Here is a 144,179-nt window from a genome sequence, read left to right as displayed (position 1 = left end):
AGGCACACAAGACAAAAATGGGGTTGAATCTGCAAGCTGGCCATCACTGAAAGCCAAGTGCTGCACGAGTTCAGTTTCCTGGATTAGGGGAAATTTTGAGTTACACTGACTCAGGCTTCAACTTCTCAGACTGACCTGGAAGAGATGGATCTCCCCAGGGGCAAAAATCCCAGCAAACTGAGCAAGCCTAGCACAGAGGTCTGGGGGGGTTGCAGTTCTTCAACCTGCAAACAGCCTGTGTGAAAGGTACCCCAACGCTGTATCCTGCTCTGTAATAAAGGAAAATAAAGTGCAAAGATGACTTAAATAAAAATTGCTGCCTTCTTCATCTGGTGCAGAGTAGTACATCTGAAAATTAAACAAAATTGCAATGCCATTTAGTGCCCTCAAATTCAAAAGATTCCACATCATGGGCCAACACATTGCACTGCCCCTGAATACACACTGCATAATAGAGTAATGGGCTGTAATGTAAGGTTGTCTATAAAGATTAAATGGGCTAAAAATGGGAATATGGACAGTATTGGAGCATGTAACTTACAGGTTGGTGTGTGGCTGTGAATTAGAGATGTCTCATTAACCTTTTTGCTGTTCAAACTGTGCTGCATTATCCAACTGCACCTTAAAAGATTCAGTTGAGAAGCTAAATTATGTCAATTTAGGCTCTCACTTGGTTCTCACTGAGGCAGGTGTTGAATGGAGCACTGCAGTACTGGGGCAAACAGAGTTTTACTGGCCTCTAAAATTGTTTCTGGAACCAAAAGCAGGAGAAAGATAGCAAAACATAGGAAAGACTGGATAGAAATAATAAAAATACTGTCCGAAAACCCCCCCACCCTTATAAAAGAGTAAGATTTACCTCTGTCTACTCATATCTCTGGATTACATTTAGCACACAGGAAAGAAATTTGTAGTGTCAACACCAGAAAACTTGGCAGATTTGTTACTGCTGTCTTTTTTCCACTGAAAGGAGCTTCAGTTTTCTTAACTACACCACTAATCTTTACCAACTCTGTTTCAATTCTGTTGCAGTAGCTCCTATGTCATGCTGGTTCTCACGTTTCAAGACAGAAGTTTTGCTTTTGTTACTGAAGGTGCTTTCTCACAAACTGTGAAGATGCAGAAGTTTCCTCTCTGTACTTCTTTGTCTTATTTATCTATGGTTACCTACAGCAAAGGTGCCTCATCTGAACCACATATTTTTAATCTGTACAGTACATTAGAATACAGATGGGTTACATGAAGAGTGGAGGTCTGTGTCAGTACTGGAAACCATCTGAGCATCACTGATAAATGAGATGTTGAACAGCCTCAAGGCTTATGTGCAGTGGGGTGTGTTGCTGCTCACTCTTCTCCTTGTTCAAATACTAAAAACTCTACCAGTAAAATATGCTAATGAACTAATCTTTCTTTCTAAAGAGCTTTTCTCACAATGGGTAGATTTTAAGTGCTGTTCAAACTTGCAGTGAAACAGGTGGTTTGCAGGCAAAATATAACTGAAGCACGAAGCTCGTAATTTTGATTTGAAAGACTAAAGCAGATTTTTCTCACTTTAATATAAAATCTTCTGCTTATTGGCTATTTTGTTGTGCACCAGACGAGTTTGGCAATGAGATGCTGCTTTAAGTAAAGGCAAGAACAAGAATTATGCTCTGTGCTGCTTGACTGCATCAGTACTGCTGGTGGTGTGGGAAGCTGGTCTGGAGTTCCATGTGCACAGTGTTCATGTTACATGAAGTGACTTGGAGGCATCAGCCTTGGAAGGCTGTGCTGGGAGTTGCTTCCAGTCCTCCTTTCCTCTGTGCTTTCTCCCTCCTGGTGTAACCAGTGTCCTGCAGCTGAGAGGAGGCAGCACAGATGGTCTAAACCTGGAGCCCTTGTATGGTGCCCCCACAGTTTTGTGACTCACAAATGACATTCTATACATGAATCAAGACTTGGTGTAGCAATGGGGGTCTTGAAGAGTAAAGACACAGGAGGCACGTGGAGGTGCACAGGCACAAGGTGCCATGGGGGCTGTGGCTGGGTTGTGGTCACCTGAAGAGATGCAGCCAACCTGAGCTGGGCAAAACTGGCTTTAAGAACAAAGGAGTACTGCCCAACATCCATGTGGTAAATCTGGGTGTAATGTGGAGCTGCAAACTGGGGTAGAAAGAAAAAGATACAATAATGTTATCATACTTATCTTTAAAAAAAAACCCTTCCCTGACCTCATCCCAGAGTGAGGAAATAAAAACCATTATCATGAACATTTTATTCCCCCAAGCAAAGGACTAGTGATGGTGGCAGCTCTTGAACCACACCAAGGCCAGAATCAAATACCTGGCTGAAGGACTCAGAGGAGTAAGCCAAGAGTAACTCCAGAAAGGCAAACATTTTTATATGCACACACACTCTCATTCTTTTTTCTGGGGTGGTTAATTCAACTAAGACTGTTAAATATCAGCTAGACTAAGAATACATTCTTGGTTTATATGTCTCTTATATATCAATGAAAGATATGCTTTCTATTTGCCTATAAAGTAAGGTTTGAAACAGTAGGGGTTAGAGCTTTCTCGGGGGAGAAATTCCTCTGGATTTGAAAGTCTATTCAAATCCCTCTGCTTTCATGCTTGGAAAGGATGCCAGGATGAGATCCTCTAATTCCACCTTAAAAATCAGATGAATAAGCAATCAGCAATCATGAATATTGTGCCAAAGCTGCATATTGAGTATAAGAGTAGAGATTCATTACTCAGTGCTTTTGCACAGAGGTATTTTGCAGGAAATCTGCATAACAATACGTGGCTTCCTATTGGATTGGATTTAATAACACAAACCAGAGGTTCAGCATTTTTTATAGATTCCATTTTCAGTGATGGCTAGATTTATTTCTGTCTAAAAATAACGTTATTCTGCAGCTGAGGAATAGAGAACATTCTTCCAGTTACTGCAGCATCAGCAGTGCCTTGCCATCTATTTTTCTAGCATGTGTGTTGAAATGATCCCTTTTGTGAGCCTGGCAATGTGTCAGCAGCCTGGCTCAGAATAGCAGGGATGGTCATGAGCCATAAACTGAGAGCTAGACCCTCCTTGATTTAAGAACACTACCTTAGACTTGGCCAGGTCAAGATCCTGCCATCAGGTTTCTGGTTTTGAAACTTTGGCTTCATTTTGAGTAAGTAATTTCTTACTGTGAAAGAAAAGAAAATGCCAAGAGATAAGTATTGTATCTGTCCCCTCCTCATGCCAGTGTGGACTGAACAGAACCTGAGGGCAGGTTGCCATTTAAATCGTGGTCATCAGCTTGTTTTGTTCAGCACGGGAATATATTTGTCAGGCAGTAATGTAACAGTTGTAGATCTGAATGATTTACTGACTGATGCCCAGGTATCAAGAAGAGCAGACAGGCACACAGGACTGTACCTAAACTCAGGGACTGTTGAAGTGGTTGCTTTATAGCTGGACTCTGAATATCCAAAATCTTAAGTCTGTTTTGAATTCTGCAGCTGTAATCCAGTCCCAAGCAAAATGCTGTAGGGACATTGATAATAAAACTTATTTGGACCTCTGCTAGCTCATGGCTCTGATATTGCATGTGGAGAGAAACATTAAAAGAATTGTAACTGTACTCTCAGATACTTGGTTTTTGCCTTATTCCTGGAGAGGGATATCAAGTCTGGCTGGGAATCAGTTGTTGAATAGGGATTCTTTAGCCAGTTTACCCAAATATGCTTGTCTGAGACCATTGTGGTCTTAGAGCTGATTGAAGTCAGGTGTCCCTGCTGTTGGGATGGAGTCTGGGGGGGTGAGCAGAAGGCAGGAGGTGATAACTCTCTTGTTGTGTGTGTGTGTCAGAGCACTGAGTCCACTGAGGGTTTGTGGCACTCTCTGTGAACTGAAAAAAACTTTTATTTCTTTCATACCACAGTGAAACCACTGATTTGACCAAAGTTGCTACTGGTTATGCCAAAGCAGAACACAGCCCAGTCGTTTTAGGTTGGCTTTCCCCCTCCTGCACTAGCTTTATGATTATATCTCTTAATAATTTTTCAACAACACGACAAAAAAGGAACCTCCCCTTTGTAACCTGGTTTGATGACCCAGCTATTATTGGTACATAATTTTTTTTTCCCACTTGACTGCATTTGAGTGAAATCTGAAACACCGAGAAACATTAAAATAAAAATTTTAACTGAACTTGGCAAAGGCAAACTTGAAAAGGTGTTGAGAAGATCATCTGATTTTTGATAGCTTGAGACTTTCTTGGGTGGGAGCTTGTATCCCATCTTGGGGGGGGGGGAGGAGAAAAAAATAAAGAAGTGCCTCTATATATTGTATTTTGTAACAGTTTTTAATCCTGAGAATAGATTAGCATTCTGTGTCAGGGAGAATATGTTCACTATATATAGCAATATATCTCACAGCTTATTGTGTTGATGTGTGTAATGAGCTGAAGCAAAAAAGGGCATAAAAAGAAACTCTTAACATGTTAGATTTAAATCTGCTAATATTTAACGTGCACGTCATCTGACAGGTTGAAGAAAAGCCCTGGTGATATGAAGTTGTAAGAAATAAATAAGTTATTCTGGTACATGAATTCATCTTGCTTTTAATCAGAGAAACAATAACCTGGTCCACAGCTTAGCCTGTCGACAACTGGTATAATATATACTTGTGCCTGTCCCTTGTATTATCTTAAATACCAACATAAATATCCAGAATCATAGCTGCAAGTGAAAAGTCAGGCATGAAGTTACAGAATAGCTTACAGTAGTCTTTTAAATGAAAATAGCATTGCTTATGACCTGTTAAATATAACTTATTAAATGCATGAGCTATGTCCTGTAGCCTGTGTATGAAAATTGTGGTGGATTGTGTGCTGGTTGAAACATCACTTTGGAATTCATAGCAAACTTCAAAAAGAGAAATAGATTGTTATCATTCAAGAAGCATATGTGCATTATATCTTTATCACAGAGCAGTCTGGATGATATTATTTCTGAGTGACATACAGCAGCAGTCTCTCCTCTGCTTTTGCAGCTGCTGTATTACAGAATGAAACATGGAAAGCTTCATCATGTTTTCTGCTCCTTAGGACTCCCCTGAGGCTGCTGGGCTTGTACACCAGTGCCCTGGGTTGCTTTAGGAATCTAGATCAGGAGGAATATAACTTCCCACAATGGAGAGTTTCTGCATGAAAGGGAATAGTTTAAGGGGAGAAAAGAGGGCCTGCTAACGCTGCTTCAAGCAGAAATGACATCAAGGTCACACCAGTGGTTTTCCTGATCTTGCAGCTCCAGGCAAGTGGTCACGCTCAGTTCCAGGTGAATTGCTTTGCAAGCTGTTAGAATTGACCTCAAAAAAATATGGCTTACTTAATTGCCCAGAAAAAAAACCAAGCCAAAAACAAACAAACACCAAACCAAAAAACCAACAACAGCAAAAGAAAACCACAAAACAACAAAACACCCCTCCAAAAAGCCCCCCCCCAAACCAACTAAACAAAAAACCCCACTAAACCAAAACAAAAAGGAAAAAAAAAAACCCCAAACCAAGAAAACCCAAGAAAAACCCACCTCCAAACACAATCAAAAAACCTGCCCAAAACACCCAGAAAAAATCCCCCCCAAGCCCCCCTGTTTCTGTCCAAGACTCCACTGCCCGTGGGAGTGAGACAGTAGAACCCAGTAGAGTTCTTGTCTCCTCCAGACACACCAGCTCTTTGCCAGGTAGAACTGTGAAGTCACTTGAAATTTGTGTAATGTTTTAGTAGAAATGTTTGATTGTTTCTGTCAAAAATCACCCAGGAATGTAAATAACGGGTCCTGCCCCGCACAGATCCTCTGTTGTGTCTCCAGCAAGGTGCTCCCCTCATCCTGCTGGCAGCAGTGACATGGGCTCAGCAGTGGTACCTGCTCTGGAGAGACAGCTGTGCTGCTGAATTTCTGCAGGGAGAAGGTGGATGGGAGATCTGTTAGCTGGGAAATACGTGGTTAGGATTGAGCTGGAAGGTGTTTTTCCTGCTCTGGCAGTAGGAGAGCACAGGTATCATGGTTCAGGGCAGAGCTTTCTGTTTGAGGTTTCCTCTTGCTCTGCACGATGACCTTTTGTCTCCCTGCCTGACCAGTGGCCTCTGGAGCTCAGCAAGGAACAACAGGAAACCTCAGGAACCTGCACATTAGTCAGTGTGATCCCACTAGGAAATAAGGGGAATGTGGTGCTAAAGAGACACGAAACTATTTTTATGTTTTCTTTTATTAAATGAACCTTCTACATTACAGAATCATAAAATTATTTAGGCTGCAGAAGATCTCTAAAATGGAGTTCCTACCATTATGCCACAACAGATTTTTAGTAGCAGAGTAGATTGTATTTATTAGCTTTGTTAGCTTCCTCCTTCTGAAGGTGAGTGTTCAACTTTGTTTTGTCACATCAGGCAATTTGCTAGTTTTGGTTTGGCTTGCATTGATTTGTTAGAAACTGCTCAGCTCCTTTGCCCACAGCAAAATATAAATGAAAGCATCTACAGAAACTTCCTGTTGAGGTTTTTCAGGTGTCCTTTAAGACTCTGACCTCGAGGGTACATATGACCTTTTGGTGTATCTACTTGCCTGAGAACTTAAAATAATGTAAGGTAATTTTTCCTATTGATTTTTAGAGATAATGATGAAAGATGTTTGTATTCTACTGAATTTTGAGACTGAAGTTTTAAAGCATTTATGTTGCAAGCCTGGGATATATTAAGGAACATCTGATCAGATCTTATTCTGTTCTTTTTTAACTATTTACTATTGAGAAACTTGGCATATTTTTGATGCCAAGAAAATGTGGAAAAGATTTGATCCTCCAGTGAAAAATGCATGAAAATACCTGCCTTGGACCAAGCTGTGGCCTCAGTGCAGAACACTGCAGGTTCCCTGCAGGGATGTGGTGGTGTTCACACTGTTGGCAGCTTGTAAAGCACAGAATTAGGGGGATATTTTAATGCTGCTTAAAATCTGCTTCATCTGATCAGTAGTTGAATTGATTTAAATGATTCATCTGGAAAAGCAACCAACAAAACAGCTTGATGAAAGAGCAAAAGTAATTAACAGTCAGTTAATTTGCCACACATATAAAAAAAATCCTTCTAGTCTATGGTATGCCATAATATACTCAAAATATCATGAGGAAAAAGGTATGAATCCATCATGATGGCACTCAGAAAGCACAAGCCCTATTCAAAGTGGATCACACTTCTTTTTTGGGTGAATATAATTTAACCATAGAAATAGTGAACCATCTGACTGTAAATTACTTTGAAATAGCAGAGGCACCAGTGTTGAGATAAAAATGTGCTTTATCCAGAAAGCTGTGCTAACAAAAGCAGATGCTCAGGTATAAAATCCTGCCTTGTGGGAACTCCGTAGAAGGAATTCTTCACTCCCCTGGCTGCAGGGATCTGAGGCTGCTGTGGAGGTTCAAAGCTGGTTTTTTACAGTGGTTGTGTCTATCCTGACCAGTTTAAGTCAGGATATATGGAAACAAAGTGCCATAGAAACTCGCAGTATTTTCTTGGGAGACTTATAATCTAGAGGAAAAAATAAGGATTAACAACTGGAGGGGCATGGGGAAAAAGGAGACAGTGTGCAGAGGTACATGTCTAAATGTGCATTCTCAAACTAAATGCTTATTTTTTTTTTTTTTTGGTACTCCAGCAGTAAGCAGTAGTGTAGACTATCTTGGGAAATATTGGCAGGAGGATTGGCCTCTGGGAGAATTTTGTGCATAGGATGCTGATTATATTTCACATAGATTCAGTTTATGCTGTTCCTGTCTTGGAAGTTCCATAGAAGATTCCTATTGGCTTTGGTACTTTTTGTGGTGTACCCGGGGACCCAGCTAATGATTCTCCTAGAGATACTAATTCATAGGTTCCTCCCAGTATGAAAGAAAAAAAGAGTCTTGAGAGAAAGCTGATAGTTATCTCTGGCCAGACTTCAGGAGTGAAAACATCTGGGGATAAAAGTGAATAATTACCTGGTAATGTGATTTTTAGGTACTTCTAATCATTAGAAGGTTAGCAACTACTAGAAGATTGATTTATATATTTACATAACTATTTTATAAACTATGTAGACCAGAGACATGGTGATCAATTCTAATTATTGATAAATTACCAGAAATATGTATTTATCAAGAATTTTGAAGTAAACACAGAGGGGTCTTACAGAAGCATACATAAGAACATTAATTAGGTTACTGAGTCAAGCACTAGAATCTAGGAAATTACAAAATTATGACAGCTTAAGAAATAGCTGCATCTATTATTTTTAATCTAAACCACTAAATGAAGTGGGAATTTTGTGGATAAAATAAATATGGTCAGGCAGTTAAGGACTGTTTTATAATGCATGTTCATAGGGAAGAAGGAAAAGAATTTTATTTTTTTTAGAAAAAACACTTTAACGTGAGAGGAAATTCACAGCATGAAGAAAAGTTGTCCTATAGGACAACTAGATATATATGATGCAAAATAAAATATCAAAGTGCTGCTCTGAACTATAAAGATGTAAAGTGGTTATTTGACAGGAGAATCTACTAAAATGGGAATTATCATCCTATAATGAAAGGCAAGTGCTGTGGTACCTGTAATTAAGGTGAAGTGTATATCTCTGCTCTGAAAATCCTCATTTGCCCTGAAAGGGCAAACTAAACTTTAATAAATAAGACTAAAACTTTGCATGAGGTGTTATGGTAGATTGGTAGGAGGATTCTGGGGTGATGAGAAGCTTTGCTTGGTGTTTGCCAAGGAGTTGTTAAAAAGGAAGTGACCACAGATGAAAAACCAGAGGTTTGGAGCTCTTTGGTGGCTTTAGCTTGGGACCTGCAGAGTCCTCAGGCTTCTCTCAGGTTGCTTTTTGTCCTGGGGTAGAAAGGATTGGATCACAGGGGGGGCCTAGCATGCACAAAGAAAATCTGCTGTAATCAGCCCTTTTGGGGTTCATCACTGAATGATATGGAGGCATTGAGTGCTTCCCACTGCCAGCATTAGTTTTTCCAAGAGCCTCGAAAGGAGCAAATGCCCGTGTGCTCGTTTGTGTTCTCCGGCTGGTGTGTGAATCTGATGTTGTTCATTTGCCTCATGCTTTGTGAGCTCTGCTCACTTGTTCAGCTCTGGTGCCTTTGTCCCACGTTGCAGGGGAACTTCTAAAGCTTTCCACTGAGTAATTAAATTGGGTTTTTTATCAATATTGGAACTTCGGGACAAAACTGTTGGATTCCAAAAATCGGATATGAGAAAAAGAAAACTGCTAGGTTTAAACAAAAGCCTTGGGCTGACAGAGACTGGGAAAAAACCTCCATCTAGAGTCCAGACAAGGATCCATTGATGCCATGGGTTTGGAATGTCCTGCCCAAGCCTGGAGAAACCATGCCCTGATCTCATCAAACCTGGGCACAAAGCCTTTTGTTTTTTATCTCTCCCTTTGTGTTGCCTGTTCCCCCATGAAATCCCCCAAGATAAAGTAGGGTCTTTCCCATGAGATAGTTCCTAAGACCCCAAGATGTGTTAACCTGGGTTTTTCCCTTATGTAATCCTTGTGAAACCCCCCAGTTTTAATAGTGTGAATATGTAAACCCTCTCTTAAATATGTAAACCCTAAACCCTTTAAATATGAACTTGTGAGTCTAATAAAGCATTCCAGTTTTCTCACCTCCCAGGATCATCTCAGCATTATTGACCTCTGCACAAAACTGGAGTGACTTTTAAGTGCAACTTGGTTATTAAAACACACTGTTGAAGAAGAGGCTGATCTATTTTAAGATGTGTAGGTGAGTCAAGAGACAACACCTTTCATTTGCTTGTCAATTTTGAATGTCAAGATTCAGCTCCAGCAGCTTATGTTCAGTTTTAGAGAAGGAAGAGGCTCTTCCTGTGCATGTGAGCGAAGGGAATTTCAGTTCCTGGTATTTTAGAATAATTTGTGGCTGTGCTGTTCAATGCTGCACCATCCTGAAGCCAGCATTGTGCTTGTTGACTTTCCCTTTCCAAACTGCAGGGAGTCTCTTACTCAGATATTTGCAGTCTTAGCTCTATTGTCAGATTTTTCTCTGAAATTACTGGAGAAGTAATATGAGTTGTGAAAACCCAGAGTGTGTTTATCACAGCAATTTCATCTGGATCAAATAGTCTTGTGATCTACATTTAGCTGGGGAAAAAAAAAAAGAGTAGGAAACTATATAGCACTACTGAAACTTGGTGAAATGCAGTGCCCCAGATTTTAGAAATTACTTCTGGGAATAATTCCAGTTGATAATTACCATTTTAAAATGTCTTTTAAGTCACTATGCTTAATTACCCTTGTAAATATGTATTAGAAGTTAAAAGTACCATAGATGCAGTAGAAATAAGATAGGGAGTGTGTTTGCTTGTAGATATAATAAAAATGATTTTGTTCTCAGATGTGTACACAGTGCTAAATAAAAATGCAGATGATAGCAACAGCATCTGAATGACACTTTACAGTGCTGCTTTTGCCCTCCTGGTTCCTGTAGGTCCAGTTTCACAATCAGGATGACCTGCTGAAAAGTCTCTGCTCTCTCTTTCATGGGCATATTTGTTTTGAGGCTGCTGAAGTGGTGTTTAGTAGCATTTCACCTTCTGCTGTGAGCAGAATAGCATAGGCAGGTGTATTTAAAAAATGTGTAAGTACTGGAATAATTTTTTTTTTTTAATTGAGTGTGTTTTTGGTTTACTGTAGACTGGGCTCATTAACATGGGGCTGCAGCTCAGGTCGAAGCCTGCCTTGGTCAGATCTTCACTGCAGTGAAAGGCAGAGGCCACTCCTGTGGGTGTTGTGGTGTTGGGAGACAAGGGAAAATGTTAATATGGCCTGTCATCTGCTGTGACCAGGTCCTGATTGACAAGTACATCATGAATTAGCTGGGCCCCCTGACCTAACTTTGCCACATTCTCCCTTGGTTCTCTGTATTGCTTTTCCTGGTTTTACTGTGTTTTTCATTCGTACCTTCAGGGCAGTTTGTCCCATGGCTTCTGAGCACACCTCATTTGAGTTTATGCTGAGATAAAGACCATCAGTCCCAATATTCGTGGGGATCTGAAGTGGATTTACCTGGATCCTAAGGCTGCCATGTGAAAAAGTGCACTTTTTTTTTTTTCCCCAAGCAAAAGGTTCAATAGCACTTCCCTTTCCCTCCAACTATTTAATGTTGTGCTCTTCATTTGAGGCAAGATGCCAGGCATAACACGGAAGAGAACTGCCATGTTAAAATAATTTACTTTGCAATAATTACAACCTGTGTGTGAACAGGTAGAAATTTGATTGCAGCCTTGCCTTTACACCAGCATCTTTCTCTGGTCCTTGATTTCAATAACTGGTGTCTTCAGCATTCCTCCTGCAGCTTTTTTATGTGTGTGGGTCATCCAGGTAAACTGGAACACTGTTGTAAGGGGGAGCAGTACCCATGTTGTACTCCATAAAGGATAAACCTCTGTGGAATAGAGCATTTGGGATATGCAGGGGTCACACTATAGCGATGCAAGTCTAAAGATTGCCCTCCAGTGCCAAGTTAAAGTTGTCCAACTTTGATAGTGTGACACCACATGTCATCACTGCCACTGTCACCTGCCCGAGGCAAGGAGGAACACTGGTCAGGTTTCCAAGAGGATTATCATCATGGGAGGGTGAACCTTAGCATCTCTCAGTTCACATTCATCACTGAAAGGTCAGAAAAACTCTTAGTTTGAAGCAATTTTTAAAGCATTTTAACAGCTCCTTTGTTACATAAACCCTCATCAGAGAGGCTGAGCACAGGGACTCCTCTGCTTGGGAGAAGGGTGGTGGAGCTGCTCCTACAGCCTCTGTAGCCTTTTCAGCTGCTGGATGAGGGGTGATTTTGGTTAAATTGAAACACTTGGGGTTAAGTAACACTTATTCTACTCCATACTTAATCTCTCCAGTGCCAGTTATTGTCCTTGTGGCTTTTGTCTGTAGGGCTTTTCAGAACTCGTTCTGCAGTCCACAAGAGCTCGTGTCCCATGTGAACCTGTCACACCTCTCCCTTCCCTTTGAACTTAAGCATATTCATGGAAGAAAGATCAGGGCATAGTTGAATGTTTGTGTTTGTATTCCAATTAATGAGCAAATTCCCCTTCCCTACATTCTTACTATAAAAATCTGAAGATTATGACAGTCTGTATTAATAATAAACGTGCCAAGGGAGTGTTATGGGAGCAGGTTGTGACCTGGCTATAATACCTTCACAGTGTTATTACTCTCTGCTTTCCTGAAACTGAGTCTTTTAATGAAAACCTTAATGAAAATACCTGTTTTTCCCAGGATTATTTTTAAATCCTCGGGGAGAAGGAAAAACCCCCCACAAAGTGTTTGACTGAAACTCATAACCAGAGAGGAGAAAGAGGCAGAATATGAGTAAAGTATCCAATAACCTTCCAATCCTTTTGCAAAGTGAAAAAGTAGGTAGCAATAAAGATTTCGAAGCCTGATAAAATATCTCCACAAGACCTAATTTCTTTGCAATATTGTGGTTTTACTAAATCAAGGTCAGATGAGAACTAGATTAGCTCCATGATTAATGTGTATATTGGGCCTCACATAGCAAAGTCAGCCAGCACACTGAGGACACTTTCATTATAGAGATCGTGCAAATAATCAGTGATGTTTAACCACACAGTAGATTTGACTGAAACAATGAAGTTGTTGCTGAAAAAAGTTGCCAGTCAGTCAGTCACTAACCAGAATTTACTTCACAAGAAGCAGCAGACTGAATTAAATAGAAGGAAAAATAATCTTAATGGTGCAGTGCATGGTCTAGAAACACTTCAGAAAGTGTGCATTGGTGCATTAGCATTTCATGAAACAAAGGCACTCTTTCTTTTTTTTTTTATTTGTTTTACTGTAAAATTTATAAGAAGGAAGTGTAGCAGGCATGCAAAGCCCTCGCTGTGTGTGTGATGCACACACCAGAGGTGTCAGATTTGCTGTGCACACACAACAGGTCAGTTGTGTGTGTCCACAAGATCTTCAACATCTGGAGCAGTCACATTTTGCTCATCGTGCTGCAAGGTCTTGTAGATAAAGTAGAACAAGTGTCACTTACAAAAAATGGATCTGAAAAAAAATAACAGCAAGACGTTCTAAGTGTTTCTGTGGAAGCAGGTAACAAAATGAAATTTGAGGGGGGTTGTGGTGAAATCTATATGAGAAAGGAGCTCTGCCTAAAAAGGTCTCATAACGTGGGGAATTCAAATTCAGTGCTTCAGTGGGGCCGAGTGGGGAGTCAATAACTGAGTGATCCCAGGCACGGGGTGGAAAACTGGAATACTTTATTGAATATCCAAACACAGTTTAAGGACCTTGGAGGTTGGACATGTTAATGAGGAGGATGAGCTATGTTAATTAGGGAATTACACAAGTTTTTACTACAGTTACCCAACAGGTTAATATTTCCCTCAACCAAGATTACATGGGGGAGGAAGAAGATTAAAGGGTTTAGACATGGTCTGATACAATCATCTCAAAATCCTTTCTTATTTTTGCTGCAGGAGGCAGGTTAATCCATAAGTTTGAACTTTAACAGGTCTTGTGAGGAAGGTCCAGTCCTTCAGGTCACAGGACTCCTCTCAGCCTCTGTTGCCCAAGGTTTACTGCATTGACTCATTAAGTCTCTTCCTGGAGGTATTATATTTTGGGATCCAACGAGGCTGGGACATGTTTGAGAAAAAAAACAGTGCCAGCTTCCTTTCTGAAAGGGAATGGAATCCCATTACTCCCTCCATCAACTCTGATGATGCATAAAAATGCAAAGGGTCATTGAGATCTGTCCTGTTGCTAACGATGTCACTGCCTTACTGGCTACTGTACAAGTGGATCACAGTAGCCAAGAGCTGAATGGTGGGAGCATCTCGAATACATAGTTTGCATTTTATGGTGGAAAACCAAAATAGCCCTTCTAAGGCAATAAGAATGAATCATTAAGATATAAACCCACAACACAACGGGACCCTGAACTTGCCAACTCGGGCCACCTGCATCATTTTCTTTGCAAAAAGTTTCTAAGAGGGAAATGGCAGAATTGACAGAGGTGCAGTTGGGTGGTGTCACTTGGAAGAAGAGCTGTGTTTGCACTGATCTTTGCAGTGAGTTGGTCTGTGCACAGCACAGTGCATGGTCACTTGTGTGTAGCATGGACTTACCTTTCGAGGAAATCAAGATAAACCTCACTGCCATGCGGTTTTAAATCAATTGACTTGTGTAACATCAGTGTCAATATTTCCATTTGGAATAATCAGCACAATTCTGACCTTTAAAAACACACTGAAAAGTGAATGCAATTGCAGTTGTAACCACTGCCACCACCACTGCCTCCCATGTCTGTGGACTTTTCAAATGAGAGCACAGAAATAGAGGAAAAGGGGGCAATTTTTCCTCCAATGAGGATGTGAAATAAAAATTGAGTAGGGTAGGGGAGAAATTCTCTGAGGTAGAGGGCTGGTGATCTGATGTCTGGTTAAGCAAGAGATCCAGGTGTTTAAGAAACTGGTGAACTTTTATTTTCCTACTACACATTCTAACCAGTTTCTGAAAGATAAATATCTCTGGTTACTCATCTGTAGAACACAGTGGGGATTGGTTTTGGTATTGTTTGGTGTAGTGTTTTTTGGTTTTGTTTTGTTTTTTTTTTTTAAAAAAAAGCCCTCAGGGAATACTTCAGCATATTTTTTCCAGTAGAAAAAATGAGCAGCTTGACCAGATGAGGTCTTTATCCATTCAGTCCTGTGCTTTAAATGGGTACTAGATTATGCCTGGGAAAAAAATAGATTATCTAGGCAAGCTTTTAGTGAGATTTCCTCAGAGAGGTCTGCCAGCCATTACCAATTTGCTGTTTATGGACTCTTTGACCTAAATATATTTTAGTTTTGTATTTAATAGGGTTTTTTTAATAAAGTTTTATAGTTGCTTTTGAATCATGTAAAGTAGCAGGAGCTATAATACCCTGTGCTGGGAAGGTCACAGGTTACTTAGATTGGTGCAAACCAAGCAAAAATGGGATGTTACACACTGCATTTCTCTGCTGCTTTGTAAGAAAGAGTGAACAAGTGTATAAAAATAGTTCAACATCCCAAGGATATATTCTTCTGTCTCAGTTCCTTACTGTCTCCTGTACAGGACAAGATCCCGCTTGCCTCAGAACTGAGCTGTTCCAGTGACCTTAATTCAAGTACCTGTTCAGATTGTGACTTGAAAACATGATTAAACAGCATTTGGAAATTATTGTAATGATATTAATGTAACTAAGTAGGTTCAGTTAGTGGAGAAGCTCTTGAGGGAATAGAATGTTCTATTGTTCTTGCAAGAAAAAGTGTTTAGGGACTGAAATATGATATAACTTGTTTTATTACAGCTTTAAACAACTTTCTTTAAATCAACTGGCCATCCTCTTATTTTTAAAAGATATTATTGCCTTGTTGGCAAAGTCAGATAGAGGGAGCTTACCAAGAGAAGAAATGGATGGCAACAACATCTGCATTGTGTGGAAAAAACAAACACCTGAAAAACAAAATTTGCAACTTCCAGCACTGCTGAGAAATTCTGAGCATTTAAAAGATGGAAACAAACAGATAAAGAGCCCAGGAGTGGCTGATCAGAACATCTGCTCTCTCTCTGCTTCTTCACAAGTGGTGTCTTGTTGTGCTGTTTTCTTCTGTCTCTTTTTGAATGTTGCTGCTCCAGAACAGGATGAAAATTTTAACACTAACACAAGAGATTAAAACCACTTTCACTAATGTATTTTCATATTTGGCAAAGTAGCTGTTAATACCTTCTTTAATATCTATAAGCCTGTCAAGGAAGAGATTTTTATTATAAATTTTGTAGTGAAAGGAACCTTCCCTTCAATGTCACTCAAGTACAGCTCATGGCTTATATTTTTAAATATTCATCTCTCTCTGCCTCTTCTGAATATCTTTAGTAAAGTTTATGTATATTTTTTAAGGCAGTGTCTGCCTTAGCATTAAGCAGGGTTTGTATTTAATCTGCTGGGACATTTCTAATTGCTTAAAATGAGTGAGGTCTGTGTAAACACCACTGACTTACGGGTTAAATGTACAAAATGGCTTTTATGCTCCTTGCTGGTAGTGACACCAGTGGTGTAGGCCACACCAGGGCACTCCTGGGAGGACATAAGGCTCCTGCTGCTGATTGAAGTGAGGATCCCAGGTGAAAAAAGATGATGTCTAGAAAAGAAAATAGATCTGTTTCTCACCCAATGAGATCACAGAGTACCTTTGTTTTCAGAACTAAATATCCTCAATATATTGTACACAGAATGTATCCACTCACACAAGTGCTCAGTCTAAGCAAGCAAGACAACAAATCTCCACATGGTTAAGGTATTTCTGGTGCTTTTTTTGTTGTTGTTCCATAAGATGGAGGTTTGTCTATTTTCAAATTTACTAGGAATATAATATGTAAGATCTCTTTCAAAGGAGATAGAATTTGTCTGAAAGACTCACCACGAGCAGGAGAAAATTTTTTTATATTTTAACATTCTGGGAATATGAAAATTGCATTTTTGTTGGTGTTTGGACTGTCAATACCAGCACAATATCCATGATAACACTGAGCTAAGCAGAAAGTTGTGCTGCTGCTGAGAGATAATGCTGGCACAATAATTAACTCCATCAATCAAAATCGGAGCAGGATCCTCCAGAAACAGGCAGGTGAGTCTGCAAAAACTGATAAATATTACTCAACAGAAATTCTGAAAGACCCTGCTGGAAGGGATTTCTAAGGAAGTAGACTTGTTAAAACCCATCTGTCTGGGGATGGTTTTCCCCTGAAACAAGTGCAGTGCAGCTCTGCTCTCGTGGGATGGACACATGAAAGTTACCTCTTTGTTAGCAAACTATAGCAATCATATTTGAGTACATGAATATCATTTCTATTTATATATATAATTATGTTAATATCTTAATACAATATAAATGCTCATAAATCTAATGCATAAATATGTTATAGGCATATGTGCCCCCACACTTACAAAGTTTTAGTGTACCCACCACACACATGTGCTTTGAAGTGTTTTGTTCACGTGGCACCAACAGTGGAAGTTGAGTCTTGCTTTAAAAGTTTTCTCTCCTACTCTGCCCTTTCTGTTTTGCCCTCCATGTACAAGTTTTCAGTGAGGAACAGTGTTGGCATGAAGGCTTTCTTTTTTGTCTCATCAATAAAGCCAATACACTTCTGAATGTTGCTTTAGTGTTCATTTAATTTAAATGAAGACTTAAAAAAGACTTGTGCTCAAGTGCTTTCCTAATTGGTGCCTCGAAACAGAGTTGATGCCCAGAATTACAGGGATCTGAAGAAGGGCTCAATCCACCATGGTGACATTTGGCAGTCAGGATCTGCTGATGCCTTGAAGCTGTCCCTTAACTCTGGCATCCAAAAGTTGTTGTTCTGGTGGGGTAGAGGATAGAGGAGCTTGGCTGCTGCCTCTTGTCAGTACTGGAGTGTCCTTCTGCTGGCACATCGACATCTCCTGCAGGCTCAGCATCCTCTGTGGCATTCTCATGAAACACAGGTCTGTGCCTCCCTCTTCTCTTGTGAATGTGTGTGTGAGATCAGAGAAATGTCTGACACTCGGCAGGTAATGGCTTATAGATTGCAGCAATTACTTATGCAGGGAGCAAGAAAACTGATGTAAATGTTTTTCTTCTCAGAAGAACTGAAAGCTTGATTTTTTTTTTTTACCCAGGTAAAAGGTGCTGACTTCAAAACACCCCTCTGTGCCACTGTTGCTTTTGAATTTTTTTCTACCTGTTTATTGCACTTCATGCACATAGGAGTGTATGTGCATAGGATTTTATGGCTTCAGGGATTGCTGAACAGTTGCTGCAGGCTGAACACCCAGAACTTGGCATGGCAGACCAGAAATACTGGTCTGGATAAAGCCCTGAGTGGCTTCAATGAGACTCTTGGAGTAGCAGGTTTTGTACTCCCCTAAGGTCCCTTCTAACCTGAACAAATTCATGGCATAAGAAAAAAATGCACACACTAAATCTCAAATAGGAACAGGACTGTAGTTAAATATCTGTCTGGTTTTTAGCTCTGCATGTAGATTAGATGTCCTCAACAGCATCTGATCTGGGCTGATTAAAGCTGTGGGTTGGTACATTGCACTAGTCAGAACTGGAAAAATGAACATTTTTCTTGTCTGTTCTTTCTGCTCCTCGGGGTGAGGTGACAGTAACCAGGGCAAAGTTGCAATAACCCAGTGTGACTGAGTTAGGGGAGGAGCTAAAACCTTTATCCTGGGTAAGAAAGTGCCTGTGTTGGCAGCAGTGCTCAGAGTACACCGAGAGTCTCCTAAGGCTGGTGGGATTTGTCTGTCCCACGGACCCCTGTGCGTCCCAGCTTGGTCACCTCCCTCCTCTGGAAGTCCTTATTGTCTGAAGCAGTTTAAAACCAGCTTAGGCATCTTTTAATAATAAATTTTCATTTAGGTATATTCTGATCTATAACTTCTCCTTCATACAATTTGAAAACAGATGAGGAAGAAACTCTGAAGATTTTTTTTTATGAATTTTCAGCAGAGTTTTCCCTTCCCGTGGGAAGTGAATTACATTGTGCCCCTGGTAATCATTGAATAAATATGTTAAAAAGTGCTTGATCATTTTAGCAAGTACCCCCTTGTGGCTTCTGCAGTGCTTTGTTTGAATTGTACAAGATGTTCAACATTTTCTATGCCTTATTGGTTTGACCTTTAAATATTATTTAAAAAGTGAATGTGATATCATCTGCAACCAGCAGATAAAGGCTTACGAGTAAAAGGACAATATTTTGTTGGAAGATTGTTATATTTGATAATAGCATAGCCTTTGAAGGTCTTGTAAAATAGCAATAAAATTAGTGTATTTTTCTAATAGGAAAAAGTAAAAGGCTACAGTTCATAACCTGAACTTGGAAGTTTTTTGTCCTGACCAGCTTTTTTTTTTTTCTATATCATTAGTTAAACTCTGGGCAGTATAAAGGTATGTTTATAGCAAGATGGCTTAGATGCAGGACTGTAAAGAAAACTGTCTTGTTTCACCTTTAATGTGAACTCTCATAGTAAATAACTATACAGTTGTAGGGTGCATGTGAAGGAATTGCTGTTTCTTGGAGTCTGGATAAGGAGGACCACGAAGTGAAAGATTTCATTATTCAAAAACCCAACAGGGCAACATAATTATACAGACAAATAAAATGTTTGTAATTTCTTAATTGTTTGAGGTTTGAGTGTTGTTTTGTTGTTTTTTTTCCCGATTGTTTAACATAATGACTGTAGAACAGGAGCTTGGCAGGCTGTGAACTGTTTTGGGTCCCTCCTCTGAGAGGAGGCCAGGAGCTCAGAGTTGTGCATGTTCTAGGGCTGGGTGGCATCTCAGTTTCTTCCTTATCTTTGCACATTGTTTTATTGAAGGGTTTCATTATCCTCCATCAGCTTCCAGTATTTAAAAAAAAGGCTAAGCAATAACAGAAGGCAATATAAAGGGTACTGCTGAAAATCACCATTTAAAAAAAAAAAAAAGTGGTTACTACTTTGCTGCTGCTTCTATTTTACTACTTTACCACTTCTTCTTTATTATTCTAAAGATTAATTTAAAACATAAAATATTCAAACCCAAAGAAATGTAATATATTCCGCGGTCAGTTTTCCATTTTTCAATCCATTTTGTTCAGTTTGCTTAAAGGACAGCTGGCAGGAATTCACTTTGTTTTAACCTTAGGCTTAATCTTTTCCCTTGGGTGGGATTTGAAACCCTTCTGTGCTGAAGTCAGGAAGTGCCTGCCAGGTGCTAAATATAATAAAATTAATTTCTGTTTGTATGAACATTTTAATTTGAAGAATAAAGGATGTGGTAATGAATGACATGAAGAACAATGGTAGAAAATGTTAAAGTTAAGTCTCACTTTGAGTAATAAAATGTCACTACATTCCCTTATCTTTTCCTTTCTTTTTTTTTGTGTTTTTTTTCCCCCACCAAAAAAATTACCAGCATGCCTAGATATTGCACAAACCTTCTGTCTGAATATGTTATTAAATAAGACTCAGAGTATGTAGTTTTATGATCCTCAAAATTAGAAACATTTTAGGAATGTTTCACTTGCATACTGCCTTTATTTTTCTCATCTTTTCCCGGGAATGGGATTGCAGAGAAATTTTTCACGTTGCTGGAAAAAATTAAAAATGAAAACCCAAACGATTCCAGGCAGATAACAAACTATTTCAAGTGACACAGCTTCTGTAGCTGGTTTGGGCATGCACAGAGTTCTGTGTGTTGCTGATCACAAGATTTGCTTATGGCTGCACCCCAAGTGATCTGAGAGGGATTAATGAGCCCTGACGAGGGTTCAGTGGGACTGGTGACAACCCATAATGGCAGGGGCTCTGTGGATGAGGCTCTAACGATGAGAAAGTTCTTTCTTCTGTCAAGAACGTGCCACATTCTTGCACCCAATGAGAAATACCATGATAAATGCTGTACTTGTGTAAATAACAGGTATTTTTTTAGTATTTCATCCACTCAAGAGGTAGCTCAGCATCCCTGATGCTGTTCATTTGCTGTTTCATGGAGAAGATCTCTGTGAATCAAAGTATTTTGGTTGTCTCTGGCAACAAAAGTGGCTTCAACATCATTAGTACTTCATCCTTTTGCATTTGTTCTTGCCCCAGTGGTTACATGCTCCTATGCCCATTTTAAAAACCAAAATCTCATTAGCTCTTAAACCCAGGAAAATCTGGAATCAGGGCACTCATTATTTGCTCCTGTTTCCAAGAGGGAAACCCAGCTGCATTTTTCAAAACACTATTAGCAATTTCTTATGCTGAAAATACATCAGGTGGATGTGTTAACCTTTACTCTTAACAGGATCTCTATATAATTTATGTGATCTTAGCAACAAATTGTTATCAGTGCTAAATGTGTGAAATTTGAATATTTAGTTGACTTTCTTCTGCTGTTTGCTCTTAAAGGAACATATAAAACTTCACATGGAGGTGCTTACTTCTTGGACTGTGTAGAGATTTAAAAAAAGTTTAAATGTTTCTTAGTTTCAGCAGTAACTACTGGTTTGTTATTTTTTTTTCTGGAGCTGAACAACTTCGTTGCAATGTCTCCTTTTATACTTTTCACTGCTTTCATCAACATGTCTGTAATGCTGGTGTGAAGAGGCTTGAATTCCAGTCTATTTGAGATATTTAATAATTAATTTTTACACAAAAATATGGATTCGTATTTCTGATTTGGGATTAAACATGCCCTCAGATGGTGGTGGGACACAACATCCCTGCAATTTCCATTTTGACCCTTCTGTCACAAGGGAATTAGTAACAAAGCTGGAATTTCAGCCAATGGGAGGTTCTGGGGGAAAAAAGTAGATTGCCCTTTTTTTTCTTTTTACATGTGATTCACATGGAGATATTCCTTATGAAAACTAGTAACTGTCTTAAAACCACTGACTACAACAATACCAAAAAAGCATGTTTAATGTGAAAACTGACTTATTTTGGCTCTCTAAAACTTCTTCCTCGATCACTGAGTGTGTATCATCTCCCTTTGGTTTCCTTTCCAGATAGAGCTTGCTATTTACCCATCCCTAAATCTTGGCATTAGTAAAAGCTGCAAGTTAAAGTACTTCTCTATACCCTCTGTTTGGTTATAATTTCTGAGTGTCATATCTTATGACATTTTGGGAAGCTTATGACAGTTTATTTTTCTGGAGGAGTCTGTGGTGCTCTTTCTCTTATTAAACCTTTCCTGTCCTCATCTGCTTACAGTTAGCACAAAGTAACCTTGAAATTAAACTTTAGACCTCCTTTCCAGGATTTCAGCTGCAGAGATGATCAGAAAAATGACCCAAGACTTGCAAGAAATGGTCAAAGCAGGATTTGATCAATGACTTAATTACAAAGCCCTTTCACCCTGAAAGGAGACATTATCATTGCTGTCATTCTTGGCCTGGTATGAAATGCTTGGGGGAACTTCTTAACCATCTTGTAGATGTTATGATGCCTATGAATGTAAAAATACCACTGCTTTGTCTAAATCTGAGGTGGCCAAGAGACCACTTTGGTGTTGTGAGTGGTGTGGTGAAGATGCAGTTGAAATGTGTGCCTGAACAGACCCTTAATTCTGGTTCACTGCTGCTAGTTACAGCTTGTTTATGTTTTTATTTATGAATGGCACAATAAAGACTTCAGTGGGCTTGAGGTTACCCAGGGTGTAAGTGTGTAGTAGCCCCCCTTCTCCTCTCTTAGCCCCATCACCTGGGTGTCTAACAGAGCAGACTGGATGTTCCAGTATTGGATCTGTCCCTGGAGAACATTGTCTCCAGATGAAGACATGACAGCCATCAGTGAGATCAGATCGGCCTGTAAAGGTTTATTTAAAAAGGGGATTGGAGCTGTGGTTATTAATTTCTAATTTAATTCCTGATTTACCTAACACACAAGATTTAAATGAGATCCTAGGAAACGTTAGGCAGGAGCCTAAAAACCCCCGAAGTTTTGTCTTCTGAAAGATCACAATGGATGCAGCTATGAACAGTTCAGGTGACTTAATTTTGTCTCAGTTTTGGGCAGAACATTGCATTTGGAGCTCTGCCATCATCTTGGCCCCAGAGCTGTGCCAGGTGCTTGGGAGCAGTGGAGCCTGAGTTAACACCCTGCACAGGCTGAGTGTCTTGGGACAAAACCTCCCACCCTCAGGCTGCTTGGAGCACCTTTAATTTCGAATGTGAATCCCTGCCTGGGCATTCAGTAATGGCTTAGGAGAGATTGTCATCTTTCATTACTGCATTAACCTTTGGAACTGCCAACAGCGTGCCAGCTCACAATAATTGAGCAGAGGACCAGGAAAATGAGTTTCTTACCTCCTGATTGCACATATGCTCAGGTCACTCGCTCGCCGGAGTTGTTTTGCCCATGACATTCCTTCCTCGCTAAATTTAAGCTTAATTTTTTAATTACTGGTTTAGATCGCTGTCTTCTTAAAATACCGATCCTGGAGCTAGAAGGGGAAGAATGAGAGAAACGTTTTTGCCTCCTTTGAAACCCGTAGTTTGCAGCTTTTCCAGCACTGCTTTTAAGGAATTTAACAGGGCACGGGTTTGAGGCAATTCCCATTGCTGTGTTTTGAGGGAAGGAACAGGCATTTGGGACATGGAACATTATGAAATAAAACCTCTCATTTTTTTTTTTTTCACACAATCTGTCCTTCTTTGCCAGTTCTCCAACCCAAACACACCTCATCTGACAAGCCAGATTCTTTTTTCTTGTGGTATGAAATTCAGAAGCCCTAAATCTTGGCATTCAATAAAAATTAGGCACGTGTAATGTCCATAACAATGGCTTATTTGTTTTACTTCAAGAAACTTGATTTTAATTAGAAGTTATGCTGCAGGTCTGACTGGAAAGCCGAGCCCTTGCAGGGATCAATTCTCAGTCAAATTCGGAGGATGTAAATGTAACTGCAAGGTTGGATATTTGCAAATCAGTTTGAACAAGTTGGTCTGTGTGGAAGAAGCCTTAGAGCAGTAATTGTGCACGCTGAGCACGTTTCCTGTCTGAAGCACAGTTATTAGAGGCTGTTTTTAAATTGGACAGCGAGCTTTAGAATTCTGCTCTTGAGGGCAGATCTACCATTTCCAGTTATATATTGTAGCACTTCTTTAATTTCTGATCAAATATATGAGGGGTAGGTTGTTTTGCTATAATTTCTCTTGCTTTATAACTTGCTAATTGTAAATCACACCATACTCCACTTGCAAAGGAGCTGTGCCATGTGTTCCCTACTTGAAGTGCTGAAAACGATGCTGAGAGTAATTTATTTAAAGGACTAATATCTCCCCGTGTCACTTCCAGTCTCTTAAACAGCTGAATAAAACCCAAATGTTATTTTCTTCAGCTGTGAATTATTTCCATTATGTCACTTAAAATCGAGGGATTGGAAAATTGTAAGCTATGATGGGGGTTTTTTTGTTTTGTTTTGTTTTTTTTTATGAAAATCTACTATTTGTTTGTTTATTGTGGTGCTAATGGATGTCCAAGGCACTTAAGGGATAATCAGGCAATTTCCACAGTACTTATCTAGTGAATTAGGGGCAAGTTGAAACTGCAGGAGGATGAATTCATTCCTATCAAACTAAATTGTCTTAAATTAATGAGGAAAAGAGAATATGACTTCTGTCCAGCCTGTGTTGAAGATTTTTTTTTTTTTTGTCTACATATGCAAATGTCCCAAAATAACTGGTTTGGAATATTTTTCTGAATAATTGCATTGATATAGGTTTCCCACACAGACAGTCATACTGCTGAACAAAAAAATGATGCCATTAGTTTCATGGAAAAGTGTCATTAATCTAATATGATTGTGCCTTCATGGAATTGTAGTCCAAAATAACTCACCATATTAACTATCAAGTACTGGCAAGCTTGAGGGGTCTAAAGACTCTCTTAGTTCATGTACTGTTTTTATAGAATTTGAGGCAGGAAGGATCCACAAATCACCAAACCTGATGGAGCACCTGTGGAAGTCCTTTACATAACACAGTTTTAACCCTGTAACTTATTGATCTCACGTATATGTAACACTAGTTTGTTTTTAAAGATGAATCTTCCACAAAGGTAATGAGTTTTTGTAAATTGGAAGTATGGAAAAATTACAATGCAGTTACAGTTCATTGCTCTAATAATCTAAATATGTTTGCCTTCATTCCTGCCCTAAATCTCCCAGAGCTTAATTTTCCTGATGGAGAAGCTGTGATGAAGTAGAGAAACACAATTGCTCACTTGCTGCTTTTTTTGATGAGGTACTTGATTGCAAATTTGCATAACAAGCAATTTAATTTGTCACTGTAATCCCTGACAGTTTTGATGACCATCTTTGTCAATGTAGAATTGTATTTGCAGTTCCAGCGAAACTGGAATGGTGCAACTCTGTGTGCTATGGAAATATGTCCTTTGAGAGATTCCTCTGGAAGGTCCCTTAGGACCATGTGATGTTGAGCAGTTAGAACTTGCCTGGTTACTTTCCAAAGTCTTACCTGGATCCTGTCTGGAAAAAGGACTTTGTGGAGAAACTTTGGTGCATATACAGCAGCTGTTTATCTTCTCAATTTTTCTGTTTCTAATTTGACTGTCTTCGGTTAAATATATTTCTTTCCTAATTCCCTATGCCTCTCTTTTACGACCTTTCAGTCTCTTATGCTTGTTTCCACAAGATATTTTTTGACAGCTGGAAAAAGTTTGAGGGCCAAATGCAGTTTTCTGAGGCCTGTAAACAGGTTTCAGGCAATGCTTCACTTCTGTCAGTGTGTATTACAGGGCCTATTAATGCAGTGCTGTTAATGAAAGTTCAACAATGACTGCTTATGCTAAAGCAGTCACACTGCTTCTGATTAATCACCTAATTAGGTAGCTGATGCTTCCAATACTTTTGATGAATATTCTGGCTTTTAGATCAATATTGTGTTTTTCAGTTTCTTCTGGGACCTGGGCTGCTACATGTGACAGAGCCCGTGTGCTGCTGCTGAGGGTTTTATCAATCTTTCTTTACAAATCAGCACAGTTTTCTCTCAGTTGTGCTTGGATGTGTGAGGGTTCAGTGAGTATTTGGTATTGCCAGTACCTCTGTCTATCCTCGGTGCTGTGTTATGCTACGGATGGCAAAAGCAACTCAAACTACTGAAATGTCACTGAACTTTGGCAGTGTCAAATAAGAAGTGCCATTGTTGCAGGAAGGGGGGCTCACATCAGGAGTTTGATGTGCAGTGCTGACATCACACTGTGGTAAATATTCACTGATGGACTGGCCGTGTGAAAAATGAAATACGTGATCAATTAAAGCTGATTATGAAGAGTCTGAACCTCCTTGGTGTTGATTTTACTGTGGGTTATGTCTTGGCTTACTCAAAGGCTTATTGGCTGAAACCTTTTTTGATAGTTTTTCTGGAAACATAACCAAGAGTGATGCCAAAAATATGAAGGTCTAATATAGAGCTCGTGAAAGGGAAGTTACAAGTTTTCACTGGTGTTTAAATTTTTGGTGTGACTTACACTTAACGCAGAGAATAGGAAGTATTAAGCTCCAATTTGAAATAAATCTTAAAATAGAAACCATTGTTTTAGTGAAGAAGAGTTAAGAGCTTGACAACATTTCCCATGTAAATGTGAATTAAATGGCTCTTTAATCGTGATTGTAAAGCAAAAGATGCCCTTTTCCTGGCTTTTATCCTGGCACTAGGGTAGGTAATGAATTTTTTAATTAAAAAAAACTAAACCAGAAGCTGCCCAAGGTCTCCATTGTTACAGGATCATGGACACAGAGGGACCCTTGAAGCAGTGTGTGTATGTTAACTGTGTTGAGTAGAAATCTGGGCTCTTGTTGAAAAGCATTTTATTACCCACAGAGATTCCAGGTGGTGTCGGTTTACTCTAATTTTTCTTTCCTAACCTTTCTGCGCAACATGGGACGTGTGTAAAAGAATACATATTTCTTAGAGGAGTTTTCTGATTGTGTTTGAAGTCTTCTAAAGAGATGCAAGGACAGGGTGATTCCAGTAAGTAAGTGTGGTCCTTCTTTAGCAGGATCTCTCAATTCAGGGCACAACTGTTGTTTGTATCTCCATAGAGACACATTTTAAATGGGATGATCATTTACAAAGAAACTTTTTCATTTGACAGACCTATAGTCAGAACAGGTTTAATGGCTCTTGATGGGAATCAATTAAAATTCCAGCACCTGTAACTACCAGGAGTTCTGTGTCTTGGTGTTAGGTGCATGCAGTACATCTTCTGTGTTTTCCTCTAATTAGATCTATTGAAGTGTAAGAAGGATACTTGGTTTTTAGAGCTGTTACTGCATTTCTGCCTTGAATAACCATTGACTAATTGGCAAAGTGGGAATATTGTGAAACAGCACTTTTTTTCTGCTTTGTGATGGTGTGATGGCATGAGGCTTTCTGTAATTGTCATCCTCCACTATTCAGGTAAAAGTTTTCCTGTGGAAATGTCTTTGTGCTGAATTCAGTAGTTATCACATTTTAACTATTACTGGATGCTGGTGCAGTAAATACTTTCTGCTGCACATGAATGCAACAAATGAGTAGGATTTGTTGTGGGCAAATGCTTTTCATTTTCATTTTTTTTCCTGCAGCAGTAAGCAGAGCTCAGGTCTTATCTTTAATATTAAAATAAGAGTGACTTTATTAGTTACTAATGACTAAATAATCCAACTACTTTTCAGATGACACTAGTTATCCAGAAATTGCCCAGGCTTAGGGGCTGTGGAAGCTGTTTTGAACAGTGGTGTGCTCTGATATTCTCTTACTTGTCCTGGATTTCTGCAGGAAAGGGTGCTCCACTGTCATTATGAAAATCTATCAATTAGTCCCAGTGACTTGTGAATTTTAGGAAAAGTGGGATTGCTCATTCTTTAAAAGTCACACTGTTAGGATGACATTCATCTCAGTTGCTTTCAGCTGTCTGAGAGTTGCATCATTAGTTTAAGGTAGTTGGTTGCCCGGGCTCCCTGTGTATCCCAGGCAGAAAATCAGGCATTTTAAGAAGAGGATTTGGTCAACTTAATTAATTGATCTTCCAAATAAAATGTCATCTTGTGTCCATCAGCCTCCACTGAATGTAGAGAGAGCCTCAATAATTAGCTTTGACTATACCCCTAACCTGGTACGACCAGTGTTGTTAGGTGTATCCTACTTTTTATAGAGTCTGAAATCTCTGTGTTAGTGAATTTTATAATTGTCTACCTTTAGTGAAGGAATTTCCAGATTCTAGTTTAACTGAAATGAGGAAATGCCCTCCTGTAATTTCAAACTGGAATTCCACTTTGCCAATCAACCTTACCAAAAATTCTTAGTTGCAATGTATTGAATAGTGACAATAAGAAAAAAGTTGCTCAGATGAAAGTAGAAATTTCTGTAAATATTGTTGCTCCAGAAATTTTTTCAAGTATCTGCAAAAATTCAGAACTTTTGAGCCAATTTTCAGCTTGTTGACTTTGTGTGTATTTGATCTGTTTAATATGGTTAATACACACTTTGCTGCAGTATGGCATTACAGGCATGTGCATACATTATTTGTGATAAAAAATATGGTCTTGGGGGAATAGGTGGGAGAGCTTTAGGAGATAAAGTAACACTAAGGGGGGAAAAAAAAGCAAAACGTGAATGGAAAGTAGTAGGGATGAAATGAAGGTTTAGAAATAGATTATGTGTGTTAACTTACCTAAGCATCTTGGTGAGAAAGGATTTTAATCATAATCTAGACAAGTAAACAAAACTTGGAAGGAATGCTGTAAGGTTTTTTTGGGAGGGGACATGGATGGTGTGCACATATTTTGTTTAAACAAGAACTCAGTAAGGAAAAATGATAACATAATAGTGATGTGGAAGTGTTGGAGAGTCGTTTCAGCAGGAGGTTACAATGCATGTTCTGAAGCAGGATATTGGAAATACCTGGATTTCATGGATAGCTGTGTGCAAGGATGCCTGATGTGCGAGTCAGCAAATGTTTTTAATCAGTAATTGAAGGCAGAGGAAAAGAAATATGTGTATGACCTTGTAATTCCTGCTCTATGCCTTTCTGCAAACGTTGTTTAAAACAGTCATGCTTGTCTGTCACATCCAGAAGCAGGAGTGTCACTCCAGTTGTGTGTTTCTGGGAAACTCTGGTTATGCTGCAACTCCTTTATTATAGTGTTGGATGATTTCTCTTGGAAGAGAACTCTGTGGATGATCCCAAATTCCAGGAGTTGCTAAACTACCAGTGCCCTGTGTGGTGGAACACTGGCCTGATGATGCTTTTCCCACTGGTGCTGCCTTTGTTTATATCATATTTATTTGCTTTGCATTTGCATTTTGTTGTGTGTGTCAGCTGATAGTCTGGTGAAGAGCATCACAAAAAGCCAAAAAGGCAGTGACTGGACTTCCAGATGCCCTTTTCATACAAACCCTTTGGCTTTTTAAAGCTTGTTACAGATTGTGGATAATCAGGTGCAATGATTCTGTAACAAACAGAGCACCTGAATGATACTTATTTAATAAAACTTTGCAACTAAATGGAAGTATCAATTGAATAATTCATCTGTACCAGTTGAACTTGCCCTGTTAGCTCCTTTTTGGCTTTGTAGAGAAGCCAGAACAAATCACTGAGTCCCCCATCACAAATTAAAAAAAAGAAATACTCCTTTATTTAAAAGGTTTAACTTTTACCATTCTTCACACGTACTCAAATTTGCAGTTCCAAAATTATTTCAATAAACATGCTGCTCTGTGTTCATGGGAAGCTGCATGTGCAGCATTTTCAGCCATGCCTATCTGAGCTTTCCTCTTTAAACACATCCCCAATTGACAGTTTCATGCAAACATATATTTATATCCTGATTGAATTTTAACTGAAGCAGAAGCCAAGGTGAATACTTTTTTGTCCACTCATGCTCAGAATGAACAATAATGGTCTCAAAGATACTGGATAAGCAAAAACATTATTTACACTGATAAGTAAAATATCCAAAACAAGGTACCCAGCAAAGTATACAAAGAAAACACATAAAGGAGGAGCAAAATTTAAAAAAATTTAAAGATGTAATTTGATATAATTTTTGTATTTTTACTAATAATCTTCTCATAGTAATGCTCTCATATAGGTATGTAATTATAGTTTTGGAGAGAGCATAATGCTTTAGTGCAAGTGTGGGACTTCAAGAGCTCTTTAATTATAAAATGGATCTATAACTGGGCCAAAGACCAGCAACCAGAATGTTGGGAATTTACCCACAGATTCAGCCAGTTTCTGAAAAAAAAATAATAAAAATTATTTAACTTCCAAATCATCAGAGTGAATAATAATACTAGTCTTCTTTGCTGTTGAATATATTCACAGGAAATAAGCCTTATCCACAAGAGACATGCCCAATAATAAAATCTGGGAAATATAAATTCATTAGGAAATGGACTGCTTCTAAATTTAGATGAACTTGAAATATCAGTCCTGCTGAAGACACAGCTTCAGATATAAGCAAGGCATGCTGAAAGGAATTCTGGAACATATGCAATAGCCATTTTAGATCAATTTTGAGGAAACAGATAATTTGGGGTGTTTTTCTTGACATATGTTCAAATGTCTATAAATTGAATCTGTACAATAACTTCCTTGCTGCCAGTTATTTCTTTACTATAATCTGATAAAGAAGTGGCCAACAAGTTGTGGCCTCTGTTGCTAATTAACAAGTAATTGTTTGCCAATTGAATCCTATGGTTTTATGAAATATCTCGGTGGCTTATTGTTTTTCATGTTAACTTCAGTTATGAGGAAAAGCCCTCATGTTTGTGTAGTATCTAAATACAAAGCAATACATTTGTGGGCCTGAAAACACTCTATTTTTTTTTTTTTTTTTAAGGTTACATTGGATTAGTTCATTACCAGTGCCCTGCGTGTTTCTAAAAATAATCATGCTTTGTAGTGTGTGCAGAAATGCACAGGATATAAGTGTACTCTACTGCTTGTTATCTAGAGTATCTTGGGTTTCCTTCCCAGTCCACGCTCAGAGTTCTTTATTTTTCGTTTACTTTTGTGGTTTTTAAATGGAGAGATTATGGTGTGGCTCAAAAGACTACTCAATTAAAAATCTAGATTTTTTTTTTTTGCAGTAGTGTGCCTGTGCTATGGAACCATCAATCAGAACATGGAAAACTTTCTTTGCATCACTATCTGTTCCCATCTCCCTTGCAACAACCATTCCCCCTGCGAGTGCTGCTCGTGGTACCCAAGGATTTGCTGCTGGGTGGAACTGCCTAAATAATCTCTGTAAATCCGAGCGTGCCTCAATCAGAAGGGGAGGGTGTCCTTTGGTAATTTATACAAATGATACACTATCATTTGATTACTCATTTATTTAATGTGCTTTTGTGATCTGCCAAGGATGATCAGATATTCACTCGGTGGCAGCGGTCTCTTCGTAATGAATTCGTTCTCATGCCCGTGAAGCAGTAATCATGGGGACCTGTCTTTTAATAATTGCTAATTAATATAAGCACATATTCAGCCTTTGCTTTCATCACAGTCATTGTGTGACACTTGGCATAGAAGAAAATATCATGTGGAATAAATTGTACCTTTTCGGTTTGAAGCGGCTCAGGACTAGGAAATACCCAAGCAGATGTTGACATAAATGGAAACCCAAAGGTTACTGGTAAAATCTCTGTTTAATATCTAGTTTGCTGTCATCATTTCTTGATTTCTGTACAATGTTATACTTAGAGTACATCTAGCTTTGAAACCTTAGCCACACAAGCAAAACAGGTGAGGGAGAGGAGGAAGATGAAAAGAGGAAGAGTTCGCTCCTTTTTGGGAAAATTATTCCATTTCTAGGGGCTGACTGTGAGACCTGACAAGTACATGTGTGAAAGAGCTTTCACGTAGCAATAAATGGAGTTATTCTGGCCTTGAATCAGGATGCAAACACCACTGCATCTGTTTCTAGCAATGTCTGGAATAGATGTTTTAGAAATATATAGAATTCCGTGCCATTTCTGAGGCATTTGTACCGAAGTGGAGAATTTTTTGGCTGTATGATATTCTGTGGGTATTTTCACCATTATGTCTCTATAATACACATTAAAAAATCATTGCTATTGCAAAATGTGGTTCAGATAGCAAACTGCTGTAGAGGTGCAATGATGAGCCAGAAACAAAGACTCGAGGTCATAATTTACTGTATTTCCTGTTATTAAATTCTTTTACCATCTTTAATCTTCAACTGCAAATGGTATTCACCATGGCTATCTTGAAGGGCTTCTGGTGGCCACAGCTGAGGTTCTGACATCTTTCTACTTTATAGGAAGAAGCTTATAGGTTAAATAACCCCATAACTCATACAGAACTAGTCCTTGCTTCTGTACTGCCCATCCCCAGGAAAAAACCTGGAGGCTGCCAGCTCAGTGAGATGGCAGGATGACTTGGAGCATTTATTGTCTTAGGTAGTACCCTTTGATGCCAAGTCATCCAGGCTGACAGGTGACTCTGCAGCTGGTGGCAGTCATTTGCAGGAGCTCTCATTCTAGAGAAGATGTGGTTTAATCAGCAATCAGCTGTTTGGGGTTGTCATCTCCATTAAGCTTTAGCTCTCAGTAATGTGTGACATGTCCTAGGGAGGTGCTTGGAGTTGAGTGGGTGGTGGTGCTTGGGTGTTGTACTGGTACACAGACACTTCAGTGCAGGAGATGCCCCTTCCCTTCTTCCTTTAACCATCAAATAAAAGCAGTCTAGCTTTTGGGTTTTCTTTGTGAGGCAAATCAGCATTGCTGCATAAACCTTGTTCCCATTAAGAATATTTACTGCAGATAGATCCCAGTGGAAAATATTCCAAAAGATCTCCAGAGAGCAGCTTCTAGACGAGCCTCTGATGCCTCATTAAAAAGAAATAGAGTCATAGAATGGTTTGGGTTGGAAGGGATCTTAAAGGTAATTTAGTTCCAACACCCTGCCATATGTAGGGACACTGTCCACTAGACCAGGTTGCTCAGAGCTCCATCCAACCTGGACTTGGACACTTGAGGGATGGGGTATCCACAGCTTCTCTGGGCATCCTGTTCCAGTTCTTCACCACCCTCACAGTAAAGAATTCCTTCTGCAGATCTGATCTAAACCCACTCTTGGCCAGTCTGAAGCCATTCCCCTTATTCTGTCACTCGATGTTCTTGTAAAACATCCCTCTCCACCTTTCTTGAGGCTGCCTTCAGGGCCTGGAAGGCTGCATTTAGGTCATCCCTAAGCTGTCCCATTTCCAGGCTGAACAATCCCAATTCTCTCAGCTTTTCCTTGCAGGAGAGGTGCTCCATCCCCCCAGTCAACTTGGTGGCCCTCCATAATAACCTTCAGAGATCTTACATGGAACTTCCTTTTCCATAGAGATGCTACAGATATTCCTGTTATTTTACAATAATCCATCTTGGTTCTCTTATTTCACACTGAACAAATAACAGTGTTTTTTATAGGTCCCCTTGGTACACTGTTGTTAAATTCCTGCATTTTTTGTAGTATGCATTATCAGGCATAAACAAACATTACAACAATTTGCCAGACAATCATAAACTGATTCTACACTGTGCAATGTTTTAAACTTTAAGAAGGAAATTAATTTGCATACATCCCTGGTGCATTATAAAGGATTAGCTAAAGCTATTTCTGTGTAATGTAATTCTTTCAGCTCATTTTCACGTAGGGGCAAATCCAGGCTTGAATAAATTTTTCTCCCTGCAAATAACTTGCTCGAGTCTAGTTGTGGAAACAACTCTTAAAGACCTTTCAACAGAAAACTAATTTTCTTAAAGCACCCAACATAAGGAAACCCACTATTTACTTTGCTCTGCATATTTTTAATCCTTCATAAAGTTTGTTTATGCTAAAACTGGGTTTTTATACTTGGTCTTCTCAGAAATAAACTTGAGAAGAAAGTCTGAACCAGGTATTTGGAGCTATGTTATGAGTTGGTTGTGACCATTAGACAGTTGTTTGTCTTAGAAATATCTCTAATTGACAGGCATAGAGTTGGTGTGTCAGTTAAAAGCTTCTTTTAAAAAAATCTCTGGTTGAGAGGAGTGTGTGTTACCAGTACTATGTATTTCTGAGAGCTAATTACAGTCTCCTTCTCTGGTTAATTAAATGGCACGTGGTAGATCAGTAACCTTAATGGTTTTCTCATACATTATGAGGTTTTGAGTACAGCAAGGCTTGTATTCTTTACCATTGAGGACTAACTAATAACTGGAGCATAACTTATTTTTTACTTCCTGAATGTACAGAGGAAAATTAAAGAAAGAAACGTTTCTTTTAATAACCCTCTTGTCAAACACCCCTGCCTAAATAAATGCTACAAGAATGTGTGGTGAGGAATTGAAAAGGTGAATTTCCAATGCAGCATCTCCCAACCTTTTCAGAGCCAGCATCTTCTCTTTTCCATGAATCTCTCCTGCTCAGCTTCTCCTCAGCATCTGGGACACGAACCTTGCTGGTTGGTGACTGCTGGGAGCCAACCCCCAAACCCCCAAACACCTCAACAAAGCAGACAAGCAAGGTTAGAGCCTGTCGCTGCACAGGCTGAAAAAAGGACTGCAAAAAGCAACTGGGGCTGACAGAGGCTGTAGAGGACAGCCAAAAACATCCTGCAGCTGTATCTAGGGAATATTCCAGCTTTATGAAGGGCTGCCAAGTGAGGGGGAAAGCACTTCAGGGGACTTCAGTTTTCACTGTAGATTGGGGAAACGCCAGTTAATAGCTAGAGCTGATTTAGGCTCTGCTTCATACATGTACTTTCAACAATTTGGTATTATGATACTTGTAGATTTCTTATTTTTAAGCATAAGAAATATATGCAAAAATTGTTTCTTACTCAGTGCATTCCTATATCAAAATTTATGTTTCTTCATAAAATTAGATGCTTATTATGACAGACATAATGAAGGAGATAGTTGTGTATGTTAATGGTGGCTCTGTTTATTTTTCTTAGTAGTGATTAATAGTCTTTCATTTTGGATTTTAATGTGTCAGTGTATTAAAGTAATTTAATCTATTTAATATGGAGATATAAAGTGCCATTTTAGAGCTGGCAGAATTCTCGCTTTTAATTCACGTTTTCCCGCTGGGGAATGAAGTTTATCAAACCTTACTTTTCCAAATAAAGGGGATGGATCTAATTAAAAGTACTTTTAATAATTGCAACGAAATTGCTTCTTTGATTCTTTAGTGAAAGAGAAACTTTTTCTGCTTGAGCTGAGATGAATGTTGTGGTTTCCATCTCCAAATAGCGACATGATGCATCTGTGAAGCCGAATCTCAGAGTGCCATTAGCATTTCCCAGCAATGCCACTGACTCAGCACCTTGGTCTGTGCCTTCCCTAAGGGGGAATATCCACAACAGGGAATCTCTCTGCTTGTTGCAGCACTGCTGTGCTGTGTCCTGGCCCTCCCAATGGCACTGATACTCTGACTTTACTGCTTCCAGCTCGTGGTGTGATAGTCAATATGTCTGGGAATATATTAGAAACATTCAAGTGACTTATTAGCCAACAGCCCGAGAGCTTTAAAGGGGATTGTGGCCTTAGAGCAGTGGCTTTGGCTGGCAGATCTGAAATGGAGCCTTCCCAAAAATGCATTGCCTGGGAGAGGAGGCAAAAGACAGAGCAAGAGCACAGAGCAGCACAGCCTTTGGAGGCAAAGAGTTTATTTGCACAGATTCTCCTTTCCCGGGGCAGCTCAGCTGTGCTCTAGAGAGGATTTTTTTTTTTTTAATTGCTGGCTGACGTTTTGCTTGAATCAATTGAGAATCAGACTCCGTGAACTCGCAGTCTGGGTGGCTTGGGAGGCTGCAAACACATTGTAACGGATTGTGTCTCTTGAGAACCAATCCTAGGGAAAAATACTAAGTTTGATAATCTGTATGCTAAAAGTCAGCCACGTGTAGTTTATAGGAAACCCGAGTTGCCTCTAGTTTTGCTGCTATGCAGGATTTGCCGAGCTCCTAAGTGTGCCCCGTCAAATTCTTTTGACATTCAAATCACCCTCGTAATCATCAGTAAGCTGACCAAAATAAATGTCATTTGTTCTGCTGTGTGCCTCCACTTCTCCTCAAACGTGACCCTTCCATTTCTTCACAAAACATGTTTCCCTTTATCATTCTTCAGCAGTGATTGATATCGGGTTCTTTCTAATTTGCCTCTTATCTTTGCCCAAAAATATTTCAGCACTTGACTTTCACGAGATTCCTTTAGTTCAGTTTCTGATTATATCCTTTATGTTCTGCTGCGACCCTCTCCCTGCTTCTCCTTCTGACAAACGTGGAATGTCATCTCTGAGCCAGGTGACAGTCATGTAATGACTCCCAGTGATAACTAATTTTTCAGGAGAAGGTTCCCCGTTAGCAGCAATGCCTTTCAACTCACTGCCCGAGTTACCACCCTTTGTAATTCCCTCGACTGAACTTCTAAAGGGTGAGAAGCTGCCCAAAATATCTGAATATCTGCTCAATAAGTCTAGTTCTTTCTTTAACTTGCTCTTGCACATATGCTGGGTTTTTTTTCCACTGCTTTATTTTTACAATTCACATTAAATGCAATAAAAATTTATTTACTTCATGTTAAGTTGCACGTGTTAAGTGTTCTTCAGGAAACAGCACATAACACATCCAGTCTATAATTCTAAAATAGGTGATCTTTCATCTGATCAATTATGATATAATGAGCCAGGAATGATAAAAAGAATTGGATTTAAGGAGTACTTGTCTAAGAGTCAGGAAAGGAAACCTATGATGTGTAGTTTTAAATATTTATCCTTTCTCCTTAAAATGAAACTGAGGGTAAACATTGAGTATAGTTGGTTTTGAGTTGTAGTGTGTGTGTATATATACATTTTCAAGGATATTTTGTACAAAAATAACTGAACTAAAAGTCCTATCTGCCAAAAAGTTAAGCATCAAAAGTAAAACAACTTCTAATTTCACTTGCTGCTTAAGAACTTTCTAGCAGAAATTTTTCATTGATATATATATTTCCCATCTGTTTATTGTTCCTTTGAAGGGAGCACAAGGTTCCTTTTTTTGTTGTTGTTTTTAATGGAATATGCATCCTTTAGCCATACATCCTTCAGAACAAGGAACTATAACCTGTGCCACAGCTTGATTGATGAACTCCAGGATTCATTTCTGCACATGTTACCTGCACAGAAAAATCTGTGTGCTGTGATGCTGATGTGTCCAGACTAGAAGTCACTTGGAATTACAGATGAAATAGGAAAGAGAAAATGGACTGTTGGGCTCTGTTTTATGGTGGAAATGTGGAGCTTCTACGAAAATCAGCCACGGAACTCCTGGTTCTTTTGTACTCCCAATTTCTGGATATTTTTAGTAATAACTTTGAATTCTTTATTCTTTTCGATTTGACGGCATTTTAAGATTACTTAAACATTTTCTGCTTTATCTCTGAAACTCATTATTTTTAGCTGCATATTGACATTTTTTTGTGTTTGGAGAAATGTGTTTTTGAATGGCTGCCAATAAAACTTTTCTCTTAGATGCCATTCTTGTCATCACTTATTGTTCCCTCATCACCTCAGACAGAAAAATAACTGTAGTTATCCCGTCACCATTTGTGCTGGGGTTTTGACCTACTAATAGAATGTATTCCTTAAGAAAAAATATTCTGAATGTAACTGATTTATTACTTTCTGGAATTTTACAGAGTGCCTTCTCCCTCAAATTTTTTTCCCCCAGATGATGTCTATATCTGGGGAACTTGTTATCTACCTTATTTTAGTGGAGCTTCATTTTTTTTCCCCCTCTATTCTGTTGATTTAGTAATTTCAACGCTTTCTTTACTTTCTGTCTTTTTGAAGGGTTGGCAAAAGAGAGAAGAAAATTCACTGTATTCAGTGTTCAGTCAAGCTGTTCTTTAGCATAAAGATGTCTCTGATAGTGTCCTTTACAACTATTTACCTAGTCTTAGGATTTTTTAGGTGACATGTGCTGCTTCTGTTGTGTTTCTGGTGTGTGATTTCTGGTTTCCTTAGTTTCTGGTGTATAGCTGAATATCACCAACAAGATCAGTTATAAGTCAGGAAAACGCTGTCAGTCGCTCCCTCTCAGCTTTTGCTTTTCACCAGTTTCACAGACTACCCTGAATATCAGTTAAATTATTTTTCAGGGTTCTTTTTTATTCTTCATCCTTTGCTGTGGTTCACAGCCTGCCTGTCTTTTCGTGTAACCATATCCATATAGTAAGGCAATGGCAGAAGACCATGTGGATGCTTCAGTTTATTTTGCACAGAACTCTTGATATTCCCTAATAAACTTCTGGGATTGTTTTTTCTTTGTTTCTCTGTTGGTCTTCTGTTAATAACTTCTAATTATTTTGGGTAGAAACAAACAAAAAAAAAAAGCAACAGGGGGCGATTGAAAGCAGCACTGATTACTGATAAGGGAAGAAAACTTTTTACAGCAGATGCTGCATCTGCATGTGCAAAAATTAAAGGTCTTGACAGCAACGATTTCGAAAGTGAATGAGCAGGAGTGTCATTACAGAGATGTTAAGTTGGTAACACCAGAGCAAATGGCAGTGTTACACTTGCATGTTTCTCAAGAATGCTGTGTTTTAAAACACCCTCCATACACGTGGGTGAAGCGAAGGTCAAGTTTACGTCATGTGCTCTTTTCTTTGTGAAGGAAACAGTTGAGGGGATTTCCTCTCTCATCCAGGGTACTGAATGTCACAAGGCTGAACCAAAGATGATGTTTGATACAGACTTCAGTCTTCAGACTTGGGCAGGCTCTTTTTTGTTTACATGCATTTTGTCACTGAAGTTGGCAAGTGGGTATTTACCCATAAGCTCTTCCTTTTTGTAGAGCTAAATATTACTCCTACGTGACTGATACACAAAATAAATCATTCTAATAATGCATAATCCCTCCAGTTGTTTGCTAACCATGCAGTAATACAGGCAGCCAAAGAGTGACTGCTCTAGTTTGGTCACTGCTCTCGTTTATGGAAAGTACCTTGGCACAGCTGATTCACCTTGTCCCCCTTTCCCCATTTTACAGGCTTTAGCCCTGGAATGCCTCCTCACTCCAGAGCTGTGTGGCTGCCATTCATTGCTGTTGTCTTTTGCTCCTAAAGAGAGGAAATCAACTCAATTCACTGAACTTAACCTAATATTTGGTCCTGAAAGCGAAACCTTGTGTGCTAGTGCTCGAGCAGCGAAGCAATCAAGTTTACATTGCCTAGAGGGGAGATTCTAAATGAAATGGGGTTTGCTGTTCAGAGTCCAAGCTGCAGCACAAGAAGGGTGTAAGTCTTCATCTATTTTATGCCAGCTCTTCATATTTGGGTTAGTTACTGCAGCAGATGTGAATCACTGAAGCTTGGGTGTATCCCATCTAATTCTGGTTTTTTCTGTGTGTGGACTTTTCTCCTCCTGGAAGGTTTGGATCTACAAGTGCTTTGTAACTCAGAAGCAGCTGAAGTAGGGCCCTAGATCTGGCTCAGCATTAGTAGCCATGTCCAAAATTCACCCTGCCCCAGCCAGAACCAGCCCACTCTCCCAAAGCCATCGTGCTGTGTCGGTGCTCTGAGGGTACCTGACTCTGTGGAAAAGCCTTTTCCAGTAACACAACACATTCCTGCACCATGTTGGTGCAGTGAGGGAAACCACAGTTGGCTGTACCGTGGTGTTCAATTCCTGTCACTATAAGGACATTAACTCAGCAGCCTGAGTTCATGGAGCTGGAGCAGAGGGGGTGGCAGCTCACCTCAGACACTGCTGGAGCCAAACTGGTTTAGCACCATCTCATCCTGTTACTTCTCATCTCTTCTTAGAGTGGAATCTCTGAATTAGGAGGTTGTTTTCCTTTAGAGTTTCCTAAATGCTCTAGGTGTGATTACAATATACATGAAAAATAACCATATATTGAGATATATTTCAGTGTATTCTCAGCTGTGCTATTGTCCACATGGCATTAAATGAATCAGATCTTAATCTTTCACTCAATTCTTTAGTGCTTTAAAGAGTTATGTTTTCTTTAGTGTTTCCCAATGAAACATTCTCTGTAGCACCATATATTTGGGTCAGAAGAAGCCAAAATCCAAAGCCTTTAAGCTTCTAACTTGAAAAGAACATTCAAAGAAGCAAAATGCTGGAAATAAAGTAGAAAAAATAGTGTTGCACATGTGGAAGTGCCAAATTGCCTGGTTCAGTTCTCAAGATAGAGCAATGTAAGTGCCTAACACATGAACGTGCTCCTCCTGCTGATAACACTAATTTTTTTCCTAATGTGGATTTTGTGATTTTTTTTTTTCCCCTTTAAAAAAGAAAATATTTCTCCTGGATTTTCTTATCCACAAGTTTCAGTTCTGTGCCTGTCAGTCCCATCAGCACGCTAGTAAGACTAGAGAAAGGAGCATTTGCAGTTAAATTCTTCTAGTGGAAGTTATCAGGAGAAACCTCCCTGAAATCAGTGTTGATTTTAACCATCTCACATTGAACTTCATTGATCTTCACCCAACTCTAGTATCAAAACAATTTTTTTTTTTTTAATGAGAAAAAATAGTTTGGTACCTTGATATCAGGAATCAAAGTAAATTTGCTATGCAAGGATCTGTGCTGAAGGACTCTGGATTCCTGAGACTTTCTATTTAAACACTGAAGATGTAGTCTCAAATCAGCAGAGATGCGTCACAAAGAACTTGTGATTGAAGTATTTTTGGAAAGCATAAGCACTTAGTTGTTCCTGAAAATGTAGTCCTCTCAGTCCTTGATTTTGCAGTTAAGTTTTTTCTTGTCTCTCTTCTTGTTTCTTGGTATTTTTAAAGTTTGTTTTTGTTTTTTAACTATTTTATCTGGTTTGGGTAGCTTGTTTTACTCCTTTGTGTATTTTAAAGAATTGTTTTTCAGCCTGGTAACTTCCTGCCCACACATCTTCTCTCATTCCCAAAGTGGATTTTTGTTTTTTTTTTTCTTTGAAAATCCAAAGCCTTCAAAAAAAATTTAGGTGAGCCTAAGGCATACAGTAAAACAGAAAGCAAACTTCTGAAATAAGCCCTGAGGATGTAGAGGATCAATATCAACTGTTATTTGATGATGAAAGGTTGATAAGATTGCTGGAGGGCTCTCAGTCACACAGCACAATGTACTTCTGTCAGTATTTATGTAATTCTGGACAAGTTAGTTAACACTGGGTAAATGACCTAAGTTGTCATTAATTTTATCAAGCATTAACACAAGAACCCTTTCCATGTTCTTTGGCTTTTGGGAAACAAACCTCCAAGGCCTGTTTCATCAGCTGAGATTTTCCTTTCCAATGAAACAGGTACTAATAAAAGAGGGCTTGAACATTTTCAGTTTTTATTCTGAATTCTGCACTCAAATGCTGATGGCTGCCTTTTGTCCCACTAATGTTGGGTGGAAGAGGTTTTACAGGATATGTGTTGTTTTTATTGAGCTGAAGAGTGGGCATTAACAAACAGAGATGAAATAAATACAGCTGTATCTGGTTTTGAGGTCATGAGAGAGAGAGTCAGTTACAAAATATTTCAATTAAGAAAAAAACCCCAATTAAGTGATACAGCAACTGATGGAAGAAACTGCCTGCAATATAAAAAGTCTTTGAGAAGCTCTCTGGCAGTAACTCCCTCTACATTCAGGTGTTCCAAGAATTGTCCAAGTTTTATTCATAAATTTCAGCAGTACCTTTCTCATTCATCAAACACTTGCTGATCTTCTCACTACTGAAGGGACAATCTTTAGTTTTAGCTGATGTTTGAGCTCAGGGTGTTCATCCGAATGTCTGATTCTCAGAGAATCCTGAACTTCCAGTAGAGCAGGAAATAGGTGGGAATAAACAAAACTCAAGTGCAGTTGAACTGAAGGGTGAAGGTATCCTTTTGTGAGCACGGAGGACAGTGTACATATAAAAACTTCAGAAAATCCATCAGGTTTTCATCAGACATATTGTAAAATGCTGGATGCTGTGGGGATACTGAAAGGGGAATGGGAATTCCTAGCAGGCATGGGACACTGTTCTTTGGTTATCCCAAAGAGACCCAGGAGGTCCCTTAATTTTGACTCTTCTGGTACTCTTGGAGTCACACAAATTTTAAAGAGGTCTCGTCTGGTCCTGCCAGACAATGAAGTATTTTAATTATTAACTACAGGAGGCTGCCTGTAGCTCTGCAGCCTCACAGCTCCTCAGTGGAGGATTGCACAGATTCATTCCCTCTGGATATGACTATTCTACAGTAACTTCCAGATGCAGCAGTCCCAGTACCAGTGATACAGCTGGAGTTATTTATGTAGGTATAGTATATAGCTCAGGTGATTGTTTTAGTTACTAAATAATATTAGACACTTCCCTATTCTGCTACTTTTTTGCTGCTTTTGATAAAAATGTCTTATAATTACTTGCTCCACCACAATATAGTCAGTAGTATCTATGCACTTTCTGCTTCAATCTGTTTTAATTTAAACTGGGCAGTGTTGCTGAAAGCTGAACGAGGGGATTTCCACCCTCTGTGAGTGGGTTAATGCCTGCCTGAAAATGCTGTTCAGAGGTGTAGTCTGACAGAGTTGTGGCTTTGTTTCTTTTCTTCCCATCCCGAAGTTATTTGCAGTCATTTGTTTATTTTATTGAATTTCAGGCTGCTGTATTAAAGCTGTGCCACGCACGGTTTCCAGCTCACGAGTTTTAATCCGTGTCCGTCTGAGAAATTTTAATTGATCTGTCATCTGAAACGTAGGAAAATATTATTTTCTTGCTGTAATTTACTTCGAAGTCAGACGTGGCTGGTCTTGGGGGAGGTGGAAGACTCGAAGGAATAACAATAAATTAATAATGGGGAAGCTCAGCTCTCTCCACCGGTGCTTTGTGTCCCTCAGTGTCTAAGCAGCAGTTTGGAGCTGTGTAGTATCGGTTGCTTATCCAAATGTGGGTACTGTGTACAACAAATTACACCTCTAGAGACTATTGGAACAGACCTTGTAAGTAATTACTCTAACACTTTATGCTGCCTTCCCTCTCTTACTTGTCTGCTTCTTGCTTACAAACAAAAAGTGCTCTAAAAACAAGGCTCGCAGGGTTTGCATTCTGAACATGCAGCCCAATTGCTCGTTGAGTAACAGATTTCTCGTGCAAATAAGCAAAAATTGCCAAATAATCTGTATTACAATTGCAGTCTTTTTTTTTTTTTTTTTTTTAAAGAGCAGCTGTGGCAGAATTTTCTAGACTTGCCAAAGTTTTCAGGCTGAATCTTTACCTCCCAAGAGGCTGAAAATGTTCCTCTGTCCACCCCAAGTTTAGTAGTGGCTCCGGGAGGCTGTGCCAGTGAGCTCAGACCCCATCCTGTTGTGCTTCAGAGCTGCTGCTACCTGGTGGGCACCACTGCTAAATAAAGAATGGACATTCACAGGTCCAAAAAATTCACAGAAATCTGCCAACCTGTCAACACCTGGGAATACTCTGCTTAGAGAGATGCCTGAGAGGAGGAGAGGGAGCTCAGGTGGAGAAGGAGCCTCTTTGACAAAGAGAAAATGCTAATTCAGGTTTTTTAATTTTTTTTTCCTACCTCACGTCAGATTTGATTTCTTCTTCATCTTTGTCTACTTGCCTAAATTATCTGCTGTAATTGTGCAAGTGGCTTGAATGAATGAAGGCTTTGCCTAATCAAATTTTGAAAGACTGAAATGCAGGTATAATCTGATTATCCAAGCAAAATGCCAAAATAAAAATAACATGCAAGTGATTGGTGTGACCTATGGAACCCAAATTTAGTTTGTTGGTTGTCTTGCTGAAGGTGCTTTGACTAAAACTGACAGCACCTTTCATGTCTGTACAACAGCACAAATAACTTCACCTTAGGAATGAAAAATGACTCTTTGTAATGGACACCTTAATTTTAGTGCCTGGTGGTTCAAGGGTGGGTATTTCAACAAGACTGATGCAAACAGTCCTTCCTTTTTCTTGTTAAATTACATGTAAATATGCAACTTAAAGTAGTTTTAGGCTGATTTGTATCACACTGGGTAAATGTATGAAATGAATACATAGATCATTGATTTTGCTTTCTTTATTCTTGGAGCTGGATTTAGAGCTCTTGATAACAGTTGCTTCTGATCAGGGTTATTTGTGTTTGTATTAAGCTCTGGACAAATGTATGTACTGTAAGAGAGAGATGTTAAACTCATCCCTCTCAAGTACTGTTGCATGTTACAAAAATGCACATACATGTATTGCTTCATCTTACCTAAATCTCTCTTTGTTCACTGACTGCAAAGTAACTCAGGTTATTTTAAGGCTATCCATGGAGTAAAATGGCTGTGTTTTGTTGTACCAGTGTATCTGCCTGGTAGGGAAACCAATAAATCGATTTTCTATCTGAAGATTTTTCAATGCAGTTTTCTCAACGTGATCCAAGCAGCTGGTGAGCTTCCCCCTGAAATCTCTGATAGCATTTTTTGAACCTTCCTCTCTTTCCGTTTGCCACCTTGTTTCCACAAACTGCTAGTATGCCCATTTTCCTGTAAATCTGGTTTTCTCTCCAGGTGCCATCTATTCTTTGGCTGGAAAAGCACTTTGAATCAGGTGAACCACAGGTTGTTTGGGTGCCCTCACCTGTGCCAGGATCCTCTGCTGCTACTAACAAGTGGTAGGAAACACTTAGAACTGACTTACTCAATGATGACTAAGTGTTTCTAATTTAGGAATCTGCTTAAAAGGGGCTGCTTTTGCCAAGCCAACGTAATTCACGTTAAAAAGGTGCTGTAGCTCTTTTCCTGATCCAGTTCAACCACCCCATAACTTTTAGCTGCCTTTCTTTAAAGTGCCTTGGCAAGCTGTGACTGTGGGCAGGCGAAGGTGCTGAGGCAGCAAGACTCAAGACTCAGCATCTCTCAGCTTCAGACACTGAATTTGAATGTAAAAGTCAAACTTCAACCTCTGTCCCTTTTATCAGGGCTGGGTATTTCCCAGGAAGATCAAATATTCTGAACAGAGACAAAATGTGGAGATAAAAGTCTCTTTGATTTAAAGATTTATAGACTTCTGTCTGACAAGGTTATTTACATTTTATTCACAATGAGCTAAATTTACTTCTGATGACAGAAAAATATGTAGGGGATATATCTAAAATACATGCAATTAAATAAATTGATTACATTCAAGATGAGTTAAAACTATATTATTGATTTCTTTTCAGGAGGCCTATGTACTGAATACAGCTGCCTAAATTGCAGGTTTAGATTTTTGAACTGGTCATTAGCACAGAAATTAAGATACTTCTGATACTAAAAATAAACACATTAAGAGCAAAAAGCCCTTCATGGCACTTTCTGGAGATACTTTTAATTTTCTCGGCTGAGGAATACAAAGGGAAGTTGTATCCAACCTGTAAATCCAACTGCAGTAGCACAGAACAACTTCTGTTGAATCCAGAGGTGGAGGTTTGGGCAAAGCAGTGCTGGCCAGGTCAGGGTCGCAGTCAAAATGTTCAAATCCATAATATTTCAAAGCTATCCTAATACTCCACTTCCAGCCTAGTCCTGTCTTTTCTTCAACGCCCCCCCCCCCCCCACTGGAATTCTTTCTTTAAAATTCTTTCTTGGTAGGAGTCAGGCTGGTAACACAGGTCCAGGCACAGGCTTTGTGTCCAAGCCAAACATTATCTTTGCCTATGCCAAGGCAATTAGAGTAAATGAAGTGAAGCTGCAGAGACCAGATCATCAAGAGTAAATCATTGCAGAGCCTTTAACCTGAGAACACCTACAAGTCTGAGGCGAGTGACGCTTTTGGACTCTGATCATTCGTTGGGATTTTAATTTTACTTTAGTTCTGGTTTTTTCAATAGTCTGTAGTCAGGAGCACTTTTGACTTTAACGGTCTCTTACTTATCCCAATAATTTTTTTCCTCATTTAAATCAGAGCTAGGGTCAGAATGAGATATTTTCAAAATTATTCCTTTGTAAGTGGCGATAGATACTTCCCATACATGGTATTGACTGAATGTCTGTTTGAATAGCTAATGAAAGAAAAGTATTGATTTTGTTTGTCTTTCTAACTCTTGTAATATTTTTTTTTTTTGCTTAGTATAGCCCTTGTTCTTTAAAAGCTTTTGCTCAAATGTGTGGGGAAGGCAAAGGTGTTTATCTTATTGTTTCTTGCATTGAATCATATGGATCCCTAGAGATTGATTAAACCTAGAAAAAGTAGAAGTATTTCTTAATGGAATATATTGGTTGTAAATAAAACCTTTATCCTAGAAGGTAATTAAAGTAGATTCCAATGTTTTTTCCTGCTGAGCAGTAGTTGCCTCTGATGTAAATTGCATCAAAATGACAGACTTGCTCTGCAGCTGAAAAATCACAGCTTCTTAGTGTGATTCAGAGTCACTGAACATACACAAGGTATCATTGAAATGCCAACATGTGCAATCCTTGGGAATGCTGGGTTTGTCTTCTCTGTGGTTGATTATTCCTAATTTAAAACAATCATTTAAGATGCATTTAATTTTCTTGGCTCTTTCTGCTCGTGTGCAGAAGGGTAACCCCCACCCTGTTGATCGTGTTTGGGTCAGTGAGAAAAATTCCTTGATGGAAATAAAGTAGTTTAGAAAGTGCATTTTTTTTTTTTTTCAGTTTAGTTATTGAATTTTTTCTAAAAAAAGTTTGCTCAAATCAGAAAAGTGACTATTTTGTCACTCAGACTTGAGATGTAACAGACAACTATCAGGAATTTTTGGCTTTGTTTCCTTTGATATTCCATGGTATGTGTAGCAAGATTCAATCTCGGTGACTAATTTTAAAATACCCAGTTGGAATGTTTGAGCTTTTCAAGCTTTGAGTTTCCTCTTCTGTGAAATCAAAACTTCAGTTTTCAGGGAATAAACTACCAGCAAATGCTGTGAAACCAAGAGCAGCAGCTTCTTTAGGGTGTACTTTTGTGGAGAAACTGGGAGAAATCACATATCTGCTGCTCCACATGGAGCATACAGTACAAGTTTCCCAAATGTGTTTGGCTTGGCTGGTGATAAGGAAGTGCTCAACAGCTGCTTTTTAGCCAAGAAAAAGACTGAATATCACTGATATTTGAAAAAGAAGTTGCAGTTACACTCTTCCTTCATGGTGCTGCTCCTCAGGAGCAAAGGTTGCTGATTAGCAAACGGTAATATTAATTTACAGCATGAATACTTAATTCTAGGTTTTGCTACTTTTATCTGTTAGGTGTGTTTGCAATAGTAATGCCAAATTCTTGGTTAGGTGACATTCATATACTGTGTAACATATCACATGTAATAATACACAGGAATGAAAATATTATTTAAAAGGAGTCCCAGAACAGTGTTCTCTAGTCTCTTGCAGCAGAATAATTGAGATCTGTACCACAGCCCAAATTCAGCTGGATTTATCCCTTTTAAAGTTAATTTACTACAAGAAGGTTTTGGATTTTTTTTTTTCTGTTTTCTTTCAGATTCTTTTACCTCCCTCAATTACTGTATAACAGGCAAGAATTTAGTGCTACATTTTAGGGCAGAGGACTCTAATTGAAAGCCTGCAGTGAAGTGGTTAGGGAATCAGGGTTTCCAAGTTCTAGATTTTACCCTGACCTCTAATCCCATTAGGAAGCTCTCTTCAAGATGTTAAAACCGAGTCCTGCACGTGGTTGGAATGTGGAAACAAACCTCACATCAAAGCTTTGATGTTTCCACTCAGTGTGTGAAACACGACCTCTTTAAACAACGTGGTGTTTTACAAAACTGTTATAATCAAACAAATAAGTGGAGAAAACTTGCAGCAAAGCCCCAAAAGTCAAAGGGATAACTGTGGATTTGCATAAAAGCCCCCTCCTATGCATCTTCAGTAACTGTTTTGTGACTTGATGCAGTTTAAATAAACTGAAAATAAGCTGTGTGTAGGGTTTTGTTTTAAACACAGAAATGATAAATTCTCATTTGCAACAAGTTGAAGTTGGTTTGTGAAAGCATTAACCAGTGATGGGGCTTACCAGAGAGTGGCCACACGTGGGAGAAGGGTCTGTAAACACAAACTTTTATATAAAAAATGAGAAATCAGACCTTAAGTTCTGTCATTCTGCTCCATGCAGGAGGATTATGCACTGTCCAATGGTTTGTGGCTGTAGAGGCAACAGGAAATCCAGCAGTAGTTGGTTGGTCTAAGAATAATTGCTTTAAGTGGTCTTCCCTGTGCTCTTCTACCACCAGCTGTCAGAGAAAAACTATCCAAACCTGCCTGCTCTGTGCATACCTAAACTCTAACCTGGCAAATAAGCATGACTATCTTTAAAGAAAGGGTTTTTTTCTGGTTTTCTCTGTCTGCAGGCCTTTTAGAGGGCTGTCATGGCCACACCAAAATGTTTGATGCCAGAACGCATTGGAACGAGCAGAAACGCTTCCCAAGTGCTCAAGGTAAGTAAAGTTAAAAAGTATTAAGATTATATTGAACAAGTGAAAAATTGTGAGCCCTCCCTTTCCCCCCAGGAGAGCTGTTTGTGGTGTTTCCTTTTCCAGTCAAAGCCAAGCTTGACTGACACGTTGTGAGAAAATTTAGGTAACTGTGAAGGACTTCAGTTAGTGTTTTATTGTCACAATTAAGCAAACTGGTTTATAAGAAGCATTATTAAAGTTGAATTTTATGAAAGGTTGTCCCTGTCCATGGCAGGAGAGAAGAACTAGATGGTCTTTAAGGTCCCTTCTAACCCAGGCCATTGTGTGACTCTGGAAGGTAGAACACTTTTTGCCCTCCAAAGTGAAGGGCCACGGATTTTGTGCCACTGGAACTGGACAGTCAGTTTTCCTGTAAGATATTTAAAAATAATTAGTCTAAAACCTTCTGGCTAGTGATGATTAGTGACAAAGGATGAAATGTTTCTTCCTGGTTAGTTGGAGCCCAATCATAAATTACAGGAATTCAGTATTAATCCTTCCAATGCTGACAGGAGCAGACAGATCCCAGCAGTGCTTAATGTCAGCTTTGGGATGTGGAATCTATGATTCTATGATTGCATGGTTAATAATTTTTTTGGGGGGGTTAACATTATAAAATCAGATTTCCTGATGCTCTAAGAGTTTCTTAAAGTGGATCCTGTTCTCAAAACCATGGTCTGTGCAGTTTCTTCTCGTGTGTGCTTACACCATGAGGTTCTCTTTAAATTACAGCCTTACAAGAACATGGGATTGAATAGAGTTGGGTTTTCCTGGTTTTACTCTAAAAATAGGTTGAAACATAAGAAGAACAAGAAAGTTTCACATCTAGCTTCAAGCTTCTAATTGCACTAAAAATAACTTTTTAGAAGGGCAGATAAGAAAACAGATGTACCAGTTTCATGCTTCTACCTTTTTTAGCTAGTGATCTATATTTGGGAACTTCAGCCTTTGTGGGACTTGTGTTACTGTTAGGTTTTTCTCAGCAGTGTGTTATCCACTGGAATTTCAAAATTTAAGTCCACATACCCATGTTCAGTAGCTCATACTGGGGTCCATGCTGATTTTTCATCACTGTGACTTAAGCTGTTAGTATAATTCAAAACCATTTCCACTTCCTCCATATTTCAGATGTACTCTGAGTGTTGAAAGAAGTGATGTGCAGAAATAGTTCTCTGATAAAAATCACTTAATGATTTATTTAATTGAATTTCACAAAGAAGCTTAAGATGTCTTCAAATGTATTTATTGTTTGGCATCAAGGAGGGGTGGAGCAGTCAGTGAGGAGAGTTTTTGGGGTATAAATTGCATGTCTAGAATTAATGTTAAATGCTTGCCATTTGAAATCAAAGTAGTTTGGTAGGATGCAGGAATTGCACAGAGATTTGTGTTTCCTTTTTCAATGAGTCTTTCTGTTAAAATTTTCAGAGGACTTGCAGAAAGCAACTCATCTGAAATTTTATATTTGTATAAACATTTTGTCTTCAAGCTTCTTGCTGCAATAATTACATAAAATATAATATGTGACTGAACAATTAATGTAGATGCATTTCAGTATGCAGAAACATATTCATGAACATTTATTTCTGTGTTCATCTGAATTAATTGTACAGCTGAGCTGTGGATCCTTCCTGGATATAAGTAAAGCATCTTTCGTTCATCCTTGTCCTTTCTAATGAAACAAAAAAATATACTGATCTATTAACCCCACTGGAAGTTTTATCACAAACAGCTGGGGGTTACTTTAGCTAATATGACATCTGTGCATAATTATGCATCCCATCACTCTTCCTTGTGCTACTCTGCTATTCCTCAATTGAAAGTGTCAGGGCAATACCACAAACATAGTGGATTTTAATCAGTGCAGACACAGTAAGCAACTGTTCATTAGCAAGATCAGAATAAAAAAATGCCTTGAAATTATAACTTCTAAATAAAAAGCTTATTTTGCTGGTTAAAGAAAATGTTCTCAAAGTATTCCTTATTCTAGGTGTATTTTCCATCTGTCTCAGTTGATAAGGAACTTCTGGCAGTCTAATGAATTCTTTGATCACTCTGTCACTTCTAAAACTACCAAACCTGCATTTTAACCAATTTGAAATATAGTCATACACATCTGTAAGAGTTTCTTCAGAAAACCTTGTTACAAAGAAAGTCTTGATTTCTTTTACAGAAATGGATCAAATCAGAAAACTCTCCTATTTGTATTCACATGGAAAAGAGCAACTGAGTTATAATCTTAGTATTGGATTAATATATAAGTTGATCCTCTTAATTTTGTTTTTTTTTTTTTAAATTCTGGAAGTTCATCTCAAGTTTTCCATACAGTTCATCTTAAATTCATGTTATATACATAAAGTAGCAAGGAGAGGGGCATAGGGGAATTAAATAAGGATACTGATGGCCTGCTTTGCGGTGTTGAAATTCTTCCAGGGGGTGCTGCCTGCCTACGTGAAAATCAAAAGGATAATACAAAAGAATGAAATGTTATTATGACTTGAGTGATAATCAAAATTGAGAAATGCAGCCATGAAGGCTGGCAGGTGAGATTCAGTTTCTGACAATGCTCAGTGGTTCAGTGTTTTCTTAGGTGGCCATCATCATACAACAGTTTATCCTCAGCTACTTCCAGTGAAGACAGGAAAGGTTTGCAGCTCTGTGGTGACACATCCTGGTTTCCCTGAGCTTTGATTACAGTGGCCAGACATTTTCTGCTTGGGATCAAAACCTTAGAGCTCTGTATACAAACTCAGGCAGTGATGTGGAGCACTAACCATAGCAGTTTGCCTACTAAGTAAACCCAGGTAAATATAATGCAGTGTTCCTTATTATAGAGACCACATATTTTTGAGAAAAAGGTGTTTTTATGTTTCTTGGTATCACATGTATTGAGCTCATGGAAGTACCATTTCCAACAGAGAATACAGATGCTGTAAACTGGGGGTTTTTTGGTTTTTGTTTTTGTTTTTTTTTTAAGAGGTTGTTTTCACCTCCACCCAGGAATTACAGCACTCACCAGGGTGACTTGTATCATTTGCTTCTGCCTGAGGAGTCGACCTCAGGAGCACTGAGTTGCTCAGAAGGCCTGTGCTAGAAGGTCTAACATTGAATCTCCTTCCTTTGTGTGCCCAATGGGGTGTTTTGTATAAAATATCTGAAAATGTATTATGTCAGAGAGAATGGTGGTTAGATGAAAGGTAATAGTAGTCAGATGAAAGGCCTATTTTCAAATTAACACTGTGCTGGTAGTTGAGGTGAACGAGTGTTGGGTGTTTTCACCCTTTACTCTCTGTGGTGTTCACTGTCCTATGTATCCATGTATTTAATGAGAATGAGAGACAGAATAACACCATGGTCTCATGTCTGACTCACATGGAAGTAGTATAAATATTTGCAACAGGTATTTTATGATCTTATGCCACGTGGAAAAACACAGAGAGAACGTGTTTAGAGGGTGTGTCACTGGTTATCCCAGCATTCTTCTGGAGTGTGACTGCCAAGGGTTCAAATCTGTTCACAGAGTTTGTCCTTGAGACTGAATTCTGGTTAAAAACATGAGGGTTGTTTTTTTCTGCATCAACCTCATATCCTCCTCTCTTTCCTCCCTCCCCAAGTTGAATTAAACCTAATTTGTGGTTTTGGCCAAAACTTGTATTTTCAAGATGACAGAAGAGTATTTGGTGTTCAAGTTACTTTGAAAAGAGGGGGGTAATAACTATGTAAGCAAGTTAAATGGTAGTTTTCTTTGTTGGATAAGGCAGTTACAAACCCACCAAATAATATAAAAATACCTATTGACATTTACCTGAAATGGGGAAATGTCCTTCAACCATGGAGATGATGCTGTTTCAAATCTATTCACTGACACTGAATCACTCTAAAGTTTCTGTCTGTATTCCTTTTATACCAAAAATAGTAAAAGAATATATGAGCTAAGTGGTCCTCAGTGGCATCCTTTAGAGTGAGAATGTGGCTCAAACATGTCCCTTCACTCTGTTCATGTTCTACAAGCTACAATTTGATGTCGTATCTATTTAGAGGACAAAACAATTGAATAAGATAGACTATTGTTTAAAGCTTTTCAATAGTCACTTAAGATTCAAGCACAGATTCTTGACAGACCTTGAAAGAGAAGATGAAACCATCTGGACAAAGATTGACAGACAAAATAAATAACAAAAGATAGTTTCACATGAGTTGCCAGACTGATTTTCTTTGTGACTTTCAAGATACAGCAGGCAAGTGCCTGCTTCAGCTTCTGGCTGTAAATTCTGAGCAAATACCACCCAGTAGGCATTTCAAATTTGAAGTGTGATTTACACCATGTGCCTGTGATATTGGAGGGAGGTGTGTTTTAAACAAATGAATGTGAACATTTTAATATCCACTCTGTAGATAATCAGCCTGAATTTGTCATGACTGAGAGGTGTAGATGATTTGTCTAATTTCTGAAACAAATTACATTACCAGTCTTTTAGGATATTGTAGAGAGAGACCAGAGGAATAAAAATCTTGTGATAAGGCATAGATATTGTGAACTCAGCAATTTGAGAGAAGGTATTTTATACTTTGAGGAATGGAGTGTTTTGCTGAGACAGCTCTCACCCACTTGGATACAACGAGTCCTTGAACTGCTTATTCTGATGTGGTGTATTTGCATTTTCTGTTTGTTTCCTACTACATTTAAATAAGGTGAATAAAGTAATGGGGTATAGAGAAGGAATGTTTTAAATCTGAGACGATGAACCACCAAACCAGCATTTACTAGCAACTTGATTTTCAATCAAATGTCAGAATGGGTTTTTTGTCACTGCATTGCTCTAAGTAACCTTCAACTGAACATCATGTGAGTCTATATAGTCTCTGCAGGGGTCTCCTAAATGCCCCTGTTCTGTTCAAGCTTCCAAAGGTATGGCTGCTTATGTCTTATAAGCAATTATCTCCTTGTCCAGTGATGCATCCTGTGATGCTGGAGTGTTGTGAATGTAAAATCAAACTGGTTCCCTCCCAGTGAACCTTGGTTTGGACCTTGAAGACATTTTATAAGTTATTTCCAGAGGGTTTTTTTTCCTTTCTATTACATATTTGGTAGCATCCATTTCAAATACAAAAGCAATGTGGTATGTCCCCAGCCAGCTGGTTAGATTTTCCTGGGATTTGGAGAGGGGAATGCATGATGTAGTTGGTAGATGAATAGTACAGTGCAAAAATTTATATTCCATTGCTCCTCTCCAGTACAAAATCTTAACCAGTAGAATAAATAGAACAAACATTACATGCCCTGCTTGGACAGTTGTTTCTTGACTCTGAAGTAAAATTGGCTAAGCTGAATATTTGCAAGCGGTCCTGTCACAAAATAATAAGATTTTTTGCTATGAACGTACATGCAATTTACCTAGAAAATGGCTCAAAGTGTAGCATCTGGGAAACTGTTTTTTCCTCTTCTCCCTGCCAAGCACTCCCATTTCATAATGTCAAATTCAGATAAGCACATTGTAGCCTGACCATTGAATGCTGTGCTGACATTAAAAAACAGGTTTGGGAAACAGTTTGAGAGTCTCTGGAGCAGCAGATTTCAAACAGGGGTGCTGCAAAGCAGAGAGGGGAAAGCAGCGTGCTGGAGCGTGTCGAGTCTTGAATTCATGAATGTTAAGACAGAATTCCATTTATCCTTGGTGTGAGTTCATCAAAGTCATTTGTGTTTATTCTTCCTGTGCAAGAATAAAGAATGGAGTGGTGGTTGGGGCAGGGGGTTTATTTTAGGTCGGTGGTTATTATACACACATGGCAATATTTGTTGAGTGTGTGCACATCTTGAATTGTAATTTGAGTGAGATTTTTTTTCCAAATAAGTGCAAATTTTAGAGAACAGCTGCTTTAAAATAGTGGTATTTCCCTCTATATCTGTCTTTAAAAGCAGCACTATATTCAATATAGTGGCTAAAATTTGTTTTTCCTCAGCTCAACAGGAAAATAACAGGATAAATAACTTAAGGGAAAGTGGCAAAGTAATAATTTGAAAAAAATTCTTATTAATATCAGTGGCTCACTGTTTATGATCAGATGGAATGCTATAGCTCTAGGTAAGGTTTTACATGTTTTGCCCACTCCCAGCTGCTTGCATTCAGCAAGTGCATTCCTGCAAATGAACGTAGAATGTGAACATTAAGCTGCGTGTCTTGTTTGCTTGAGCGGAATTTTGATTCTCAGACAAAAATTCCTCTTGCCATCAGAAAATAATTGCTAAAGTTTCATTGTCTGAAAACACTTCTGTACTGTCTCAGCCTGCTTTTTTTTGGCTGGCCAAACCGTGGGTACTGTGCAAATCAGATCTCTGCCCTGTGCAGATTGCCTTATTAATTCTGCTCAGCCCTTGCTTTCCAAAAATCAGTGCAGTGTTGTTTTCTCACCTCTAACCAAATATTCATCGTTAATCTGCTTTGGAATACAGCATGGTTTGTGACAGGTCAGTAATACATCTGACACAAGCAATCAGGTGAAACATTACTGTAAGGCAAGCAGGCCAGAAAAACAATTTTAAAAATTAGGAAGGGAATAAAATATATGTATTTTATATATCTGTTTTTCTATAAACAGTTTACAAAAAAATTGTTTTCTGTTCTGAGAAATCTTTTATGTACTGATTGTAATGGAACTACCCCAGTGTAAGCTGCTGCCATTTTAACAAGGAAGAATGGCTAAAGCTCTTGTTTCTAATTTCTGGGGTTACTTTTACTTCAACATGGAGAACTAATTGAAAAATAGTGGATGGTACAATGCAGAAATAAGTATTTTCATCCATAATCAGCATAATGGTGAATTTAGACTCCCATGGGAAATTTAGGATTTTTAATAACCAGGGATAAACACCTGGTTTAATAATGAACATTTTCATCATTTTGAGAAAGTGTTTTCTGGTGAGTGTTTCCCTTATTTGGGATTTTTCAGCTTAAAGTTGATCTGCTTGAGTTGATCTGCTTGACCTTGAAAAAATACTTTTTATGATGTTTTGGACTTTTCTCTTGAGACATCTGTCTGGAATAAGAAAGTATAGATTCTACCTCTGTGTGCCTCTGCAAATTTTCATTTTGGAGTTAGTTTATAAAAGAAGTTTCCTCATTTGAGAGAAGAGGAGATAAGGCAAACAAGGAGTTTGTTGGCTGCATCCACAGCAATGACAATTCTTGGAAAAATATCAAATATTGACTTCAGTAGTGTTACACTGATTTAGTCTGGCTGAGAATCAGGTGTATATTGTTATAGCAAAAAGGCCAAGAAAACCCATCAGACATTCTTTCTGGGTAGTTTCTGCTGAATCTCTTGTATTTTCTGTTTCCCTTCACTTCCAGGTATTTTATCTGCCTATTGCCATAAATGGATTCATAGGGAATAGTAATATTAGAACAAAATCATATAGTATTCCTACTCCCTTATTCTTCCAGCTTTATTTTTAGCTAGAAGACTTCCTCAGCCTGACATGGTCATGCTAGATTTGACAGATATTATTCCATTAAAGTAGTTTCTTGCTCACCAAGTACTTTTAGTGAAAACCTGCCCTGCAAACCAAGAACAAAAAAACCTCACAAAGAAAGAACCCCACTAACCCACATATGATGAAAGCAAGCCAGAGGTGAATATCTGCTTCTACAAGCCAGGATGGTCTGTTCTTGAAGAGATCCTTCCTGGTGCAACTTGTGTGAATCACTGGCACAGAATCCTTTTGATGTCCAGCGTTGCCTTTCACTTAGAATCATAGAATCAGCTGGGTTGGAAGGGACCTCCGACATCATCAAGTCCAACCCTCGATCCACTACTGCTGTAGCTGCTAGACCATGGCACTGATGCCACATCCAGAATCTTCTCAAAAACCTTCAGGGATGGAGAATCCACCACTTCCCTGGGCAGCCCATTCCAATGGCTGAGCACCCTCTCTGGAAAGAAATTCTTTCTAATCTCCAACCTAAACCTCCCCTGGCACAGCTGAAGACCGAACCCTCTTGTCCTGCTGATGGTTCCCCGGGAAAAGAGACCAACCCTCCCCGGCTCCCCCCTCCTGTCAGGGAGTTGTAGAGAGTGAGGAGGTCTCCCCTGAGCCTCCTCTTCTCCAGGCTGAACAGACCCAGCTCCCTCAGCCTCTCCTCACAGCACTTGTGCTCCAGTCCCTTCCCCAGCCTCGCTGCTCTCCTCTGGACCTGCTCCAACCCCTCAATGTCCTTCCTGAACTGAGGGCCCAGAACTGGACACAGCACTCCAGGGGTGGCCTCACCAGTGCTGAGTCCAGGGGAAAAATCATTTCCCTGGACCTGTTGGCCACACTGTTCCTGATCCAGGCCAGGATCCATTGGCCTTCTTGGCCACCTGGGCACACTCTGGCTCCTGTTCAGCTTCCTGTCAATCCACACTCCCAGGTCCCTCTCTGTCTGGCTGCTCTCCAGCCCCTCTGTCCCCAGCCTGTAGTGCTGCAGGGGGTTGTTGTGGCCAAAGTGCAGGACCCGGCCCTTGGCCTTGTTGAACCTCATCCCGTTGGAATCAGCCCAACTCTCCAACCTATCCAGGTCCCTCTGCAGAGCCCTCCTGCCTTCCAGCTGATCGACACTCCCCCCCAGCTAATTATTTTACTCTCCATGTCAGTCGTGCTATATATCATTAAAGGAAAACATTTCTTGCCATATTGATCTTTTCTTCTGACATTAACACAAATTAAGAGAAAAACAATCCCTAGATGGGAAAAAAAAACCCCCAACAAATGGAAAATGCTTTTCTGCTATGAGAGTACCTGATTAAAAAAGAAAAGATACTTTTAAAAATTGTCACATTTGTTTTAATTCAGGTCCCCCTGATTTAAAATAAAATACATTTTAAATTTATCTGAAACACATGCAACCCCCCATTGACTCATTTGAATCAACTGGCCACCCACTGAGATTTAGGCAAACTCTTGGAAAGGGAGCTCCTCTGGGTGTTAAATAAATGCCAACTGCGATGTGTGTAGGGAGGAGAGGGGTATTTAAGCTTGGCTTTCTGCCCATTTTTAGGCATCTTTGTCAAATAAAAGACACTGGTAAACGGTGTGGCTGCTGCAGGAAGTAAGCTTCAACAAATTCCAGCCCCTGGGCTCTGGACTAGCCATCTGGATTTGGCAACAAGGAGATTTTTCTCAGCTTTATCTTTGTTAATGGGCAAAGCACTGATTTAAAAAGTCAGCTTTGAGTTAAAACAGAAAGATGTTTTACTTTGTTTTTATGGTGCTTTGAAGATTAAATACATGTGATTTCTCAGATCTCTTTGTTTCCCCCTTATCCCTGCTCCTTCAGTTGCTGTTCTCTAGGGTCTGAGACCTTGTAGGGAATGCTGTTCTTAAAGATGAAGGTGTTTTGCACTTTGGTGTTTTGCCTTTTGCTGTGTAAGTACACTTTGTACACACCCAGGTGCCTGTTGAAGGCAACCCTGTGTTTGTATCTGGTTGAAAAGATAACGCTTTCCAAAAGATAAGTTTCTTTCAGCGCTGTTTTCAAATCTAGCAGCAACGTTTGAATTCAGTTTATTTGACTATCAAAGCTAGGGGAATGGTGGAAGGGAATAAATAAATTGCTTTTCAAAACTGGGCACTGATAAGTGCAATAAAAGCTTTTTGAGTTGTGCTGTTTGCCAGGGCAGCAGGGTGGACTCAGGGGTGTAAAAGATGTCAGCCAACTCCAGGTTCCTTTTTCCCTATAGGGCAAGAAGGACACTTGAATTGCTTAAAGGGAGGACTTAATACCCAAAATTTCTGTATATGCTGTAGCAATATAAATGAGTGAAAAATGGAGCATATATTTCTTGGTGTAGTTTAATAATTTGCAGTTGCACTGGGATGAAATTTCCATAAAGGATATCAAATAACAAGTGGAATATTGTAAATTAATCACCAAATACTTAGGGCTGAAAATAATTTTTTCTCCTTTGGTTGGTTGTATCTCACTTGTTCGTGGTGGTCATTCTTGTACTTCCCCTCCAAAGGTAAACTGCTGCACTAGTCTGTGGTGGAAGCTACAGTACTGCACGTGGTGGGAAGGAATTCAATGGGTCCTGTGTTTCTAATCCTAATGGAAGGGAAGTGGAAGAATCCTTTTGTGAAGAGTCTGTGTGTGGGAGGTTAAGGATATCCCACATTCCCCGCTTGTTTTCTCTCCAAAGAACCTGTATTAGTATTTTAGGTGCTTTGCACCGGTCTTTTGTCTGTATCATAACACATTGTGAGGAAAAAGGGGTTTCTTTGTGTTGTTGTAGATGGTTGATTCTGCAATTGTTCTTCTGGAATAATTTTATTTTAGGAGGGAAGAATTGCTGCTGTATTTCCCTGCGGAGACTCGTATATACCAGTTACCTGTTACCCTCTCACTGTGCTTGAACAAGGATAAGTGTTGTTATTATTATGTGACTGATTATTTTCTTTGCTGTATTCTATGTTTTTCTTGTAATATTTCTCTGGAATAATAAGATGATTTTAGTGAATAGCAATGAAAACAGCTACCACTTGAAATGGGAAGCTGGCAAGATGTGGGAATATGTTTTGGGTTGTGATATCACTCCCAAATTTTTACAAACGAATCTTGTTTATCATCCTTTCCTTATATTATTATTGTATTTTTCTAAGATGTTTTTTGTCTTATTTCTATATGAGGGAGTCTGTTTTTTCTCCAGTCAAGTGAACTTCTGTTTCCAGTACAACTTGTTTTTCTGCCAGACGTGTAAATCTGCTTCGTGACTTTCTTTGACTCTGTCGGTGAGAGGAAGTTTAATATTTCTTGCCATATTGATCTTTTCCTCTGACATTAACACAAATGAAATGAAAAAACAATCCCTAGATGTGGAAAAAAACCCCACAACAAATGGAAAATGCTTTTCTCCTATGAGAGTACCCGATTATAAAAACCCAAAATGTACTTTTAAAAATTCTCGCATTTGTTTTAATTCAGGTCCTCCTGATTTAAAATAAAATACATTTTAAATTTATCTGAAACACATGCAACCCCACCATTAATTCCTTTGAACCAAGTGCTGAGCTTTTATGCATATTCATGTTCATTTGATGAAATAAGGACACTGATACAAACTGATTGTGCAGCAGTGCAACTATGTTACTAAATTGTCTTGTTTTATAGGAGAAAACACGGCATTCACTCACACTGTATATTTTTGCAAGGAAACATTACACATGAGATAATGCCTTCAAGATATTTGCTTTATTTAATTGTCTTGTGTGCCTCTAACACCAGCTGTCCAGAGTTTCAAGGATGTATATGTGGTTGGTCCTAGTTAGGCTTTGTATCGTAGAATTAAATGTTAAAAAATGCAACAGTTGGACTAAAGTACTTAGGAGTTCCTGGAGGGGCTTAAGGGTTGGCAGGGTATGTTGCAGGAACAAGTTGAGCACAGCTTGTATCTACCTTGGAAACCCAAAGGTGACTTCTTGACCACTTCTAGGTTTTTTGGCTGTGATTCTCTTTAAACTAATTACTGCAATTTTGTTCACAATTAAGTAGCTACTCAAAGGGCATTTGAAGCGACATCTTCAAGTGAATTTTTGTTCCATGTTTTAAAATTCAGAAATCTCATTGATTTCAGCACACTGGAGCACTGAAGAGCAGTCCTAAGGGAGAAAGAATGGCATCCATATTTTAGGTAGAGAGATGTGTGGAGCCAGACAACACTGCTGAGTTTTCTCCATCAGGTTCATGAGTCCTTTCAACATATTGCAGCTTTTTCTGCCTATCCAAGTGACTCTAGAACCATCACAGATGTCCACTAGAATATTAATTATCACTAACTCAGTCATATATTAAGATGAGATACCTATGGGTATGCTCTAATCACAAGAAAATCGGTAACAAGTATATAATGATATTGAAATAATTGTATTAAAACACAGTACGTATTTGCTTGTTAAATGTAACATAGTGTAAGCTGAATAAAATAGTCAATTCACTAAGTACCACCTATACCTCAAATCACCAATTTCAATCCTCCATGTATTTTCAGTGATTAGATAAATAGCATGCAAATATGTCAATTTAACCAAAAATCGTAATATAATTTTCAAGCGGTATTTAAAATAGTATTCCAAATTATCTTACATCATATGTGAGAGAGGAATGCAGTGCTTTCCTGGGGACCTGTGAGGCAGACATACCAGAGAGGAAAGACCCAGATTCTACCTTAAAAAGGCAAAACACAATTAGAATTTACCCATGAACTATGCAGAAATATTATATAAATATTTGTTCTGTAATCATGTGGCATCAATTCTGTTCAGTGACCTGGCATCTACCTTAAGACAAATGACTTGTTTTACTATGGTGTATACCTGTCATGGAAATTCCATACCATGGAACAGGGATACCAACCCTACAATGAATTCCAGTCCCTCTTTTTGCTGCAAACTGTGAAATTCCCCTTTTGGAACCATTTAAACCCTAGGAATTCTGCTTAAGTATAGGAGGATTCTGTTTAATTAAGGAATGAAGGAAAAAAAGCCAACTTCTTTTACGTAGGATAACGTTTTGTAGGATTGGTTCTGGCAACCACGTCGTTAAGTGGTGTGTGTGGTGTAGGGTGGAAGTGGTGTGGAGGGGCTATGGAGACATCTTTAAGCAGCTGATCCATAGCAGTGGATCAACTGGAAGATATCCACATCTTTTAGTTGTTACTTCCGCTCTTTTTCACTCTCCTTCTTCCCCAAGCACATCGCAGTAGACCTGCAAGCACAGCTCCATATGGAGGAAGGTATCGAGGTCAAAACACTTCCATCTCGCCTTCAAAATGCTCATTTGGTGTGGTAACAATTGTGCTGCTTGAACAATTTGCAAGTTGAGGTTGAGGCAAAAGCGTTGCCATTTATTTTGTCAAAGGTGAGCAAATGGGATGGTCTGGAAAGGCAGGGCAACCTGGAGAACAGATCTAATTATAACTGCAGCTTATTTCAGTAATATTTCAGGAACACTGGTGGGAACTGTCACTTCTAGCAAAATGGTGAGTTGTATTTTTGTTTCTTGCCCACAGTATCTAGAAACATCTTTGCTTACTGTAGCAAACAAAATCGTGTCCCTCTCATAATCTCAAAAGACCAAGGAGAGAGGACAACTGGCCTGTGTGTCCCATCCAGGGACTCCATGCAGTCTTTTCCCCATCCAGATATCTATTCAACTACAAGTCCCTTCTGTGACCTCTTTTGTAGACATGACAAGGTCTTGTCTGATTACTTAAAAATTTCAGACAGTTACAATAAAAATCTCAAACCTTTTAAAGTAAAAGAAATCTTATCGTCCATCTCAATTCTCTGTACGACAAGGCAAAAATTAACACCACGTTGCTTAAACTGAAATAAAAATGATAAAATGGGTGGCAGGAAAATTAAATTCAAGTGTAAATGTTCTATAATTCCAGAGAGGCTCTTTTATTTCACCTGCTGTCTCCATGAACTGAATGCGATTTCCATTACAGAAACCCCCTTTTTTTTTTCTCGTGTCATTTGTAAAAATAAATGCTGTTTTGCTAAAGAATGAGAATAAATCAGAAGGGAGGAGTTTAGGTAGTAAATATTTGTGAAGTTTATGGGGCTTCTGGTGGCTTACTAGTTAAAATGTGTGTTGTTTCAGATTAAAATAGAATGTACACTCTGCATTGGGAAAAGCTATTTAAAGAAAGCTTGTTTTGTCTCTGCTGTTGAGAGTGTAGAAGTAGGTGAAGACTGATCAAGAATAATTGGGTATGAATATTTCATCCATGAAGGAGTTTTCAGTGTAAAAAATAAGACAACAGAGGGGAGAAATGGATGAAAATAGCACTGGGACATCAGGAAAGGGGGAAAAAATCCCTTCCTTCCCATTTTTATTGCGGAAGGAGAAAGTGGAGCTGAAGCTATAGGTTAGGAAGATTTGCCCTTTAACATCTGCCCAGAATCTGCTCATACCAACAGTTCTGCATTTTCCTATTCTCTAAATAGTTTTTTTTTTCTATTAATCACTACCCAGGATAAAGAAAAATATAGGCAAGCATACAGCAGAGCTGAATGGTTTTTGTGTCTCTGCATATAACTTCAGCTCTCTTCTTGACATGACTTTTCCTTCCTTTTCCTCCTGGTCCACTGGATGGCTCTGTGATCACTCGCATGCTGTGCACAGTCATTTCTCTGTAGTGTGATCATTTACTTAATATCTTACCAAAACCTTTGCTTCTCAATGTTGAAGGCAAATCCTGCTAATTTCAGCTGCAGAAATAATTAAGCAGACAACATTCCTGTCCCAGGAGCAATGACACAGAGAAAAGCACAACTAAGGTGCTTTTGAAGGACCAACCCTTGGTCCCTCCTGGACAGCTGTTGTTTCATACAAGTGAAATTTCTCTGTGGAGCAGCACAAGGGGGTGAAAAAGGGGTTTAGTGGCTTTATAGAGTGCAGCATTATTCAGAATGGGTGTAGTTCATGCATACACCTGGGTTTATGGGTGAAAATGACTCTGCATCTGTTTTTGACTGGGGTTTTCTACGAGGATCTGAGCACCCCCCTGTCCCAGCGAGCCAGAACTGGGTGTGTAATTTTGCCATTCCAGATACAAGCATCCTGCATGGTTTGAGAGGATGCTTCCCTGATGTTAATGTCAGTATTAAACAGTTTGCTTGGTAAGAGGGATTTGCAGACTTGGCCTCATGCCTGGTATATATATACATATAAATCTATGCAATGGATATACTGAGTGTCAGATGCACTGCAGTGTGATGATCCACGTTTTTGAGAGGAAATGTTAATACCAGAGGAATGCCACTCCAGGCAGATTTGGGCCTGGCTGGGACAGGCATTGCTGTGGTTTCTACACTCTCAATATCTGTGTTCTTGAGCTTTTCTCTGTGAAGAGAAATGAGGAAACAAACAGATGCAGTCTAATCCGCACTCTGCAAAATGCATGTTGTATCTTAAAAAGATATCTAGAGGGGAAGTACATCTTAAAGGCCAATGGTGCTGTAGTCGATTAAAACTGAGGAAAGCAAGAGCTTTTTATAGCTGTCTTTTCCTATAAATCACAGACTTCCTCTCCTTGGGAGATTGCCAGCCTAAAATCCAAGAATTTCTTGGGGTTACTGAAATCGAAGGAGACCTAGTTTGTATTCCCAGAACGGTGCAGAAGAGAGCTGGGCAGTGTTTAATTTCTGCACCAAAGCAGAATAAGTCTCTAAAAAGAAATTATCGTGCACATTTGCAAATGAGTACAGCACTGTGTGGTGGCACTACTATAAATTGTATCACAGGGAACTGGTGCTTTAGTGCAGAGCCTTTAGAAAAAGGCTTATCACATAAGAAATCATTAATATCTGTCTGCTTTTGTTTCTCTGAGAAACTTGAGCTGTGCCTGCAGTGTGTTAGCAAGGTCAGAGAGCTTGTGGACAGCACCACGATCATCTGCATTACTGAACTGTAAGATGAGGCTTTTGGCTTGGTTTTGAATTCCTCTGGTCCATTCTGGAACAAAGATCAGGAACAGGCCAGGGAATGCTTTGCTCCAGGGGCTGCTCCCTAAAAGCTGAGTGGTTGGGATGCTCCCGAGTTTGCTTTCTTCCAGCACTGGTTCCAGAGGCTTTGCCTCGAGCGCTCCCACATCAGTGGGTTGATGTGAGGGAGTTTTTGCAAACTGTGCCTTCCCCTGCTTTTAGTTCTGCTCTGAATGTTTTCCCCCTATGAAACCTTTTACCTGTGAGACTGAGGAGCAGCAAAATTGTAGAGTTCATCTACTGTGAAAGTGCAGGAAGGTGGATTAGTGTAACCGTGCAGCTACTGTGCAGTAGATGGATTATTTAATAATTTAATGCAGCCAAGTAGTCTATTTATAACTTTTTCAGTAGTGTTCAGTAGTTTTGCCTAATTGCTAAACAGCCTGAAAACAGTTCCAAGGTCTTAAATGATAGAACTTCTTCTAATTAGTGAGATGACATTCTCTCCTTGTCTCAGCAAAACTCACTTCAGGACTCTGCTAGGTTCTTTAGCACCATGGGGTGCTGCAAAAGAGATTTCCTAGAAATCAGCAATGCTTTGGAAGCTGTTTTTGAAAACAACAAAAAAAGCAAGCCCAAGCAGAAACTCATGTTAGAACTGTATGTAAACTCCTGCCTGCATAAATGGAATGATTTGAATACTCTGGACCCATTTTTTCCTTATTGGAGTTAAGGAGATTTAGTTCAGGTTATTAAATAGCATAATTCATCACCTGGTAGTTGTTGGAGAAGTAAAAGATTTTTCTAGTTCTAGAAAATCACCAAAATGATGATCATCATCTCTCTTCAAGTATTTTGTTTAAGCAAAGGTTCATGAAGGAGATGAGCAGTAAGAAGGGTAAGCCTGATATGATGAGAAAAGTGATAAAATATTTTCTTATCTGGGACTAAAGACATGATCACACCAAAATTAGAAATATGAAATTATGGTTTTCTTCCTCAGTTTAATTTCCTCTTGTTTCATTAACATGTTAATAACTTAATATTTGTTAAATATTAGTTTTGGACCGATGCCCCTGCAGTGGGAATCTAAACTGGAAGAAGTCTTCACTTAATTAATATATTGGTAATAACTTTGTAAACTGTTAAACAAAACAAGATTATTATAGATGGATTATAGATGATAACAACATGAAATTATGGAACAACATTAATAAGAAAGAAATGAGGACAATATTGTGCCTATGTACCATAACTGACAATTACAGCAAATACAATTCTTCTTGTTAGCTAAGAAATTTTTTAAGGGGGCATGTAGGTACATAGGAATAATGAGCTACTTTTATTAGTTAATTTTAGAGATGGTTGCATACAGCTATACCTACAATTTTTACATATGTGTAGGTCTGTACTTATACAGACACACATCTCTTAACTGTTTATGTAGCAAACCCACACACCCAGCTGACAAATATGTGTTTGTCTGTGATTGTTTTCCTCTCTCCTTCCTCTGCAATCATTCTATTTGTGTCTACAGTAGCAGTGCTTAGAAAGGAACAATCTGATTTTGCCTTAGAGACATAATCCTGTTTCATATATTGCTGTTTCCGTCTTCTAATATAATATATATTAGAGTATATTTTCCACATTTATACCTCTGCTTCTTTCCCTCTACATGAACTCAACTGGTCAAGGTCACAAGACAATGAAAGATGAGCAGGATAAGGAATTTTGAATATTTTTACCTAAGAGAATATTAAAAAAAAAAATCTAGAAAAAGTTAATTTGGCAAGATACTTATACTGAATATCTTTCTTACAATGGGTGGATTATAGCAGTCTTAAAAGACTTTAAAATTTCTTCATCTGAGATGATCTGAATTCCTTATTTGCCTTAAATTAGCTCTAGGTGTTTGAGGCTTTATTTATGTTAAACCATATGGGGGATGTGTGTGTGTGGGGGGGCGAGCCCAAACTCTGAATTCCAGACTTTTAAAACAAGTATTTGTTGAGAAGTTCAGATCTATCTTCTCATAGCTCCAAGGGGTACGTGAGTGAGGAAGAGAAACCTGAAGAGAGAGGGAGGTCAGAGATTTCTATATCAAACAAGGGAAGAAATTGTATTAAAGTTTTAACTTCAAAAAGCTTTCCAGGGCAGCAAGTCAGGCTTTGTAGTGGAGGGAAAAAGGACAAGCAAGAGAGGCAGAAGAGAAGGGAAGGTGGATAGTCACAGCTTCCCTCAGAGGCCATGGAGCTTCTGTGGCTGAGCCATTGCACAAAAGTATTCTTCCTAACAGATAGAAGAGGTTTCTAACTCAGTCATCAGAAGTTAAGGCTTGACACTGAGCAGCTCTTGGTTTTCATTTGAGGCTCATGTAATATTTATAAGGGAACTTTGGTGTCTTCATTTTCCCGGAGTAAGAGAGAAGATGATGAGGTCTCAAGTCTACTCCTGTAACCTTAGTATCTGTAGTAGGTCTGAGTGCAGCTTTGTGAAGAATGTCTGCAGAGTGCACTGGCACTGATTGCTGTGCAGGTGTAAGAAAAGATTAAATAATGACCCATGCTTGGGGTGTGCCTCTTTTGCTTGTCCACGTTGAATTTTCTTGACAACAACAGTCTGTGGGTTCACGCTGACATTTGAATATTGAGGTTTGTGAACTTGTGCTGGCTCCTTGAACTAGCCACTGTGCAGAAAGTAATTATATGTGGTTTGATGACAATTTGTAATTCTGTTAACTTGAAAATATTGGCAGGCTCTTATGATTATTTTCATATCTTCGTGGTTGAGCCCTGCAGGACTAAGCAATTAAGCAAGCTGTAGTAACACTGACTTTTTATCTTGTCTGACCTGCATGTTCTCTCTTTTCTTTTTTTTTTTTTAATTTTTTTTTTCTAAGAAAGATACTCCATTTTAGCTGTAGTGTCTAAAAAGATTTGTATCAGCTCTGGAAGTCAGGACGAACTCAGTTCCCTTTCTAGGGTTATTCTTATGTCTGATCTCTACCATTACTCTACCTGTTTCTTGGCCTTTTCCCTCCTCATGGACAAAGTGTTTTTGGAATAGTGCCTAAATGAGACATTTTACACTAAAATGTCTTAGTTTCTCAAGAGGCTGGATGCATCTTTGTGGTGCTTGTCCAGTGCAGTTCAGGTGAGTGGTAGGAAATACCTAAGAGCAAGCTTTAAGCCAGAAATGGAATTGAGGATCCAGGAGAGCTTTGGTCTGTTGTCTAAAAGAATATAAAAAACATATGGGAAAAGGTGTGCTGGTGTCCATAGGGGAAAGAACAATCAGATCTTTGTCCAGTGCATGGAAATCATGTCTGTGCCTTGCAGCCTTTACCCACAGCATTGCTGTAGGGTGGGAACAAGTTAAGCCAGCAGCACCTGCACTCAGTTAAATAGAATCAAAAGGGAGTGTTTCAGCCTTGGAACTGAGAAGGGATGTGTGAATCAAAACATTGAGTTTGCAAAAAGTGTTGGGAATTCCAATGAACTGAATGATAGCAGCAGGTGCTGTTTACCAAAGAACCCCAATAAAGGGGAAATGCAGAGAGAGCTCTGTGGGGAATCCCAAAACTGAATCACAGGGTGAGTGTAGCCTCATTTCTTCAGCACCCATATTTGCTGTGCTGTAGTAACTCCATGCAGGTGATTTATTTAAAATAAGTGCAAACTGTTAAAATGCATGTTTTCATTCAGGACCAGTGTGAAGCATCAGCACAACCAAATCACCGAAATTCAGAGTTTTTGTGTGGATGGTGAAGCAGCAGCAAGGAAAATGTGGTCCATTGGCAAGGCAGCAGCAACTGTTAATTGATTTGGGAAACAAAAGAGGAAAGAAAAAATCTCTTAAGCAGCTTGGACTTGAGCTAAAATAGTATAGCAAGATTAAAATCAGTAATTGCCAGGGGTGTTAATTAGAACTGGGACCACACATATAAAATGTGACTCACAGCATATACTGAGGAAGTCACGTCTGAGTCAGGTTACAGAGAATAATGATTTCACCGTAGCTTATCTTCTTGTATTAAATAATTTTTTTCTCCTATGCAGTGTATGAAGTCTTCAGGGAACAGGGTTTATTAGAACGTAAGTGATAGCCAATACATTTGCCTGGAGCCTCTCAGATTCTGAGCTCCCATATGTCAGCTCCAAAGCTGCAAATTCAGCCACAGCATTAAGGGTCTTGGAGCCCTAAGGCACTGATCTGGTGTGAATGGAAATTCCTTCATTTTCTTCACGTTATTTTAAAATTTCTGACAAATCAAATGGCATTATAAAGACATTTAGAAGGTTTAGCTCAGCTTCATAAATCCTTTGGTGGATCATAAATATTTAAAATTGATTGTTTAAAAGAAGGGAGATAAAGGAGGATATTTACCTGTGAGCTAATTTAAATAAAAATATTAATGTGTCTCTACATAGGATTCCCTTTCTTTAAAAGCTCATCTATCAACTGTGAACTTGCAAAAATAAGTTTGTTCTACTGGAAACTTGGAGAAAGACATAGATATAAACCTGAAAATCTTAATATATTATCAGTTCTACATAAACCTTTTATAGACTCCAATCACATAGATTTCACTGCTTATAAATGTTTGTACAGAAAGTTAATTTATGGTAATCATCCCTAGAGAGTAATATTGGATTACAAAACTGTTGCAAGTTGTCATTCAACTTCTTTTTCACTCAAAGACTTTTTGGGTTTATGATTCTTTGCAGTTCTTTAAAGAAATCTTCCCTTGCTAAACATCTTCATACTGGAGGGATAGATGCAGTCTCGAAAGAATTTGTAACAGAAAGTTAGGGGACTTGGTTTGCTAGGAAGGCTTTCTGCCTAAATGGTAACTCTTTCTCAAAAGCAGTTTCAATGCTTTCCCCTCCCTGCATAGCAAGACAAGTTATCAGCCTCTCTCTGGTGTGTGAGAGGAGAGAGGAGGCCCGAACAATTTTCAGGAATTTTTTCCCTAACCTGTCAGGAATTGATGGGACTTGGAAGGTCTTTTGGGCTAAGGCAGGTTAGTTGCAGCTTTGCTGCTCTGATTGCAGAAACATTAAATAAATTTTCACTGAAAGTATTTTTAAAGGTATATTTTTTTTCTCCCATTTTAGCTATTCTTGGGCAAACCTGGGTTACCTCAAAAAGTTTAATTCCTTTAACTGTTGTTAATGTACAGGAAGGTAAGACTGACAAGTCAGAGCAGCTTCATCTGGTGGAGCTGGGTTGTGGGCCAGGAGGAAAGCAGCCTGCCCTCCCACCCCCACACTAGCTGGTCTCTTCATGTGCAAAGAGAGTTTCTGTCCCATGGAATTCCTCTGGGTGTTTGGCTGCTTCTCATGGATATGTGTATCCTTAGGGGGAGGAACTGCAGGGAGCCTGGAGCTCAACACTGCTTCTGATCCTGAAGTGATCAGAATTGAAGGACTCTTTGCATTGCAAAGGTAAAAGCATCTACCTATTTTTTTTTCCAAGCAAATAGATGAAATAGCTCACAGGTTCCTCAGAGACAAACCACTCCAGGACATGGCTGATGCACTGATCTCAGTGGGGTGCATGAACCTTTGTGATTACATTTAACAGAGCTTCCTATTTGTGCTGGATGGCTTAATCACCCCAGTCAAAGTTTGTCCATCTTGTGCCAGAGATGTGAAGGAACAAGGTTCTGCTAGCAAAGAAAAGAGATTCCTATTAAGTGCCAACATTAAATCAAGTTCCTATTCTTCCTCTTGGCAGAGCAGGGCCAGGCAGAAGGCAGAACCATATGTGCTTCTCTTAAGTGCTGATTTGCTGAAGTGTTGTCAGCCAGATTTAAGTGTCCTCCTTTAACTGTTGATAACTGTGTTCTGGGGTACTGAGTCACGGTCCAGAAAACCACTCTGCTTATTTCTAATATTTAAAAAGGTGGTTTGGTGCTAGAATAAAAAAAAAGAGTGGTTTTTATTGTTTAAGTGTATTTTGTTTATATACTTGCTGACACGTATGAAACTATGAGTATAATATGCGAATTTATCTATAGTATATGAGAATGGGAAACTGTTTTGTGCACAGTAGGAATTCGAGGTTATGTAGAATAGAAGTGCCAAATAAAATGCTTCTCATTTCTGGCAGCTTTGACAGGATCTCAAGCAGCCCTTGCACTGCCCAGCCCTCTTCCCAGATGCCCAGCTCCCTGAGCACAAGCAGCACTTCAAGTGCACATGAATTCTGGCCAGCTTCAAAGTCTGGATTCAGGTAATACATGGAAAAAGTGCTTTTGGCCTTCACTATCCACCCAGAGGAACATGCCAGCCACTCCTGCTTTACCAAGCTCAGTCTCAGTTTATTGGGATTAGTCACATCCTGGTAAACAACCAGAGAAGCAGATATTTATGAGGGACTAAATATCAATAAGAGTAGCCCAGAAAAGAAATCTATTTGCTGATCTTCCAAACACTACTGAGGGAAGAAATAATTTTGAACTTAAAGAAGAAGCAAGCATAGAACAAGAGGCTGCAAGAAGGGATCTAAACAACAAAAGCATGGTAGTAGTAATGGCCAAGTACATGGAAGGTACATGGAGAGCAGCATTGCAACACAAAATCAGGGTCTCCTTCTTCAGACTTGTTTCAGGTATGAAATTTGGAGTACAGAACCATGAATTCCTTCTCAAAATTGAAGTACAAACTCTTCTGCACATCTGTGAGTGCAGGTGGTCACTGTTCTTAATAATTTAGCACAAGGACTATGCTTTGACTGGGGTAAATACACTTGCTTTGACTGGGGTAAAAATTGTGGATGTAACCCGTATTATCCATCCAGCCATCCTGGGTACATGCTCAGCAAAACAGCAGCACCATGACTGTTTTCACAACAGCAGGAAGCAACACATATTAACTACATTAAACCCAGTTTATAAAAATAAAATATAGCAGGAGAGAAGCTAAACCTGAAATTGCTTTGCTGTTAGTAGGAAATGACACCTTTTCCCCCACACACTGTTGCCAAGATTTTGGGTCAATTGTTTGTGTTTTGGCTTTGTATAATGTGTTAACACATAATTTCAAAAAGAAGTTGAAAATGTAGTACAGCCTTTTATTATGTTTATTGCATTTTTGGTTTATTTTCATACCCTGCCTTCTTGCCTAAAATAACAAAGGTAAAATATCTGTCAGATGGGGAAAACCCCAGGACACCACACTACTGGTGCCTGTAGTTATCTGGGAGAAACAAGCATGGGAAGATAGTGCTTGATAACTTGTAATTAAATAGACAGAAATATAATTAAAAGAAATCTTGGAGGAGGAGATAGTCTCAGGCCAAATGATAAATGACAAACTGTATTAATACCTAGGTAGGATCTGTGACTTAAGTTATATAACTTATTTCTTGATCTGGCCTCTTTTACCAAAGTATGAAAGTTAAAGAACTAGAGTATATTTTTTTCTCATGTGTTTTTGGAAGCACAGTGAGCCCCAAGCTCTTTAGTAGCAGCAGCAAATTGCAGCATCATGCTCTTGCAGTGTTTATAGACTTGTGTGTTGTGGTGTGCTGAGAAATGCAGTAGTCAATAATAGAATAAATTTCTCTCTTTTATTCTTCACCAAGTGGTGAAAAAAAATAAAAAAATGGAATGATGATGGTGATCATAGCACTAAGTCATTAAAATGCAATTTTTCAGACAGCTTTCTTTTTCTTGCCACTATGTAACTTTAGAATACATTTACAGAAAATTGAGGAAAAACATGAACTTGCATTGAATTGAATGTTCCTTGGGAGTCTCATCCTAATGCAGAAACTTCCTCCCTTTTTTACAGTGGTTGTAGCTCGTTTTCCTTGTGTGCTGTATCTTTGTTTTGCCGTGAATTAGAAATAGCACCAGCAAAGTCAAGAATGCTGTGCTGGTGTAAAGTTGGAAAGCAACTGGAAACCAGAATCTATCCAGGCTGCAAGAAGCTCTTACATCTTCAAATAATCCTTACACCCTGTGATTTTCACAACATATCAGCAGCATTTTCCTGTCTCTTTTTCTAAGTTAGAGGGTAGTTTTTATTATAACTTAGATGCATTTTCACATCAGTGCTGTCTCTACAAGAAGCTGTATTTTGGACTTCTTGGGCAACGTGTGCTTAAACTTATGGGTAAATATTTATTTTGGCCTGAATGGGTTCAGCAAATCTATCACTTAACTGGCTTCTTTTGTAACTCCTACACATTTCAGAGCCTGGCAATAATATTGCTCTGTCAGCAAGGGGAGCACAGCTCTCTGTGTAGATAAGGAGTGAAACATCCCTTCACTGCCCCTATAACCACAAATTCACCTTTATTTACCTTTGGAAACAAATCATCTGCTTTATAAAATCCTGGTTTAATTACTTTCCGTGAATAGAGTCCAAAATTTCTCTGAAACAACACTGTGCCAGTGCAAGTTTGTAGTATTTTAATTTGAATTGCTAAAATTGATATTTAAAATGGGTCTTTATTATGATTCTACTCTATTCTTGGAGGCAGAGGAAAAAAGCAACGGAGAAATTTCAGCATCAGAAATTGAAAGCTAACTAGCAAATACAGCTATTATTCAGAGTGTTAACTGAAGGTTTTTTTGGCAAAAATATAATTAAGATTAAATTGTAAATGCTGATGGGGAGCCAGAGAGATATTTGGGCAAATGTGTGGATGATATGTATGTCTAAAATCAAACTGTTCCTTGCTAGGTGCAACCAGTCCAGGCTGGTTGTGAACTTTGCTGTGGCAGAGACTCTATTTGTATCTGAAGTAACTAGTGTGGTGGTTTTTTTGTTTTGTTTTGGGGTGGGGTTTTTTTGTTGGTTTTTTTTTTTTTTTGGGTTAGGTTTTTTTTCCATTTTAGCAAAAGGGAAGTTACTGATTTGTTTTTATGAAGATATTTTGCTTTTAGTATAATCACTGCATGGAAGGCAAAGATCTCTATATATACGCTACAGATCTTAGATAGTTTGTGTTGTTTGCTAACAGATTGTATTATAACAGAAGTAACTTCACATTCCCCAGGAATCTCTTTGAAAGCTTCAAGAGCAGGAAGGTGGTAAATGAAGGCTTTCCAAGAGCTTGTGTGCACATTCTCTCTTCAGGCTCTTGACTGTGCCTGTAGCCAAAGTGTTCTTGAAGTTGATTCAGTCAGTCCAGCCTCACTTTCCCTTTGTAACCTCGATCCTTTATGTGCAGACACATTTCTGAGCTACGTTCGCCCCGTTTAGCAAACCCTTATAGACAAGTAAAAAATAAAAGAAGTGTAAGGGAAATGTACTCTGAAGACTGGAAAAGCAGTTAGGAGGGTTGTAGCAAAAGTTCCTTGCTGCCCAGGAGGTTTTCAGTGTTTGTCACAATATTAAGATCAAAGCTGGATCGACGGGGATAAAGTACAGCATGGTGTTATTTCCTTTTAATTAATGGAGGGAGGAGATTCTGTCTGTCTGCTCTGCTCTGGTGAGACCCCCAGCACTGCATCCAGCTCTGGGGTCCCCAGCACAGGAAGGACACTGACCTGTTGGAGCAAGTCCAGATGAGGCCACCCCGTTGACCAGAGGGATGCAGCACCTCTCCTGAGAGGAAAGGCTGAGAGAATTGGGTTTGTTCAGCCTGGAGAAGAAATGGCTTCAGGGTGACCTAATTGCAGCCTTCCAGCACTTGAAGGGAGCCTGCAAGAAAGATGGAGAGGGACTATTTACAAGGGTCTGTAGTGATAGGAAAAGGGGAAATGGCTTCACACTGGCAGAGAGTAGATTTGGATTGGATATCAGGAAAAAATTCTTTACTCTGATGGTGGTGAAGCACAGGAACGGGTTGTCCAGAGAAGCTGTGGCTGCCTCATCCCTCAAGTGCTGGAGGCCAGGTTGGATGGAGTTCTCAGTAACCTGGGCTAGTGGAAGGTGTCCCTGTCTATGGGGCATTGGAATGAGATGGTCTTTAAAGGTCCCTTCCAACCCAAAACCTTCTGTGATTCTATGATCAGCTGGGGGATACTGAAACTAAGGGGAAAAAAACTCCTGCAGTCTTTCTCCAAAAGACTACTTTGGGGCTACTTCTGAGGATATATGTACTGTGACATCCAAATCCCTTTGGAACTACAGATTTTTGTGTGCACATTTCCAGTGATATGTAAGGTTGGTGTAAAGACAGGAAATTAATACACAGTATGTGCTTAGCTTTATTTGAACTGCTCTGAGGTATGAATGAAAAGTATCAGCCTTTTCAACCTGGCAAAACACGGAGGTGAAGTGTGTAAACTGTGGGGTTTTTTACTGTGAGACATGGAAGTGATTCTTTTACACAATTATACTTAAATTAAACTTCTTTTCCTAGCTCCCTTTCATTCTGACTAATGAGCTTGTAGTTACTCTGAGCTTCAGAAAGCTTTAACACAAAGGCTAAACAGTTTTACTGTGCACTTTGCCTGTCTGAATTTTGTATTCAACTCAGCTGAAATCTTCAGGTTAAGGAGGTTAGTTTTTTCGAGCATTAAAACTTGAAATAAGAGAAATGCAACTCTGTAGGAAAGGCACAGCTGCTAGAGAGCAGCAGGCAGTAAGATTGTTTGGCACCCCCTTTGTCAAAAGGACATTTAGTCCATCCACATCAGCAAGTGGTAGGAGCCCACAGAGGTCTGGTAGAGGGGAATGGGTGGCCTTGAGAATGTTACTTCCGTGTTAAATTCACTGGAAGGAAGATTATCCTCTAGCATCTGTGGATGAGTCCTGTCAAGCGAGCAAAGTGCTGTAGTCTGGCTCTTGGATTTTGCCTCTGTGCTCAGGTTTATCCCCAAAGATTTCCCTTGAAGTGCTTCCCGAGATGTGGGAAAATGAAAACACGGCAGTGTTCAGTCAGGGGTGTCTCTTTAAAAAACAAGCGACAGCCTTTCGTCTGTTAATGTTGTGTGGCAAAGACCTGGATTCTGTCCCTTATCTCCTCGTGTTATTTTCATTTTTCCAGAACTAATGCAGTGGGAATTCTACCTGCAGCAGGACACCTGCGTTGGGAAGGACAGTGCACCTTTCATTGCATGGTTTACTATGTCATCTCACTAACAGAGCAGGCGTGGTTTTACCAGACTGACTGCACTGCTCTGCTCTGGGAAAATTGTCTCTGGGGGAACAGAGGAGTCTTCTGAAATCAAATGAAGCCTTGGAAACCTTTAGGCAGCCTGCCCTGGTTTGTGGGAACATGCCTGGTATCTTTGTGCAGGCTGGGAGTGAGCCTTTCTCCTTCCCTTGTTTCTCCTTGGCTCAAACACAAGTTTGTTCTGATGAGGACAAATTGCTCAGATGTTGTTTCTGGGACCCTTCTGGTAAAGATGGTGTTGAAGATGACTGCAGGGGAACCTGGTGACTTTAATATCATTACTGCATGTTTGGAGGAGACTGACATTTAGCTAAAATCAAAATATAGGAACAACACGAAGGAAGAGTTAGTACTGGTTTTTTATGTAAGGGGTCTTTGTTGTGTAGGTTGATTTGGTTTATAAATTATAGTCTTCCAGGAATTTGTTTTTGTGCTTCCACCTTCACTGCCTCTAAATTATCCTTGCCAAGTAATGGTGACCACTCAAAATCTTTTCTAGATCTCACAGAGAGTCCTGAATGTGTTCAAGAAGGGCACCTTAAGCTTTTAATTTCATCCTATCAAATCTTTACTTGATAGAATTCAGAGGGAGATATCAGCACTGCATTTGGCTTTTAATAGTTGAATTTTTGCTGATGAAAATGAGATGGTTTCTAGTGCTGGTCAAGCTATTTTCACCTCATCTGATATCGATATCAGCAGTGAATAATTCTCGTGAGGACCTTCCCTGATAATGTCTTTTTTAAAAGACATTGATGTAATGGTAAGATTGGCTAAAGTTAATAGTTATATGTACCAGAGAGATTCTATCACCTGTTACCATGATGATTCTCCTGGATGCTGCATTTTAATTATACAAATGAATAGAAGCTGTCTGTCTTGGTTGGGTTTTTAATCAATTGGATGGACAGGTTGTTAATCAAGCTAGAAGAGCATTAAAAGCCCTGTGTGGGAGTATTTCTTGTACTGTTCTTGTTTTTTCTCTTTTATTGATGTTTCTTTTTATTAATTTTTTTTCTGAAGACTAAAGGATAAAAAAAACAGACCAATAGAAGCAGAATCTTCTCACTTTCACTGTTTCCTAACAAATCAAGTAAAGAGAAAAGGAAGAAAGGTCTGCATTTAAAAAAAAAAAAAAAGCATATGTATGATTTGTGATTTAATTAATTTTCCAAAGAAATCTGTTACAAAGAACAGAATGTGGAGGGAAATAATTTTTGTTTGCTTTCTGAAGGCACATGTGCAGCAAAAAAATGCAGATGCAGACTGGCTAAAAGTGTATAGAAGTCTGGTCAAAAAAGCTCAATTCCTTTGTAAGTCTATCATAGTGCAAATTAATTATGTAAATAATAAAGGTGACTACATCAAGTTCGTTGCAATTAAAGCACACTCCTTTAATCAAACACCTTGGTAAATTGGAATGTCAAACATCTGTCTTGATTTTAGTGATGTAATAAGTATTTCTTTGAAGGTATGAGAGGTGGTTTCTGTACACCAGTGACCTGGGCATTCTGCTGGAATATGCAAGACCACTACTGTGTTGTCGGTTTGGAGGTAAATTTGGTTATTTATGCCAGTTGAACAACTCCAAAGGGAAAGCTTCTCAGATATTAAAAGAACAAAAAAGTAAATTAAAAATCCTCTTATAAGGCTGTTTTCCCTGGGCCTTTTCCTTAGTTATACAAGAAAACGTTCTACGGTCTGGAATAATTTGCCATTCCTCTTACCTTAGGGAATATCTCCTTGTCTCAGATCCTGAGACCAGGCCTTCAGAAGGCCCCTTAGTGGCTTCTCTCTAGTATGAGAATTCTCCTTTCTCAACAGCCTTCATCCTCATCTTGCCAATTCCTTTCCCAACGTAATAATTTGCAAAATTATTCCCCAAGGTACATATCTAGTTCTGTTCCCTGGATGTTTCAACCACTGTTAATTTATCCCCAGCACACTGTAGGTGCTCCCACCTCTTTCATCGGCACGATGGCACTCCCGTCTTCCACTTGTCCTTTTCCCTCACCCTCTCTTCCCCCAGAAGAACCTTTGAACCTGTTCTGAGGGTGAATGTTGTGGTCCAAACTAGAGCTGGTTTTTAAGTGCTTTAAGGTCTTCTGTGAAGAATGAGAAATGTGAAAATCCGCTGCTGGGGGAGCAGAAGTCAGACCAAACACCCCCTTCCCGCCAGCAGAGCATCTCGTGACCTGCCAGAGCTGAAACGTTAATGCCTAAGTGGATTTTTATTAGAACCAGGTCTCCCAGATTCTAATTCTGATGTCAGAGGTTGCCAGCAATATCAATAAAAAGTCAGCAGTGTGGCCTTTATTCCTCCACTGCAGCGCTGGCGTGTGACAAAAATAAGTATGGTAATTTAATGGCTTCTTTTTTTCTGCCCAAAACATAGCTGCATTAATCTGAAAGACAGTTGATTTTTTTTTCAAGGTCAAAAGTGCCTGGTTACAAATTGATGAGCCATTATGCACGTCTGTGGGTTTTTTTGATGGTTCTGTCTTAATAATATGCGTGCAGAACAGGCCATAAAAATTCCATTTAAGGGTATTAAAACATACCGGGATGTTTAATCAGGTTAGAATTCCTGTCAGCTGGCTGCAGGCACGGTGTTGTTCAGTCCATCATTAGCAAAGATAAAGACAAATGGCTGTTCCATCATTTCAGATTTCACTGGGATGACCTTTTTGTTTTGGGCATTTAGCTAATGGTGGAAATACAGGGCCCAGCTGTGGGTATGCTGCCGGTGAGCAGAGTATTCCCCTCTCCCTGCTGCCAGCAAATCAATCCAGAAAGGCAGAAGAACAGCAAATATCTCCAGTGTGTCTCTAACAAAGCTTCTGCAACAGGAATAATATGCATTTTGCAACAAAATTTTATTAAAGTGTAGATTGCATCATCAGCTTCCATGACTACTCTTCAAGGAATAATTTTGCCAGGGGTGTGATGCACGTGGCTGCTCTTACCCTTAAAATCAATGTACATTAAAAAATATCGCAGTTTAAAATAGATATTTTGAGGTACTTAGAATTTTGCTGGGTAACAAAGGTGGTGATATTTCTACCAGGATTAGACCCTGCATAAGACCTGTAAGGTTATAGTGTTTGTAAATTCCCATTGCACAAACTCCAAGTTAATTTGTCCCTTTTAACAGTGAATTTGAAGTAGCTGCAAAAGTAAATGAGTTTGGGAATGAAAATAAAGCTAGAATTTGGAATTGGACCGCATTGTTTTTACCATAGTTAATGCTTTTAAGAACAAATATTTTCTTAATACAGAGCATTCTGATTTTGAACAGTTTAACCTTTTTTTTTTTTTTTGTGGCAACTGCTTCAGAATAGACAACAAAGTTTGCTTTTATACTGGAAAAGTCTTGATACAGTCCTCAATTCCATTTTTTAAGTAAAACTTTGTTAAATTCTGCCATTTGTGTCACTGTGATAGTCTTATTACTTACATGAGTTCACTTCAAGTGCAAAATATTCAGCTTAAGGAGCAAAATATGTTTTAAATAATGTTTAATCTACTTCAGTCTTCCTAAGAAACTATGATACTTTCAGGTATTTTGTGCTTTTATGTCATATATGTTTAAAGCCTCCACAAATGTGCAGTTTCTCATGTTTTCATTATTTTTACTTAGAAAAGTCAGATCCTTCCATTCCTTCTTCCCGCCGTTCTGACGATGCCTGATAGAAACTTCCAAGTTGGGCATTACCACACAATTCAGGTTTTACGAGTTGTTTTTTTTGTTCCTGTCTCTGAAGAGAAGTGTCCTGGCCCATTTGCTTACTTGAGGTAAGTTCAATGTCACTTTGCCTTGGAAACGTTGCCGAGGTGAGCGGGATTTGTCCTCCCTGTTGGCAGAGGTTGGCTGGCCAAAGGGTGAATAATGCTCCTGTCTGCCAAGGCAGGCACTGCTCCTGCCCCAGCCACTGCATTTCGCTTTGGAAACCACAGCCAGCTTGGCTCCTGGTGAAGAATTTGACCGAGGTGATTCTCAAATGTTGGCTTTTGGATGATGAAAGCCTGTTTAGTTGGCTGTTCCCCTAGCTGAGCTGGAGGAAGGGAGAAGTGCAAAGCCTTCGGTGCTTTCAAGGTGAAACACATCTATTTGCTCCTTTCCTGAATAATTAGATAATTGCAGCAGTGCTAAGGAAGCAGAAAGAAAAGCAAAGATCTGACTTGAAAGATTCTTCTCCTTCCGGTTCAAGTTCTGTCCATGGCAGCTTATTCTCGCATTAAAATTGTGGGCAGAATTGTTCTTCAAAAGGTTGAGAAGGATAATAAGGTGTTAAATGGGATATAGGCAGTTAAGTTCAGTGACTAAATGGTGGCTTAAATCATGGGACTGTGCAAGGTTAGCTGTAGCCATTCTTCAGCTATTTCCTATGAGCAAAAGGCACCTAGGAAAGCCTATGAAAAATGGGAGGTTGTATGGCTTTGGGTTCAGTATCTTTAGGGTGACATACCCTTAGAGTATTTCTTAGTATATAGTATAAGAGAGGGAAAGAAAACTCAGGGGATTTTAAAAGGCTTTTTATTAAAGTGGTACAGCTCCAGATAATTGTCTTTTTCATGATTATAATAAAAGCCAAAGCTATTTGGCCAGTAAAATCCTGGCAAAGCGAGCATTTGGGCAAAACTGTTTTACTTCTGCATATTGGATGTGCTAATTGCATGATCTGATGCCTTACAGGGGAACAAGTGTCTTGAGAGATTCCTTATTAAATATCAGGAGGTGTTTTTGCATAGCTTTATAGAAAACCTGTCCAATAAAGAGGCCAGTACAAGTAGCCTGTAGGCCTTCAAAATTGCAGCCTTATGACAGGAGGCCAGTGATACTACTTTGGTGGGCTAATTACATTTTATTGGGTTTTTAACACACTTTACAAGCCAACCACTGACTGCTAGTAAGATATCAGTTATTTTCGCTTTAATTTTTCAATAGTGACAGTTAATATTTTAGAAGTTATATGGTGTAAAACCTAAGTACAGAATGAAATGTTTATCAATTTTCTCTCACCAAGAATTGCCCTTTTTTGCAGTATGTGGCAAGCATTGTTAGAACCAAGTATGGAAACTTCCATACAGACCATAAGATAGTGCCATGCCATCAGTGTAACTAAGTAGTAGCAATGTGTTGAGAAGAGTAGCAATCTCTTTATATCACTTATTTTAAGCCCAGGTTTTCTGTATGTCCTTGGTCTAATCTCTGCTCTTTCTGTTCAATTAGTACCTTTAGCAGTATAGTGTTAAAATGTTTTTTAAATAGCCAGGCTCAAGACTCCTGCATTCCTTCCCTGCTCTCTTGTCTGCAAATTAAATGCTCAAACTCAGTGTTTGAACAGAGTTCCAGGTCTAGCTCATGGTTTCAGAGTGCCTGATGTTCTAAAATCCCATTCAGAGCTCATTTTGCTGTCTCCCTTATTTGTAGTGACAGCAAAGCTGTGTCTGGATCTGGGTTGTGAGGATACTACATGTCATGTCACTTGTAGCTGACAAAACTCGCTAGTAACACTTCTGTGAAACGAGCATCACAGCCCCTCAAAGAGAGAGCTGAGGGTGCTGCGTGAGGAAAAGCTGGGCAGTGAGGATGTGGGAAACGTCTCCTCTCATTTCTGCACTCACACATTGCAGATAAAGCTGCCAAGAGCAGTGAGTTATATCCGTCCTTATGCCGAGTGCATGAGCAATAAGGGATCTCCTTGGGATCCTGCTCTCGTGTGTTCACACTCTGAGATTTTCAGATGAGGGTACCTCAGCTGCTCTCTGTGAGCTCAGTGGCTCTTTCAGCTCTCAAAGGACTATTTCTCTGCATATTTTAGCTTTTTTTTTTCTCCAAATCCTCAGCAGGAATTTTACTGCTGCTTATTGGGTGCCAAAGGAGGCTTTGCCTCCTGCACCGCTTCCTTCCCAAGAAAAATGTGCAGAGTTTTCCTGATTTCAGTGTAGATACCTCCAGAATCTGGATAGAGATTTATAATCTTGTGTTGTCGTCCACCTCATTATGACAAAGTAGTTCTACCTGTTTACAAGTATGTTTACCCCAGGCAAAGAGAACCTTGCTAAAAGAATATCTGTCTAATAACATTTGAATTATGGCAACAGCCTGGCAGTGTGGTGGCAGTGTGCCAATTTATGGTACTAATGAATACATTTCTTGATAATTTTTAAATTTACAACTGCAATGAGAAAAGCAAAAAACCTCCAAACCCACACACCTTAAAAAATGCTCCAGAACCCCCACACTATCTGCTGACAGGTGAATAAAGGTGATGAAGCCAGTGACAAGTCTGCTTCTTGGAGAAAGAGACAGCTGTCACTTAATGTGATGTTCTCAGTCTTTTGTAGAAACAATTATAACATGCAAATTTTTGTTCTCTTATGCAACCTGCACCTTCACTTCTACTGATCCAAACATTATGCATTTAATAGCATTTTATAGTTTCTAAAAATCAACTAGCTTGTGACTCCTTGGGTTGTGTAACCATAGAGTCCAAAATGTGTTCACTTTTTTATAATATTTTCATTATTTATCAAAATATTTCAAGTTGCTTGAGTTAAGGCTTAACGTTTTGTTTTCAAGTAAAACATCTGAAGAGCTAAATTCAGTTTCACAATACATGGGGACAGTTTTTATTCCCTGAGTGTACTTGCATGGCAAAAGGCAGGATCCTACCCTCCATGTACACAATTTTTAATGTATGTTTACTTTATTTTAGCTATGTCATAAAATACACAGCCTGAGCAAACACTGCAGCACGCTCTGTTATATTCTGAACCTCTGGAACTTAAATGCTGATTAAACTGTGATGTGCTTTCCACATGATGCCAGTTTGGAGGCTGTGAGTCTCTGATTCTAGCCCAGCCACCCTCTGGACTGTGTGGGGTGCAGGGGATGGAGTCTCCTCTGCCTGGGAGATGAAACAGGGAGAGTTTTGTAGCCCCTGTAATATTTGTTGCTCAACAAGAAAGTCCTGCTGTAGGAAAGGTGTGAGGAGGAAGGACTGGGGGGGTAAAAAGCATCTCTGAAAGGCAGGAATTTCCCCTGCAAAATGCAGATGCTCTCAGTTTTGGTCTGTGAGTTACTTGGAAGGAAGGACCAGTCCTGGATAGCCTGGGGTTTCTTTCAGCACATCCAAGATCTGCACCCTGAATCATATTTCCTTATGTGATATCAAGGTTTCAGATGTGTGAATCTCTCCACATAATTGCTCTGAAAGCATGATATAAACCCACCAGTTTCACGTGCAACACAAATCTCTATTTTTAGAAATTAATGAATAGATGTTTCTGAAATACCAAATTCCTAATAAAAACCCAGAGCTTCCTATATAGCAGCTTGCCATCAAAAAAAAGTCAAACATACATTGATTTCTATGATATTTCATATTTTCATCTCCATGAATTGCCAAGTATTAGAAAAACATACTGTATTCTGGATTCCTATAAGTTCTTCCAATCTGATACTTGAAGCCCTGATATGAGACAAATAGCATCTGTTAGAAAGATATGACAACGTTTTTGTGATCCTAAGTATCCATGAGGTGAGAGCTGCCTGCAGAAAAGGAGAAAATAGGGCAAAGCCAGTCAGCTGCAACTTCATGTTTACATGATTTTTGAGTGTCTCCTCACTTTTTAGCTTTATTTATTCTCACTCATTACCCTTGCCTTTCACCTGGAGACAGTAATGTTCTGTCAAAAGTGTGCTTAAGGTGTGTCCCCCACACATGACACCTTCCTGCCTTTGGGAAGCTGGTCAATCCCCAAAGATGTCCTGAGCAGATACCCCTGATTGCAAAGAGGCTGGAAAACTGCTGGAACTGGAATTTTTTGCAGCAAGTTAAGCGTGAACAGAGCTTGGATTCTTCAGCTGAGGTTCTAATTTATAATATGCAATTTCTCCCCCTGTTCAGATTTATGGATCTGACACATAAAATAGATTTGGATGTCCTGGAATAGATGAAAAAAAAAAAAAAAAGGTAGATGAAACAGAAGGATATAATTTGAAAAAAAAAACCCAACCAAACAATTTTGGGGGGTCTTAGAGAATATTAAATTGAAGGATTAAAATTCTATATGCATAATTATTATAAAATGTATGTCAAACTGGATAACGTGTTATGAACAGTAATTGCAAGAAGAGGAAGGGAAAGAATATCAACCTAAGGACTTATAATACAATTTAGCTCTTTCCCTTGCAAACTGTTAGTGAACTCATCCTGTTTTCAATTATTCATTGTTCTGACTGTTTTCTAAAGATATGCTTTTTTCAGGTTTCTCAGTAGAGGAATTGCTTCAAATATTCCGTATCTACAGTTTGATGTGTGAACTGTTTTTAATGTGCAGGGAGATAATAAACTGCACTGAAATATACTTTCAAATACTTTAGTGAATATTTTTGTATGCAAAGTGGTTTGCTTGAGTGCACTTATAATGTGACTACAAAATGCAGGAGAATGCCGTAAAAATGTATTTGTCAAAGGATATGGAAGAAAACACAGAAAACAAATAGTTTTTTGCTGTATTTGTGTATTTCAAAATCAGGTCTGGAACGCTGTTGCCTGGCATGTTATCACTTGAAACTTGTTTAAAATGGTGATTTCCAGACAGTGCAGCCTAAGCAACTTTGATAATGTTTCCTTACACTGTAATTTCCTCACAAACCCTGCAGGAATTAAAACTGGATGACAGAATAAGCCATCAAAGGTCTCCCTTCTTAGGTATTTTCTTAACAGCATGAGAGTATCCTGGAAGTAGAGTCTGGAGTTTCCTCCATCCAATCCAAACAGATGATGTGTGTTCAGGATGTGCAGCTCAGTGTCCCCACATGTGTGTTTGCAGCTCTATGTGCACGTATATCCAGTTTTACCCATGCATAAGTTTTTGCTGTTTCATTAAGTTGCTGGGTGATAAAATCCCATTTCTACTCTTGGTAAAGAACTGTAATCTCACGGCATTTCCAGTTCCTTCTAATAGTCTGACTTCTAAATTACTGGTTATTTACTGTAATAGATTTTTTTGGGGATTTGTGAATTTTTCCAAGAGTCAGCAGATGCATTTACCAAAGAAAAACCCAGTAGAGTGTCAGATGCACTCTGCTCTAATGGCTGTGCTCTAAAATGCAATCCCTGGTGTTGGAAGCGCCTGAGGTGGGAACAACTGGAACCTGGAAGAGAGTCACATGGAATTAGCATTTCATGCTCACTTTCCCAAAATTTTGTTGCTGGCAGCTGTCAGAGACAGGAGCCCTGGTTGGATGTACTCTTGGTGTGGCTCAGTCCAGCCACTTTGTGTTGGGTTTGCTTTATGTTTAAGGATCTGGTTACTTCTCCTGCGTATCATGTCACTTTTAATTGCCTTCTTTGTCATTAATATCTCTTTGCTGCACAAGCAAATCGTTGGAGGGTTATCAGCTCATTAAATGTGGGAAACTGAAGCACTTTGAAGCTGGTTTAGTTTTTCAAACATCCAATATCGAGAGTGCTTGAGAAGTGATCCACTGGTGGGTGAGTGTTGTGTGTTAGTTGGCACCTGACAGCCCCGGTGGGCCCCCATGGGGGGGTGGCATTTTCTGCCAGGGTGTCACAGGAAATGTTATCAAAGGACACAGGGCACACGATAGTAGGAAAACTATTTGCAGATGAGAGCTGGAAGCTTAGGACTATTTTAAATGGTGTATAAACAGCATCTTTTTAAAGAAAATAGCGATGTTAAGGATGGGGTATTTTGTACAGCAATTGTCTTATAAAAACTATAAAAATTATGAAAACTATAAAAATCGGTTTGATACCTGTTTTTGTTTAACACTGCACTATAAACAACATACAGAGTCTTTACCAAGGCAGTCCATACTGACTTGTATGACGTATTTTGATAGCAGTTTGTTCTTCCCTGATATTGTCTGGTTGAAACCACTGGAGGTTTTCACTGTTCCTCACCTTCTGTGGATTAATTCATTTCTGGAGATGGACAGGAATAGAAAGATGAATATGAATCACTATAAAGATAGTGTGAAATTTTTTATACATTATGAATATGTTTTTACAGTACTGTAGTTGAGTCTTCAGAGCAGAAGGTTTTAACTCTAATCCATTTTCATTAGGACTCTGGAGAACTTAATAGCAGCTCACTGGGCTTTTAATAATCCAAAGTTTTGAAACATTGCTTTGAATGACAATTTAAAAGAGCAACAAATAACTCTGAACTTCTTATAATCACCTACGAAAGACATTTCCATGTTCTTCACTTATCCTCATGGAAGAGGTAAGGATTGATATTCCCAAGTTTACAGGAAGTTGTGACTGGCATGAAAAGTGTTGCACAATGATCATCTGGTTAGAAGCAAATAAAAGCACATTGGGTGTTACCAAGGGTGGAATAAGCAGATGATGCTCAAAGATTAAGGTGAATTAAGCATATGAGGAGCTTTTATTGGTAGTATAGTCAATACCTGCATGGTCACAGCTTTTCTTACAGCCATGGACTCTTGTTGCTTCCTAAGGAAGTGGGGCAAAAATTGGCTTTCAGTTGAGGTCATGTTTTAAAGTAGAAGAATTTTATGGCAGATGCAAACTCGCAATTTTCAGAAATATAAGTGTCTGAATATCATCCTAAAAAGGTGCAGAAGCTGAAATCCCCTCATAAAACATTATTCTTCATATTTCCATGATTTGGCAGCTCTACCTGAGAGCAGGGTTGAACTGGTGGTAAGAAAGATTCTGTTGTAAGTCTAAATCTGTGGAGTTACCAGAAAATCTTTTTCTCTCTCTGATATTTGCAGTGACTTCTTAGAAAGCTGATAGATGTTGAATGGAAAACCTGTTTATCATGTTCACTTCCAATTAGGAGTGATTGTTACTCTGTGCAGCAGCACTAAGGAGGAAGTGATATTTTGACCCGTTTTTATATTTAAAAAACTGTATCTTAAATCACGGTGATATCACAAAATCTTGTAAATCTTTAAAGGAAAAAAAAAGAAGGCCTGTCATTTACCCAGCAGTTCTTTTAAAAATTCACTTTTAGTGAAACTTCAATTTGCAGTTATGACAAAAGGATGTTTGAAAACATCTGCACAAAAATGTGACAGGAAACATGTTGAATTCTATTTCACAGAAATTTTTGGGTTTTGACAAAGTGTCTTCATCTCTCAAAAGAGATGTTTTACCTAAAAAATTCCCAGGTAGCAAGAATTAAAACTATCAGCCCTTTAAGGGTGACATGTTTGAAAGTCTTTTTACCTGTATTACTGACAGCCCACAGAAGACTTAGGAAAATTTTTTGCTGAGGTGAGGGATGCCATCAAAAATGAATATCTGTCACATAAAAGTAGTGCCAAATTTGCTGGTTTTAGCAGTCTAATGCATATTTTCACTGTTAAATATTCTACTCATCAATTCCTGGGAATATTTTTTCATCCTAGCTTGTATTTTAGTCAAGTTGTTTGCCTGTATCTTTGCAACATCCAGGACACAGTTGCAAAGATTTAAGAACAAACCAGAGTTAAACCACTGACATAGTGAAACAGAAAATTACAACATAGCAGGGTACAGGATATGCTTTTTTCCCCCTATAATTTTAAGTGTTGTTTAAATTATTATTTCTCCCCCAATATATTAAATTCAGCTAAGACAGTGAATCTAATTCTTACTTTAAGAAAAATTTTAAATCATGTTGTCTTTAATTTGTCTTTCATTGTTATGAAAACAAATAATAATTAAAAAAAACAGTTGTTTTTTACTGTTGAGCACCAAAGATAAAGGTTCCAACCAAAGGATATAAACTCATTAATTTTATCAAGAATTGCATAAGAGAAGAAATGAATATAAAACTTTTTTCCAGCTCTAGTTCTCAAAGTTTCCATGTTTTCCTTCTGAAATATTGAAAGAAATAGGAAATAAAATCAAAATCACAGTTTTCAGCTCCCTCGTATTTTGTAAGCCTGATAATCCTTCCGATCTTCCCAAACATGCTCAATGTAATTTTTGGAATTCTGGAATTGTTTATTTTTTTTAGAAACAAGATTTTTATTTTTATTGACTAATTGTTGGTTTTGTAATATTTTCTTTCTTAATCTTTATAAACTTAATCTTTATAAGCTACATGCCAAATTTTACTTTACTAATAGAATTAATCATTGCTTTTTTTCTGAATAACTCAAAAGGAGATACAAGAAGTTACCTTGCAAGAATTTTCAGGCTCAGGGTTGTGTGTTCATACAAGATGGAAATTTTCTAAGCCTAAATACCAAAGTGGTCACAGATGCAGGATTGATCACAAACCTTAAAGTTTACAGCATATCAATCAAAACAAATTAGAAATTGTAATGTACAACAGTGTTAAAAATGGGGAAAAAATTAATAGAGCGACGTAAGTTTTATGATATTTAATCTGCTTCTGTGCATGGCATTTTTTAAATATAAAGTTTAATTTAAATGAGTATTTCCCATCACAAAGGCTTGAATTATCCTTTCAGCCATAAAAATCATCAATTAGAAAGTATGAAGCAGGAGTTTAGGCATTATAAAATTTTATATGAAAGGTATGTGTTTCTTACTGAGGTGGAATATATGACTACATTTTAATATATCTCTAATATTAGTTAATAGCCCTCACCTACCGAGAAATAGAATAAATTATTTTTAAAGAAGCTAATAATTTTTCAGAGTTCTACACTCACAGGCTAATTCTTTTGATGACAGACATTTAATTGGGTTTGGGTTAGTAGAGAGTCACGGGTAGAAGTGATGCAGCTGCAGGACAAACGAAGCCTCTGCTACAGCAGAAACATCAACGTGGCTTCAGTCACAAGAAGAGTTTGACACTGGGGCTGGTAATTCCCACACCAAAACTGGGAATAATCTACTCCTCTCCACTTTTGACACCCACAGGAACTGCCAAGCAGGTCTGATATAGGCTGGAAAATGCTTTTAAGTTGTACATATGCTTCACGCCCCCCTTCTGAAACTTGGGACAGAGAATTGCTTTTGGGATTTAAGAAAACTTACGTAAAACTTCATATAAATTAGTTGTCTGTTGTAAGAAAATGTGCTGGCAAATCCAGTAGGCTCAACTCCTGGGGCAGAAAAGATGCTGTGATGTCTGCCTGCACTGTTTGGAGTGACCATCTACCTCGGTTGGTGTGGTGGAAATGCTGAAGTTTATCTACGTGGTGCAGTTGAGTGTGAGGGAGAGGTTCCCAAAACCAGCTCTTTTTGGTGCAGGAAAAAGGTGTGTACTGTTGCTGGGTTGGCATGGCAGTCACTCTGAACACAAATATGAAAATAGGAAAAATAATCTTAACGACTGTGATGCTGCAGCCATCGTATATTATGAATTCCAGAACACTGTCTTCTATGAAAACCTTGTTCTGAAATAAAAATCATTATTTCATTATAGTTGCTCTACTGACTTTACTAACTGCATTCCTGTTATGCCAAAGTCTGCATGCCTTTTTCCCCTCATTTCTTTTTTTTATGGCTTATTTGTCCGTTCAAAATGTTAAAAACTGTCTTCTCTCAGAAAGTAGTTAACTGCTTCAGATTAGATTTTTTTTTCATTTTTGTGGTTTTATTTTTAAATCCAAATATTTAAAATATTTAAATCTGAAATATTTTTAAATGAACCTTGGGGATATTTAGAAAGAACAGAGGAAGAAGGAAATAGTATTAATAAACAGAGAAAGATGGAAAATAAGGGAGTATCACCACTGCCTTTTCAAAATCAGATGTAAATTTACATTCTAGGGTCTTAACCTCATCAGACTAATAGATTTATATTTAAACAGGCATTTAGCAGAGCAGAAATGCTTTTCCTGTCTAATATATTTATGACCTTGAAGGCCTTTCCTTTATTTTCCTCTTTCTCTTGACCTTTTATTAGAACACACTTTTAAACTGTGAAGTTGTGAATGTCGTAGAGCTTTGCTGGAGGCACATTAAGCTCATTCAAAGCACAAATGTTACTGTATAAAGTTCACAAACTTTCATCTATTTTCCATCCAGAAAAGAAAGGTTAAATATTCTTTTTTTTTTTTTTTTTGAGGCGTTACTTGGACAGTGATTAGTTGAAAGCCTGCTAAACATAAGTGGCTCTTGAAAACCCTGTCTTAATTGTAAATGAACATCAAACTGCTAGAGAAATAAAAACAATAAATTTCCATGCCTCCAAAACATAAAAATTCAATGATTTTTTTTTTTTTTGAGAAAATCTAAGTTGTTGTTTGGCTGTGCCCATGTGGGAAAGGAAGATCTGGATTAGTGTTATGGCAAGAGTACAATGACATAAGCACCTGATGAAATATTCTGTTTTCCACTTTCAACTCTGTCCAGTGCAGTGCTGTGGACTGAACATTTGTCACCTGTGGAAGAGCTTCAGATGCCCTTCTGGAGCACAGCTCTTTTGCTTCATTTCACCCAAAAGAACCCCAGGTCATGCAGTCAGAGAGTGCTCAGTGTGGAACCTGGAGTGGGGAAGGTTGGAATGGGTGGTGGTGAGACCCTCCCAGTCTCTGCTCCCAGGGTATTCCCTTGAGTTGTGTTTTGCTGTTCACGATTTGGAGCTATTTAGGCCTAAATTCTATTTTTATCTGAATCTCAAGAGAGAATAAGTGTTTAGATCACTGTTCTTCGTTTTCAGGCTTCTCATCAGCCAGGTCAGTAATACTTTTGAATGTCTGTTTTTCCATGCTGGTAAGCAACTAGACCTTTCTTAGGGGTGTGTCTGCTGGAAAAACAATTTCCATTGCTATTGGCCACTGTTTTTATACTTTTGCACAGTCTCTACAGTTCCTTGTGGCTCTGTACACGGAATTCCTACTGCTTCTGTACCCACTTCCAGGGTGTGAGAAGGGGGTCTGCCTGTAGTTGGTGCCTGCTGGAGTTGGTTTGAGGATGATCAGAAATGGTATAAAATACAGAAACCATAAAGAAACGTAGGGCCCTGTTTGAAACTGGTATTCACCTTTGCTGAAAGCACCAACGGTGTCTGTCTGCGTGTGACAACCTGAATTTCTCGTTCCCATTTCATTCTCATGCTGTTTCCATGTGTAGAACACAAAACACTCAGTCTCACACAATGAAACACAGAGTATGGGTTTTTTTCATCCTTGTCTTCTTAGTGTTTGTCCCTGTGTAGATCCCAAGATTGAAACATCATCTGTCATCTAAGAACTTTTCATTTTGGACGTGGCTGAAAGTCCAGCTTGTAGCTCAGCTACTAGAGCTGTTTTTGAGGATGAGTGTTTGGGTCACTACAGCCTTTTAGCTGATTTTCTTCAGGCAGATGCTGTGCAAATAACCATTTTTCTCCTGGTTGAGCCTACAGGACCCTGGGTAGTCTTGACAGCCCTGTAACAGTTTCAGCCTGCAGACTGTCAGTATTCCTCTAACAGCATCTGTTTTCTGTATATCAAACTGGTCATTTTATTTGAACAATTGGGCTTATTTGACTTATAGATGCAGTAGTTGCTGTAATGAATTCATGAAATATGCATATGGTGGACTAGAGGAAGCTATCAAGACTCATGCATTTTGCATGGAGCTCTCTCACTTTTTTCCCCTCTTCCCACAGGTCTCCTCCCTCCTGGATAACGTGGCTTAGTGCATAAGAGTCTTATGTTTTCAATAAACGCTCCTCTTCAGGAGCCTCATTGTCGAATTTGCATTTTTGAGTGTGGGTTTTAAGACAGATTTATTCCAAAACTTTAAAGCTCCAAAACCATCAGGAAAAAAACCAAAAAAATTAAAAAAAAAAACAAAACAAAAAGTCCTCCAAACTGGAAATAAGGGTTGCAGAGGATGGCTGCTCAAACAGCAGTGGGCAGCATGGCAAGCCAGAGTCGGGAAGCAGAAAATTCAGCAGCAGGATGTCTTTCATGCTTTAAATAAAGCCCCGGGCAAGGCCTCTGACCGGAGCTGCATCTGGCGAGAAGAGCCACGCTGTTCAGCTGGCCCTTCCTCCTGCACTGGCTGTCCTTCACGTTCCCTTCCTAGGCTTTGAGGTTTCTCCTGCTCTTCTGTCCATCAGTGAGCAGGAAAAACCAGAGGTCTGTCTCTGGGGCTCTGAGGCCCCAAAGATGGGGTCACCTTCTCCCGTCTCAGCGCCGCCCTCACCGAACACCACGATCCAGACATCAAATGTAGGAGGAACTTGGGGGTGTACAGTTTTGTGGCATAAAAAGGCAGATTGTGGGTGCCCTCACGCTGCATTTGTGCTATGTTTAGCATTTCTGGCTTTGTCTCTGGAAGACAGAAATGTCAAGGGGACAGAAGGGACGGGCAGGACATTTGAAGAACAACTGAAATAAAAACAAGGCCTGGGCTTTGAAATGCTAATTGAAGGCAGAATGCAATGAAATGTCACATTGCATCCAGACTCAGAGAAAGTTGGATTCTCCTCTCATGCCTCTTGCATATCTGCACCCAGAAGCTGGCAGTGAAGGGGAACATTCATCCAAGTGGCTTTGCTTTGGTACTGATAAAAATTTCACTCTAAACCAGTTGTGTTAGAGCTGCTGTGTGAGGGTTACACACTGCAGCTGTAACAGCCAGCAGAAAACCTTGAGAGCCAACGTGAGGACCTGCTCCTTCACCTCTTGGGCAGGTGCTGGCTAATCTGGTCTGTGCATTGTGGGTATCTCTAATTTACTACTTGTGCTCATGCAGGGCTGCTGATGGTGGGGATTTAGGTAACTTTGCTCAAAGGAAACCACCACACTTCTTCCAGCTAAACCAACTGTGGGTTTTTTTAGTTTTTTATTCCCCTTTTCCCTCGTCTTGCTGTTTGCTGAAAGAATGGGGGGGGAAAAAAAGCTGAAATGTTTTAAAGGAGTTTTCTGGTGGAGCTTTGTTAAGGACTGACCACATGGTGGGTCAAAACATTTCAGATATTCAGATCAAATGTGGACTGGGAAATAAAAGCAAGTCAAGAAAGGAGATTAAAACTGAGTTCAATTTTAATGCATTAATTTATCTTGAAGAAAACACCAAAACTCATCCCGCATCTTAAATTAAGAGAATAATCTGCTTGCTTTATGGTTACAGTGATTATTCTCTGTTTCTCTGCTTCTTGCAGGCTAAAGCTACATTGCTGTAGCAGATTGGTAATTTCAATACCATAGGATATGTATTTACAGTGAGTAACAGTTGAAGTTTTAAATCCATGTCTCTTTATCACGTGAACTGTAGAGCTTCAGGTAAAACTGTGGACTCCATAGAGCTCTGTAGTGTGGGGAGAACTGTTATATTCAGCTCTGCACTGTTTGATTTTGCCCTAGCTTTAAGACATATAATAGTTTAGCATGTTCAGCTGTAATGTGCTATTTCCGTGGACACCATACAGACCTCAAAAGCTTTCAAATGCATTTGCACCCACTCTGATTGACAAACCCAGGAATTATTTATGCTAAAGAAGGAGAAATGTGACAGGCCCTGCAGAATGTCACTATGGCCTTTGGGTTAAAGATCTGATTTTAATCTCTCATACTTGTTGCAGATATGACATCTCTGTTTAGTGGGATAACAATTTGCTTTTGTATGTAAGCTACAGGGCTGCCAAATGTGACTTTGAATATACAGGACTGGTGTTAGGAGGAGTATTGAATGCTGAAGGAAGTTTTTGGCAGATATTAACTTGCTATGAGTTAAGTAATTTCAGACTGAGAACGATGTTTTTGAACATCAGCGAATGAAGACCCTTATCAACTTTCCTCTTGCCTGTCTTTAGAGTAGCAGATACTTCCCTTTTATCTCCCTGCCCTGTTTTGTGAGCATTTTTGAAGTGCAGATGTTGGAGGGTTTCTGGCTTATGTTAATCTATGGGAATTTCAAAAGTTGACTCATTAAAAACAAGACAATTCTCTCGTGCATTAGGGTTTTAATATTTTTCTCTGGCACCTTCCCAAAACAATAGACTTCAAGGACACACCAGGTACTTTCTGTTTACAGGCACATATTTCACTTTTTCAATCAGGCATTGTTTTCTTAGGTTTATGTTGCTCAGCAAATTGCTGCCTGTGAAATGCAAAATGGATTATTCGGTAATTAAAATATTTCAGGTTTATGAGAGAGTTTGAAATCAATAAAATATTCTTATTTCAGTGGAATGGAGCTATATGTCTGTTAGGACAGAATCCTGTAAGTTATAGAGCAGTAGAAGTAAAACTAATAGGTGCTTTCCATTTCCTTTGGGATTGTTCTCCACTGGATGGTATGTTTGCTACCAGAATTTTTTTCTCCATCTAATTTATATATTCCAACAGTCGGGCCTTGTAATGTATCTGTTATTTTTCAGATGCAATTTAAGGAAGTGTCTTTGGTGGAATCCTTTAATATTACAACTTTGATTTGCAACATGCCTTAGAATATGAAATGAAAAGCAGTGCAACACCTCATAGTACTAAGGCTTCTGGACAGCCCAGCATCTTTGGCCAAAAGCCAATAATTAAGGAAACTCAATAGCAGAGCCAAGGAAAAAAGAATATAAGAATTTCTTAGTACTCTGAGTTAACCTATTCTGAAAGAAAAATGAAAGAGAAATAGGAAAAATAATAATAATTTTTTAAATATGTTTTTGTTACCATAGTAATTCATGTAGTACATTTAATATAAATGTCACCTGCCAGAAATACAGAAGTTTCTACTTTGAAGAGAAAAATACTTCCAGGTGTATAATTTTGTCAAGGGTAATGTTAACGTTCATCATGGCCAAATCTCTGCAACTGATAAATATTGTTCTGTTTCCAGTTTTTTATTTCCCCCTACTGACATTTTTAAACCAATATTCTGCAAATGTCAGTATTGTTAATTTTACATCTTGGAAAGGTGAAAGGTTAGAGAGTTTTATATTGAGACACAGAAACATCATAGAAATAAATTGAAGTTTAATGAGACTTTGAGTAGAGTGCTTTTAAGACTACTTTTTTTTAGGTGCAGGTTATGTGCATGTTCTTTATTTCTCTGCAGCTTTTATATTCTGTTAAATAATTTTTTGAGTTTGCTTATTTTAATAAGTACATCTCTAAGTCCATGAAGACTGGCCATCAATTTAAACAGCATCGTAAAATCACGTTTAAAGCTGACAGGGAAGTTATAATTACATAAACTCACTTGAAAATTAGTCCAGGAATAAAAAACTTATTACGGTGTGATCAAAATTGTAGTGCTATTTATCCACCAGAAAAGTTGTCTACGGGGAAAGAATTTTTGGATAATTTGAGGGAATGGCACTGATGAACAGAATGAACTGTAGCTGCATATCAGTCACATGCAGTGACACTCATCACCAAGACACACAGAAGTTTTCTTTCCTTGGTTAAGAATGAGCTTCACTCTGGATCTCTGTCATCTTCCTCCTTCCTTTCCTCCAGCCTGGCATGACCTTCCCCATGGACTATGGTGTCATGAAAGCTGCACAGAGGTCGAATGTTAAAGCTTCCTGAAGGTGAAGAAGACAAACAATCTCTGTAAAAACCTGTGAAATTACAATTTCTAATCCCATTGTCACTTAGGAAATGCAGTTGTGGTGAAAAAAAAATTGAAAAGATCTACTTTGCTTCTTGAGAAACTCCTGACTTTCATTAGGATAATTTTTGTTGGTCTTTGATGCTAAAAACAGGGCAAAGATCAATTGACTACCATGGCATAAAAAACGTGAACTAGCAAAGATTTGAAGATTTAATGCAGCAGAAAATTAATAATTTGAAGAATTTTTTGAAGTCCTTTGCCCTAAATAGAGTCCCGTGGAGAGATTTAGATTTCCAGGTCTCTTATTAGGTGCTGCAAATACTGAAGGGCAGGGATGGCTAATGAACAAATAGATGTAGAACTCAGGATTAACACCTGTACAGGTGTGGCAGTATTTACAGAGTCTGCTCAGGGAAAAGGTGGGTAAAAATCTGTGTTACTGCAGCTTAAAAGTAAACCAAGGAAAGTCACTGTCAGCACCCAGGTAAGAGAGAGGCTTCCATAAATGTATGAAGTGGGAATGTTCAGTCAGGTGTTTAAACCTCAGCACCTGAAACGTGCAGCACCTGGACTAGGTGTCTGCTACTGGTTTTCTCTATATTTTGAAATTTGTACCAAGAAATGTTGTCCAAAGTATTTTGTGTTTTACTCGATATCTACAGAAGCAAAGCATGAGATTATGCAAAATGTTGTGCTTCTCTTTGTGACATTGAGTGGGTTGTTTTACTCTTTAAGTTTTTCCCTGATTTTTCTCATGGCTATGAATCATTTTGTTTGGGATGTTTAAGCATACCTTGGTGCTTTCACAGATGCAAACCTTTGTTAGACCAGCTTCCCTTTACCGTGTTAGTACCATAAATGTGGTTTAGGATGAAACCCTGTAGTTCTGGGAGGTGGAGGGTTTTTAAACTTACTAATTTTGGTGATTTAGTTTGTCACAGCTCTATGGCACATTGAGAAGGGAGTGAATCAGTAAAACCATAAGAAATGTCTGGATGCCATGCAGGTGTTCTGCTCCTGGGGTCTGAGGTTATACACCTGCCTGGTTTTTATTCTCATTTGTTATTCCTCCAAATCACATCTTTGTGATTTTGCTGCTTCTACCAAAAATAACAGAGCCTGTCCTTCCTGATATCCCTGCCGTTGGAACAATCCCTTCAGCCAAAACTGTCTTCTGAAATGCTCCTGTGCCCTTTCAGCCCTGTGTTATTTATGTCCTTCACATAATGCTGATGCTACTTCAGCAACATTTCCCAACACCTGTCCTTCCCTTTCTTCTCTTGGCTAATGAGCCCAAGGCAGGGAAACCCAGTACAGCTCAAGTCTGGTGCTTCCCCTCAACTCACCTGGTCAGCTGCCTGATTAACAGTTAGGAACAGTAGGTGACTGCAGCTATTTTTCCGTGTTTTTTTGACTTTACAAATTCATAGGAATACAAATGCTTTGCAGTGTTTTCCTAGGAGTACAGACTGCAGTGATCCTACCAAGAATAATTTGGAATTGGGATGCTTCTGTTAAAATATCTAGTCTCTTACTGACAATTCAGTTTTCACATGGGAGAATGATATTCATATTTAAATTATCAAAACCTGTTTTCCTTCTTTTGTCTTCTGAAACCATATATCACACACATGATCCGTGAAAAAAACTTAATTCATTTTAATACTGCACAAGCACTAATCTTATTTCTTATATCTCTCCCTGTCTTAGATTTAATTCTTGCATTAGAAAAGCTACCAACAAAGAGTAAAGAAATATTTCTAGCTGTTAGTGTGGGATGAGAATATTTCAAACATCACATTGATCAGCATCCTGTGGGAAATAATCTTATCCCTCTCATGTGATTTGATTGAAAGAAAGAGCTTGCAGAAAAGGTTTATTGCTGACTAAATGTGGGGACTTGTCTGACCTTTCTGCTTAAAATGTTATTTCAGATCAAATCTATCTATTAAAGAGCTGTACTATAAGTTTCAGCATTTAAGAAAGCTCAAGTATGCACTTGTTATCTTCACACAGATCTCTCTCAGCTTATCTTCATTCTCTGTCTTCAAGCCATCTGGCCCTTTCCTATGGTCATTGTTTTCCATATTAATTAGTACACTGTCTACTGACTAAATATGGATTTAAAGACTTAATTCCTATGTGCCTAACTGTTTGAGGAAGGAAAAAAAAGAAACTAGGAGAAATATAGCAATGCTGCTTGGAATTTGCAGTCATTAGTATAAAGCTGCGAGTGCACTTCTGGGTGTTTAGGCAGCTTGAATAATTTAGGCCCTTTATATATAGCTGACTTGTCTCATTTGATTTATCTTCTTCACATGGGACTTTGTACTATTTCTGGGTACTTTATTATCACTATTGTCTCTCACATTTGTAATACAGATGGATGCACAGAGCATGAGCAAAAATTCGAGGGAGAGGGTAGCATCTGCTTACCCTCAGTTGATTTAGCAGTAAGCGGTATGAAAGCACATTTAGCCTTTCCTATCAAAGATGAAATTCAAGCTCTGTGAGGCACCAGGACCTTATTTTTATCTTTCACATTTCAGCCTGCTATTTGTCCAGTTTTCCCCAACATTTTCAAATGAGCAGCATTGATGACCACTAAAGGTATAGGTTTATTTAAAAAAAACCCCAACAACAAATCCTTTCTGTTGGTTCTTGTGATGGTTTCTCGAAGGTGCTTTGCTCCTGACAGCACATTTTCTGTTTGAAAATGAAAAGCAGGGTTTGAGCTGTGTGAAAACTTTTCACCTCTGTCATGTGAAAATTATTAGCCATTTCTCTGCAGAAACCTCTCTCTTATTTGGAGACAAGTTGCTATGTTGACTCTAACACTGTCTAACACATGCTAACAGCCTGTGTCACCCTTGCAGGTCCTGCTGCAGGAGGACTGTGCTTTTGAAGTAAATACTGAAGGACACAGATCTGATATAGTAGGGCCAAGAGAGCTGGTTCAGGGTCAAACAGAAATTTGATTGTTTCTAGGTTGGTTTTTTTTTGTTTAATCTCTTGTGCTCCTTTGTGATGACAGTAAAATGTGCAGCGTGAGCTTTCGCCCTGGAGTTTCAGCACCAGCAAACTCACAACCTCAGGAAGCTGGTGGTGGTTTCTCTACCTGCAGAGCTGTGGTCCTTTTTTTTTCCTCTTTATTTGTTGAGGTTTCCCTAAAACGTGCAAGATGGTCCTGAGAACAGGAGGTGCCCTGGTGAACCATTTGCATCTTTGCCTTCAGATATCAATGAAATATCTGAGAGGGCTCTTGCTCTCTGCTTCTTTATAACTGTCATGACTGTGAGAGTCACAAACACTTCTGTGCTGTGGGCTGGGGCCAATAAATGCCACTAAAGGGGTGAATAGATTGACTGTGGAGTGGTGTGTACCAAGAACACGCAAAATTTAAAGTCGTACCATGCAAACCTGGAAAACTCAGTCTTTCCTCTTCATGGCTGTGTACATACCCAGTGACAACCAAACAACATTTAAAAGTGTGCTGTGGAGGCTACACCAAATTCTGTGTTGTGAATATTTGAGTGAAGAAGCGTTAATCACTTTTAGTGCTTATGTCTACTTTATCATTTTATCCTGTGCTTTTGTAGATGGTATTTTATTGTATGCACTACTGCATATTGCAATATTACAAAATTGCTTTATGCAATTGAAGGCACATACAGTTAACTATTGAAAGAAAATTTCAGTCTACTTCTAACACCTAATAGGTGTTGCAAATGCCTCATGTGTCAACATAAACCCATATATTTGGTCCCCTCAAGCACTCTTCCAATCTTGAAGAAGCCCGTATTTTAAAGACTCTAATTAAAAATGTGCTTTGATTTCAGTAGCACACAGTTGCTAAATGTTCCTTTTAAAACCCCAAGTTCTTCCATTCACTTACAGTTGCTAGTTTTCAGTGACAAAGCGTCATTATGATTGTAATTAAATATTTATCATACAGTTCTCTTTTGTCATTTGGATGTTACAAGGCAGGCAAAGATATACTTTAAAGGCTGAGTAGTAAGCTATATTATGATAGTGTATCAGGCAAATGAGTGTTTGATGGGCTGTGTTAACGTGAGCTAAAAATAAAATCCCATCTGTTCACCTTTCAAACTGCATCAAGACACTGCATATGGGTTGTGGAATAATTTAATGAAACGCAAATGAAAATATGTTTATTTCCATCTTGCTGAAACAAGTGAAACAGGCAACTTGTTAGTAAAGATATTTTAACAAGCAAGGAACTGTGTGCTTATGGCTTTTCTGGAATATAGTAGCACTGCATTCGTTTAAGAGCATAAATAAGTAGATATAGAAACAGAGAGGCTCACTGAAGACTCTGTCTCTAATAATCATATACAGCTCATATCTTGATTGCTGGTGCCAAGAGTTTGAATTATTTGCACAATTAAGGATTAGCATTAGCATCAGACCTGTAGATGCACTGTATATGGTGATCTTCAGGAACACTGCTTTGTAATGCTCAGTTTTCTTATAATTGAACGAGTTCCCCTAATTTATTGGTCATCTGTAGGGAATCTTTAGAGCCACAGGCAGATTTACCCCAGCTAATGATCTGTTCCACAAAAATAAGCTGCTCCAGGGGATGGTGTGCACTCTGTACCGTGGCTGGGTTCTGGACAGTGTGAGGGAGATCAAGGCAGGCACCGCTGTCTCTGAGCTCCTGCTGATGGTGGTATAAGTTGAAGCCATTGGAGTGACAATAATTTTTGTGTGCTCGAGGTTTTGGAACGTGCTGCCTCTTTTAATGCTTGTAGTGGAATGTTTTTTTTTTCTGCTCTTCCAGGTAATTGTTGTCTTTGATGTTGACGCCGTTGAGTTCATCTCTGTTGTGCTACAGGCCCTCATGAATTTTTTTTGTCTCTTTTACCAAGCATTTCCTATTGCTTTGTCTTTATCTTCAAAGCTCAACCATTTCTAGCAAGTTCAAATCACAGATCTCCATCTGTTACTGGTTTTCTAACTCCAAATTGAAAGACGCTGTGTAATCTGTTAACTGCACTCCAAGTGTATGAGATGATTTGGTTGGTTTTGAAGTAGCTCTGTGACCTAATCCTGAAATTAGGAGTTTATTTACCATGTGTAGGTCTCTTTCAGATGAGGAAACACTTAGTAAGGCAGGGCCAGGCATGAAAAATTCATCTAGTAACTGAAAAGAGCAAACGGGAAGTATGAAACGCCAGGAGGAGGAGAACTCGGAGAAGCAAAACACTTCTCCTGGATAAAATGCACCTTATGGTTCAAGCTATGGGGGCACACCTTGCTCCCTGATGGAAAAAGAATTCCTGTGTTTGTTCTTGGAAGAAAATATGGATGTGAGTCCATAGCATGCTGCACCAGGGTCCCAGGGGAACAGGACTTCTCAGTGTGCTACAGGCAGCACGGGGCCACACACGTATTTTTTTCTAAGCAAGGTGTGGTGAACATGCACCTCAGAAGGGGTGGGTGGGTGCGTGTATATGTGTGTGTGTATGTATATATAAATATACATAAATCATAGCTTTTGCTTTGGTTAAACAGGTTGGATTCCCAAATAACTGAGATGTGTTACAACAGCTCTGAAAATGAAGGCCGCTTGCAAAAGCTTTATGTGAGAGGGGAAAAAAAAGTCTGACTCGTCATCTTTTCCAAGCCCCAAAAACCTCTGAAGCAGGTTGACAGGAAATGTTGAGCAATTGCTTTCTGTCAGTCTTCCATGGAAATGTTTTTCCTTTTTCTTTCTTTCTTTTTTTTTTAATTAAAAAAAAAAGACTTTTCCAAACAGTATTTTTAGAAGTGTGAAGGTACATAAAAATAACGTGGAAAGTACACAGTTTTTTTCAGCCCTCTCCACCCCCCAAGATCTTATTTAAAAGACATTTTTCCAAACCAAAGTATTTTCTCTGAAAATTTTGAAAAAAATAAATACTTCGATTTTACATGAAAAAATAGTAATGCTTTATTTTTTGACTTCTGTCCAACTCTAATTTTATGAAAACTTAGTGATGAAAGATCTCTGAAGAATAATGAATGTTTTTCAACCAGCTCCTGTTAAATTGTAATTCCATTTTGCTGTGTACTTACCTTGCCTAAGACAGATAGCATGTTCATAAGGAGGTAATTTATATAAATTACTGATTTCTGTCTCCTCTTCAAAAGGTTATAAAAATAATCAAATCACATTAGCTGAAACTCTAAATTCCTAACATGACTAGGTAGAAATTAGGAGCACTTAGTTGGTTACCACGTGTGCACAGATGTGAAATCAGAGACGACTCACGTGAAGTCACAGTGTTTAGGTTTTGTTATTTTTAATTTGTTGTCATATTTGTGTTTTCATGCTCAATGTGGTAGATTTCCATTATCTGTGGTTACCTGATTCTTACAATACACTTTGTTTTTAGACTTCTTGATTCTCCTCAGGTGAAACCCAGGAAGTAAGGGACAATAACAATATTACTGAAATTCTCCATTAAATATGCCCACACCAGAATTTGGGAACCTCACTGTGTCTTTACTCTTGTATCTTCCCACAACCAAGATTCACAGCAAAACCAGCTCAGTGTCTTGACACGTCAGAGTAACCATTAAAAATGCAAACAACTTTTATCGATCACCTCGTGGTTTTACAGACGAGTTTAGTCGGACATTTGAATCTCAAATTCTAGTTATGGATCCTTAGTTCAGCATTCCTTAAAGGCTTTCAGGTGCCAATACAGACTGCCACCAGAAAACGCTGAGCATTTCGGGTTTTGAAAGCTGGTCTGGCCACATTTAATTCCATGATTTAGTAAATCTGCTCCTGCTGGAAGTGTTGCACTGCTGTCTGGTGAGGGAAGGAAAGATCAGCCTGTGGGAGGTGGTTCTTCTCAAGGTCTCTTGTGTTGATATCACAGTGTTGATACAGTTTCTCTTTTAGGAAGGGGTTTGTTTGCTGTGATTCAGTGCACTTTTATGGCCCCCCCTGTACAAACCACTATAGCAGTGCTGCCCTCAGAATCTGCTGCCTTAATTTTTTTATGCATTTAAAAGTAGGCAGGGCAAGGCAATTCAAAGGTGCTGATGTGACCAGAACTTATTAATCATGGCAGTCTCCTGTAAAAGCTGATATAATGCACAGGTCAGTGCATGTGTTATTCATCAGGTGCTTTACTACTAAGCATTACTAATAAAAAAGCCCAAGTTTCCTCTTAAGTTTCCTTTCCTCTTTTCCTCCCTCCTCCACAGCTCACCTGTTAAGAAATATTCATGAATGAAGTCTATTAATAATTTTTATTCCTCTAACCCATTGTCCCCATGAGGTACAGTATTATTCTAAATGTGCATAGTGTTCCAAGCCCTTCCTAGGATTTTTGAGATTGGAAAGGTTTTAGATTTTTCACTTAAAAATTTAGGAAAAGACCACAAAGTTTTTTTCCTTTCTTCTAAAGATAAATCCAGGAAGAATATTTTTTCTTCCATTTCACTTCACTCCCCTTTTCCCTTGTCTTCACGACTTCACAGTTAGAAAGATAATTCAATTAATGATTTTTTTTTTCAGATCTAGGACAATTTCCTCTTCATTTTACTTTTTGATATTACTACTTCTCATCTGTGTTTCCTGACCCCTCAGGGGCTGTATGCTAAGCCTGCCTTGCCAGTACTGATGCTTGTTAATGCACTGGACCAGGATTATGCAGAATAAAATAGATGTTAATAGATGTGTAGTGTCCCAGAGGCCTTGCTGCTACCCCTCCCTGGCACAGAAGACACCCTGTCTGCTTGGCTGCTCCCTTTCCTTCCCCTGGAACAACCAGCCTGCAAAATCAGGAGGAAAACACACAACTTTGCACAGAGGAACAATCTGTTAAGTTCTTTCCTTGGTCATCATGTGCGTGAATAAAAATGAGCTGCGAATAGGCAATAAGTTGTTCTTGAAATGGAACCACCTTGTTTTATTTTTTCATACTTTAACAGTTTGTTTCCATTCACATGCTGGAGCCTGGTGGTGGATATTTCTCTTTGCTCAAAACTGAGAGCTTGACTGTGGCCTTCCAATACCTGAAGGGAGCCTACAAAAACATGGAGAGGGATTGTTTATGAGACCATGGAGTGACAGGACAAGGGGGAATGGCTTCAAACTGAAAGAGGGTAGGTTTAGATTGGATATTGGATATTAGGAAAAAATTCTTTACTCTGAGGGTGGTGAGGCCCTGGCACAGGTTGCCCAGAGAAGTTGTGGATGCCCCATCCCTGGGAGTGTCCAAGGTCAGGCTGGACGGGGCTTGGAGCAACCTGGGCTGGTGAAAGGTGTCCCTGCCCATGGCAGGGGGTGGGAACGAGATGATCTTTGAGGTCCCTTCCAGCACAAACCATTCTGTGATTCTATGATTAATAACAGCGAATATTCATTAATATCTGATTAATGTGATACAAGTTGGCATTTACCTTAATTATTTTATGATTTTACACTTGAGGACATGGTTCAGTGGCCAACATGGTGGTGGTGCTGGGTTGATGGTTGGCCTTGGTGATCCAAGAGGTCTTTTCCAGTGATTCTATGATTTTATAGTTTGCTTCCTGTCCTACCATCACTTCTCACACAGGAGTCAGATTCTCAGGATATACAGTGAACCATCATTGCAGTTGATTAGTGTGCTGCAATGGACTGGGAAAAACTGAACTGGAAATTTATGAAATATATGCACAGATTTTTGGTAGTGCACTTTGATAGTGCTAAGCAATGTAGCTTAAAGGTAGGGTTTTTTATTTTTTTTAATATACCACCTTCAAGTGAAAAACCAGTAATTTATATAATAAGGAACTGGATTAAAGAAACCAGTTGCTACTGGAGGGAACACCAAAAGCTTTTTCAAAATTGCCAGCAGAGCTTGGTGCTCTGTCGTATCCTTAATTAGCAAATACAAGCTCTAGAGAAGCTTCAGGAATATTCATATTCAGGAATGTGACAAGGGATGTGAAAACAAAATGTCTCTTGGGAGTCTCCCAAGGCAAAAAAGTAATTTATTCCCACTTGCCACCAGACAATAGTTTGTGTCCATCCATAAATGCAGGTGGATAGAGGCTGTCTGGGGATGCTTTATCCCGAGAGCAAGGATCAATACAAAGCTGTGCTGAGTCCCAGGTGAGTGTCAGGACTGCAAGAGCAGCTTGTGCTCCCACTGATGCTTTTTTTTCAGACTTTCAGATTTCCAAACGCTGGTCTGGCCTCGGTAGGAAGGTGAACATTCAGTTACATTGACAATAACAGAGTAAAAAGTGAAATATTGGTTTAGTTCATTGTTGGCCCCACGTGGCTTGGCAGATCTGTTTGCTTTGATACCAAGGTAGTGCAGGTGCACATCCTACATGAATTTATATCTAAGGCAAGTTTGTCCTCCAAATGTAAGTGTGATGACTAAGCACTGTGATGTGTAATAATACATTTTGTTTTTCTCACAATACCTGCCTTAGGAAGTGTACAATTTGGAGTATTCATCCTAAATCAAACACTTATGAACCCTTGTTATGCTACAAATGGTCCCTTTCCTAGTTTATTACACATCATCAAGGCAATAAGGTATTTAGATGTGTACATTAACTTACTGAAAAAATATGCATGCAAATGTTGCTCCCATTGGTCTCCTAGAAGGCAATTAATGTCTCTCTTCCTCTGGTACCAGGTAGCCTACTAAGACATAAAAATAATGAATGTCTTGGAAGCATTATCTCATGGAATCTCATGCTTGTTTTATTTAAGGTAAAGCATTTCTACTACAGGTCAAAAGAATCAGGACAAGATTTGTCTTCCCTGGAGATAATTCACGTGTTTTAGCAGAATCTGAGGGTAGGTTGGTACTGTTGCCATGGGCAGCAACAGGGATTTTGGACAAATACATCTGTATGTCACCATTTGTGACATTAGTGCAGGTTCCCACATTTCCTTCTCAGTTCCTTTAAATGCTTCTTGGACAGTGTGTTCTCAAAGGAATGAGGTTTCTCCCAGTGTTGAAGCCACATAATAGGAAATCCTAGTAAGTAATCCTATTCTTCATGGGTTTGTACTCAAAAAGAGGGGGTTTGTTCCATTTTTAAGGCATACTAAATAATAAATACTCTAGGTAACAGTAACCCAACCCTGTATGAGCCTCTGGTTGCACTTAACTCTGTGCTTAATCCTTCTACTACCATTTGAAAATATCATCCTGGAAGGAAAGTGTTACCCCAGTTGTGTGGTAAGGAGGGAAAAAGGAATAAATTCTCTTTCTTTGTGTACAAAAAAAAAAAAAAGAGGGGGTAAGATCTTTACTGACAAACTAGACACATATAGATTCTGGTTGAGAATAAAGATATTAATGTGCATCTCTGTCAGAAAGGTCACTTTTGGAACTCCCCTTTTTTGGATGTACCTTATGAATGCACCACAATTGGTGGTGCAGGAGGGTAAGGTGTACATTGTTTTTGGAAATGCACGGCTCAAATACTCAGCTGCTGTGTATCTGACCCACAATCACTCTGCCTGCAGCAGGGCAGGAGCAGCATCCCCCAGGTAATGTATTGTCAGCTTAAAGTTGTCTAAATAGAATCCATACTTAGGTTTTAAAAAGAGAGGAATATTAAGGGAACTACTTGGGGCACTTTAAGCTTAGTTGTACAACTGCCAAGTTAATTTTGTATCTTTTTATTCCGGTCTGTCAACAGACTAAATTCTGTTCTAATGCAAATGAACCCAAATGGAACCAGCCAGACACCAGAACGCTTTTGTCTCTTTTTCCTTTGACTCTTTTATACCTCATTCTGGGGTTGGCTCTTGCAAGCTTAATAATGGATTTTGTTTCAGGGAATGTTTCTGCTGTAAAATAGAACCTTTCTTCATCCTCAGCCTGAAAACATCTCACAGGCTAAAAGTAATAAATCCAAATCACACCTGAGTATATGAGGTGTTCCCTGTGCTCTGCATTCCTTCCCTGCAGCCCCTTTTATGACCTTCATATTAAACAATTAGATCAAAAAAGTGAAGGAAGAAAGAGGGATCTATCCTGCAGAGATGTTTGCTAAAGTGGTGCTGAAGTTTTCCACACTACCATGTAAAACTGCCACCTCACACAGGCCACATTTAACAGAGTTTGGTGACCTCGTGTTGGGACAGGTTGGGTTAGTGCAGGGACTGATGTTCTTGCTCTAGTTCTCTCTCAGAAAGCCTAAAAAAAAAACCTCAGTAAGAATATAGTAATGGATGGTGAAAAAAAAATAAAGAAATATTTAGTAGGAAAATGTGAGCTATTTCCAAAATGAATAGAAATTATAATAACACATAACATATATATAATAACAAATATATATATTTAATATATATCTATAATAACAAATAACAAGTGACAAAGTGTCACTTGTTAAGTTACAAGTGTGTTCATGTCGTCTTAACTGTTTCAACTGTATAAACCTCTGGCAGAAACAGGTCTGTTCAGTGCTCCTACATTGCCCAGTCCAAAAGTTATCCTGAGCTCCAAGCCCTTAACCTGGCAAAAATTAAGATCAGAATTGTGAATGTTTTTCTCTGAATTCACAGTGATGTCAGATGCTGGTTTTATGTGTAAAAAAAATAAATAAATAAATTTAGCAGCAGAACAAATACACTTTGGACTCCCAAGAAAAAATGTCTTAAGGATCCTGTAGAAAATCTATGAAATCTAGTATTGATAAATACGTAGAAAGAAGTTATTGAATAATGCTAATTACATGCTAATTACAGTAATAAATATAAATACTATAAATATGAAATAAATACATCTAAAAATATAATGATATAATAATTTTAGCAACAAAAATACTTGTGGCATAATGTATAAATGATATTAAAATCTCCACCCAAAAATCTGGATATGTGGAATTGTACGTAAAACTATACCTGCAAATATACAACCCTCAGTGCTGAAGGAAAACCTTTTAAATATATCTTATACATGTAAATTTAGTCAGAAGACTGTAATATATAAGCTGCCAATTGATGTGAAGAATTGGAAACAAAGCAAAAAGGACCTGCTGAAGTTGTAAGAATTACACTAGTCACAGGGACAGAATGAGATAAATAAGTAGGGCAGATTTCTCTTGAAAATCAATGTTTCTACTGAAAATGAGCTCAGCTCAGAATGCATTGTGGTGTCCTGAAACAGGTTTCATTTTTAATCGTTTTTTTAAGTGATCCCTCCTTGTTTCCTGTAGCTACCACACTGTGTGTTGGAAGTACTTTGAATACATTTACACTGAAAAAGTTGAGGATGATTTTTTTCCTCTGACAGATCTGTGATGCAGAGCTTGTAATGAACGTATAAAGAAACAAGAGCCAGGATAAATTTGCAAGACAAACATCTAAAAAGCCCAAGATATGCAAAAAGAGGAAAAGAATATGATAAAGAAAATGATCACAGGGTGATTTAACCATTCTCATGTCCTATTTAATTTTTGGCCCCTAAGGAGTTAATAAGAAGGGCTGTGGAAGCTGCAGAGAGAAGAGGGTGCTGTTTCCTGCCCTAATGCCCATAGAGAATATATTCAGATGCAGAAATCAGATTTAAGCTGGAAGAAAACCATAGCTCCAAATGGTGCATATATGCAGGATGTGATTATTTTTCAACGATGGGTTTAGCTGAAAGGGAAATGATGGGCACATTCAGCAGAAGATTTTGAGAGTCTCACTTGGAGTGAGAAGCAGGAGGGAGGAGTGGGGTTAGTCCCTCTGACCAGGGAGGTGTCAGAGCTGGTCAGCTGTGGGGGTGCTGGACAAAGCATCACATTAATTATGCTTTCCCAGGTTTCTAAGGGCTGAGGGCTCTTATCTAGGGCTGCTGGCAGTTCAGCAGGAGCCTGAGTGGCAGCCAGGTGCAGGTACAGAGCAGCACTCTGAACACCCTGCTCTGTGCCTGCTGTGAACTGCGCTCCTCAGTCCACGGCTGTCTCTCTGAGCTGATGGTCACACAGGGTTTTACCTGAGATGCTGAACCACTGCAGGCTGGATGCTGCTTTTGTGTACTTCTCCCACAGTGCTGCTGACCTATTTTAATTCTTTTCAAAGTATGACTTTGAAATCTGCCATAATGAAACCAAATTAGTAAGACCTGATGTAAGATTTCACAGCTGGAGTCCTTTGCAAGAAATGCTTTCTCTGAATTATGCTCAGGGAATGGATTTTCAGGAAGTTGTTGTTTTTTTTTTTTAATTGCTGCTCAAAGATTCAGCTTCAAATTTTCTGTGTACAAAAGTATCTGGGACAATTGCTACAGAGCAGAGATGAACAGATGTAAACCAAGAAAATTCGTAACTCTCAAGAGAGTGAAAGGTTCAAAAAAGTATCCCTACTTTTTCTTATAGAGTTTTTTCCTGTAAACTTCAATTCATCTGTATTCTGAAAGTGAAAAAGCTGTGGAATATAAAAGGTTGAATATATTTTATAAAAGGACAAATGAATCTTGCTGCATTCCCTGTCCTTGCAGTTCTTTGTATTTCCTGTTCCCAAAATCACCAGTCTTGTACAGGACAACAGAAGCTCCTCCAGTCAAGCTGCCCAACCAATTCCATGTTACTCCCATGATCAGTCATAGGCTCCAATTTCTGAGTGCTTAAGTCCTAGTTGAAGTAGGTAACTTGATTAAAGAGATGTTCACATTGCATTTTAGAGCAGCTGCAAATATATGAATTGAACATAAGCAGACAGCAACTCTGAATCATTTGCTCAGCTGTACAGGAGGGCTGAGATGCAAATTGTTTAAATACTTATTGCCAAGCCCTGATCAAAACTCTTCTGAAAAAATAAAGAATATATTTATTGGACAGAAAGGCACATTTCCCCTAAATGTCATCTAACACCCTCAAACTTAACAAAGTTAAAGTGATGAAAGATAATTACTTAGGGTTTCGATAAATTTAAAAGAAGGTTAGAGGGTTAAAGTGGGGAAACCCCTCAATGTCTGACCAACTCTGTCTTCTTCTGGAATTCCCTTCCCAGCTGAGATCCAAAGTCTGTCGTGATCACTGAATGCTCTTAAGAGTAGCTGAAGTTGGCAGGCAAGTGAGAGTAGAAACACTGTCATCCATCTCCAACTACATATTTAATTTGGTAAATACCTAAGTTGTGAGAACATCCAAATATTGATTACAAGCAGTAGGAACTGGCTATTTTCTTTAGATGAGATGAGATCCTTTGACATGTACCTCTGTCAAATATCAGGCTGCTGTATCCAAGCTTTGTACACAGTTTTTCCTCCAGAAAAATTCTTTTATGTGTTAATTTAAGCATCCAAATGCAGAATTTGGAATTAATGAAAATGAAACCTCCACATTTCAAAAACTTAAGGAGATTAAGTTTGCAATTACTTAATTACGGTCTATGAAATATGCAAACCCCCCTGAGTTTTGAGCAAAGATTTAAAAAAAAAAAAACACAAGTTTTATAGCAGCAGGTGCTTCAAATTGTTGAGGGTTTGATTTTCCATAGGGGACATAACCCTTTAAAAATTTGTTTCTACTGTTAACAAATAATCTGGGACAAAAATATAGATTGTATTAATGAACATATGGGAAAATAATTTTTTACTTTCTGGGAAAAGAAGCAGATTGTGTCTCTAAATGACTTTGCATTTGTTCAAGTGATCTTGTGGTCAGTTCAGAATAGATCTGAATTGTATCAACATTTATTATTGTTACTAATACCTGGACTATATAATCAAAGCAGAAGTATAAAAATGCTCACAAAGAGTTGATACAGAGGGATGGAGTACACGCACACACCCCTCAAAATAATTAAGAATGTATCCAAACATTCTGGTCAAAATGAGCCTTATCCTCCTTAATTTCCTGTTGTTGTTTTTCTCCAGACAAACCCAGCTGAAAAGAGGCATTGATTTAATTTGGTGAGGGATACGTTGTCTGTCTGATGCCTCGTTTTCTGCCTGCTCGTGTCTTGCCAACAATTATCTTGTCAAGAGGTAATGTAGACAGCAGGGAAGCAGTTTACAGAACTTCTGATAAAGTTTTTTATTGCAATAAAACTTGACCTAAAAGCAATCATGTTATTACTTGAAGAACTTACCCTCTTGTTTTCCCGTAAGACAAATATTGCCTTTACAACTGACATTTTCTGGACCCGAATCTGCACGTTAATGCAGACCATGGCACAAAACAAATGTAGACCTGAAATGGAGATTAATTAGAGAAACGTGGTCCAGAGCTGGGTCTGTGCTGGTTTTCAGTGTCGTTTGATGAAAAGGATGCTGCTGGAATGTTCCTGCCCTCACGGTGTCCTTGTGGGGTTGGGGACATTGGTAGCTGGCAGCATCCTGGGGCATTCCACACTGCTGGCTGCCGTGCCAATGCAGCAATATCTGTAGGAAGGAGTGATCTCTTTGTAGATTGTTATTGATTAGTATAATCAACTTTAAACTCTGAGCAATTGTTCTCCATCTGTTTTAGCTTTAAAGATTTTTGTTTCTTGCTCAGATCAAAGAAAGCTCTATTGTCCAAAAAGATGATCTGATTCTTTCCAAAAATAGCAGCTGGAAATATTACCTCTCCCTTCAGTCCCTGGCTTATTTATATCCTGAGATCAACTTGGGTAAAACACTGCTGCTAATTTTGCTGTGTACCTGGCTATTTGCAAACTCTGCCCAGTGAGAAACTGGGTATTTGTTTGAAGTCTGGGATATATATATGTACACACACATGTCATGTCTAGAGTCCATAAACCTACATCTGGATCAATGTGAAGCCTAAAAATCCACTTAGACATCGAATTTCTTGATGCAATGGACGTATCTGACTTGGCACTTCTACCTATTGGACATGCTTAGGGTAGAAAAGGGATCCTGTTTTTCTAGATGCGGCTTGAAATGTTACAGATCCATCAAGGAGCGATGAAGGAAAGATGGGCAGCCCATGGGGGGGTGGAAAATTTAGTCTTCTGTTTGCTTTAGTGCTGCAAAATAACTTTTGACTATGGTAAGCTTTAAAGATTTCATAAAAACCCGTGCCTCAGTTTTCAGGCAGCGCGCTGGATTGTTGGGGTCAGAATTTTGGCTTGAAGATGCCTCCTGTACTTGGATGCAGTAAATGTAAGGACTCAGGCTAAAAGGCAGAGTGAGATTGAATTTACCACTTGGATTTTTCTTTCAGGAAGTCTTGGAAACTGATTATACATTTAATAACACGGAGGCATATGATGGCTGAAAAATGATTTTCTTTCTTTGCTTTTGTAGTTCATTTGTAAAGGTTACAATGTCATCTTTTGGAACAAGTTCAGATACTCTGGGTTTTTTCCATTTCCTTTAAAAGCAAATATTGAAAGTATGGTAGTGTTATTTGCCTTATATTTAGGGTGTGGGAGAGGCAGAAGAGTAGTTATTAGCAGGAAAATCTTTTATGAGAAAGTTTGTATCTCTTAATATTTGCAACGTGTACAAACTAAAAAAGTTCTTAAATCTTTTCTTAAATAAAGTAAACATTAGCAGGGTCACAATCAGAATAAATTCCTTTACCAGAGCTGTAATTTTGCAGTTTTTGCTGAGTTATGATGGTATCGTAACTCATTTTTTATTTTGCTATCAGTTATGAGTCTGTAAAGGAAAATGGGTTTTAGTGATGCTTATATACCTATTGTATTAGCATCTAGAAATTCTAGAAAATTTTCTCCGTTTGTTGAATGGGAATTTTAGACTAAAATTACAGAATAGTTAGACCAGGCCTGCAGAAAATATGCAGAAGAGGGAATTGAATTGTGATCTCCAGTTCCAATGGCACTAAATCACATTTCAGTGTATGATGTTCTCTGATGTTCTCCTGTAACACTTTTGATGATTAATCTGTGATAATTACCAAATTACTGGGGTGACCATAAACCATCTTTCTGGGCTGTATTTTTTTCAGCATCTAACACAACGTGAACTTATCCCACAAACCTGATCTTCGCATTGTGGCTGTATTTAAAGTACATTAATAATAATAACATCAACTCTTTGTTAAAATCCATCTGAAAATAACTGTGACTAATGAATGACTGCAAGAAAATAGCAGTGGTGTTTAACAGCTCATGAGCTGAAAACGAAGCAGAAGGTTGTGACAGAGGTAACCTGTTGAGGACTTTTCCGCCCATCCTTAAATTTCATGAAAGTTAGGGAACGGGTTCTGGCATCTCATTGCCATGGTGACCAACTGTGCATGACGTAATAGCGAGTCAGGGGGAAGCAGAAACCCAACCATATTTTCAGCTGCTCTATTTGTTTACATTTACATGGGCTGTGAAGGAAATGTTTCGCTTTCCCTATTAGCCATGAATAACTTGTAGCAGCGGGAAGATGTAAGGGGGGGGGGTAGACAAACACTGGAGGGTGAAGATGTGGAGGTAAATATAATATTTGGTTGTTACTCGCAAATTATGCAAATGCAGGGTGTGGCAATGATTGCAGCTGCCTGCTGCCAGAACGAAGGTGCAGAAAACTTATATATTGGCTGGTATCAAAATCTCCCAGGAGGCCAAGGATGTTATTGCATTGTGTCAGGGAATCACGAGGCTGTGAACTTGAGGAATAAAAATTCAAGACAAGGTTTTTATGCTACACCTTTAGTTTTGATTGTCATGGGGCTCTCTTTGTCTAAAATTTGGCTTCTGCTGGAATTTTTTTTTTTTTTTTTTTACCTCTTCAATTCATAATTTCAAACATTTGCATGAAAATACTTCAAAATACATCCTAGAGGCTACAGTATTTATAGTGAAGCAGGGAAAGGTTAGTTTAACTGGGTAATATTCTTCTCTATGTTGGGTTGGTCTATCTATTCAGCCTCCCACATTTCTGAGATGTCAGGTGGTTAAATAAGGACTGTGTTCTTCAGATTGATTTTTTTCTGTCTTTCCTTCACACCCTCTTCATGCAGTGTTGCAGACAGTGGGAAATAGGTGAATCAAATGAAGGGGCAATGTGAAATGGGGTGAGGCTCAGTTGCCTGTAAAACCTTCAGCCCAAAGGGAAGTATGGCTCTGAGACCTGGGTAAAGCCACCTCAGATACCACCTGTAGTGTCCACTGACCTTCAGACAAGCTGCTGTCTTAAGTAATTTCCCTTCTTTCATAAATATTTTGAACTTTTTACTTTACAAGCAAAGTTTCTCAGTATTTTGTTGCATAGCCCCTGTTTTATTGTGGTGAAACTACTGATATTTTCCTTTGTTTTATTCACTAACACGCAGTCTCTTTGTTTCACTTAAAACAAAATCTTCACTACTTAAATTGTCCTTTTATTGAAGGGAATACTTTGAGACTGGGATATTTAAGCTGGATCAATATGAGCTTGTTTTATGCATAGCATGGAGGGGACAACTGTGGTTGGGGAAGAGCAGCAGTGTGCTTCCCTTTGGGCTTTGGTTTTCCTGGTGCAAAGGAACAAAATGTCTCAGATCCCTCTTTGTGGGAAGGAAGGAAGGCAGGCCAGAAAAGCGTGTGGTCTTGTCCCATCTCCCTTTCACCCACCACTTGCTCAGTGTTGTCATAAAGTCTGTAAAAATAGATTTTTGCTGTGTCAACTTGTGTCCTCTTCAAATGTCAAACTCTGCCTGCACCTTCTAGTAGATAATTTCTATGTGTAAAACTCTGATCTCTACTGGGACTTGATGGCTTTATAGTCAGAGATGTGCCCTTCTGAGCCGTGTGTCAGAGCAATGAGCAGCATTGCTGCCTGCCTGGGATATTAATGCTTGGCCCTTTTGGGGTCACACTGTAAGTACAATCCAAGCCAGAGGGCTAAAGGCAGGGATGTCCACTGTTTGGAGTCAAAACACTGCCATTTCCACACCAACTTGCCACAGTTGGTCCAACAGTTCCTCCTTTTTGCATTTGTGAAGTCATGTACTGTGCCATGAGATTCCTTTACAGCTTCTTTTGGACGGATCTCCAACTCTGTTTCTAGACCTCAGCTCCCAGGACATTTGGAATTTGGACTTTTGGATGTTTATTTGTGTTATTTCTTTCTAGATTTCGGCACTGGTGAGTGTATAACACAGTGTAAATCTGATGGCAATGCCCAAAATGCAACATAAAGGAGAAAAGAAAAAGAGAAAGCTATAAACCTAATGTGAGCTGATGTAAGCTGCCAAGGAAATGGCAAAGGGGTAAAAAATGGAATAATTTTTTCTGACAAAAAAATAAAAGAAAAGACAAATATAAGGTAGAGGGCTGTGCAAGAACCCTTCGCACTCCCTTCTGAATCTGCTTTGTCCTTCTGCTTGTAGTGAGATCTCCCCTGGCAGCATTTGTGAAGGGTATGTTTTGTGAAAAGCCAGTTTAAGAAATGAAGCAGTGTGAAAAGTGGAATTACTATGAGTTATTTCTCTCTCCTTCCCTGATCAGATTCTGTTTCTCTCTCTGGCAATCCTTCCAGTCACAGAGCGAGGCAAGCAATTCCAATTTGAAGATGTTGAACTTTTTTGTTCCATTGAGCTTTACCTTAAACATAAAGGTTTGGAGTGCTCCAGTCAGGGAAGTTTACTTTAACAGACAGTATGATAGCATTGCCAGCCACCTCCAATCCTACCTTATCCCATAAAACTCATTAGCAACAGCATGTTTTGCAACACCAGTGACAATTTATGAGGGAAAAAATCTTGCTAGTCTTTAATTACCTAGCCTGAGATACCAGTTGCATGCTTCTACTTACTCCCACCTTTATTCCTTTGTAACAAAGAACCTTTGCTGGATAATGAAACCACGGTGAGGTAGGAGAGCTGATGTTTCTGTGGGTATATGTTATGACACTACTGAAAGTTAAGGATAGAAATTAAACAATTAGCAATATTTGAAGCAGACTGAGCTCGTGAAGTCTGCTGCAACCTACTATTTTCTAGCTACTTTTTATGAAGCAAGAGTAAGCATCATTAGAGATATCTCCCGTCTATAAAAAGAAGGCTCTTTGATTCTCCTGTTTCATCACAGCACTGTGACCAGTCCTGTCCACGCTGGATAATTTAGGTAAATCATGCATGCAGTGGGCTTGTGATTTGATGGCAAATAATTATTCAGATAGTTATTGATCATCACCGAAGTATTGACTGCTCTCCTAACAGAGCCATTGTGATCCCCTGCCAGGTCTTCTGCTCTCTGCCAATAGTTATTTTGCCTATGGATCCTTTCAAGAAGTCCTGTGTCCAAAGGTGAAAGCAGAAATACTACTTTGGATTTGTATTTAGAGTTGTCATTGCTGGCAGTCGTTGTAGTACAGTTTGGGAAAGCTGTACTTACAGAGTCGGGGGGTAATCACCTGGAAAGTTGGATTTGAAGCTTGGATGTGGGAATGCTGAAGTTTCAGCAGCACAGCTCAGGGGTTCAATAGAGAAACACGAAATACAACAGAGGAAGAAATCAGAAAGTTAAAGGAAAGTAGAAAAGAAGAACTGATATGAGGGGAGAAACCAGAACTCAGTTGTGTTCGTGGTAGGAATAAATTTAAGAACAACTTGGAGACTGAGCAGCTTAATTAAGCTGAATCCAGCTGTAGCTGGACAGACAGCTGCCTGCTGATGGAAGAAATCAGGAACCTAAAAAACTTAAGAAAATCGGAAGGAAGAAACTACTTTCTGTTGCTGAAGAATTGAGGCAAAAATGTCAACTAGCTGCAATTGCAAGTGAATAGCAAATAAACTCTCTGCTCTTGACTTTTTTATTGAAAGGTTCTGAATAGGAACCACTCCTTGTTCCTCCAGATTTTCCATCACTCATTTGAACTGAAATGATTTCTGTGTGCAAGTACTAATTCTGCACGTATGATGGATAGAAAATTTGAAATACACAGCAGGCGAACCAGAAAACGCCACATTTTTTTCAGCCTATTTGATTTATATGTTTCAGTTATGTGCAGTCCTTAGGAAAAAAGTTATCTGAAAGCGTTACTATGCTTTTTTAGGGGCAAAAAAAGTGTCCAAATTTATGAAGGTTTTTTAAAGCATGGAATACTTCAAAAATCCTCATGTCTGATCACTTAAGGTAATTTTTCAGTAGGGTGTTTTGTCTTCCCTGTGTTCTGTAAGTCTTTTATAAAGCTATAGCAGACAGAACTTAAAATAGTAGACCTGTAAACAGTGTAAAGAGAAAAACAGTCAGAATTAAGCTGCTTAATAATAGGATGACTCTGGTGAAAATGAATCAGTGTGGTCTAAAGAGCTTAAATTTGCCACTTTATATTTGCATGTGCATAATGTGCTGGTGTTGCACTGGAAATGAAATAGAGGAGTTGTGGAGCAGTCCACAGTATTCTGATGGAATTTAATTCCTTTGTATTTCCCAGTGTGGAAAGCAAACCCCTCCTGGACACTTGTGAGCTCTGATTTCACGCAGATGATGTGCTGTAGGAGAGAACTGATGTTGTAAAAGACATCTACAGAACATATGTAGAAAGTCTTTAGCAAAATTGCACTTGGCAGAGGAAAAAGTAAAAACCTAAAATGCTTTAGATTAACGTGGTGCAAGGGTTAAGAAAACATTGAATCAGAACTCAGTGCTGAGTTTTCAGCCCAGAAGAGTTGTGGCTTTTCTGAGGAGATTTCTGTGGCTACTGGTTTATAACCCCTGTTTGTAATGGTGTGTGCTCCATCCTGAAAGATATTCTGCAGGTCTCTAAGTAGGAATCATCCTAGATTCCTCTGGGAGAAATCACTGTTCTGCCTTTCTTCCTCAAACCTGCCCTGTCAGCAATCAGACACTTCAGCAGTTTGAAAATAGTTCATCCCCGACTGTGTTGCAATTGCTGCAATGATGTTTGCTGTAGGATAAGATAATCTTCCCATCTCTACATCATTGGCACTGATGAGGCCCAGAACAGTTTCCAATTCACGGGTCCATATATGCATTTAATTCTCCTTAATGAAAATGATGGGGCCTGGAGTGCCTAAAATCCCCTGAGTGCCTGTTTTGAGCTTCAGCTTATTAAAAATGCAGGTAGAATAAGGCTGGAGAGTAAACAACACTCAAGCTGTACATAACAATTTTTGATTTCTATGCTGCACTGAGCCAAAACAAAGGCATTCAGCAAGTTTTCCTCCACGGTTACTCCTACAGCAATAACTGCAGGTTGACATCCCCAAAGCAAATAATGAAGAGGTAACAGCTCTATTAGGCACCTTTTAGTTGGGTTTTGAGGCTACTTTAGAAGAATGAGAAAAAGGGGAGAAAGTATGAAGAAGCTGTTATAATTAGAAGGCACGAGTGAACTCTATATTGATGTAAATGCATGCTAGACACCTTTGGCTGCTTGGGGTAAGTTTGGAGTTGTACCTGTCTGAGTGCTGACTTGTGTGTACTGTATCAACATGTTCCCACATGAAGTACAAACTGAAATGCCTTACCCAGTCCATAAAAATCAGCATCCTTCGGGGAGTCCCTCCCTGTTCTCATCATTTTGCCGCTTCATTTATTCACAATTTGACTATTCATTTATTTGACTATTTTGCTGTGCAGCTGGGAGAGACACTTGAGGGGCAGCAGATCTGTGCTTTGCTGTTCTCCAAGCAGCTGGGCTTCCTGCTCCACTCACCCACTCCATCCTGCACCAGTAACTTCTCTGGCAATCATAACCAGGAGTTACAAGTTTGTTTTTTGTTTTGTTTTGTTTTTTTTTTAATAACACCTTTATGGTTTACTATTTTTTTTCTGATATCAGAATTTTTAATTCTACATCTGTTAGGTATTACTAGAAACCATTATAGTAATATCTGTGGTGAAACAGGAAAAAAAAAGGAACAACAAGATTTCTTTTAAAGGATGCTTTTAAAACTGCTTTTACTGCAGGTGCTTTCCATCTAACAGCTTGGTGCAAATGAGATAACTATTCTGATGAGATTTGTATGAAGTTAGTGGCTTTTGTGATGAGGGCAGAAATTTTAATTATAGAGAAATGCATGCTGCTTTCCCCATGGCTTTGTTAGAAACTCCCATTTTCTACTTTTGTAAATGCCTTTTTTTACAGTCTTTTAATGGATTGTACAGTAATTGGAGATAAAAGTTTTTTTCCACAATAGAAATGAACGTTAAGGAAAAAAAAAAACCATCTAGACAACTCCATAAGGTAACACTGGTAGTTTGAGATGTGTCTGACCATAAATTAGCAAAATGAGAAAGAAACAGGTTTTCTTACGTCAACCAGAGGAATTTTATGTCTGTTTGCATCTGGACAATTAATGTAAACCCCAGGATTCTGAAAATGTCGAGTGCCCCACCTTGCTTTGTGTAGTTTCTCAGGGCTCCTTTAGAGCACTTTGAAACACTTCCTTTAGAAGCTTGATTCACCAACTGTAAAATTTTGTTGTCAAAAATAATTCTTGCCATTTAGCCTGCACTTTCACTGCCAGGAAGATTTCTTCATGTTCAGTCTATATTTGACCTTTCTTAAGTTCCTTGTATATCGGAAAAACTTTCACAAATAGGCCTATAGACATCCTACTCCTTGGTGGTTCTTACTTGCTGTCATAATTGGTTATTCCTGTTTCCAGTTAACCAACATAACTGGTTTTTTTAATTCCTCAAAGAATTATTTTGCTCTTGGAGAGACACTTTATAAAATGTGTGGAGCACAACTGCACTTCATATACGCGTGTGTGTATATATATGCATTTCAAGTGAAAATTCAAGTATATATTTGAAGTGGCTAAGATGTGCTAGGAGGCTTTTTGAGATGAGATTCTTCCAGGATCAATCTCAACACAGCAAGTGTATTAAAGTTTTATGAGTAGTTTGTAAGTCCTGAAACATTAACTTGCTTCTGACTAGTAATAAATATGTAATCTTGGTCACTGGGTTACTCCACAGGAGCAGGTGATGAGTTTTGGTGCATTATCTCTTAGGAAGCAAGGACTTCTCTTTGTGACCAGATTCAGTGGACAATGTAACTAAGTACCATTTTTAAATGCTTCCTAACAATGGCTTATAATTGCTTGGTAAATGTGTTGGTTAATAACTAATAACGTTTCATTCCTCTGAAATATTCCCTGCAAATAGCTCAGCCCAATTAAAGCGCTTGGTTTATTGATCTGTGTCCTATTCTTTCCCTTTCATCTCGCTGCAAGTCCTTTCATCATTCTCCTACTACTGGGATTCATCAGTTTTAGTTTACATCTGCATTTGCAAATGACTCTGAAATACAAGCTGCTACTTGGAAGTTGTGAAGTTTCCACCAGCTTCACTGGGTAGGCTCAGAGCTCGTACTCCAAGGATGCTGAGGTTTCTGTCTCTCTTCCCACAAAGTGATTACTCACAGAATTAATTAAAAAAGCCTAGTGAACGTTTCCATAAGGCCCTATTTTGGCACTGTGGAAGGACCTAAATGTAGCAAGTTTTGGTTTTTTTTTGTTTTGGCTCTTTTTTTTAATAAGAGAAGTGACTTTGTGATCAAAAACATTGCAGATAACACACAGCATTAGGATAAGACAGTCCGCCCTATGGTCTGTTTAAGTTTTAGTGCCACTTTTTGACCTATTTTCTTGATCAGTAGAAAAATGTAGCCACAGAGCAGCAACATCACATTTTGTAAACATGGAAACTTAAAACAGATAAGGGACAAGCTGCAAGTTAGTCAGTGTGGCAATATCAGGAATCTGCCCACAGCACGGCCGGGATGTTCAGCGAATGTATCTTTACGTGAGCCAGCAATTGTTGCTCTGGCTGTTTGTATTTGCCTAACCTTCCATTATCAAATAAAATTCAGAACAAAATACAATTTCTGCCTGAGACAAATATGACTGGAATCCCCAGAAAGACTTTAAAGGTCAGATCACCCGTTTTGAAATATTGCTCCTCGGTATCTACAAAGTCTTAGTGACATTAAACAGCACAGTGTGTAGGTTGTTACATGGTACCCCAGTCTTATATATTTAAAACACAAGCTTTGGACTAGAAATAAATTAAAAAAAAAAAAAATTCTGTGGAGAAAGAATTTGAACTCTGACCAGTATTCTGGAATAAGAATGTTGTGGAAACTGGATTTAATTTATCAGCAGTGGAACTTCGTATCTGTAATGCTCCTGGCACTTTGTCTGCTGGTGTGGTCAGATAGTGGCTCTCTCTGAGTCCAGGGACTATTACTAGATCTGACTGCCACACCTATTTATTTTAAACGGAAAAATGGTGATTGCTTTATGCATAAATGGACAAATATTTGCATTTTATAATTGTTTACACAGAGATTAGGAAAACTGAATTGTAATGAGGTGCTTTTCTTCCTTTGAAAAGGAGTAGAATTTTAATTAGCCTTATTTCTTGTTTAGGAGACATGGCAATATAGGAGGCTTGCTGTTATACATTTTCTTTTTCTTTTGCAGTGAGTTTTTTCATGAGGCTTCTTAACTAATACTGAAATAATTTCTTGGGCATGTACTTGGGCAAAGGTTTTTCAAATTTGCAGATTTTAGGAAGTTAATTTCTAGGGGGACAGAATTGACAGTTCTGGAAATCCGTGGAAGTTGGGCATGTAATCTCCAGGGTTGTCTCTGAACATTTCCCACCCAGAGTTAATCAGCAAACTGGGAAAACCTAAGTGAGAGATGGGGTGAATATGTTTGTGTAAGTAACTACAGCCACATACAGATATAAAACTGATTTTCCAGTCAGCAAGAGCAACACAGAAACAGTGGAAGAGTAATTTCAGCTCGTGAGCAGAGTTTTGGGCAAAAAAGAAAACTCTGAGGGGGATTAAGGCTGAAATGAGAGGTGTTTCTGTAAGTGAGTGCTTCCATATGCCCACAATAAGATAATGTTTAATTTTTGATTAAATTTAATTTAATTTGATTAAATTTAATTTTTGATTAAATTTAAATGAGAAAAATCATATTGAACATAAAAGTAATAATTTTTACTTCATGTAACTCATATAACATGCCCCTCTCTGTTACACACTGCTACCAGAAACATTTCAAAAGGTTGGAAAACATACAGGAGTTCAAGTGTAGATGAGATTTTACTAGTTAACTATGCACAAAGTTGAGTACTAATATGCCAATCTGAGAGACAAAATCTTAATTACAACACACCGTGTCAAAGGTAGCATTGAACCACCTCTATTACTTATACCTAAATTGTGTTTTAGTGGCTTGATCGTTCAGCAAGGTGCAATTTTACCTCGGAGTAGTTAAGTATAGCTGGGTGTGTGCAGAAAGCCACATTCCCGAGGATGGAATACGTGGAACAATCTCCTGTCAGGTGCTGAAGATCACTAAGGCACAGTCTAAGTCTTGTTGAGGTCAGGATCTGGCCCCCGTTATTTTCTAAGGAAACTCTAGTTTAAACTGAAAACTTTCATGAAGTGTAACTGGTAAGGCAGAGCAGCCTCCTGCTGCTGATCTCATACTTGCACAAGGACACACTGGGTTGTCACTGTAGTAGAGTTAGGATCATGTTTCAGAAGATTAAATTACGTGGGTTTATTTTCTTGATCATACTCATCTCTCACTCTAACAGAGTACGGTCTGAGCTTTGACCACTAGTTTAGCCATAACAAAAGAAAAAAAATGCAAAACCCAAACCAACCAACCAACCAAATCCAACAAGGCTTTGACACCTTCAGTCTTATTAAGTTTTTATGACTGGCCTGAGCAGCTTGAAACAGAATGAACCCTGTTACCAATATCAGGTTTTATTTATCCTGGAGCTCAAGCCGTCGATGTTATTGATCAGCTTTAGAGCTAATAGCTCCACTGTGTAACCTAGGAAGCTGTTACACTGCTCCTTTCCATGGCACCAATGTGCTTTATGAACTGTAGATTAGGGACAGCGTATTACAAATGCTAATAATTCCTCTGGTAAGATTGTGTATTAGGGAGATAAGGACACTTCGTTGTTGAATGGGAGGGAACTTCTCCCCATTACAGTGTCCTGCTTCTTTCTGGCCACATAGGAAATATTTGCATTTCTGCTCCTTGTATTAATTTTAGAAATGGAGGCTGAAAAGGTTTTCCTAATGGTGTGTTAAAATCACTAAATATTTTATTTTACAGCTGTGAGGTTTAGCAGAAGTAAAATGAGGAGCTGCTTGCAATGAGTACAGGCAAGGACTTTTTCCTCTGCCAAAATTAAGAGTTCATTTTGTGTTGAAGATTGGCTTTTTATGGTGATACCTTTTTCTTATCTGATGCTAATAATGAAATACTCTGTCTTCCATCTTCCATTTAAGTGATAGGTCTAGAGCCATAGATAAAGGAGAGCATGGCTCTCATACGTGCAAACTACAGCAAGAAGGTAAGAAAATTTGGGCAAAAAAGAAAACTCTGAGGGGAATTAAGGCTGAAATGAGAGATGTTTCTGTAAGTGAGTGCTCCCATATGACCACAATAAGATTATGTTTAGTTTTTGATTAAATTTTGCTCGAGATATTCACTACAGTCATATGTAGTAAAACCCAAGGTAGATTATTGAGTCATCAGTGGGGAACTGTGAATAGAAGTTCATCAAATGGGGTGCTAGCAAAGCCTGATAATCCTGTACTATTTTATATAAATAGGTAGAGTCCAGGTGTGTTTCTGTGAGTAATGATGGTGATCTTATGGATCTGTCTGAGGCACTGTGAAAGAGAGGCATGATGATTATCAGGAGACAAGAGCTGGGATCTAACAAAGGTTTTTAGCTGTTGACACGCCACCATTCGAAGAGATGGAAAAGTAGCCATTGAGAAATATTCCTGCTAATACCCAGCAAAATTAGTTTTCATGCTAAAACCTCTATAAAAAGATTGCAGCGATGTTTACAGGTGATTCAGTGACCAATTTTAGGGAAAAAAAAAATTCTAGTTTTTACCTGCAGTATTATTCATCACGGTCGGTAAAACTGCAATCTTAACGTGAAAATAACTGCTGGTCTTATATTTGAAATAAATAATTTTTAGTTGGGAATTCTCACCTTAAATTGTGTTCATGACCCCAGGCCTGCTGGTGTTAATTGAGATGCTCTGGGCACATACACAGACATAAAGTGATGCTGTGTGTCAGTCCTACTTACATAGTTCAGTACTGTGGGAAAACTCATTGATAGATTTTGGTCTTACTGGCTCTGTATGGTGTTGTACAGCCAAGGATTCCATGTTCTGCTGCACATGGAAAAGGAATGGGTAGGTAATGCAAGGCAAGGGAAGGGTAAGGGTACAAGGCAAGGGAAGGGTAGGTAGGGCATCAAAAGGCAAGGGTAGGCAAGACAAGGCATGGAAGGAGAAAACAAGGCAAGAGAGGAGAAAACAAGGCAAGGGAGGAGAGCAAGGCAAGGATAGGGCATTGGCGGGGCAAGATAAGGGAAGAGGTGAAATGGAGTTAGAGGCCAAAAAGAGGTAGGAGGTTAAAAGGGTTTGGGGTCTGGAAAACAACATCTGATCATAAAAAGCAGAGCCTGAAAAGTGGTGAGAGGCCAAAGAGGTGTGGGAGGCTGGAGGGCAAGTAGAGACTAGAAAACAGTGGAGACTGAAATGGGGTGGGGAGCCAAAAAAGATTGGTAGGCTGAAAAGAGGGTAGAGGCCAAAAAAAAGCAGAGGCCAAAAAGTAATGGGAGACTGCATTGCAGTGGGAGGGTGGAAAGGGGTAGAGGTCTATCTGGGGTAAATTTAGACAGGGCAAGGCAAGGCAGGAGCATTGACAGGGCAGCTGAATGCTGCCACAGCTTGTTATCATGTGGTTATCTCTGAACCTTAATGTTTAAAAAAAAGTGCTGCTGCCACATAGAATAGAAACTTTGTCCTTATGAAGATCTGTGGCTCTTGAATTTCGGGAAGGATTTAAAATAAATTACTATTCAACTAGTACAAAATGACTTCATGAGGAAGGTGAGCAAAACAGCAGAAGATACAGAATATTTTCTGCCTCTTCTGTTTCAGCTTTCTAATAAAAGGTTAATTATTTTTAATACAATTATTAAAACACAACGGGACAGGAACAGAAGAAAGAACAGGTCAAAGAACTTTTACATCAATTAAATGCTTTCAGCTCAACAGGAACTGATGAATTGTACTCCAGGGCATTTCAGAACTAACTCAACCAATGTCTGTGCTTAAAATTGGGTAAAATCCCAGAGAACCGCAGAAGGCACAAAATAAACGTTATTTCCAATGACAGATGGAATACAGAGAGTTTCAGGACATGTTAAGCAGGCAGCCTAATTACAAAACACAAAGAAGATGCTGTAAATTTAAATGATCCATATGTATATATGGAGAAACAGAGAATAAGCTGCTGATATGGTGGTCTGTCAAGAACAAATCATACCTCTTTTTTGATTGCTCATAGTGTGTTTAAATGAAAAGCACATAAGGTGAGGGTAAAGTAGCAGATGTAATAAAATTTTGTTAAAGGTTTGTATGTAGACTTTTATAGCACTTGCAAAAACTAGCAATTAGCACATGGTCTCGAGAAAACTGTTGTAGAATATTCCCACTTGGTACAAGAGGCAGACGCTCTCTCCTCCCCAAATAAAAATGGGTATCAGTATTTTCCTGCAATGATGGAAGGATTTTTTTCTCAGGGTTTGTTACTGGGCAGAAATCTGTGTCTTGCAGAGTTGTGAATCTTGGTAGTCAAGGTGTCTGATTACATTTTTATTCTATTTTGAAGTTTTACAATATATAAAACCTGGTACCTCACTGATTATGTGTAACTAAACTCATATATTGACTGTGTATGATAGGACATCTGCAAACCCAAGGGCTGGTTTGTCTTGTAGTAGAAATGTCCTTAAAACTTTTCCTTTATTTTGCTTTGTTTTTACTGTGGGAAGAGTCTTCAGAACAAATTAGAACAGGCAAATTAATGACAAAACTGGCATAAACCACTTCCCTTCAGTGGTGTTTTGAGAAGCTTCCCCACTCTTGGGGTTTAGCAACAGTCATCTGCAACCTGTGATTTTCCTGTTTTCGCTGATCACAGAGGATTAAAGATCAACCAGGTTTCAATGTGAGCATTAATCCAAGCTTTGGACAGCTTTCCATTTTTCAGATTTACATTGGAATATAAGCACAGTTCAATGTTCTAGCAAAGTTTACGTTTAATGTTGTTTACCATGTCCCCACACAACACATAACGTTGTCACTCTTCTCATTTTTAAAACAAATGACGTGGATCTGGAAGCAGAGGATTCTCTCCCTTCTCCACAACAAGTAGGAGGGGACCTAAGAGACAGGGAGCAATGAATATCTCTACATGGACAAAAGACAAGCTGCTTTAAGATGTTTTTCAGGCATGTTTGGAAAAAAGCATAAGGCCTCTGGAGTTCCTATCTTCAGTTTCAACTTGGGTGTAGTATTTGCAAAGTCCCTCAGCAGCAAGAATATGACTGTTGTTTATAATTCTGAAATCCTTTTTTCCTCCTCATTGCCTATGATTTTCATGATGCTTCTGGTTTAATATAGTTGCATTTTTTTCCCCACCCCTCATGGGCCATTGTCGACCTGTGCAAACATATTCCCAGGCTAGGGATTTTAAGAAAACCTGTGGGAATGCTTGTTCTGGTGGTAAAAAGAGTGCTTTGAGACTTACCTTTCTAATTTTGGATAATGTTTATTATTATTACACACTGTAACTTCACTGATTAAATTCCACTGTGGCTTGGGTGTTACATCCAAGAAGACATATTTGGGAACTGAGACTGAAGCCTGCTACCTATATAAATTTCTGTTGGTAGGAAGTAGCAGTTTGCCAGGGACAGCTTGTTGCCTTCTAAGTAATAGCCTGAATTTTTAATTTCAGCTTCCAGCTGCCCTGGTCCCAGAAGAAAAACTCCCTTCCCCGTCTCCTGGGCAGTCAACTGGATGCATCTCCCACATAGGTGGAAAGTGTCTCTGAACAGGGCCTCAATGTTCCCAAATTTGCCTGTAGGACTGGTCTACCAGGACAAGTTTCCTTCCCATGAGGTTGTGACTACAATAAGGGCACCACATCGTATCTGTGCAGCTGGAAACACAGGTTAGAAACAAAAACGTCACTCAGTGAAACCAACCAGATTCATTATTTCTTTTAGATTAACCTTTTATCATGTTTGGGTTCATTTTTCTTTTTCTTTGCAAAGAAGGGAAGTCTTAGATTTTCAGTAAGAACAGATTTCTTTAAATAAAAATAGCAATAAAGTTACAGTATATAATAAGAATATAATGCTTAAAAGCTATACCAGGCCCCACACAAAGTCTCCAGCTCTTTGATTTTTCTCATCTTCAGTGATGTAGGACTTGAGGTGAGATAAAAATATTTATTTTTGAACATTTATGTGCTGTTCATTAATAAAAAGAAGTTTTGGTAATTAGGCTATGGTGACAGAAACTAGATATGCATCAAGCAATCCCATTACTTTCTAAAAATGTAAATTATCTTTTTAGTAGTGCTTTCATTCAGTAATATTAATATGAATTTAATAATATCACATAGTGATTGCCAAGTTTCTTCTCTCCTGTGTAAGAGATATGGAAAGTGTTATGATTATAATTTTTATGCCATTTTAGAGAAGGGAAAGCTGAAACACACACACACACAAAACCCAAAACAAGTCAACAGCAAGAACCAAACCAAAAAACCAAAACAACAACGTTCCCTGAACTTGCATCATGCAGTGGGCTCCAAGAAGCATTAAAATCAACAGCCATTATCCCTGGAATCACCCCCTCACAGCCTACACAGGTCACAGTCCATAAACTGGTATTTGCATAGATTGGGATATGAAAAGTAAGATTTATATTCAGCAGTTACTGGCAATATTAAAAAATTTGGGGCTTGAGTTGGCTGACAACAGTAGAATTTCAGAAGACCAAGAGAAATCCGAAATGACTTGCATTTTTAACTACAATGACATGGTGATGTAAAACAGTTTAAGAAATTAGAAATACTGAAATTAAAGGCATAGTTCCCAGAGATGTTTTGGAACACAGCTTCCATTGTGCTTCGGTGTAGATGTGGGGTGGGAGAGGTCATTCTCAGTAACTAACTTGGAGAAAACTGCTCTCCCTGGATTTTCTTGCTCACTGAGTTAGAAGAGCTCTGAGCCCTTTCCTAGAATAACTCGTTGATCTCTGTTGTCTTGAGAGGGAATGCAGACTGGGGGAGCTAAGCTGAAGTTTGTGTTTCTGAATACTTTTTTATATGCAGTTTACTGGATGTCATAAAGCATCCACGATACAGCAAATTTAATACAACTTTCTAATTTCTTACTGTCACACAGACACGGAAGGCCTGAAAATTTCTGACTTTCTGTGATCTCTTTATGCTTTGGAAGCATCATGAAGTGACTCTATAGCAGCTGAAACTGCTGACTTGGGAATCTTGCCCTTGGCATAAAGCTGGCAAAACATCTTTATGCTTTGCTGCAGCAGTCCCCAATTTTCTGTCATTTTAGGAAAGGGAGAGGGGAATTCATCATTGGGATGGAGAAGCCAGAAAGGAGGATTGAAGCACGTGTTGTCAGAGATGAGGATGAGGTGGCAGATGTGAGACCTAAATTTGTATTGGTGGGAAGCCAGGGCGCAACATGCTCCATCTGCTCCTGACTGCATGTGACCCAAGCAGAAGTGAACTCTGTGTTATTAAGTGGAATTTACCCTCCAGGGCAGGAAATCCCCCTCTCAGCAGAGGAGAACATTTAAAGGAACAAGACTGGGGGGAAAAAAAAAGGTATTACAAATAAAGGAAGAGTTGTCAGAGGTGACTGATGGATCATTGACAGAATATTGATGTGTTAATAATGAAATGAAAGTAATTATTATGGTTTTTTTTTAAACAAAGATACGTGTCTTTGTTTCACCCATTCCCTGGGTGAGGAATAAAACCTGCTGAAGGGATGTGAGGGTTTTTTCTCACCATGTGCAGTGAAGGTTTGGGTTATGATCCCTCACAAGCTGAAAGCTGTGGCGATCATGCTTGTGGGAAATGACCTTCCCTAGACAGCAAGGGGTTCATAACAGTTTGTCAGAGCCTGTCAGATGTGTGCATATCTCTGTGGGAACACTGCTGCAAGGGAAAACTTCTGCTTTCTGTCTGCTTCCAGCAAGAGCTTCCTTGTCTTCCGTGTTCGGCAAAAAATCTCCCAAAGCAGCCTCTCCTGGAATGCAGGTTCCTTTCTTCCAGGCTGCTCTTGGGAGAACTAAAACTAGTTCCATTTAAAACCTATCCAGATTGCATTTTTTCTTGTTTTTCCTGAAAGCCCAGACACCTACTGTCCATGGGTAGAGAGCGAGCCGAATTAAAGTCTGTTTATGGGAAACAGAAATGTATGCCATATTTTACAAAATGCTGTGAATGTCCTAATATTTTGCATTGTGGAAGCTTGGCTGGCTGGCTGCAGTACTTCACAGCAATGTGCCTTTCCTTTCCTTAGCAAACAGACTGCCTCATTGGAATAAAAGGGAGGTTTATGCTGAGAATATGAAATGCTTCTGTCGATCCTACTATTTAGCTCAGTAAAAACAAAAAGAGCAATGAAAGAAAGTTAATGGTGAGATTCTTGCTATCTCTTGCAATGGCAGAAAAATATCGAGGTCATATCAATTTCCAGATCATGTGAGGCCACTTAATTGACTTGGAAAACAATGAGCTACAGGAGGGTGTGATAGCATGGTCTTTTTAAAGGTACGAAATCAGTAGTTGTTTTAAGAAGAGATAAGTCTCTAGGATGGTTTTGTTCTGCTCAGAGAAAGACTGAAAATAAAATACTCTTTATTGCTGGAGTACTAAAGAGTCTACAGGAGTACAGAGAAAAAATAATCGCCATAAGAGCAAATAAGAATGATGTGTTTATAAAATGGAATTGTCTGTAAAAACAGCTGCTAGGAGATAAAAAAAGAGGTGAAAGACAAAAGATTATTATTGCAGAAAGAGAATTTGAAGATTGAATGAATTTGGTTTCTGGTTATTGCCGTGGACACAGCTCCTGATCCAAACCTGTAGTTTTCACCTCTGCCCTGTGATAAATGCAATGAATTCCTTCAAGTTCTGCTGAATGATAAAGCTGCTGGATGGTAATTAGCAGAATGTCCTGAAATAAATTCTAATCTAACATGTTGCAATTTATCACTGTAATTGATTATGTTACTGATAATGTAAACATAATTTCCTCTGCTTTATAACAGGAAACTTAATCATTGGAAAAATGGTCGAGTAGAAATGATGTGCCAGTGCCTTTCAGTGTGTGGGTAGTGATGCAGTTGTATCTCAGCAATAACATAAATGCTCCTGTGATTGTACATTCCCCTCAGCTTTGATTTTTTTTGCAGCATTTTGGCTCTTTCCATTACTCCCTACATCAGTTTGGCAACTTCTTGGAAAATTCTTAATTAAGGTAGAAAAGGGACATAAGATTCAGAAATTTTTTTATCCTTTTTAAAATGTCTTTGATCATCTTGAGGTTTTCTTCTCATTTGGAGCATCAGACCTGTGAGAACAGTAATCTTTGTCTGGGTCCAACAGGAAACCTTGATGTCCAAAAGGAGACTGGGTACGAGGCAACCACGTAAGTCAGAAGGATTTTCTTTCATGTCAGAGAAAAGCTTCAGTTTGTTACTGCTCTGATTACAGAGGCACTCTACTGTTTTCAGGGGGCTGGAGTTACTCCTTCCCGAAACTTCATGTTCTCTCTAAAAGCCCTCATTTAGGTGGGGTCTGGAATTGTAGGTGACCCTTGAGGAAAGAGCTCCATTCATCCCCCAGTCCCAGAACATGTCACCTCTGTGAGGGATCCTCATCTCGTAGGTATTTCACGATGGTCACGTGCTTTTAAAGTGAGGGACCTGACTTGTGCTTCTTATTCAATCGAGGGATCACAACCTGCATCTTCTGACACGTTTTTTGAACATCCAGGATCCAAATTACTTTGTGATGGTAGTATTTTTCTTTCCTTCTATTGAAACTTTTTGAATGTCATTTCTAAAGCTGGGCTTTCACTGGGTCATTGCCATTTTTCAGTCACTCTAGACTTGCAGGGATTAGCTCGTAATTGAAGCTGCAGAGCCATAACCAGAGGGTGAACTCATCAACCCTGTGCATATATATCTTATTCTGTACAGTAATTGATACATGTTTATCAGATTTGCCTGGTGGTCTGACGTGAGGGGAACTTTTGACATTCTTTTTTGCTTTCATATGCAGCAATTTCACAGTTATCATTTAAATAAAAAAAAAATGACCCTGCACGTTTGCTTTTAATGCAGTCTATCCTTCTATGCTACCTGAGATTAGCTGTAAACCAAGATACAAAAATTTGAATAAAACAACCATGAACATAACTAAATAATAGGTTATTAAATTTGCAAGAAGACAAGACAATAAGTATTTAAATTAAGGAGACATCAAAAATCTGCATATAAAAATGTTTTGCATAAAAACTGCAACATCTAACGAGATGAGACAAGCAAGAACTCATCAACAGAGGAAAGCTCTAATTGGACTGGCACAGAAAGGAAGACAAAGAAAACTGACTTTTCAACCTCAGCTGCTTTTTTTAGGGAACAAAATTTGTCAAGAAACCTAGGACAAATCTCATTCCACTCTTTACTGCCCTATCATCAAGGTAACAGAACAAAATGTGTTAAAAGAAAGAAAGCATCAAAGAAATTCTGTAAAGAGAAATAGAAATCTGGGATAGATGGAAATGTTCCTGTGAGTCAAATCAAGCCTTAGAGCAGAATAATACTCTCTTACGTGTTATCTTCATTAGCAACTCTTCTGCATCCTATTTAGCGAGTATTTCTGTGAGTGGCAGGACGCGTGACGCTTGATTTTTCTCCAGTGCCATCTGTCGCGTGGAATCTCTAATAATGGTTTAATCTGCTCTGTAAACACTTCTTCAGTGGGAGTATTAATCTGTTTCTCTCCTTGATCGCTTCATGCCACCTCTGCTGATGAGCCTGGGGGCTTAAAAGCTTTGGTACTTCTACCCCACTCTGAACTAGGGTTGACCTCGACTCCTGGGCATGGACGAGAGGTTTGGTGTTTGGAGAATTACAGGGTGAAGAATGATAGATAATTGGGAATTTTTTAAGTTCTGTTTCCTTAGGAAGGAGGGAACCCTGAGCTAGGCTTAGAAAAGGAAGCTTACTTCTCGCATAGGTTCATGCTGTTTTCTAGAAATTTGGTTTGTGAATTCCTGATTAATGACCCTAAATGACCGAGCTACATCGGTGATGCCTAGTTTGACCCAAACTAGGTGACCACATCTCTGTGTGCACTACAGCTCTCTGCCTGTCATTAATAACAAGCACTTATGTTCACAGAAAATGTGATTGTAGGCTTCTATATGTTGTCTTTTCACAGGGTGACCCTCAGTCCTTACACAGAAAGTGCCCCTGCTGGGTACCTGATTTGGTTGCCACATATGAGTGGCTACAAAAGGGATAGGCAAGGAAGATGAGGTGGCCCTGAGTGTTAGGGAATGTTTTCATTGCCTAGACCTTAGTGATGCCAATTGTGGGAGGTTCAACAAGGCCAAGTGCCGGGTCCTGTGCTTGGGTCACAACAACCTCCTGCAGAACTTCAGGCTGAGGGCAGAGTGGCTGGAGAGCTGCCCAGTGGAAAAGGACCTGGGGGTGCTGGTTGACAGTGGTTGAACATGAGGCAGCAGTGGGCCCAGGTGGCCAAGAAAGCCAGTGGCATCCTGGCCTGTATCAGAAACAGTGTGGCCAGCAGGATCAGGGAACTGACTGGTTCCCTGTATCGGGTACTGGCGAGGCTGCACCTCAAATCTTGTGTCCAGCTCTGGGCCACTCACTCCAAGAAAGACATTGAGGTGCTGGAGTGTGTCCAGAAAAGGGCAACGGAGCTGGTGAAGTGTTTAGAGCACAATTCCTATGAAGAACAGCTGAGGAAGCTGGGGTTGTTTAGTCTGGAAAAGGAAGGCTCATGGGAGACTTCATCACTCTTTACAAAAACTACCTAAAAATATCAGGTTGCAGCCAGGTGAGTGTCAGTCTCTTCTCCCAAGTAACAAGCGATAGGATGAGAGGAAATGGCCTCAAATTGTGCCAGGGGAGGTTTGTCAAGGACCTGAACAAGCTGCCTGGGGAAGCAGCTGAGGCATATTTTCAGGATTTATTTAAACGTGTAGATGATGCACTTGGGGATGTGGTTTAGTGGTGGACTTGGCAGTGCTTGGACTCGGTGATTTTAAAGGTCTTTTCCAACTGTAACGATTCTATGATTCCATACAGCAATGTAATTCCATCAGCTCAAGTGGGGTGGTGTTAATCCTCATTTGCATGAGCATCGTTGACAGAAGATGGCAGCCCTCTGTACCTCATCTGAAAACATAATTCCTCTGGGCATATAGAAGTTGATCAGATCCTCCTGCAGTCAAGGAAAAGCCTCCCACTGATTCTGGTAGTTGTTGGGCACTTTTTAAGAGGCATCTATTTCATTCTGAGATACAAATAAATAGCCTTAACAGCAATTATCAAACCACACTGGTCCTGTTTAGAAGGTGGGGAAGAGAAATGAAAGTTTATGTGAGAGGTACTGTAATCTAAAGGATAAACCCTTGTTTTTTTAACAGCAGTAGTTATCTCAGTAGACTGCACCTTTATCACCGAATAACAAACCCTATTTAAATCTCTGCTCAAAGTTGGCTGTCACTAAAATACTTGTAATGCTTTGAGCAGGTGGGAAAACATTGTCATTAAGGTCAAGGATCAGAGTCTTTTCTCTGGTAGGGAAATCTCCATCAAGTGAATGTCTCTATTATGATAAAATAAGGAAGTAAACTACATGGAGGTCATTGACTGTAAGAAGCAATTTTCCAGCTCTTATTGCTTCTGATACTCTACAGTGTAATTCACAAACAAAAGCATAAATCAACAGCAACCTTTTCCAGCAGGTTAGTGGAGAATGGGGAGAGATGAAGCCACATAACACAGGATATTAAATTGCCATGACCAATTTACTATAATCATTCTTAAAAGAAAGCAGAACATTTCTCCCTCACAATTAAGAAGATATCTTGCAAAATCCTGCATATTTTAGAACTGTTTCAGAGCATCCAGTGTAATAATTCTCTCTGCCGTAAAAAGTATGAACAAGCAAACAAACAAACGCAGCCGTGTTCATATATATTCCCCTGCCACACCAGTGAATTTTCCTATCACATGCATGACTGCTCCCTATTCTGGCACTTACTTTATCACAACATTTACAAAGGCTTCTGGGCCACGAACAAGTAGTTTCAAGAAAAGTATGTGGAGGCTGCCGTGTCTCATAAATACAATCCATTTTCCTTCCTTCCTTGATAGTGTATGCTCAGCTCTAAGGATTCTGCAGACTCAGCTGTGGGGAGTATTTATAAATTGTATAGGTTTGTATTTCCCAGCGTCTCTCAGAGTGAGAATTATCTCAGTGTTTTGTTGCTTCTTCAGCGAGCAGCAATGTTTACAATCCTCACAGGCACTCATTTTTTACAATTAAGCTGAATTTAATTGTAGAATTCTGATGCTCTGAATTTAGGTTTTAACTCTGAAACAATGTTACCTTAATCTCAGGGTGTTCTAAAGCGTTGGAACTCTGTCAGGATGTCCGAGCTGTATGTACAGGCATCTTCCCTTTAGCCAGCCCATTCACATATATCCCAGTCTGTGGATGATGTGTAGTTTTACAGAGATACTTTCAGTGGCTGATGCAGTGAAATTTAGAGTGAGGGTAAACACTTTGGTGGTTTGGGATAGTTAGCAAAAGATGAAAACATTTATTTTGAGGACATAAGCCCAAGATGAGAATTTCCAGTCACCACTGCCATTTCTGGAAGAGATTCCTGCTGTGGCTTTGGTGAGTTGGTGACCTGTTCTGGCAGGGCTGTGCTTCCCTTGGGAGGTGGAAATGTGGAATACTGTGCTGCCATGGCAATCGGGCGGCTGAAGCTGGAACTGGCTTGGTATTTGAAACTTGACATTCCGAGGATTTATGTTTGTAATAATTCCTTCTCCCTATCATTCCCATCCATGCCTAACTTCAGCAGAGTCTCGTATCCCCTCCTGGATGCAGCTATCTTATAAAAGGTAGAAGTTTTCACAGAATTTCAGTTTTCCAAATGGCCTTGCTGTTTCCTTTTTCAAATAGATAGTATCTTCTTTTTCTCATATTTAGAAAATTGGTCTTATGTGTAAAGTTATTTTATAGCTTTCTGCTTTTAGGTAAAGCTGTGGGTAACAGGATTTTGAAACAAAAGTTTTCTTTGATACTTCCTTAAAATAGTCAGTCGTTCTGAGTCTGTCATTTGGCAACCTCTTGCTGCTAATGGGAGAGATTTGTTCTGTTTTGGTGGAGCTTCCCAGACAAGGGAGGATTTTCGTGTGCATGTACGTACATGTAAATTTATAATTACTAAATAAACCTTTAAAACATTAATAAAAATATCAGAAATAGAACTTACTGTTTGAGAAACTACCAGTGAAGGAGAAATTAAAACAGAAAATAGAATATAGAATGTAAGTATATTCATTAGCAGAATCATAGAAAAAAAAATCTTCTCCCATATCTGGAAATTAAACTGTATGTACTTTTTAAATTCATTTTAAGGAACTGACACCGTGTGTAAGGACATTCATAATGAACTTTACCCTTTGGCTGGTGCAATAAGTTATTTGTAGCTGAATATATAATTCTGTTAACTTGTTCAATGCCAGCATTGGAGATGGCCATTTTTAACATGCAGGAAACCTCATAATGAAAAAGCCAACATTTACAGAGAAAACAAAGGGTATGATGTCAGTGTTTCAGTAAGATGGCTGCAAACAGGTTTCAGCCTTGTTGTCCTCTGCACCCCCATGGCAGTCTCTGAACGTTTTGCTCATCCCACATGGCATTCCCCTTCTCTCCATCTGCTTAAATCATCATTCAAACTACAATTAAATTCAGAATTAAGTATCTTTTGCACAAAATGACGTAGCTGAGCAGGAGCAGCTTTGTCATGCTGTGTCCTCACAGCACTTGCAATTAAAAATAGTTGTACTCAAGTGAGTAAGCGAAGGAGAAATAAATGTTTCTTTCACATTCCATAGTTTTGCTTTCTCCTGAAACTAAAGGTTTCTCTTTTTGTTGGGTAAAACTTTGAGAAGGACCTTCATTCCCTGTAAGAGATTGAATTGGGTGTATCTATAAAATATCAGTTGTTTGAATCTGTTTCTCTTTCAGAACCATTTCAAACAGGAATAGGTTTTTTTTTTTTTCATTTTTGGTATAGCTATTCTAGGAAAACAGTTCAGAATATTTCACCTGTGAAATTAAAGTGCAGGAAATAACTAATATCAGCAAAATGCTTTGAGCAGTTTTGTTGTTTTGACTAGGACAGGATGGGAAAATTGCAACAAAATCTCACACAAACCCTTTTCTTTGATATTTGCAATGTATTTTGTAAGGTAGAGGTGGTAAACCAGCAACTTTTGGAGTATGTACAATCATTTTTATCTGAAGTAATCTTAAACTTAGTCATCTGTGTGATTTCTGGGTAAAACCTTTCTAAATAATAGGTGATCAAACATTAACAGGCAGACAAAGCTTTATAAATGGAAATGACTAACAGCTTTTTTCTTGTAAATATGCAGATTCCACATGTAATTGTAGGAATAATATGCTTTTTAGGGATGTTTTATCTTATGTCTTATCTATGTGCATTTTAAATGTGTTTTGTTACTCCTTAAAACTGCCTTTTATGTTTTTCATGATAGGACAAGAGGGAATGGCTTTAAGTTGAAGAAAGGCAGGTTTAGACTGGATATTAGGAAGAAATTCTTGCCTGTGAGGGTGGGGAGGCCCTGGCACAGGTTGCCCAGAGAAGCTGTGGCTGCCCCATCCCTGGAAGTGTCCAAGGCCAAGCTGGGCGGGGCTTGGAGCAACTTGGGATAGTGGAAGGTGTCCCTGCCCATGGCAGGGGGGACGAACGAGATGGTTTTTTGTTCTCCTTTCCAATCCAAACCATCCTATGGTTCTGTGATACTCTTTCAGTGCTTTATTGAGTGATGACAAACCTAAATGCTGGCAGTAAAATCCCCCTGGGTGTCTGCCAAAGCTCCACCCCTCACCATGCTTTTGTAGTGGGTCCAGGCGAGGCGCACCTTACTGATTTAAAAGTTGTATTCCTTCAGTAGTTTTCAAATTGTATTTCTCTGTGTATAAACAGTAGGGCATTGCCAGCATGACCCCTGTTTTCAGACGAGAATCCCTTATAAATTATCCCAAGCTCTGCATGGCAATGAAGCCATTTCTATGGAAATAAATGCGCCGCCGTTCCTCCGCCGGCTCTCCGGCAATTGGTGAAGTGCCTTTCACGTTGTGAGAAGCGCTTCAGGAATCAGATGAGAAGCAAAATCGAGACACTGGTAATTTCCGACTTCCTTTTGATAAATACGACTCTCAGCTTGGGGGTGGTGAAAGAGCCAAGAGGTGCGAGATGCAGGAGGTGCAAGTGATGGTAGTGTCAGGGGAATTCAATGCCATGGCAGATAATGGTCTCCTCTCCCTCTGGTGATAAACACAGGGGGACAAAAGAGACATTTATCAGAAGTTAAAGAGCGAGCTCCAACGTCTTAATTTTCATAGAGAGAGATGCCTTTTACTTTTGGATGATGATGATGTATCAGTGAGTCTTATCAATTAAAACCAATAGTGTCTCCAGTACATTAGCAGGTACTTGCCCGACTAAGAAAGCTGCTTGTACTAATTTCCTCAGATAATGAAAATTTCTGAGAAATAGGCAACATGCTGATTTATTAAAAAATGTGGTTGTCTTAGATTTTCTTCTCAAGCAACTCCTAGCAACTTTCTAAGCAAATACAAGTAAGTTCAGGTAGAAATAGTAAGTATTTCTGATGTATTGTCTCTGGGGAATAGCAATAATTGCAACAAAGCCATGGTAGAATTTTAGCTTAATATCCAATCTAAACCTGCCTTTCTTCAGCTTACAACCATTCCCTCTTGTCCTATCATGAAGAACATAAAAGGCAGTTTTAAGAAGGAGCAACAAAACACATTTAAAATGCACATAGATAAAACATAAGATAAAACACCTCTAAAAAACATATTATTCCTACAATTACATGTGGAATCAGCATATTTACAAGCTTAAATTATTCTGAGCTTCACCAGACAGTGAGTAAAGGCTGGAATTTGGGTGGGGATGTCCTAGAGTGATAAATCTGTAAACTGGAAATTTAGAACTAATTTCTAACAAAGGAGTTACTGAACTCATAGGAATCTGTGACACCGCACTCTCAGCTACCAGTCTTTGAATATCACAACTGATTTAAGTAATTTTTTCCAGCACAAACTGAAACTTCTTAGTCATATGTAACATTTCATATAGCAAAAGAATGCTGTTGCATATACATACCCACTCATTTCTGCATGTAAATGACAGCTTTTGTTATTTTATTTTGAATTGCCCAATATTGCTTTTGGATCTTAAAATCGTTGTTCTTTGAGTCTTGCAAATTATTAAAAATTTCCTCATGATTAGAGGGAGCACATTTTAAAAGCAAGTTTGTGAGAATAAGAGGAAATAAATATAAAGAATGCATTTGAAATCTCAACGTTGTAAAGGTGGAGTGATTGTTTTTTCTGTGGACTGAATTTACGTTGTGTTATAACTCAGGCTGGTATTTTAAGATCTTCCATACATTTTCATATTTTTAGATGAGTGAGGATTGTGAGAGGGGAAAATATAAAATGCAAAATAAGGGTGGATGATTATATCTTGATTCATTTTGATTAGTGATAATTGGACAGTAAAAGAATGTTGGATTGGCTACCTTAGCTGGCTATGGATGAATAAAAATTTATCATAACACAGAAAACTCGCAGTTCTGCTCCTCGTTGTAATTAGGGGCACTTGGAGATATAGAAAGAATTCAGGGTCATTCCATTTCTTGGGTAGGAAGTTTGGTTTTTGGAACTGCTGGTGTGTGGATGGTTCCTCCCTGCCTCTTTTTCATAAATAAAGAAAGTTGTTTAGGATGTTATATATTTTCCTTTGCCAGTGAACTCTCACACCAAATATTCTAGGGGGAAAAAAAAAATGAATTGCAAACTGGAAGGGCAAGGGAGAGGGGGGAAAAAAAAAGAGGCAATGGTGTTCTGATCCTTCTCTGGTAAAGCTGACACTCCATTTATCCCCCAGAGTTCCCTCTCTCCAGGGAGAAGTCATGCCACTTGTTTGTATACAGAGATCTGTCAGAGGGATTAATTTTGAACTTTGTCCACCTGGTTATTATTGCATCAGGATGAAATATTGGGCAGTGGTTTTCCTTCTGAAAGAGGGGGAAATGAAAAAAACAAAGGCAAGAACAGAAATGGAATAGAAGTGGAGATTTTTCTTACTATGCGAGTTCTGTCTTTTTTTTTTTTTTTTGATGTCTCCCATTTCTCTCCCAGAAAATGCAATTTGGAACAGAGTGTATAAAAAAGATGCTTTAAAGAGCCTTCACAAATTGCCAGTGCATTTATTTATACACATTTCACCCTGACTCATTACACATCATCATGAGGCTCCTCAGGCTACGCATAAAAAAGAAGAGCAGGCATAAATCAAACTGGAGGCAACTCTTCCCTTCTGTGATTTTCAGATTCCACCCCCCACCCCATCATGGACATAGAGAACATATTTTTTTTCTTATCACGCACGGAAGGATTCCCATTCCTTATATTATCCCTCTTGTTATCCAATAATAATGATAATCCTCATTGCGTATGTATTTTAAAGCAGGATATAATTCTGTGGTGATACAAGCACATTATTTTTGCCATTTTTCGTCAGGTCTCTTGATAATTTTTCTTTCTGGCAAGTAGCTGATATTAAACTTTTCTGTCGACTCTTAAGATGAAAAGTTTCTACTAAACAATTCTTGAGTGCTTTATCCCTCTGATTTTTCACTCTATATATGGAAAAAAAAAATCCAGTCGTAAAGTATGTATCTGAAATGTATTTTTTTCTTTTTCTATGGGGACAGTATATCAAAAATAAATTCTCTTTGAATAGTCTATTGAAATCAGAATTGAATTCAAAGTCTTCTGAGCTGTTTTCCTTGCAATCTGTATCTTTAGTAATTTTAACAAATTCCCTGTGGGTGGTATTTTTTCTGCCTCATTTTAGCCTAGTCTCTTGAAACAGTCTGTCTAGACTCTTTTATGTTCAATGAAGTGAGAAAGGTTTCCCTGGAGGATGATGCACATGGTACCCTGAATTTCTCTTCAGAGGAACAACATTTGTCCTGTCCCTTGTCAATACAAGAACATATCTCAGTTCCCTGTTGCAAACTGATGACTGGGTACCTTTTAGTCATCTTTTTTTTGTCCTTTTGTGTTGAAGTTGGCAGGTTTGTTTGTTTGATTATTTTTTTTGTTTTTCCTGATAGAGATACTATTCAAAATATATTGTGGAAGGGCTCTCCTGATGCAAGCCAAGAAATTAGGGACTCCCTCAAGGTCTGTACAGTTCACCATACATGTGCCAGTGTGCTTTCAAAGGGCTGGAAAAGCGAGGGTGGGGCATTCCTGGGCAAAATTTGCCTAACAGAACAGTTTTTGTAAAGTGACAAGCTAAATAGTGAGGATATGAGAGAGAAATTTCTACCAAGGGCATGAAAGGAAACTCTTGATAAAGCAGTAAGCAGGCTGCAGCTGCTGGGTTTCATTCAAAGCAGATTAAAGTTAATTGTCTTATTTTTTTCTTTCTTTCCTTTCTTTCCTTTTTTTTTTTTTTAAATTTTTTTTAATTTATTTTTTATTTTGGGATGATGATCAGTCTTGGTGTGGAAAAAAGAGAAGATTTAGTGCCACTGGAAAATGACAGGCGAGGCTGAGGGGAGACCAAGTCCTCTCTCAAATCCACTAACCGATGATTTAACACGAGTTAAGATTCAGCTTTATCATTCAAAAGGAATCATGTAAGAGAAGAAGGGGCAGAAATGATAAGAGACACCCCTTCCCTCAAACCCACTGTAGTCAGCTTTTGCTAAAAGAAAGATGATTCTTTCCTGCACAGACATCTCTCAGGACTTGTCTTAGGGTATGTTTGTTCAACAGCTTAAAGCTCGTGCCAAGAATGTTCCCAGCACACGTTTCAGATGTCAGTGGAGGTGAGAATTGAATCTCACAGTTGTTCAGGTTGGTAAAAATCATCCAAAATTGTAAATATTAATTAACACTCTTCTTCACCCAATGGATCCTCTGCCTGTATAGATCAGGAGGACTTTTTTCTTGGTTCCAAAGGCAGTTACAAGAAGGGTTCTTTTTTACACTGTTTTGTGGTGGTACTTCGCGAATTTTTTTTAATTCTACATGATCAATGCTGTTTCCTAGTACTTAATGTTTTGCAATTTTTCCATTTTTTTTTTTTGAGGTAAAAATAACTAAGCACTTCTTTTCAAATGGTGTGTGGCATTTATTTAAACTCTTTGGGTCAAAATTTATTATTTTTAAAATAAAAATCTGTACATCGCTACATCTAGCAATTTTGAACAAAGTCAGGATGTGTAAATTACAACTCTAGAAATTTAAAATGTTACAGTAGAATATAAAATACTAGCAGATGACCAAAGCCTGTAGCTGTATTTTCATCTTCCTAAGAGTAAAAATCACCAGCTTAGATAGTGATAAAAAGAAATTTTGTCTTCAGGTTTTATGCAATACTGTCCCTTGTTCTTTCATTTTTTCTTCTTGTGATAGCATCATTTAAAAAAAATATAAATTATATTGTAAATGAAGTTGGAATAATGGTTAACAGTCACCTATTTCAGTTATCCTGCACTGTTAAATAACCAAAAGAATTTTGGAGGAGGGTTCCAAAGCCAGGCTTTTGCTTTTGATCACAACTTTCCCAGCTATTAAGACAGATTGCTTCTTTTTGTAGCTCTGTAATATCCTGGCTGTCTCTTTGGTGCCTTTTTTTGAAAGAATAAGTGCACTCCAAAAGGAATTAGTGCCAGGAGGGAGAGTGCTTCTCTTGACAGCTTCTTGTGCATCAGCTGGGGGAAAGATTCTGATCCTGATGCTAATTCAGCTCACAGGGGTTCTGTGAGCTCCCACTGAGTTTGCAGGCCAACGGGAATTTTCAGACAACCGAGTCCAAAGGAATAGATTTCTATGCCTAAATTTGGTGAGTTGAAGGTTTTACAGGAAGACTTGCATGAGAACTATTTGGTTACAATTCCAGTTTGACTTCCAGTGCTTCAGGCTGCCCTTGTTGGAGAGGCACCACATCACCTGTTGATAGGCTGCCCTTGTTGTAGAACATCCTGCACCTTTTTAAATGCAAGGGGAAGGAAAGAGAGTGGTTAGGCTTTCAAATACCTTCAGTTCTTTTCTGATTTTTTCCCTTTTCTTGCGATGGGTGAGACGTGTTTATTGTAAATCTCTTTGGGAAATTAGCACATTACAGGTAGAGGAGAAAATTTTGTCTGAACGTGTAAAGAGAACAGATTTAATTATGTTTATGGCTGTTGAAATTTAACTTATTGAAACAGCCTATCATTGCTGCAAGTAATAGTGGCTGGAAATGATATACTGTTTTCTTTCCATCAGTAACTGCTGCAACAGCTGACTGGAAGGGAAAAACTGAGCTCTTTTTAATGTGGGTTCAAATTCCAAAGATCTGTATTTCAAGCACGAGGATGCCCATCTTTTACTTCATAAAAAAAATTGTCTTTAAAGGTGCCATTGAGGGTAGTAGCTACACAGGGATATTATATGTTTTCAAAGAATCGTGTTTTAGTTGCATCCCATGATAAGAAATCACTAAATTTCTCCAAATTTTGACTTCATAGAATTTCTGAGATTGAATGCTGTGGGTTAGAGATTTCCTGACTCGACATCTCTCCAGTCCCACAGTATTCCTTGTCAGGTCTGAAATCATGTCATTAACTATTATTTAACTTCGTTGTTCTCTAAAAGTTTCTCATTCAAATAGCAAGAACAATGTTATACGAATTGTCAAGAAGTTATTGATAAATAAGAGAATGTGTAAATTATGTAAAAGTTGAAAAGCAGCAGTAATCCAAGCTATGAGCCAATAACAGAAAATAGCAAACATCAGTATAATTGAATTATCAGCTAAAATCTTACTTTGTTTATTCATGCCTATAACAAAGAAGTGGATCAGAAACAACAAATAAAAAAAAAAAAAAGCCCAGACATGCCTTTGGAGAATACTTGTTCCAGAAGCTTTACCCAGCACAGACCCTGAGTACAACAAGATTTTTTTTTTTCTTTAATCGAATTCCTCTTTCAATCTGGTTGGTGTTCTGAACTGCTATTTGAAAGACTCGTCTCCAGGGAAACAAGATCTGTGTTGGACTGAGACACTCTGACTGACAAATTAAAGTGTGGTTCTAGTCAGAAATAGTGACTCTGGAAAAAATGACATTGTGAGTTTCCATATTTTTCTTTCTCTGGGACTTCCAGATAAACAGGCTCAGCTGACGAGTCAGTCAGTGATTTTTCTGACTGCCAGTTGTTTCAGCTCAGTGTGGGAGCTGAGAGCCAAGCTGCAGTATTTCTTCCTCTCATTGCATTGCTAGCAGTGCTGGCCAAGGTGGTGCTATCACAGATTTTACAGAATATTCCAAGTTGGAAGGGACCCACAAGGATCATTGAACCCAACTCTTAAGGGAATGGCCCATTCAGGGATCAAACCCACAGCCTTGTTGTTATTAGCACCGTGCTCTAACTGAGCTAATCAGGGCCACCTATGATGTGCAAGGCAAAATCCACCTTGGTTTCCCTAGTTTTTAAACAGGGAAATGCTACCTGCTTGTTTTTGGGCTCTATATAGTTTATACCAGTCTTCATCTTCCCAAATTTACACTGATCCTTGGTTAGAATATTACATTGTTTTTACCTTCTGGGACCATAACTTGATGAAAGTTTCAAACTTAGAGCAGGCCAAGTATGTAACATCTTTCTCGACAGATATTTTAGCTCCTTACTTTAAACAGATTTTCCTTCTGGGAGAACTGTTTGTGCAGGACAGCAAATTATTTTCATAGTTTTAATTTTGTATTTCTAGGTATCTTACCATTTTTTATAAAAAGAAGCGTTTGGGCCAATTATTTTACATTTGGACTGGAATAGCCTCAGATTTTTGATAGTCTTGTTCTTCTGCCTCGGATCAATCAGAGGTTGATTGAAAATGGCACTGAGTGCTGGACAGGTGAACTTCACCTTCGTGGTCGAAGAGTGGGCAGAGGAACTTGACCTTTGGTGTCGAGCTCTTCTGGGTATTTTTCATACTGACCTCAGCTCAATAAGTGTGCTGGGACAGAGGATCAGGAGACTGAATTAATATGAAACTAGTCTTGATTTTCTGCAGAAACAAATGAAAGAGGCATCGGGAGCTCACTCTCTGTATTGTGGGCAGATGAAGGGCAGCTTTGTGCAGCAGCTGAGTTCTCCTCCTCACGCAGAGTGAGCATGGTTGATACTCTGAATGCCTGTGCAGTGACAGTTGTCTTCTGGAAAACATAATACCAATTTAATAGAGAACTTTTTAATGCTCAAGTTGGGTGAAACTTAATTTTACTTAACCATTTCAAGCCAGGAAGCAGAGATTTTAATCAAATTCCATAGGCTTTCTTTGTTCCATTGAAACCAGTAGCATCATATTAATGATACCAATCTGGTGTCTTTTTTTTTAATACTCATTTTGTAATCTATTAAAATAAAACCACTTTTTGTTCTATTTTTCAATCAATCATCATCAGACATTTTATATTTTAAATTTCTCTACATAAGCATACCATTATTCTAAAATGATCCTTTCTGCAGATGAGTGTTGCACTAAAATTTCCTTTGATTATTACTTTTGACATCAGTACTTTATTGAATTAGCTGTTTCCAATTTAATTATACTTGCTTTATTGTCTAGGTCACCTTTTAAACAAATTCATATCAGTATGAAATTGCTGTTATTACTGAATTGGATTGTGATGGCTCTATGCTCATGAAGAGAATTTCTCTTTTCTGCTCACATTTGGAAAAGCTGAATTAACAGTAATTTATTCAAATGGTTTAGAAATTTATTATTTCTGCTAGTAAAAGTGAATATAAATAATGTTTGCTTGTTTAGTTTTCAAAAGCATATGGGAGACTGTATTCTAATTAAGTAATTCTTAGCTTAATTACTGTTCATTCCAGAAAGTGAAAAGGTGAAGTCAGATCCTTTCCTATTTTGTATTTTTATTCCAGAGATATGCAATATGTGTGAGGGCTTCAGATAATAAAGCAAAGACATTGGTCTTTATTCTGAAGGGCAGAAGGTGTTGAGCACTTATCCAGTAGATATTTGAGTCCCCAAGCCTTCCTACTGGACTTGGATGAAAATAATTACAGTCACAGTTGGTTTAGGATTAGATTTTAAACTCAAATTTGGCACAACAAATATTGGCCATACCTAAATGAACCAAAATATAGACACACAGGTTCAAAAATATATTAGATAGCACTTCAATAACAAAGGAAATGCTAATTGTAATAAGAGCGTGTTGGTAAATCAGATTCCTTACAAACATCTTTACAATCCTATTATCCTTTCTAATTGAGATGTGCTTTTAAATAACATTGTATTGAGGATATTAGCAACTTGTATTAACAAAACTAATGTTCTTTGTATTAAAAAACCCTGCTGTTGCTACTACCAGGTCTTCTACTAAATGTTTATTTTTTTCTTTCCATTGTAGATGTCATACCAGGAGGACTTTGATGTAAACAACATACAGATTTGTATTATTATCCATTTTTAGCTTGCATGAGTTTGTTCAAATGCCATTGTTTATATCTGACTGTTTTTCTTCAACAATTGTCATTGTAATATTCCTATAGTCAGTGTTAAAACTCTAAAGGTTCGGATTTTTCTTTCATGGTACAAACATATATGAGTTTATGTGTATATATATTTATGTGGTGATGTATGTATATGTAATATCATAGTGCAGAAGTCAAGAAAGTGCTGGCTTTCAGCTCAGCCACCTAATTTAGAAGCCAGAAAGATAAAGTTGAAAAAATCTATTATATGAGAGATTGAAAATGAAAGATAGCCAAGGCAATGAGGAAGGGATGTCACGTTACAAGGGCACATAGTGACAGAAGAAGGGACAGTGCCCTCTGACAGAGGCCAGATTTAGATTAAATATTAGGGAAAAATTCTTCCTTGTGAGGGTGGTGAGGCCCTGGTAT

This window comes from Corapipo altera, unplaced genomic scaffold (assembly GCF_003945725.1).
Source record: "Corapipo altera isolate COAL_440 unplaced genomic scaffold, ASM394572v1 158, whole genome shotgun sequence".
Taxonomy (NCBI): domain Eukaryota; kingdom Metazoa; phylum Chordata; class Aves; order Passeriformes; family Pipridae; genus Corapipo; species Corapipo altera.
The sequence above is the reverse complement of the archived record's forward strand: the minus strand, read 5'-3'. Positions refer to the sequence as shown.